Raw genomic sequence first — 116084 nt, 5'->3', positions numbered from 1 at the left:
TATTTTTTACACCTTGGGTTACATTATTGGAGTTTTAGTAAGAATCCCAATTTTTTTTCAAAAAATATTATAGCCAATGTCACTCGGTAATAGTGTAGCTTCCAAACAGTTAAAAAATGTTTCAAATCGGTTCAGTAATTTCGGAGCCTATTCAATAAAAACAAACAAACAAATCTTTCCTCTTTATAATATTAGTATAGATTGCTGGGCACATACAGTGTGGAACGAGCTAGTGGCCTATCTGCTCTTAACTGAAGCCATTTAGACGAAGTTCGAAAACGTGTCATAGTGAATGACGACACCTACCTTGAGACAATAGGACAATGCCTCAATTAAGTCGAAAGGTGGTTGGTCCGCTCTTTACACCGAAACGCATGGCTGCATCGCGACAGGAATAAGTAGGACACTCCATTCTACTTATTCCTATCTTCAGCCGTGCAGGCCTTGAATATACCCTACCACCAGCAAATGCCTGTTGTTTCAGTATGTTGGTATAATACTCAGAGAACTCTGCTTCCCATTCTCCGATAAATCCCTTACGTAGGACCTCTTGTGAGTCCGCATGGGTAGGTATCAGCGCCCCGCCTATTTCTGCCGTGAAGCAGCAATGCGTTTCGGTTTGAAGGGTGGGGTAGCCATTGTAACTATACTGAGACCTTAGAAATATCTCAAGGTGCGTGGCGCGTTTACGTTGTAGATGTCTATAGGCTTTAGTAACCACTTAACACCAGGTGGGCTATGAGCTCGCCACACATCTAAGCAATAAAAAGAAAAAGAAAAAATATGACACGCACGCGAAGAGACGGGTAGGTAATGTTATTTATGGCATATTTTTTCCAAGTTAAATATCCTATACAAATTGATACCTCTTATGTGTATTATTTAATTTTAATACTAACAAATAAAGATAGAGCAGAGTATTTTTTTCATGAACATTCAATAGTTTTAGTTTGAGTAATAAAAATCGTGAGCAAATCGTATAATGTAAAAGAAACACATAGTTGTGACTTCCATTAAACACAATAATAATTATTAATAATGAATACTCTCTTAGGAATTTTAAATTAGAAAATTTTATATGCAATTTTAACTCAGCTGAACATCTTATACTACTATATGAGCATACCTACGAAAATTATAATATATGTATATACATAGTTATGTTTATTTAGGTAAATGAATAATAGGACACATTTTGTTATTCTATTTAACTATATTGTGCATTTTTATATTTTTTGTTTTATCATCGATTTGAAAATCGGCTTGGTTAACAAAATTCCGCCATCACTTTTTAGCATCACATCACTGGGTACTGGAGTAATTGATTTAGTTAAAATAAGGGTTAGGGCGAATCATAAACGGTAATCATTGATAGCTAACTAACTATACTGAGACCTTAGAACTCATATCTCAAGGTGGGTGGCGCATTTACGTCTTAGATGCCTATGGGTTCCATTATCCACTTAACACCAGGTGGGCTGTGAGCTCGTCCACCCATCTAAGCAATAAATAAAAAATAAAATTTGGCTGATGACCACTCACGATCAGGTAGGCCCTGGACAAGTTTCACTTTGAGTATTAAACTAATTTTACCTCTCAACGCCAACCAGGACCAGGGTGACCAAATCCATCGAATTATCAACCTCTTTGTTAGAACAGCTAAGTAGTATGTGCGACTTGAACTCGCTATGCAATCCTTCTGACCCCCATATCTAGTCAGTACTCGTAAAGGGCATTGACTTCATGTCAATCGTCAATGTCATTAAACTGCTTTAACTGGGCCAATAACTTCAAAAAGCCACAAGTTCATAGATCCAAACTAGACGCGTCACGGCGTACAAAAGCGTTCATCCATTAATTTTTAATCGTCTACAACCCAGGCAACACTCTCTAATCCGGTTAGCAGAATCGGGTCAATGATTTATTTATCATTATTGATTCCATTGATAACTTTAGTGAGAGCCATTACGAGCAATGAACTACTAGAATTGCCTAGTACTAGAATTGCCCGGTCATGTTAAAAGTGTAATAGCTACATTGATACCTATCGGACTGGCTCACTGGGTTTCGCGCCAAATATTCTCAGTGGGTCGCGTTTCCGATCCGGTGGTAGATTCTGCAAAGCACTGCTTTTGCTAGGGTTCGTGTTAGCAACGTCGTCAGGTTTGAGCCCCGAGAGCTCACCCACTCGCTCGGTAACGCTGGCACAGCCTTTCAAGGCTACCAGCTTAAGTAGAAAAAAAATGGTCGGTAGTGATATTTGAAACTGCCTTAAATAAGACGGTCTAGTCTTAGTTATGCGGTAGGCAGCGGCTTGGCTCTGCCCCTGGCATTGCTGACGTCCATGGGCGACGGTAACCACTCACCATCAGGTGGGCCGTATGCTCGTATGCCTACAAGGGCAATAAAAAAAAATACTCTTAACACCTTTTACGTAACTCGTGGCCGTGAATGACTTTCGCGATAGAGGTGTAACACGATTTTGAACTCGTCGATTCACGATTCCACGGTGAAGGAATAACATCGTGTAATAAAATCAAATCCGTAAAATTATAATTTGCGTAATTACTGGTGGCAGGACCCCTTGTGAGTCCGCACGGGTAGGTACCACCGCCCCGCCTATTTCTGCCGTGAAGCAGTAATGCGTTTCGGTTTGAAGGGTGGGGCAGCCGTTGTAACTATACTGAGATCTTAGAAATTACATGTCAAGGTGGGTGGCACATTTATGTTATAGATGTGGTATGGGCTCCAGTAACCACTTAACACCAGGTGGGCTGTGAGCCCGTCAATCCATCTAAGCAATAAATAAAAAATTCGGCAATATGCGTGATAAATGATAGTAGAATATTCGGAGACCAAGCGAGAACTTGTCACAATCCTTCTTATTTCTGCTGCGAAGTAATAATGTGTTGTGGTTTGAAGAGTGAGCAATTCCACCACAACAATGCAACCTCGAATTCAAGACGTGCTGACATCACCCATATCATCGTGTCGGTTATGCGCCGACTAGCATCGGTCAATGCCAAGAGCACTATTAATCCGCTGCCAACCACACTATTTAAATAGTACTGTGGCGGGTAGACATCGTACAACGCAAGATAATTGACAGATGCCTGATACAAATTCCGAACAACAACATTAGGACCGTCGGTCTACCGAACAAATATCACCCGCTAGGTTGGAGATCTTCCCTTTGTCGTTCAGCCTCCGAAGTACCTATATATAATATACCCTGTACATTTCGGAACTTAACGAGTGTGTGCGCTGGGCCTCGGTTCGCAAACTATAGAAAACATCTGTCAAGGCTTTAATAAGCAAGAATTCCTCATGACCACGACTACTCTGCCAAGAGCAACCGATTATGATGATGATGACATTTCGGAAGCACGTAAAAAATAATAAACATTTAACTTTAATTGTCACAAGATTAACATGAAGACAACAACAGCACAAGGCACGACGCTGCTTCCCGCCCTCGTCGAGGATCCAGTCAAGCTATTTTCGTACTGTTTCAAATACGGCATATATCGTAGGATCATATTTATCATTGGCCCTTTGTCAGCAGCCTCCTGTCTCGCTGGACTTTCTCTGTTCGCTTCTTTTTTGCTTCCTGTAGGCTTGTTTCGGATCTCTCGACGGACCTTGAAAATAGAAACATATTATTAGAATAACTGTGTTAATTAGCTTTGATAATACTTAGAAGCAGGTGTGAAGTAAAAGCTTTTTTTTTAAATACGTCTCAGGAATGGATTAATTTAGCAGATGTGAAAAGTGAAAACAAAATCAAAGACAATACACGATTTTAATATATCATTTTAGAATATTAGACTACCTTTTCGTGGAGTGCAGATTTAGGCGCAAGACTTCGTTCCATTTGTTCCAATGCCTTTTGCAATTCTTGAACCGTTTCCGCTAGAAATCAACACATGCACTCTTTTATAATATTTCAAATATTAAAGATATACCTGAATATCTGATCTAGAAATATTAAATATATATATTTTTGCACAGATAGTGGACGAGCTCATGGTTCTGGTGACCAAACCTCATAACCACTTGCTGATAGCCAAAAATTGTGGCACCGAATCATGAGGGCTTACTAAATACCCAAAACTTTCGATTGTCAAATATACCAGTTCATATTTTTTGTAGATTTTACTTTAAATCACAATGTTATTACTTCTTTACGCTTATGTAGCCCCTGAAATCATGTTGCGTACAAAATTAACCACAATATATTCCAACGTTTTATGGAAAAATATGGAGCACTTTAAATATTTAAAATCAAGAGTGACGCAAAATCGCTACGAGCCCTTTCGGAACCCGTTTCACTGAAATGAAACTAAATATCACTCACGATCACTTAAATAATCATCAACGTTGTCTTTCAATGATCCATTAACAATAGATTTAATTTCTTCATCCGATGACATATTTACCGACGCTCTCATTTCTTTAGTAACAGTATCCATTGTAGCTGTCACATTGGATGAATCGTTTTCTGTAGATGGAAACTCAATTTTTTCAACGTTACTCAATTCATTTTCTGTAATTTTATTGCACTGATTATTATAATGTTTAATTTTAATTCAATTCTGTGTTTTGCTTTCCAATACTGACCAATAACAATAGAGTCATTTTGATTAGGAAGTTCAACATTTGTATCGGTTTTATCTTCTTGTTCATGAAGCTTACTTTTATTGCTTTTTTCTTTCTGTTCATAATCCCCGTATAAATCTTCTCCAATGTCGTACACATCATCCACTGCATCAACATCTGCAAGGTTTCCATTATATTATGAATCCGTTTCCTGTTATTTGCCTCATAATGCCAATGAATGAGTGCTTTAAGTGCAATGTATGGCAGTGGGAGGTCCCCTAAATGAGTGCAGTAGAATGGCCTCGAGCAGGGAGAGATGGCGCGACATCGTGACACATCAAGTCTGCCCCTTCCAACACTACATGACGATCACGACCACTCTGTCAAGAGTGGCACGATTGAGAAGAGGAAGAAGAATGCCAGTAAAAAAAACTTTGCCACTTGTGCCGAAAATTCACGTTACGACTTTCCCAATAAACTCAAAGCTTGGCTTGTCAAGAGTCAAACCCTTTAAAGGTTGATGACTGACTGTTATTTAAGACTATAACGCAGAGTTTTTATATTTGTTTGGAGTTACTTACTATCAGTTTGTTGTTCAGAAACTTCGTTTAGTTCTTCAATATTGTATGTTCTAGGTCTTCCTATTAAATTTACTTTCTTCGAGATCTTTATCGTTGTTCCTTTGCCGAATTTCGATTCACTTATTTCTTTAAAATTACTTATATTATTATGAATTTGTAATTCAGCTTTTGCATCTTCTATCAAAACTGTTTCAGCTACGTCTCGCTTTTGCAATGAGTTATAACGCAACGTTGTCATTGCGTCTTTCATTGTAATAACCGCTAGTTTAGTCAAATATATTTCATCGAGACCTCCAAAATAATTTAGTGTTTCGTTTCCTTCAATCTCCAAAACAGTAGTTAGAATGGTCTGTTCATTTATTGGCATCAGTTTGTCTGTATTGGAGCTTTCGATAAGTTGTGGTTCTAAAATTTGATAATTTTTATTTATTGCGATTCGACAAGGAGTCTTTCTTCGCATAGAAATTAAACCGCGAAGTGCAGTCACATAATCAGTGCAGTTGTGAGGTAAGTACTAATTTTTCAAACTAATTAATTCCAAAGACGTGACGTGTGATTATGAACGATCGAACTACGAAATAGTGACATTTTGTAAAGAAAACCAACTTGGAAACGACTTCTGTTTTGGATAATGCGTGGATCAGTACAAGATTGAAAATAGTAGCAAGTACCTTAAATTTTCATTTACATATAGTGATATTTAACGCTTTTTTTTTTTTATTGCTTAGATGGGTGGACGATCTCACAGCCCACCTAGTGTTATGTGGTTACTGGAGCCCATAGACATCTACAACGTAAATGCGCCACCCACCTTGAGATATAAGTTCTAAAGTCTCAAGTATAGTGACAACGGCTGCCCTGCCCTTCAAACCGAAACGCATTACTACTTCACGGCTGAAATAGGCAGGGTGGTGGTACCAAACCCGTGCGGACTCACATGAGGTCCTACCACCAGTACGTTTTGATGTAATGTCGTCTATGAGCTTCAGTAATCACTTAGCATGTGGGTCATAAGCTCGTCCACCCGTCTGTGTACGCCCATAGAAACGTGCTCAAGTAGATGTGATTGGCGGATACTAACGATAGTTGCAGAGAGCCGTGAGCGTGCGGTCCCGCTGCGAGCGCGGGGGGCAGGCGGTGCCGGGGGCGGCGGGGCTCCACAGCGGGCGGGCGGGCGCGGGCCCGCGGGGTGCGAAGTTACACACTAGACGCTCTACTGTTCTGAACCGACCTTTCACCTGACTCTGATAACACGTCAATTATGTAAGTCTATTTATACTCTTTATTATTTTTAATACGCTTTTCTCTCGAAATTTAGTATATTTATAGAGGACCGATGACAAATCAATATTTAAAAAAATATTGAAAAAATTGAAATTCAACTAAAAAATTAAAAATAAATAATAGTTTAAAAAAACTAACAAAACACGCTTTATAGAGAAAATCCAACTTAAAAATAGAAAATAAATTTTAATAAATTTGAATTTGCAAAGTATAAGGAAAACATGATTTTATTGTAAAAAAAAGCGTGGAGTGTTTTTCAGGAAGGATATTATCAAAATAACCCTTCTACTCATATCTGTTCATAAAATATTTATACCTATACTTATACCATGCACCTACTATTTTTAATTCAAATTTATTAATATTAATTTGTTATTTTTGAAGTTATACTTCTTCAGGTGCGTTATGAAAAATTGATGAGAGTGAAATTTAACGATGCGCGCGCACCGTGACACAAAATTAACAGAATGAAGTTGCCCACTAAATCGCTCATTACAATACGACCGACGTAACTTGGCGAGTCTGAATATAGCCGCAGGTGAAGTTTCGCGCATATACACTCGTAAAAAAGTGTTATTAGCATTAATTTGTTAACGTTCAATATTAATTATTTAATATTTAAAAAAAAAAGAATAAAAATAAAGTATAGCTTCTTACGCTCGTACATAAGTACGCGCACCCTTTTTTAGTTGGATTTTCTATAAAAGCTTATTTTGTTAGTTTTTTTAAATTATTATTTAATTTTATTAACTAGGACTTCGATCTCATGTCTGGAAGTTGCGTCATCCCGGGTACGGTCTATGTGCTCTAATAACCACTTCACATCAGGTGAGCCGTTAGTTCGTCTGTCCATCTAATTTAATCAAATGAAGTTTTTTTCATATTTTTTCAAGTGTCTTTTGTTGTATATTATCTGAAACTTTCACTCACACAGCTTGATCTCACCAGCATTAGTACATCTGTTTACTATTTTCCGACTTACCGGTCGAGTTTACAGTTCTTGCAATGCCCGGATTCCTAGCTTTGAATCACTAGCTGATTACGAAATATGGAGAATATAAAATAAATAAAAAAGCAGTGCATGATTACCAAGAAACGACTTCGGCCACATCCTACCATGTAGGTCTTCGACCAGAGGATTTGTGCAAAGTCTCCATAAAAACCGCCGGTACTTTGAGGACTGTGAAGAAAAAAAACGTATACAAACTTCAGACATACAACAAAGGCTGGCATTGTCTTATAATGTATATTAACATTTAAAATATTTTATGTTGTTACGCCAGTGAGAGTTACGCCATCTATCGCCGAATAGTCGAACGAATATCAAAGAATATAGTAGCATCTAGAACGCTCGAGAAGTACAACGCCATCTATTGTCAGATAGCAGAAACACACAATACTAGACTTGTGGAATATTCTCGACGATTCTAGGGATTTCGCCTCGACTATAAAAGCGTTGCAGAGGTGGCACGCAGTCGGTTAGTAATCGGACTACTCATTCCTTACACAAACTAATTGAACGCTTCGATTCGGGAATAATAATAAATATTTACTACAAGATCCAAAACTGCTGTTATTTGCTGTGTAAGCTTGCAGTTCAAGACCAGGAACTAACTACATTATGATAAATACAGTGACGTTACAAATCTATCACTAATATATTCGATCTGCAGTCAGTGCTGTATGTACTAAACCACAGACACAGTCCACTGAGTTTCTCGCCGGATCTTCTCAGCGAGTCGCTTTTCCGATCCGGTGGTAGATTCTGCGAAACACTACTCTTCCTAGGGCTAGTAAGCAACACCTCCGGTTTAAGCCCCGAGAGCTCACCGACACGTTAGGGTTACGCTGACATAGCATCTCAAGGCTTATCAGCTTAGGTAGGAAATAAAAAAAGCCGTATGCATATACTGGTGGTAAGACCTCTTGTGACTCCGCGCGGGTAGGTACCACCACCCTGCCTATTTCTGCCGTGAAGCAGGAATGCGTTTCGGTTTGAAGGGTGGGGCCGCCGTTGTAACTATACTTGAGACCTTAGAACTTATAGATATCTTAAGGCGGGTGGCGCATTTACGTTTTAGATATCTATGGGCTCCAGTAACGACTTAACACCAGGTGGACTGTGAGCTCGTCTACCCATCTAAGCTATAAAAAAAAACTTAGTTAATAGGCCATTGGTCCCGTAAAATAAGTGAAACTTACGGAATGTAATAAGTAATGTTTCCTCTATAATACCGGCCTTGCATGTACCACAAGTCCACCATGGACTCCACGTGGAGACCCGGCGCTTCGCCCACCACTGACGCCACGCACTGCCCTACCGACGTCGAATCTATAAAAACCGAATTCCCAAAATAGCATATCAAATCAAAACTAGCTACATTTATGGATTCAAAATCCATTAAACCTACAACGATTTGTGGCATATTAATCTAAGCCATGACAGTATTAATTTCAATGAAAATTTTAATGTGTGTATGTAACACGTACCTTTTTTTTTATTGCGTAGATGGGTGGACGAGCTCACAGCCCACCTGGTTTTAAGTGGTTTCCGGAGCCCATAGACATCTACAGCGTAATTGCCGCTACCCACCTTGAGATATAAGTTCTAAGTTCTCAGTATAGTTACAACGGCTGCCCCATCCTTTAAACCGAAACGCATTACTGCTTTACGGCAGGGTGGTGGTACCTAAAGACCGTGCGGACTCACAATCACGGCAGGGTGGTGGTATCTACCCGTGCGGACTCACAAAGAGGTCCTACCACCAGTATAGTTCATACCTGTACCTACGTTACGATTAAAAGAGATAATGGGTACTGTACTGTAGTGTAGACCTGAGAGTTAGAACTCATGTCTCTGTGACGGCATTTACGTGGTTACGTAAGGACTCTTGTAACAACAGATCTACGACCCCCACCTGTCCAGGTGAAATTGGAAAGATCACTAGTAATCCATCAATAATAATAAAAAAGTACTACGATACGTCTAGACTTTTTGTGCACTTTTATTATGCGTTATTTATTTACCATTACAATAAAAGATAGAAAAAACGAAGGATCCTGAAAAATCCTGAAAATGTTCAAGGATCACATGGGACCCTTTGACATTTTTAATCACTTCGTGACACGTAACTTCAGACATGCGCTCAAATTTGAGAAACATAAATGTCTTTATTTTTAAACCTGCGACGGTAATGGTGGTGGTAGGAGCTCTTGTGCGTCCGCACGGGTAGGTACCACCACCCTGCCTATTTCTGCGGTGAAGCAGTAATGCGTTTCGGTTTGAAGGGTGGGGTAGCCGTTGTAACTATACTGAGACCTTAGAACTTATATCTCAAGGTGGGTGGCGCATTTACGTTGTAGATGTCTATGGGATCCAGTAACCACTTAACACTAGGTGGGCTGTGAACTCGTCCACCCATCTAAGCAAGAAAAAAAAATCATCGACTTTCGAATCACAACGATGCTAAAGAAGCTTAAGTTTAAAAGATGAATAAAAAAAATATTAAAAAAAATATTTACACAAATCCCTGCAGACGTCGCGTTCTTCGGGTGTCCTCGGAGGCCGGCATTGGTCAGCCCACCGCTGAGCCTCGCGGGCCAACTCCTCCACCCAGCGCTGAACCATAAGCATATATCAGGACATAACTTTGTGTCTATCTAGTCAAGGTGAACATCGTGATCTCCTCGTAAATACGCGTGTTAGCCTTCATAAGCCTCCTAACGCGAATATCCCTCATAAAATTTAATACCACTCAACAAACCTAGGGTTCGATACACGGCCCATCGGTGCCAGAATATGAATGTCACTTTAGAAATGCAGTCAACGTCCCGCTTTTTGGATTATAAGCTGTTATACCCTTGATGAACCAAATGAACCAAATGAATGAACCAAAACAAAAAAGATGCCAAAAAATTTGTTTAAGTAGTAAAATACTATAAAATAATATAATAATTCTCAAAGTGTTCAGAAAAAAAATACTGTCGATACTATCAGTATATATTTTTTATTTTTTTATTGCTTAGATTGGTGGACGAGCTCACAGCCCACCTGGTGTTAAGTGGTTACTGGAGCCCATAGACATCTACAACGTAAATGCGCCACCCACCTTGAGATATAAGTTGTAAGGTCTCAGTATAGTTACAACGGCTGCCCCACCCTTCAAACCGAAACGCATTACTGCTTCACGGCAGAAATAGGCAGGGCGGTGGTACCCACCCGCGCGGACTCACAACAGGTCCTACCACCAGTAAAAAATATGGTAGGGGTAAGCCATGGAGTTCCAGCTATAACAGCCAAAAACTGACAAGAGATGTAAACTGTTAATATCATAACATCGCGCAGTCTTCAATGTTCTCGTAATCACGGTGCTTGCAACACGCCGAAATATCAGGAATCCATTAAATGTGAATATCGTGGTGAGAGCCCGTTAACCCTTTGCCTGCCTACTTTTGTTTTTAATGTATGTTTTAGTCTTTTAGGTCTGTTAGAAACAGATTAATTATCATTGTCTTAGGATTGGTCTTTCCCAGAGTCTACTAGATATTCCGGCGCTTTATTAAGAGTACGGCACCGGTGACCTACATGGCGGTCAAAGGGTTAAATGGTATATAGTGTTGTACTTAAGGATATGATTAGAGTTGTACCAATTTCAACATGTCGCCGGCTGGCACCGTGCCGGGCACTCGCCGGACGGCTGCTTCGCTCCGTCGGCGATTGAGTCGGGCCAAAAGTCGAGCCCTCTCTTCCTTAGTGAGTGGCGTCTCAATGTATCCCATGCATTTTGAACTGGGACCCTCCTGCAACCATGTTACCGTGCATACGGAACCTGACTAATCTAACGAATAATTAATCTATACTCTGTTATTTCACACAGAATAATTACACTACATTAACTGACTCAAATGTCAACTCTATTTTATTTTTATTTATTTAATAAATATTTTGTACACACAGCTGTTAAAAGAAACACGACAATAAGGATACAGAGTACAAGGGCACTACTAATTTCATGTTGAAATCTCTTCCAGTAGGCTCTATGTGCCAAATTGCGATTCAGATTCTTCTATCAGGACTCCGGTAGTCTAGAGGGCCTTTTATGAGCATAATAAATTAAACGATCATCATTAAAACTCACAGGGTACTGACAAAATGTATGTACATTCGTTTGCCCGCACATTCTAGCGCCACAATAACTAATACCCCGAACTGATGCAACCAACGACAAATACAGCAGGATATTGTTAAAACGGAGTAGCTTCATCATAGACATACGTTCACACTAGTCAATTTACATTTTATAAGATAGTTCTCGGGGCTGAAGTCTCGTCGAGAAATTTTGGCAGTGTCATTACGCGTAAATAAAAACACTCATTGACAGAACTAGTTAGATGACTCGGCTTCTACAGACCCTGCAGTTTTTATGCATGTTTGAAACAGTGCTTAATACAATAGTTAAGTATTTATTGCATTAAGGTAAGGTAACATATTTTTTATAACAGCCATTATAAATCTTCCACCGATTACTTAAGACTTAGTCCTAAGACTGGTGGTAGGACATCTTGTGAGTCCGCGCGGGTAGGTACCACCACCCTGCCTATTTGTCGTGAAGCAGTAATGCGTTTCGGTTTGAAGGGCGGGGCCGCCGTTGTAACTATACTGATACCTTAGAACTTATATCTCAAGGTGGCCGGCGGTATTTACGTTGTAGTTTTTTTTTTTTATTGCTTAGATTTGTGGACGAGCTCACAGTCTACCTGGTGTTAAGTGGTTACTGGAGCCCATAGCTCATCTACACATCTACAACGTAAATGCGCCACACACCTTGAAAATGATATGTTATGGAGTCCATAACATGGTTTATGGTTTATATAACCACTTAACACCAGGTGGGCCGTGAGCTCGTCCACCCATCTAAGCAATAAAAAAAAGGCTCAATAAGTTGTATTTTCTGATATGCCAATGGCCGTATAAAATGAATTTGGGCGATTGCATTGAAATTCGACCATAATTATATCCAAGTTTAGATTCATTTTACGATTGAAACTTCGACATTATTTCTCTAGACAGACGGTTCAGGGTGTGGTGTCCATGAACGGACTCGCTTATAAACAAAACAATTTGCATTCGATTAATAAATGAAAAACAAATTAGTAGTTGAAACGTTTTTAATATATTCTGACTGCAACGATGCACTGGTTTCTAATATAAAAACATTTATTGAAAACACAACAAAATATATTTGTCTTGCTTACACGTTCGCCAAACACACGAGGTGCGAGTGGAACGAAAATTGAGCGAGCTCATCGAGCGATTACAAAAATTTTCATAAAAATATACAAATATACAATCTATAATTCAATTAAGTACATACAATAAATGTTGAATAATATACATAAACCATGTTAGAGCATAGAATTCAAGATAACTGTACAAGTTATAGTACATTGTGCACCGCGGTCCACATACTATTTTTTCTCCTACCAGGCCGAAAGTTTGTGGAGTACCTAGCCGGGGTCCAGGGGAGAAGCCCTGGCCGGGGGTAGGGGGGGGCGGAGCCCCCCCTTATTTGAAAAAAATACTAATTTAACTGTTTTTTAATTTTTAAATAAACTAATTGAATAAGAACTGTCTGATGAACTCATCTTTGTTTAATACTTCACTATTAAAATTTATTGCCTCTTGTTTATTACACTTTTACACTAAACACAATATTGCAAATAGCCCGAGCACAACAATGGCGGAGAATTTTAGGTGCGTGAGAGCAGACGTAGACACTAACGCGCATGTGCACTTGTCAGTACCCAGGGAGAAAAAGTTACATTTTCTTCCCTGTACAGCGGGAGGAAAACTAGAACTTTCGGCGTAGGTAGGAGAAAAAAATAGGTTTTTTTTTTCTTTCTAATAAAACTGTGCTTGTCATTTACGTATTAAGAAAGTGAATTTGTCGCTATGATTTGTCGAACAGAGCGGGAGGATAATCTCATTTGGTTCCGGACTTTTTGGCGGGAACGCGAGGAGTGAAGTTGTGTGATTAGTTTTATTTTGTCTATTTAGTGTTTCTTCAGGTTTAAATGTGAAATAACGGTGGTTTATTAACTGTTTAATATCTGTGAAAGTGCACAAATGTGGGAAAATAAAACAAAGCCGCTGGACGTAACTTTTCGGTATCCTCCAAAAAGTCCACTGAAAAAACCTCAGTATATGACCACCATTTTACTGAGATTATATTTCATACCACATCATCTCATCTCATTTCATTTAATTTCATCTCAGTTGATTAATGTCTCAAATTAATCATCTTCATTTCACTCCATATCATCATTTTTCATAAAAATAAAAATATAAATTAAAATAAGACATGACTCAAAGGTCTTAGTTACCAGGTCATAAAATCAATTTTAAAAAAAATTGGTTCCTATGTAGATCTCAACTAAAATACATCAGAAAGTAATGTACGATCTGAAATTAGCTGATCTAAATAAAGTGAAGTACCTCATACACCTCTTGTATTATAATAACTAACTAAATCTCTATTTCCCTGCGCTTGTATTTTTTTTTCTTGCCACTTTGGCCGTTTTCCAATTACAGCACAAGAGCGCATTATGCGGCATAATGCTCAACTAAGCTTCAGCATAATTCAGCATTGTGCGTCACTAAGTCGCATTATGCTCTGTAATTGGAAAACTACCATTAAGTAATGGTTAATTACAGAGCATAATGCGACTCAGTGACGCACAATGCCGAATTATGCTGAAGCTTAGTTGAGCATTATGCCGCATAATGCGCTCTTGTGCTGTAATTGGAAAACGGCCTTGATTGATTTTAGATTACAACTTTTAGGAGAATTACTAAATTTAAGAATTACTAAATTATTAATTTTTTGTAGGTAGGACGCCTGGAGTCCGCACGAGTGGGTACCACCGCCCTGCCTATTTCGGCCGCGAAGCAGTAATGCGTTTTGGTTTGCGGGATGCAGTGGGTACAGTGACGTTATTTTAATTAGTTGTAGAAAAACCTTTTAATTCAGATAATCCTCCTTTACACTCTACTCTCTAATGTTAGTGACATTGTTAATAGAAATAAGTGCATATTAAATAAGATAACGACAGTTTACAACTGTTCAAATGTACTTTGTACAATATGGCACCTACGGTCTCTCGTGATGACTTAGCCAATTAACCAATATGGTTCATGAAAGTATGCACGTACAAAAACAAATCGATTTATAATTTAATTTTAAATAGAACAACCAATAGATTAAGAATTTGATTTAAAATAAAACAGGGGAGTCCGCGGTCAAAGCGAGCATTCCCTCAGACTATGATTAGATAAAATGATGTACTCTATTACGTATTTATAGAAAATAGTTAGACGCGGGTCACTCCGAGGAAATATATATGAACTAGGGCGGGTGTGTCTGACCGTTAACCAACGTGGCTCAAGGTATTCTCCTTGTCTGGTTTCCTGTAGTCCAGTGTAGTCGCACAGAGCACAAGTACTCGGTACGTAGTGCGGCGCCTGCGCTGTGTGGGGGGTCGTCACTGTGGCGGACCCCTTCCGACTCGTCAGTGGCTGTCAGTGACATGTCAACACGACGATCTTAAATATAAGCGTTAGAACAAAAATTACTATAAAAACGACTAACTTTTATGGCTTTTCGTTCACTCTCTGTTTATTTAATTACTTGATTAGTGACCCACTCCTCCACCTCAAATGTATCTACAATTTTCTAAGCCGTTTGGAATGGAATACAATCGGAGTGTCCCGGCGCGCTACTGCGGGTCGCCCTGGGGCAGGTAGTACATGGAGTCTATGAAGTGCTTCGTGATGTCGGACACGAGGCTGCGGTCCGATATCTCCTGCGCCACGCCGTATATCGCCATCTGGAACACACATTCATGGGCTTGCTCTTACTGCTATTGTACAACTGGTTTAGGGAATTTTGTGGTGGACGAGCCTACTGCCTGTTGTTGAGTAGTTAACGAAGTCCGTAGACATTAACGACGTAAATATCGCGTCCAGGCTTGAGACATGAGTCCTAAGGCTCAGTTTTATGGCATCTATTATTGGTACACTTTTACAGCGCTCGTCCGATTTCAAAGTAGAATTAAAGTTTGTTGGGGACAAGGGGAATATTTGTAGAGTTCCAAAAGAGTATGTTATTTGAGCACCTTTATTATGTTAATTAAGGACAGATTGAGTACAAATGGTAGCGTGTTAACGAGTCCGTGTTGCTAAGTGCACTGCTATACAAGAATGCAATAAAATAATCTGACACCACAATGACGACGCACGGCGCATCAACGCACTGCGTTAGGCATGTACAAACCGTACAAAGTTATTACTCGGTCCCCTTTATCTTAACCTGCTTGAGGACCGAACTACAACTAATCGTCAGATGTATGTTCTAAAGGCCGCGGGGGGCCGCGGGGGCCGCGGGGAGGGCCGCGGGGGGGGCGCGGGGGGCGTACCTTGCCGTGCACTGGCGCCGCGGCGTCGGCGAGGCAGGTGCGCGCGGCGGCCGCCACGTCCGCCACGAAGCGCGCCGCCACGCCGTCGCACGTGTGCGCGTGCGTCACGCACAGGTGCACCCTGCAACGTCACAGCACGGTTAGCGCGGGGGTGCGGGGGTGCGGGGGTGCGGGGGTGCGGCGGGGGTGGTGCGGGGTGCAGCGGGGCAGGGACCCACCCGGACGGGAACTGCAGCGCGTTGAGGGCCCAGCCGCGCTTGTGCAGCAGGTCGGCCAGCTGGAAGATGTCGAAGCGCTGGGAGCCGAACGCGATGACGGTGGTGGCGGGTTTGCCGAATATGAAGATGCCGTCTATCTTGCGTAATCTGAAAATGAAAATGTTTGATCGTTGTAGTCTTATTTATAACAAAACGCTCGTCTTTAGCGAACTTAGGTCCTCGTGCCCCGACCCGACTCGCAGGGCTGCGTCAACTTGTAGGGAGTGAAGCCGTATTTTGTGTTATAAATCTCTTCAAAATGATCAATGAATATTATCTACTGAAGTTAAATTAGAAAGAAAACAAACCGAGATGTTTGTGTAAATGCGTTACAAACAGTGATCCCAACCTTAAAGTGTTACAGTAAAAAATGATAAGAATTTTTTTCTCCGTCTACTTATTTTTACTTTCGATTTTTTTTGATAAACAGTTACTGAGCCTGATTGATGTTAGGCGGTTCTTAAGCTCAGGCGCCACAGCGCACTTTACCACGCGAGGGCGACGACCTCACCAGGGGGTCACACCAGGGGTCGCGCCAGGGGGTTGCACCAGGGGTCGCGCCAGGGGGTTGCACCAGGGGATCGCACCAGACCGAGACTGGGGCGCGGCAGAGGTATGTACCACAGCGCTAAACGAACACCTATTCGTAGTTTAGTTATAACGTAACAAATCGAACTCACTCATTTTCGATGTATCTCGCCGTGTCCACCACCTCCTTCGTCATCTGAATGTATCTCTGTCTGCCCACGAACATCATGGTGGCCCAGCACGCCGCGATCAGCCCGCCGGCTCGGCTGCCTGCAATGTGAACAGCGCACGTGTGAACGCAGCGGGGACTGAAGGGCGCATCCCCTAAACAACCCGGAGGGGGTCGGCTGGGGGACACATGGGGGCCAGTGCGACCTCTCATGTGACTTTCTTTTGGAAAACGATTAACAATAATAATAATATAACTCTTTATTTAACCCAACATGTACAAAGAAGCATATAAAACATATAATAGTCTGTGACATAAATTGGCGGTTTTATCTCTAAAAGCTATCTCTTCCAGGCAACCTTACAGGGAGAGGAATGAGCAAACTGGACGGTGCTATATCTTGATAAACTTACATAAAAATATATAATACTTGTTTTTTTTTTTTTATTGCTTAGGTGGATGGACGAGCTCACAGCCCACCTGGTGTTAAGTGGTTACTGGAGCCCATAGACATCTACAACGTAAATGCGCCACCCACCTCGAGATATAAGTTCTAAGATCTCAGTGTAGTTATAACGGCTACCCCACCCTTCAAACAGAAACGCATTACTGCTTCACCGCAGAAATAGGCGGGGTGGTGGTACCTACCCGTGCGGACTCCCAAGAGGTCCTACCACCAGTATGCACATGTGAAAAATAAATACAATACAAGATAGACTATATAGCAATATAACAATTTACACGTTTGACTAAATTGTAATAATCGAATTCCGGAAGTCCAATTCGTATTGTAACAGAATTTTCCTTGGAAAATGGTTCTTCAAAGCGATACTAGCGCCATCTGCCTTTTAGTGCGGAAAAACAAAAAAAAACAGATTTTGTTACGCGAAGCCGCTGTCGCCGCGTCGGCACGCACATAGATTTTAAATAGTCTATAGTTTTCCCTTTCACATAAAAAGCTGGAAGACAGTGACCAATGACTTTCTACATATGAAGGACAGATGGACTGATTCTGCCGGCAATACTCATCCTCGGCCAGGACTTTCGGACGTTGTTGCGGAACGATTCACGGTAAGTCGTTAGATCTAATTTATAATTTTTTTATTGCCCTTTTAAGCAGACGAGCATACGACCCACCTGATAGTGGGTGGTTACCGTCGCCCATGGACTTCAGCAATGCCAGGGGCAGAGCCAAGCCGGCGCCGCTGCTTACCGCTTAATACTCTCCACAAGCCTCGTTTGAAGAAGGAAATGTTATGGCGTTCGTGGAGGGGAGCTCATTCCAAAGCCGAATCGTACTATAACTAAGAGACAACACGAAAATTGCTGTCAAAAAAATCATTTACCTGAATGTAATGTATTAAAAAACTAGAAAACAAATCGGATTCGATTTTCGATTGCAAGGCGCGATGTGAACCAATGGTTTCCTTTACATTTAGCCGAACCTAACAATTCGAATCCTTAATCAGAAACAGTAGTACGTCCGCTATGGGTTACCGTTGACGGTGGGCGAGCCGTACACGCCGCCCGGCCACTCCGTGGTCACGGTGTACTGGCAGTGCCGGTACTCCGCCCGCCGGTACAGGACCACCGACGTGCCCTTCGGGGCGTACCCGTACTGAAAACAAATTCTATTCTAATTTTTTATTTCTAATTTTGTTTTTTGACGTGACAACGTCTTATTATTAGATGGAGCCGGCTGCACGCACGAAAAAACATACCTCATGGCGTTACTTCGCTCTGAGGCGTTCCATTTAAGACTTGAAGTGCAAACGAGAGTGCGCATTGCGCGACAAAGAGGCACATTGTAAAAAAAAAATTACATAATTGTATTTATGCGTACAAATAAATATAACTTGATCAATTCAATAGTGATTTCCATTTACCTCCTTCTCTATATCCATACAAAATATCTATCAAACAAATAAAATTAAAATTTTCTTTTGGAAAATGAAGCCATTCCATCAGTATTTTCTTATGACGTTGTCACGTTCAACTATCGTCAGTAAACCGATTTTACAGACAACCGATATTTTTTTTACTTAGATAGGTGGACGAGCTCACAGCCCACCTGGTGTTAAGTGGTTACTGGAGCCCATAGACATCTACAAAGTAAATGCGCCACCCACCTTGAGATATAAGTTCCAAGGTCTCAAGTATAGTTACAACGGCTGCCCTACCCTTCAAACCGAAACGCATTACTGCTTCACGGCAGAAATAGACAGTGTGGTGGTACCTACCCGCGCGGACTCACAAGAGGTCCTACAACCAGTAATTACGCAAATTATAATTTTGCGGGTTTAATTTACTGTATATTTAATTTACTGTACATTCTCTGGCCCAAACTCACAAGCGTTCCGATTTCTATCCCTATCTATGGTCTCATTTAGATCCTCTGGGTCTTTAGAATAAATGTCTTTTTTGCTGTACCGAGATCACTAGCTCGGGTTTTATAAACTCGTGGCACGCTGTGTGCGCCAGCGCCGTCGGTTCAATGTCCTAAGTCGCTGTGAGTTAATAAGTTGTTATGTGTCCGTCATTAAGTATTTGCCTACTGCACATACTTTGCTTGCAAGAAGTATGAAAATTAATGAAACGCTCGTCGCCACATTTCTGAATCAAAACAGCAGGAACAATGGGTGGTGGCAAAACAGGCTATATATTGTAAAATTTTAACAAAGACAACATCAACCCTGGATGAGTTTCCAAAATTGGATTATTACGGGCGTTTTCCTAGTCCGCACGAATCCGTTATGCAGTTGTTATGTGGCGAGTGAGCAAGTCGACTCGCGCATCTCAACGCAGCACGTCACATCAGGTGATCCGAGTGCCGTGTGCAAAGACTGTTAAACCACGCCCCCTGCAACATGTCGCCGGCGTATCTTATTTGTCGAAGTGGTAAAGACACAAGATGGCCACGCTCTGATCTATTGTTCTTCAGGCGGAGGCTCTGCGCAAAATTATTATTGACTAGTTTTAATTTTTACTATAAATACGATTGTGCCGTAATTGTGATACAGACCATCTGGAATATTTCAGTTACACTTGAGAGTTAAACATCATATCTCAAGATTGATAGCGATATTCACGGCTGTGAGTTCCTGTAACCACTTAACTTAAAGTCAGCTGTCGGACTCTCGTATGTGCGTAGGGACGTACCTTGTGCGTGTCGGCGGAGATGCTGGCGACTCCGGACAGGCGGAAGTCGAAGAGCGGCACGTGGTGTCCGGCGGCCGGCATGAAGCCCGCCACCAGCCCGCCCAGGCACGCGTCCACGTGCAGCGGCACCCCCGCGCGCACCGCCAGCGCAGACAACGCGCCGATGTCGTCCATCGTGCCGTACGGGTAGTTCGGAGCCGACCCCACGATCTAATGAACCACCCCGCACTTGTCAAAATTCAAAATTCAAAATCATTTATTTCAACTTGGATGTCATCAAAAACACACTTGTTGAATGTCAAAATGTAAAAGAAAATGTTAACTCTACCACCGCTTCCAAAAAAAGCCACAGTCCTGAGAAGAACCGGCGAAACAAACTCAGCGGGCTTTTTTTTTGTGTATTTTCTCAAATATTTTCTTTTTTTTTTTAAACAAGAAAACATATTTACAGTATACGAAAAAACAATTCAAAAAAATACAATTCAAATAAATAATAATAATAATGAAAAATGAAGCGAACGCCTCATTCCCACGTAGTGCCATCTAGTAAAAAATCCTTAACTTTATAATATGCCTTGTTGCACAAACGTTCCTTGACAGTTTTCTTAAATCTATGAACAGGTAGTAGTTGAACGTTTTGTGGGATCTTGTTGAAAAGTTGTACACCCAGCCCCCTGAAAGAGTTGCTTATTTTCTTAATTCGAGCCGCCGGCAACGCCACCTATTCTAGTCACCTATTCTATCTACAAATGCCTGTGACTCCGACATTAGAAAAGCTATTTTAAAATATTTATAAGGTGATTTAGTCCGATGATTATTATAGTCTTATAGTGTAAATTGATGTACAAAATAATATATGGGTATTGTGTTGGTTTTGTTTTTTTGTAACTTAAATTTCTAAATTTCTCTTCTCTGTTCACTTTTTACTTAAATGCGATTTTGATTATGGAAACATATTTGGTGAACATGTTTGTATTGTACTGTTTGTTTTCCAAATAAATAAATTACTGACGCTCATATGCGACGTTAACCATTCACCATCAGGTAGTCCATATTATTACGCCGGTAAGAGTAACGCCATCTATCGCCGAATATTGAAGGATCTAGTAGTACCTAGAACGCTTCAAAAGTACCAAAAAAGTACAACGCCATCTATTGTCAGATGGCGGAAACTACTACTAGAAATGTGTGGAATATTCTCGATAATTCTAGGGATGTGGTATCAGCTATAAAAGCGTTGTAGAGATGGCGCGCAGTCAGTCAGTAATCGGAACTACTCGGAGCGAAACAGCGAACGGATCACCTGAAGCGAAGCGGAGCAAACGAATTGAGAGTTTTAAAGTGCTTGTGAAGTGTTTAAGTGTTCTAAGTGTTGAATACAGTTTTAAATTGTACTCCGGTAGAATTTTATTTATCCCGAACCCCAGCGGCCATTAAAAAAGCCATTAATACTCGCCCGCTTCGCTAGGCATTTAAAATTAACATTATTATTTATTATCACTATTATTAGGGAGTCCAACACTCATATAAATATTAGCCTATCCATTAAGTACATGTATTTTCTACATGGATACCAAGTTTCAAGTCAATCGGTGCATGGTTCAGTAGTTATAACGAAACATCCGTCAAAACCACTGTAGATTTATATATTAGTATAGATATGCTACTCTCATAACAATATTACTGGTGGTAGGACCACTTGTGAGTCCGCGCGGGTAGATACCACCGCTCGGCCTGTTTCTGCCGTGAAGCAGTAATACGTTTCGGTTTGAAGGGCGGGGCAGCTGTTGTAACTATACTGAGACTTTAGAACTTGTATCTCAAGGTGGGCGCGTCTACGTTGTAGATGTCTATGGGCTCCAGTAACCACTTAACACCAGGTGGGCTGTGAGCTCGTCCACCCATCTAAGCAATAAAAAAATAATTAAAAAACAAGAATGAAAGAAGTTCAAGAACTCACCAAGCACGTTCGTCTTCCAATAGCATCGCTGACCTTATCGACATCGACACATAGCGTCACCGGGTCCACCGGTATGGTCACAACAAACAGGCCTAAGTACTGAGCCGCCTTGTCGAAAGCAGAATGGGCAGTTGATGGCACGATTATCTGTGGGTTGCTTATGCCCTTGCTGTAGGCGAGGTCCCTGAAGGCCTTGCACGCCATTATTATGGATTCTGTGCCACCTGTAGTTACCTAGAAATAATCATACTAAATTATTTAAACTAGTCATCCCGAGTAGTCGAAATTGGATTATAATTAATTGAAATTATATGTTTGTACACTATTATGATTCTATTGTCAAAGACTTATTATACTTTACTATACTACTTATTATACTTCTTTATTTACAGATTTCATCAAGACCACACTATAGACAAATAATATTAAAAATAAACAATATTAATCTATTTTTAATTTGACCACAGACTTTATGCAATAACAAATATTTGACAATAAACAAAGAGTATATTATTATATAATTATGTATTTGTGTCCAATACATGGCAGTGTGTGTATAGTTTTTTTCATGGATTTAATGTATTATTAATGTAAAATAAAAAAATAAAAATTTACATTCTGCACTCCTTCTCTATATTCTCTATAAGTGTGGGAAATTTCATAATCCTCCGTCCGCGAAATATTCGTAAAAAGGGGTACAAAGTTTTTGCTTTACATATTAATATATAGATAAGTCTTAAAAACCTTTCACTATCTACATCCCACAAGATTGTCTAAAAATACTATTATTATTACTAATACTACTACTACTATTAAATGAAAATCCACTGAATTATTAGGGACGTTTTACATATTTAGAAGCTAGAAGATATTGTAATGCAGACTAGGGTAACTCCTCCATCTTCTACGGCTGCTACCATTCATAGTAATCTCTCTCCTACCTAGCTTGCTCTAATCTAAAATACAGGCAGCCTATATCTGCAAAGTGATAAAGTGTTCCAAATCTAAAGAGCATGATAACTCATATACCAATCCAACTGAAACTTGGACCTGATGATAATGTATAATAGCCATTGTGACATTAAACTATTTGTTTTCATCATATTATTGTATTTGGAAATAGGTGCAATGAAAATAAGGAAATCAAGTAATTATTTCAAACAATTTTTAAGACAACAATAATTTTTTTTCGGGCCTGGGGCCGACCCTCCTACGAGGTTCCCGAAGACAACTAGATCAGATCAAAGTAATAAAGATATCTCAAGTGAACAATTTAAATATTTCAATAAAAATTCTAATACTTAATTGCAAACGTTAATATGTGATGCGTATATAATAGATTATTAGTTACTATGATAAATAATGAAGATAAGCATTGTTAATTACGTTAATTATGTGCGGAATGGAAAAAACACTAATGACTGTGACGGAGTCACCTTGAATCAACTAGTGCCAAGTAATGATATGACTCATTACATAGCCTTATTTGGATCACAGCATACTTCAAAACAAACGGTATTTACAAGGTGGTTCTCAAACATTGCAAATAAAGAAAGGTGACTCTGTTAGTAAAAAAAATCCACTACCTGCATAACGTTATACTTTTTTGCACACACTCATATACCATTTAGTCTTAGGCAGTTACCAGATCTAAAAGACAATAAATTAATGTCAATTACCATAAAATATGATTTATTTGAAAGCCCTATAAGCCACACCTTAACCACTGATTAAGTGTCTTAAGTTATTTAAAAACAATTGTGTTAATTTGCTTCTTCTGCAAATATCTTAATTACATAAGAGCATAATACACCTACTGTGCCACAACACTCCTCATCACCATTGAATAAATTAATAGCCATCTGCACAATCTCCGCCTCCATTTTGTTAATTCCTGGGAAGACATCTGAGTGCAGTGGATTGGTGTAGGCAGTCAAGGTATAAGCCTCGCAAGCCACACGACTGATGTCTTCACACAAGTGGTAGACTGCACCAGATACTGCACCATTCTTCCAATCATAAGCCCCTAAAATCCCAAAATGTTTTATAGGTAAAACACAAGATTCAGACCTCTTGAATTGTCAAAACTGATCAAAAGATCGTAATCATTAATGTTGCTGATGCACCTGTGCAACAAGTGAACTGCTTTCAAACCTCATTTCGAGGATATGTCACACCGTTGAACTACTCTGGAGGGTTTATGTAAATTAAAATAATTAATGAAATAAAATGTAAAATGTTATGTTAAAGAAAAATATAAACATACCTAAATTCAGATGATCTCTGACTTCTTGCGATATCTGTTCAGGATCTAAACCTTGTTCAGGCAATTCTCTTCTAATTGTGACTCCTGCGAGTCTCTTTTCTACATCTGTATGGAAATCTTTCTTTATCTCGGCCATTTTTTGTTCTATCTTCTTCCTTACCATTGGAACTTGACGTAGCCACCTGAAAAACTGTTTTCGAAGGCGGACTGTCACACCTGCACATAAATATTTCAATATTATATAAAATTTATTCTATTAACATAAATAAATGTGTGTCATAAATGTGGTTCTACATTTTGAGGTTGACATAGCCTAAAAGGATAATTAATACAGTTGGTGCATTCATATCAAGCAATGCAACAGTAGTTCACCAGGTACCAATTTTTCTAGTGAATGATGTACTTAACAAATGTTCCTGATCGACTTCCACAGTTAAGGAATAACACAGTATAATAAAAGTTAAAGCAGCAAAATTGTAATTTGTATAATTACTGGTGGTAATGTTTTAGTTTTACCTTTGTCATCAACACCAGCAAAACTCGTTGTGCTTTTCAATTTTATAATGCCAAATAAGTTTATGATGCCAAGCATATAATATATCAAAAGCAACTTGGAATTAGTGTCTGAGTACTTACTTTCTCTTGCATTGTATAAACTGTGAACCCAAACTATGGCTAATAAAGAAGAAGCTGTCATTGATACAATTTGCCATGGCTCCTTTCCATCAAAAAACTTGTTTATAGCCCTTAAGGGCTGTGGTCTCTCACTCATGACTAGTGATTTCTAAAAAAAAAATATATGTTTACTATAAAGAGACTTTGCCTTTGTAAGCAATAAAATCATTGCATTTACTTCATAGTTAGTTCATTCATTTTACAAAAAATAAAAAAATAAATTCTAATTAATAGGTTTGCTTTTAATACCAATTTTACTTTATGTGCTGTTGGAGTTTGAATATGTAAGTAATGGCAGGCAACACTTGTCAAATGTGAAGTAACAGTTTTCTAATATTGGAATGTTTATTTCAATCAAAACAGATGATTGACAGAAATGAAGTTCATTGAATCTTCTAGACACAGACAGTGAAACATCCTAGGGTTATAAAATATTGTAAATGTGTAATAGTGTAGTGTTTGTAATATATTAACCATGATGTCAATATTTTTAAAATAGCCTCTTACATCCAGAGAGCAGTCCCCTCAAATAGAACCTTCCAACATGTTCACTGTATAAAATCTACATTTACAACAAAAATCATACCCATACAAATAATATCAAACAAAATGGAGTATTTTCAGAATGTTCTAATTATTACTTACTTAGCAGTGTTCAAAGTACAAGAAACTACAATATTCCTATATAATACTCCTATCAGTTTCACTAATCCCTCAATCAAAGTGCTATAGACATAATCTAGAATAAATCACTGATAACAACTATAGTTCTTACAACGTTTTAGAAAAGGTTTATTTGCCCTCCAACCTTCGCCTATGGACACAACACCAGGGGCAGCAGCCATATGATGCTAGTTATTCCCACAATGCTTGTCTTAGTTGTAACATCGCCAACAATATGAACTTAAGGCTTATATGATCTCCGACATAATAGACTACAAGTAAAAAACACCCAAAGAATAAAAAAACAATAAATTTGGTAAACACAACCTAAAGCCACTGACTATTGTGATCACCAAAGTTTGACTAATTTGACTATCATTCACGAAGTAAAATTAACCTGCGTAAAATATTACTATATATCTATTTTTTTATTTAGTCACAAATAAAAGTTACATATTATTATCACTTTTATTTATTGAGCTGTATCTGTACTTGTGTAGTCACCTATACCTATTTATAGTATAAAATTTGATTTACCTTTTCCGACCTAGCGAGACCGCAAACAATAAATAAGCTAGTACCTATGTAACACTAAAACAAACAATCCTCAGCAACTGTCATTGTATTCAAGCCGTTTGAAGTACTTTGAAGACAATTACGAGTATATACGAGGTCCAAAAGTCGATTCCTATAAAATTAAATCTTATAATCACATCAACTGGTGACACATGGGTGACACTGCTATGTAAGTATGTACGTCTAACGTCAATTTCTTTTTATTTCTTGGATATTGTACAAGGCAAAAGGAACGCAGTCTATACAACTAAACTTTAAAAAAAAGACCGAAATCATATCTGTTGAATGAAAGAAAAATTAATCACAAAGATATCAAATTGATGAATTAAAATAACCTCCCAATAAATTCTAAAAAAGTTTGGAACCTCAGTAGATTTTTTAAGAGAACTCGAGAACCATCGATTTTATTTCTCGCATTTCGTAAATTCGAGCATAGTTATTGTTACCATAATTATCAAAAATGTTTAAGTGTAAAGGCGGCAGATAATGGCATGGAATGGTCCGTATATAATAAGCTCTTGTTGCGAGGAGGTGGTCACGACCCTCAGTATTGAGGAAACCGAAGCAAGAAGAAGAAGTGTAAAGAAACTTCAAAACCAACGAAATAATACAATTCGTATAGCCTCTTAGTATACTCTCGACAAAATTTCCCCCGTAAACTTTAATAGGGGTTTGATTTATATAAATAATGTTGTAGATTTAATTTTTTCAGGTCTAGCTAAATTTAATTCTGTATGTCTTCTACCATTATGAAATGAAATTGATATTTATTAAAAATGTTTTGTAAAATGTACATAAAATGTAAACCCATCGAGCCTATTTCTGTGGTGAAGCAGAGCATTCTTATTTAAAACATGGAATAGCTGATAGTGCCCAATGCAATGATAACATTTTGTCTTAAAGTCGGCTTCAATGGCTCAATTAACCTTGTAATATCCATGGGAGAGGGGACAAAAAATTATACCAAAAATAACTAGAAAATTTACTAAAATAACTAGGTATATGTACGACTTTTCTTCTTTTTTTTGTCAAGATCAAGAAGCAACAACTTACCAAAGCAAAATGGTATAAATAAATGTTCCAGAGCGTTAATTATTCATTCTTCTAACATATGTTAGAAAGAGACAGACATAGAAAGAGAAAGAGAAGAAACGAGGGAAATAATCATTTCAAATTTGAAAATTATTACAATGTGAAAAATAAAAATACCATAAATGTTAAAATATATATAGTAAGAAATGTCTCATATTCTTGATCATGTGTTTAATCTTTCTTTCGTAAAGAGGCGAAAGCCCTAAAAGAAGAAAGTAGTGATTGATTTTTCAATATTTTTCATCTTTTTGTAGTGATATTTTAACAGTCTATCGGGATATTTAACAGACTGCGATATGTAAATATATTAGACAAGTAATACCCGGTCAAATAGAAAATATTATGGTAAATAAAAAAAAAACAGGATTTGAAGGTTGATGCTTAACAATGTTAATTTTAAGGTTTGAAACGCGATTGTTGTTTGGGCGTAGGAAAACCATCTGTTTGATAATGAGTCATCAACCCCCAGTATCTTGTATTCCAAACACAGGCAAGATGTCGAAAGCTAAAAAAGTTATTGAAGAAGCCAAAGAAATAAATAATCCGGAAATCGATTTAGTCGACAAAGGAATATCTAGTCTCGAAGAGATTCCAGGCTTATGTGAGTGTCAAATAAAACCTGTTTTGTTTCTTTTTTTTTAACTAAATATTTTTAGTTCATTTCAATTTTTACATCTATGTTTCAATAAAAAGCTTAGATCGAAACCTAAGCTCATAGATTATACACTTAATATATTTGAGATAGATGCGCAACTCTCATTTTTATTTTTGCTTTAGTTAGAGCCCAGGACAGCAGGCGTCGCTGCTGTCGATTATTAATCTCCCTACCCCCCACCAGGTGGCTTTTTTAGTAATTTTAATATTTTTTATAATTAACTCTCTTTATGAAAAAATCTTATCGTTTAGAATCGCTGAAATTCCCGGTAGTACTTATGAAATATTAAAGAACGTTTGATTGTGTTCAGCATTCTAATAGATAAGACCTTTTCATACAGAGAGAAAACAGTTTTTTTAAATAAAAAGCTGTAATTCTCTGTAAGCTATTTAATTTCCCTATATTACAAACAATTTACTGTTAAAAGATAGTATGAACGTACAATTGTATAAAATTTCGAATAACAATAACTCCTCTAGATTAATCCTACTAGAGTACTTAATAACATTAAATCGAAAGTTATCTAAAAGTTAATTAAGTCTAGATAATCAAATCATTCAATGTCACTTAAGTCATTTGTGCGAAATATAAACATGTCAGCTTTCCATTACAAACATAGTAGACAATTTGAATTAAATTTAATAAATTTGTTTCTTAACTATAGCAGTTCTTGCTTAAAGTTGATCGTGACAGATCATGACCTTGTATGAAAATATTACATCTATAAACACTACCTATGCTTCGTCATACAATAATTGTCATTTATACTAGCATTGTAGAGATAATACACACACTAAAGTGAATACTAAATTATTCTTAGCATTCTTATAAACATTTAGAAATTTAAGAAACGATTAACCCACAATCATGTTCATAACATGTGACATTTTGTTCTGCACAAACGTTTTATTACATGATTTGAAAAACAAAAAATGTTTAAAAAATGTAATGATGATTTAAAGTACTCTTAAATATTGATAGTTTGTACTTAATGACGCTTATAGTAATCTTAGACATGATTACATTAGTTATACTTTTATTCCCTATCTAAATTATTTCTATTCTGACGTTTCTGATGCTTTAGCTTTGGTAATACTAGATGAAACAAACAGCAGATTGAAAGAAAATCATCTTAAAGTTAATTACATTCATTACAAACCATTAGTTTACATTTTGTTAAAAAAGAAACTGGTGTTCGTTACATGCAAATGAATTATAAACATACACATGCAAACATAAAATGTAAATTTATCTTTTAATCCAAATTAAATGTACACTAATATTACATCTAAATAATAGAAAGGGTTTCGAAAATTTTTATTGCACTCAACAGCAGACGAGCACGCAACCCGGCCCGTGATAAGTGGTCACCAGTGCTTATAAACTTCAGCAGTGCCATAGGGGTTGCTGTCTATCACTTAAGTTTTAATAAATTATTAATATACTCAGTCACAAGCATATTGATTTCACATAATGAAAATGTAAGAAACATAATCATGTTTGGGCATTTTCATTTATATCTGCTCATACAGAAAACACAACTTAGCAAATATATTCCACAGTAAATCTAAATAATTGCAAATAATGCTTTTAAAGACCGTTGACTTTTGATCATTAATTAAAATCATCTTCTCGTAGAATTTACAAAAGGTTATTTACAAAAATTTATATCAGTATTTTCATATATTACTAACTTACTAATTACAACTATTCAAACGTAATACTATAACTATAAGAACTAAACAACCTATTTTAAAACAAAATTGGCATCAATTTAGTTCTTATGAACTATTTCAATTATTAATTTATCAATTATAAACATATTTAAAAAAAATTAAGATCCCTTGAGAGTTCACGTTCCTTGCTGAATCAGTTTCTCTTCTGAAACGGAGAAACAAAGTATCTTAAGTATGTAACAAATATTGAAAAAATACGACCATGAAAAATTTAGTGTTAATGTAATCTTACTTACAAATTAATATATTACATAACACGTTCTGGTTCAAATATAGTGCATCAATATTTTCATGTTTCAGACATTTTAGTGCTCCTTATAATTTTTCCATAAAATTTTGTCATTATCAAACCTTTGTCTACAAAAATAAAAACATTATTTTATATTGGGTAGAAGGATGAACGTGGTCACAGGCCACTTGGTGTAACTTAGTTATCAAACACCAGGAAACAAAACGTGAATGCCATCATCTAACTTTGGATGTGAGATCAATTGTGCTGTATTTTATTTAAACAGGAAAGCATGACTGATTGATCATTCCAAAAAACTAGTTCGGGCCCACTTGACAATAAGCATATAATACGCTGAGTTGCAAAACATAAATACTTCCACCCACTCGAGACAATTTTATTATCTGAGGTGTGTGTGTGATAGTACGAGACTTAATACCGACTGTTTTGATCAAAACTTAACATATATGATAGCTAGGCAGCAGAAATAGGAAGGACCATTAGTTGGTGCTAATTCATTTAATTATATTATGAATAATAATTATGTTAGCAAATAATATACCGGGAAAATAGTGTAAACTCACCGTTATCAAGGCATCCGAAATAGCATTTCATTTTCGATCTTCGAGGCATGCTGATTTTTAATAATAAACATTCTGTAAGAAATGAAAATAGTTACACAGGCTTACGAAACGCTAACGAAGAAAAAAGTATTGGAGCCAAGTTATGTCTAAAGAGAATTCAAAACAGAGTTTCTCAATGTCTAATCGTCTAATATTCTCATAAAGCTAAAAGTTGCTCTAAATTAATACTACAACGTAAAATAACTCACACCAAGACCAAAAAAAAACGATTTAAAAAATTAAATCGTTACGACATTTTGAAAACTTTTTTTTTTTTTTGAGATTGTTTTACGGCCCTGGAATTTTGAAAACTTCAAAGCAGTGTTTCCACTTACGTTTTTTTTAACACATTTTACCCTAGTTTCTTTTGAATTTACCCTAGAATTTCCTAGACAACTTTCATAAATCCTTTATATGAGTCGACTATTATCAAAGCCGGCAATCTGACTTTTGGACAATGATTGGTAAATCAGAAAAACGAATTATTGACTTTATATTCCATTGGCAGTCACAAAACTCTTCGGAACGACATCTTAGATAAATAACAGGTTAACTATTAACCTTTATTTAATGCAGGTTTTGAACCGTATTCTTTGAAGGAGACGATTATATTCAAATAAATCTGTATTGACATATCAATAAAAATTTTTTGTCCAAATGCACAGATTGCCACCTTTGATAATAGACGACTCATATAGAAAGCGTAAATAAAATACAGAAAATAAACCACAGCATATTATTTAATGTAGGTATATATAATATAAACGCCCCCAGAAGATCATAGATCTATAGGATTAGAATTTTCAAGGAAGTCGACGCATTGCTTTTATATTCTTTTGCTGCACAACCTAACACTGTTCGGTTCTAAAATTGAGCAATTGTTTGCTGGCAAAGTTGGGAACTTTCTATGAAGCAAGCCGTTCAGGGTTTCATTAGAAAGCCTGTTTCTTTTGTCAGTTTTTAAATTTGAGAACACTGAATAATCTTTCCACCTCAGTCTTTGAAGAAGGAACTGCTAGCAAAAGTGAAATGACAATTACAAGGTTTTCGTAAATGAAATTACCATGATAATCTTTCATGGTACATGAAGTACCTGTATATTACAATACAAGTAAGTTCTGGTGACATCAACGAAAATAGGTAAATAAAAATTTGGCGGATTATACTTATTGGGATTCTGGGGAATCCCTAAGAAAAAGCAGTGGCTTAATCTATGATTTACTTTACTAGAGGGTTACTGTTGAATCAAACCTTTATAGTTTTTATACACAACTCTGTTTTATTCTTTTACTTGTCAACTCGACTTAATGTCATTCTCTCTCCATAAAATAAAATGTTCATTGTTTTACTTTAATTATCGTTTATTTTAAAATTCACAACAGTTACTAGTATAGGCTTTGCTTTTTACCCCGAAATATCCTAAATCCTGGTATTTTTTAAATTGTCTTTATCATCCAAAATATCAGCTATTTTTCCCTAAAAAAGGGAGAATTCCCTAAAAGTGGAAGCACTGCTTCAAAGTACGCTACATTTTTTATTGAGTCATGATATGATTTAAAGTTCTTGGTAGCAGAGTGCAGGCAGTTACGAAATAATATACCTACTAACACACTTTTATATATTAGTATTAGTTACGTCGATTTTTTAGAATTTATTATCGAAATCACAGTTTTCTTATTTTATTATACTTCACGAAGTGACAGACATTTTTTTTCACTTCTTCTTATTATGACAACTCTTGTCACTTCTTTCTATGTATATGTTTTTGATAAGGAGTTTCTATATCCATTAACTCCAACACTTTCCCTAAACATTTACATAGTACACAGTCCTAGTGCCTGGCGTAGAACTGCATATGACGTACGAGGTAGTGATTTGGTAAGGATGTCTGCGACTTGATCCTTTGTTCCGATCCGTACAACGTTGCAGATACCCTCAGTTACCAATTCTCTGACGTAGAAATGTCTGAGCCGGATATGCTTCGTTCTCTTGTGAAACTCGGGGTTGTGAGCAAGACGAACAGCAGCTTCATTGTCCACATGCAGAACCGGTACGTCCGCAATTGTAGTCAATGCCTGGTATAGTCTAGCAAGCCACATTAGTTCTCTGCCAGCTTCACTAGCTGCCACAATTTCGGCTTCTGTAGTGGAGATAGCGACCGATGTTTGTCGCTGACTGATCCATGAAACTGTGCCTCCAGAATAGCGACAGATCACTCCCGTTGTGGAACGTCCGGTTTCTGGATCACCTCCGTGGTCGGCGTCGCTAAATCCTTCTAGGATTCCAGGTTTGAGACCAGCTTTATATGAGATCCCATGCGAAAAGGTACCTTTGATGTAGCGCAAGATACGTTTTACCTTGAGCCAATCTGTCTTTACAGGTTTCTCCAACTTTCTTGAGACAACTCCGATGGCATAAGCAATGTCAGGGCGAGTACCAACCATTAAGTATGCCAGAGCACCGACAGCTTCTCTATATGGGAAACAGGAAGCTTCCGTTTCTTCTTTCCCTTCTTGAATAGCCTCTCTCTCAATCGGTGTGGAAACGGGATTACAGTCACTCATTTGAAAGCGGTCTAATACCTTTTTCGCGTATGCCTCTTGGTTGATGAAGATGGAGCCATCCTTTCCTCGATGGATTTGAAGACCAAGATAATATGTCGCTGGTTTCGTCGTTATGCGCAGTCTCTTCTTCAAATCTTCTAAGAAAGCGTTAGCCGTGTCTTCATCAGTGGCAGCTACTAATCCGTCATCGACGTACAACGTGATCAGTAGTTTCTTCCCGTTAACTTCTCTTGAATATAAGCAGCAATCAGCTTCGGACTGTTTGAAGTTCATATCCAATAGGATCTCTTGAAAGCACGAGTTCCAGCACCTTGGTGCTTGTTTAACTCCGTACAGGCTACGGTTAAGCTTGAAAACGGTAGACGTTCCTTCCGTGAGGTTACACCCTTCTGGCGGTTGAACGTATATTTCTTCCTCGAGCTTTCCGTTCAGAAAGGCTGTGCAAACGTCGAATTGGACCAGATGTAAGTTTTCATGCGCGCTAACACTGAGTAGTGCTCGTACAGTAGTCAGGCGTGCGACAGGACTGAAGGTCTGGTCATAGTCTACTCCTTTCCTTTGTCTGTACCCTTTTACGACAAGTCGAGCCTTGTATTTGTCGATCGTGCCATCTGGATTTCGTTTGATCCGTAAAACCCATTTGCAGGGAAGTGCTTTTCGTCCTTTTGGCAATGCACACGGCGTCCAAACGTTCAGGTCTTCGAAGGATTTCAATTCGCTACCCATTGCCCTTTGCCATTCTTCGCGATCGTCCCTTTTCATAGCGTCTGCGAAATTATTTGGGAATGTTTCAGTGATACAGACGTAATCTCTTAGTCTCTCAGGACGTCGAATCAGTGAGCGATCTCTAAGATTATAGCCGGTTGGCGGTGGTTCAGCATCATAAAATAATTCTTCTGGAACTGTCGTTTCGTCTTCATGGTCATGGTCTTCGTAGAGGACTTGATCCGATTCTTCTCCCTCGAGAACATGATCATGGTCGTTGGAGATTGTTTCGGTAGTTGTATCTCCCTCGTGAACGTGTGTTTGCTCTGGAATTGCAACTTCTCTTTCTAAGTTCGTATTTGGCGTTATGGTAATCGGGTATTCTCTTGTCTCAACTTCTGTTTTAGGAATTTCACTGTTACAGATGGGAAGAGGTTTCTCATCGAAGATTACGTCACGAGAGCGGACGAGCGTCGAGTGTTTTCCGTCTGTGACCCAGATACGGTAGCAATCTTCGTCGTACCCAATAAGTCGACCTTTTATTGCCTTTTTGTCGAGTTTTCTACGCTTCTGCTTTGGAATATGGACGTATGCGATTGAGCCTATTATTCGGAGATGTTTAATAATAGGTTTCTTTCCATACCAAAGTTCATGCGGAGATTTATCTGAACTTGTGGGACCTGTTCTGTTCAGTATGTATGCGGCGGTATTAATGAGCTCTGCCCATAGCACTTGCGGTAATGGCTCATGAGCGTACATCATTGATCTTGCTGTCTCAACTAGGGTTCTGTTCTCCCTTTCGCTTACTCCGTTTTGTTCAGGTGTATACGGGGTGACAAGTCGCTGTGCTATTCCATGTGTGTCTAAAACATTTTTTATGGACGCGTTGTCAAATTCACCGCCGTTGTCGCTTAGAAGGCACTTTATGGTGTGTCCGACTGTTTTAGTTTGAGCGATCATCAAAACTAATTTGTCTTTGACCTCGGACTTCTTGCGTATGAAGTACACCATACGGTAGCCAGTAAAGTCGTCTTTGAACAGAACGTAGTACTTATAGTTTGAGAAGCTAGGTTGAAACGGTCCGCAAACGTCAGTGTGTACGATTTCTCCGGGCGCGGTAGCTCGGGTTCTTGTACCGAATTTAAGTCGATGCGCCTTTCCAAAGATGCAGCCTTCACAGGTATCTTTATCCATCGGCAGGATTAGACCTAGTTCCCGTTGGATCGTCGCTCTTACGTGTCTTTTATTTTGGTGAGCGAGTCTCTCGTGGTAAAGTTGCATCGTTGCTGTAGTTGCAAAGACTTCGGGTGGTTTTTCTGGCAGTACGGGTTTTACTTCCAGTCGATATAAGCCACCTTGTTTTTGTCTCTTCCCTATTAAGCATACTTTCCCGTTGACAATGACGTTGCATTCAGTTGTCCTGGATGAAAAGGTGCTATTCGGGACTCGGTCGTGAAGTGCGAGTACGGAGAAGAGGTTCTTGCTTATGGCCGGAACGTACCAGACGTCTTGCAGGCTGATGTCGATTTGTTTCCCGTTAACATATCCTCTGAGCTGTACTGTTCCTTTGCCTTTGGCACGGACTTCATTACCAGCGGCCGTTGTAACAGTGTAGTTCTCATTGAAATGTTCGTAGGTTTGGAAAATGTCAGCTCTGTTGGTGACGTGGCTTGTTGCGCCATTATCTATGTACCAGTTCTCGTTGTCCCGTGAAACTGTGAAGATTTCGTTGTCTTCTAAAGACATGAGTAACAAATTAGCGGTCTTTGAAGTAGAAGGCGTTGCTGTCTGGATCGGATTTTGGCTCTTAGGAGGTCTACCGTCACGGATCCATTTTTGACAGTTGCGTACTCTGTGGCCAATACCTAGACAGTAGTTGCATTTAAGCTTCTTGTTCTTCTTCTTTTCCATATTTGAAACCAGGGCTTCCGAATGATGCGAAGGTACGTTGTTACCTTGCAGTGCCCTTTCAAATGCGCAGAGATGACTAGTTAGGCTTTCTACAGTACGGTTGGATTTGGGCAGGAGGAGCCAACTACTTCTGAAGCTGAAGTATGAATCATCAAGCGTGTCCAGTATCTTACAAACAAGTAGCAGTTCGGGTAGCTCTTGGTTACTGTCCTTCTTGAGTTCTTGATTCAGTTCAGTCCAGATGTTCTTTAATTTTGACATGTGGGTGGCTATGTCGTCTGCTTGATCCTTCTTAAAGCTGAAGAAACTCATACACAGGTTGTAGGTTTTGTCCTCATTTGTTCCGTCGAACAGCCTATGGAGCTCTAACCAGACATCACGTACTTTAGTGTACCGCATCACTTTTCGAAGTGTGTCTTCTTGCATATTGGTGGTAAGTATTAGGATAGCGCTGGCATCAGCTTTATCAAACTTATCTTTTTGTTGTTGATAAGCCGCCAATTCAGCATCGCCGCATCCGGTAGGTGGACGAGTGGGCTCCTGGAACGATCCTTCAACTACTTCTAGGGCCGACGGTACGGTGCGTAGTAAGCAGAAGGCTTTGTATTTCCAGGTGTCCCAATTTTTTTCATCTAGGAGGCCGATCTGAAGCTTTCCTGTGATACCTTCCATCTTCGTAGTGCGGGTCCGTAACCTGATATGATTTAAAGTTCTTGGTAGCAGAGTGCAGGCAGTTACGAAATAATATACCTACTAACACACTTTTATATATTAGTATTAGTTACGTCGATTTTTTTAGAATTTATTATCGAAATCACAGTTTTCTTATTTTATTATACTTCACGAAGTGACAGACATTTTTTTTCACTTCTTCTTATTATGACAACTCTTGTCACTTCTTTCTATGTATATGTTTTTGATAAGGAGTTTCTATATCCATTAACTCCAACAAGTCAGAACTCATATCTGCCATCTAGTGAGTTTATTAGATCATTAATGCCTAAAAGTTACAAAAATGACGTCGCCACAGGAGTAAGATGACGCTAGTTGTATGTTATTTTCCTTTGTATGGCAGTTGCACCCCCCTGCCTAAGCTTAATGTACACTTTCGAATTTCAATTTATTCTACAGTTAGCTAATTTTAAAAACTATTAAATAACTGAAGTATTCTTACTTAAGTGTATTCGCCTACATAACCGTTGCAACTCATGTATAATAAATATTTTGAAGACAACAAACATGAAATATTAATTTAAACCTCATTTGGATGTAAATTCTCCAATGTTAACATTATATTAAACATAATAATATGTAATATAAGGTAAAAAATTGAAGTACTAATTAAAATATGACATCACTGCAGACCTATAATTCAAAATGAAACTCCTACGCCTTAAGACGGAACAGGATCAAACTTACGCTTAAAATAAGCCATGAAATATTGAAAAATGTTTGCAAGTTCCACACTACATTAGAACCATCAGTCTACTCAGTTATGGGTTTCAAGAAACTATGTGATTGAATGTACTGATGAAGAAATAGAAATAAAAGAATAACATTGCAGTGCTTTATCTGAAGGAAACAAACATCTTAGTGTCTTAAGTGCTTATTAACCATTTAATATTAGAAGATTTGTGCATATGGCCCACCTAAAGGCAATTAGTCACTGTTGTGCATGTGCTCAGTAATTATAGGGCAACAGCCATACTGGTCCATACTATTGAGCACTCCACAAACCTCATTTGAAGTAGAACAGGAAGGAAGGGAAACATGGTGGAGGATAATTTATTCTAAAACTGGATACAAAATAGCAGGAAATATGTCTGGTAATGCATTGTGGATGAATGCAGTGGTATCACATAGTATATTTGAATTGTGTTCTTGTGGTGGGCAATACAATAGTAAAAAGTAAATGAACAAATTCTTAGAGCACTTTCCATGGAGCATACAGTACAAAAAACAGAGACAATTTACTTGTTTAAGACAATTTACTTTAGAGGGAATTCCTTCTGTAAACCCAAAGATTACAAATTGTCTATGTGAATAATATTATCAACAACATGGCCCTCTTTTGTATAGAAACAGATGGAATACAGAGATGTGAGCAGTATTCCATGTGTGTCCGAACTTGTGCTTACAGATCAATGTATGATAAGAAAAAAGTTATGTAGCCCAAAGTATACAATGAGAAAACTATTCTGTGATGACTTTGTATGCAAATATTAAATTCTAAAAATCTATTATCTTTTACAGTTTCTCTGGAGAACATCACTCGTCTATCCCTAAGCCACAACAAAATCTCTGTAGTGCCTGCTGCACTAGCCAACTTGAGCAACTTAGAAATTCTAAACTTGGCTAATAACAACATTCAAGAGCTCCCAGTCAGTTTATCATCACTACCAAAGTTAAGGATCCTCAATGTTTCATTAAACAAACTGTATAACTTGCCGAGGGGTTTTGGTTCCTTCCCTGTACTAGAGATATTGGATCTAACATACAATAATTTGAATGAAAAAGTATTACCTGGGAACTTCTTTATTATGGGTAAGTCAGACATGTTAAAATTACTAACTCTATTGGTTTTCTCACCCAGTTGAAACTTGGTCTCTGGAACAAGTATTGAACACTGTATCACTAAGTATAATCTCATACTAAACCAGAGGCTATAGTGTGATTTTTTAAATATTGATAATATCAATAATGGATGTAGATGTAGGCCAAAGTTTTTATGGTAGATAATTGGCTCCATCTAGTATCAATGTGATTTGAACCTGCAATTCCATAAGACTTTGTCAAACCCATTTACATCAGAACTTTACTATACAATTACGTACATCTCACCACCAATCATGATGATTGACTAAGTAGTATTTTTAATTCACTATTCACAGACAGTCTCCGTGCTTTGTATTTGGGTGACAATGATTTTGAATTTCTACCACCTGAAATTGGAAATTTGAAGAATCTACAAATTGTAAGCATTCTTTTAATCATTAGTCAAACTTTTAATTTACCCATGATTAGTGAGCTTTATAGACCACTCCATTAAATAACCTCTCACAGACCTGAGGTCTTTGAGTCTGCTACCTATAATATCTAAACTGTAAGCGGAAATTGCACCCAAGCAGCATGCTGATATATACTACACAGACGATGGCACAATGTACAGCTTTCGTCGTCCTAAGCGTTTCAGATCCTTCCGATCCAATTAGTGTTTTAGTTCTAGTTAAACTGCTTGGAAAGTTCCACTTGTAACTTAACCTATAGACACAACCTGCTAAGTTTTCGCCGGATCTTCACAGACAGTCACAATTTCGATACAAGTATTAGCAAGTTTGGTTGAGCCTTATGAGCTCATCTGCCAAACCGTGCATAGCTGAATTAGCCCTTCGAGGCGAGCAGCGATTAAGTATGGAAAAAACAATGTTATTGAAGAAATTGGTAATGAAAAATACACAATTGGGGGATATCATTGATTGAAAATAGATTGTCTTAAAAATATCTATTTTTAATATAAGACCAAATCTTGTTTTTTATTGTTATGTTTCAAGAGAATTTTCTTAAGAGTGCTATATTTAGTGAAAGAATTAATAGAAGCTGTTTTAGTTTACAAATTGGCTCATCTAGGATGCTTTATATATCTAGCTAATAGTTGTAAACCAATCCGGTCGTTTCCATACACAAACAGGAAACACGTTAAAATATGTTTTTGATATAAATTTCCTTTCTGTGTCATAATAACGCAAATATCGAATTATTACTATTTATTTTAGTCTTGATTAAAAATTTTGAATGGTTAGATATAGTATGTTTAATGTGGTTAGCCCAAGACATTCAATAATTTATTAACACATACAAAGTACATGTACTTACCCTCTTGCACGCCTCGCGATGTATTCACGTGGAAAGGAATATTCTATTAAATTAATTTGTGATATGAGAATTATCTGTTTAATTAATAAAATAGTAATGATTATATTAAGATGATTAGAGAAATAGTTGACAACTATAGAAGTGACACATCTCAATAAGTACCAAACATGTACCAATAGATAATTGGTTTGTGAATCTCATTGGAGCAAATCTAGGGAAACTTCATGAGTGGTAATGAGATGCTAGTATGCAAAGGTCCGAATGAAATCCATTCAGGATCAGAATACAAGAAAAAATTTAATACAATGGTTCAGTAAACATAATTAACTTAGTTATTAAAGTAATCATAAATAGCTTCGACCTTTTCCTCAAAGTTGATAATGGGAGCTCAGACCCTACCGCTCCCAGGTCGTCCGGCAGTTCTGTTGTAATGATAACATTAATGTGCAGTTGTCGATGCGCGAGAACGACCTGATAGAAGTTCCCCGGGAGCTGGGGCAGCTGGCGCGCCTCCGCGAGCTGCACCTGCAGGGGAACCGCCTCGTCGTGCTGCCGCCGGAGATCGGTGCGTGCCGCTCTCTCTCTCTCTCTCTCTCTCTCTCATCATCATCATCAGCCTTTATCTTTTTTTTTTTTTTAATTGCTTAGATGGGTGGACGAGCTCAGAGCCCACCTGGTGTTAAGTGGTTACTGGAGCCCATAGACATCTGCAACATAAATGCGCCACCCACCTTGAGATATAAGTTGTAAGATCTGAAGTATAGTTACAACGGCTGCCCAACCCTTCAAACCGAAATGCATTACTACTTCACAGCAGAAACAAGCAGGGCGGTGGTACCCACCCGCGCGGACTCACAAGAGGTCCTACCACCAGTAAGATTATCATCCCACTGCTGGACGTAGGCCTTCCACATAATGCGGTCCTCCGTGTCTCTCTGTGTGCCGACTCGGAAAACGATGACGCATAATTCGTCTATTCGCATTAAAAGTGTACAATTTCCTAAAATATTAGCAATTGAGTTTAATATGCGGAATCATCTGGTATCACCAGTATTTTTCACATAAATGAGTACTGTTAAAAGAGGGTAGTTTCGTTTTTTTTTTTTAGTTTACCAATGTTTTCTATTGCCAAAGTAATACATAATTTTATCTTACTTTAATAAACAGATAATGTAATTGGTAAAAAATAAAAAGTGAATGTTGCAAAGATGATTAATATTAAAAATATCACATGTTAAACCTGTAAAATTAGTAAGTTTTGAGATAAAAAAAATTTAATGCGAAAAAACGATATCAAGAAGAATATAATAATATAGTGCACGCGACACTAGTTGGTGGTGACAGGGGTGCGGGGGCAGGTTGCCTACTGCTCGTAACAATCGTAACGCAAATGAGATTAGACAGTGATGACTCAATAAAATAAATAAATGAATAAAAGAAATAATAAATAAATAAAAAACAATTGAACTTTTCGAAGTTTATAGTGTACCTATCTAATTATATTGTTATTAATAGTAAAATAAACCAAAAACGAATTAAGTATATGAAATTACTGACATAATTATCCTCTGAATCACTTGGTTCTGAACTCTCTGAACTTGATTCAGAATTGTAAGTTTATTTCGTCCTCATAGTATCAAATTTCACATGAGTAAAGACAACAAGCGCCCCCGCCCCTCCGTCCCCCCGCTCACATACCTAAGGCGTCGCCGACTAGTTCCGCGCGCACAGTAAGGACAACGCAATGTCTCGCAGTTGGCGCGGCGGGGCGAGCGACGAGCTCGCACCAGTACCAACTTATGCCGTTACAACAATTCGAGGGATAAAAGGCTGTTTGCTTTAAGCGACATTTTTGCAATTTCACCTGTTGGAAAATGAACCTGTATTATGTATTGCCAAGGCGTTATAATAATATATGACTAGTAACCCCTTAAGGTCAGGTCGGGTTGTGAGTTGTGGTTAAATGTATTATTTCAGGAACATTGGATCTCGCCAGCAACAAGTCAGTGCTGAGGCTGGAAGGTAACTTCTGGGTTCCGCCCATCGAAGACCAGCTCAAGCTGGGGCCGTCCCACGTGCTGGACTACTTGCGCTCAGAGACCTACAAAGTGTGAGTGTGCGACCCGCCTCGTTTTGTCTCAGATCATTTCTTTAGTTGACTGACTCACTTGACTCAGCAAGAAATTTTCAATTCAATTAAATCAAAAAACAAACTTGTCGATCTTTCACAGGATATGCTTCTGGCCAACCATGTTGTATGTCAGAGTAAGATCAGACAAAGGCGAGTTAAAATATACACTATTTATTTATTATTCGATACGGTACACTTGTCTATCCTTATTTTGCGAGGTTCTTGTACAATATTTATTTCGACTGTATCGGTTGACGAGTTATGTGCGACTGTCTGACTTCATAATGGCTGAATACCTTGCAACCTTACTACATCTGCATGATTAAGCTAACTTCAGCCGGCACAGTCGACACCTCAAAAGCTTTAGCACTATAGTGAAAGGCAATGATCTGTTGCAGCCTGTACAGCCGCCACATGTCGGCCAAGCCGCCGCCGCCGCCGCAGACCGTCGACAAGAGCAAGAAGGCGAGTCGCGCCGCCTAACCCCCCCCCCCCCCCAACCCCCCGCCCCCGCCGCGGGACTACTAACACCCCCTAACAAGATGCAACGAGTACGTGCACAATGCATCTGCGTGCAAATTCTATCTTTATTTTCTAATGAAGGGTAATCCCTTGTACGCAACTAAGCCGCTGCCTACCGCTGACTACTGGTGGTAGGACGTCTTGAGTCCGCACGAGTAGATACCACTACCCTATTTATTTCTGCCGTGAAGCAGTAATGCGTTTCGGTTTGTAGGGTGTGGCAGCCGTTCTAACTATACTTAAGACCTTAGGACTCATATCTCAAGGTAGGTGGCAGCATTTACGTTGTAGACATCTATGGGCTTCGGTAACCACTTTACATCAGGTGGGTCGTGAGCTCGTTCACCCACCTAAGCAATGAAAAAATAAAAAAGGGTACTCCCCGCAAGCTTCATGTGATAGCGGTTTGGAAACTGAACTCTTTCCTTTAATATAGAATTATTAAATAAATTATACTTTACACAGATTTCCAAAATAAAAGAAACCTTTTGATTAAATCATTTTATTCACAAACAAATGTAACTCGTACAAAAATAACTAGGAACTAGTATTCAACATTCAAAATTCATCAGAAATTGACAAAGTGAACTTTGTTAAAATCAAAATTCACAGCGAAATAATGAAGATTAATAAGTCTCATTGTCTGACACACGGGGAGCCCGGCCCGGACCGACACACCTGTACCTGCCTTTATTCATTGAACCGCAGAGAACAAGTGGCTAAATACTTCAGAATTGGTGCTACGACACACCTGCAATGTGCAATGCTAATGTAGTCATTTATTAACTAATCAAAATAAAATTAGACTGTTCTATTTGTATACTATGAATAGCATGTCGTTTATATAGTTTAAGCTTTCATAGTATAATGCTTGAGTGAAACCAATACTACTAATATTAACCAAAAATTTGACAATTCCAGTTCTGTGCATAAATACAAAAAATACTCATAAATTATATTAAAATATATCACTGACAAATTAGTTATTTATTTTAATAAAGTTAAATTACTAAACAATCTGAGTTTTTTATTTTAATTCGTTCGTACAATTGATATTTTTTGACATTAGTCTTTCGAAACAATTATGGTGAGTTCAATATAATAACACTAATTAGTGTTCATAGTAGTTAATACTATACTTAGAACTGAAATCGTCCAATTCAGTGGGGCCGTCCACAATGTAGTCCATGGACAGGTGAATGAAGTTAGACCCTCAAAAAAATTTTTTTTCCCTATTTTATACTTATTTTCTATTAATTCGTTTGTTCATCATTTGTTCATGATTGTTCACTGTTAATAATTGTTTGTTCTGCAGTTATTTATTTAAAAAAAATATTTAAAAATATACCTACAAGTTAGCCCCTCTAATGCAATTTTTAATATTTTTTCATCCTTAATGACTCGTAAATATTCATTTTCGATTGTTCTTATATAAAACACGTTTGTTCTCTTTCGAAATTACTCGTTTTTTGTTTAATTTACTATTTTTATTAGTTGAATAAATGTATGCAAAATATGTGTACTGCGCATGCGTCAACTATAATGCCTAAACTTTCTACGCGGTTTTAATCGTGAAAAAAAAAGCAAATATAAATCCTGAAGGAGCAATTAATTGGTATACATTTTAAAAAAAATATTTAAAAAATTAATAAATTAAATAATGTGCATTGGCGTTAAGTTAGACCAAATACATTTTTTCCATCCTCCTACTTATCGTTATGAAGGTATAAAAAAGATAGGGAGTTCACATAGGTAATATAAACAAATAAGTAAATATGTTCATTATTTATCTTTCAAGAGATAATATAGGTATACATTATAATAACTTTTTTACACAGTCGAAATTATATTCCTAACATTAGTAAAATAACATTTTAATACGATAGGTAAGAGGATGGAAAAAATGTATTTGGTCTAACTTAACGCCAATGCACATTATTTCATTTATTTATTTTTGAATTTTTTTAATTAAACTGTATACCAATTAAATGCTCCTTCAGGATTTATATTTGTTTTTTTTTCACGATTAAAACCGCGTAGAAAGTTTAGGCATTATAGTTGACGCATGCGCAGTACACATATTTTGCATACATTTATTCAACTAATAAAAATAGTAAATTAAACAAAAAACGAGTAATTTCGAAAGAGAACAAACGTGTTTTATATAAGAACAATCGAAAATGAATATTTACGAGTCATTAAGGATGAAAAAATATTAAAAATTGCATTAGAGGGGCTAACTTGTAGGTATATTTTTAAATATATTTTTTAAATAAATAAATGCAGAACAAACAATTATTAACAGTGAACAATCATAAACAAATGATGAACAAACGAATTAATAGAAAATAAGTATAAAATAGGAAAGAAAATTTTTTTTGAGGGGCTAACTTCATTCACCTGTCCATGGACTCCGATACCTGCACAGACTATACATACATAACAAATGATAATACACGTATTGTTGTTTTTTTTTAAGTGATTTTATGACCTGGTAACTAAGACCTTTAAGTCATGTCTTATTTTAATTTATATTCTTATTTTTATGAAAAATGATAATATGGAGTGAAATGAAATGAAAATGATTAATTTGAGACGTTAATCAACTCGGATGAAATTAAATGAAATGAGATGATATGGAATGAAATATAATCTTAGTAAAATGGTGGTCATTTACTAAGATTTTTTCAGTGGACTTTTTGGAGGATCCCGAGAAGTTGCGTCCAGCGGCTTTGTTTCATTTTCCCACATTTGTGCACTTTCACAGATATTGAACAGTTAATAAACCACCGTTATTACACATTTAAACCTGAAGAAACACTAAATAGACAAAATAAAACAAATCACACAACTTCACTCTTCGCGTTCCCGCCAAAAAGTCCGTATTGTTGTGTGGGCAGTCGTGTACAGATTCACGTTGATTATATAATGGACGACAAAACTAAAGCTTCCAATGCTGCACAAGTTCTTGCCGCATATGCTTAGGGAAATAGCCGACAGAGCAATGTAGCGCAAACTGAGCCCGCTCGATACTATAGCGGGGTGCAGACTGTGGTGGTTCCGCACATCAATGTGTATAATTAACATTTAAACAGAACATTGCGAGAGGTCATTGACTATTGGAACTTTTTGCGGTATTTACAAAAATTAATAATTAGATTTGAAAGTTCATCAATAGATGATCTCATATAATAAGAGTCCAACTGGTTAGAATCCGAAGAGTGACAAGCCGGCCTCGCCCCCGGGTGCGCCCGTACACCAGTGTCCTGTCCCAGTTCTGCCGTCTCCGGGGTGGGTTCTGTGTTGAAGGGTAGGACAGCTGGACCCGCACTTGTGTAACCCAGGTCGCAAGCTCGTCTGTGTACTTCTCAAAATGGATGGCAGCCTTGACGCCTGCGTGCCCCGGCGACTGCTTAAGAGCACGTAGATGTGTGTCGGCCCCCTGCTGGCTCGGCTCGGCCTACGCGGAGTCGTCGTCGCTGTCGGTGAGGTCGTCGTCGTCAGATATCTCGAGCTGGTTCCTGGTGGAGTGCGAGCTGGGCTTGCGGCTCCGGTCCAGGGAGAACGCGTAGGACTCGTAGTCCAGGATCTCGTCGTCGCTGAGGTGCGAACTCCCCTCCACGAAACTTGCGAATCTGGAAACAGAGTCAGCGGACAGTAGTGGCGGTGCGCGTGGGGCCGTTGTGTTGCAACAAATCTGTTTTTTTTGTAGCTTAGATGGGTGGACGAGTTCACAGTCCATCTGATGTTAAGTGGTTACTGGAGCCCATAGACATCTTCAACGTAAATGCGCCACCCACCAGTTCTAAGGTCTCAAGTATAGTTATAACGGCTGCCCTACCCTTCAAACCGAAACGCATTACTGCTTCACGGCAGAAATAGGCAGGATGGTGCTGTACCTACCCGTGCGGACTCACAAGAGGTCCTACCAGTAATTACGCAAATTATAATTTTGCGGGTTTGATTTTTATTACACGGTGTTATTCCTTCACCGTGGAAGTCAATCGTCAACATTTGTTGAGTACGTATTTCATTAGAAAAATTGGTACCCGCCTGCGGGATTCGAACACCGGTGTATACCGGACGTTTTATCCTTTAGGCCACGACGACTTCTAAGCGATTTTATATATTTTTGAATCTTTATGCAGTGTCCGGTTTGTGTAAATGGTTTAAGTAGAGCTTAGTTAATGAGGCCGACCTCTTGGAGTCGTTAAGTTTGAGCATGACGGCCCACTGCGCGCAGTCCGGGCTGGCGCAGTGCTCCCGCAGCGCCGCCAGCGCGCGCCGCGTCTCGCGCGCCCCCTGCTCGTAGTACTCCTCGCTGCTGAGCAGCCGCCGCGCCCCGGGGAACCTGCTGCGCCTGGAACCAGCGCCTTACTGTGACGAAACCACGTCAGTATCTACTGCCTAATAACTACGACACTGAGCATCCGCAAATAACGGTCGCGCCCACAACGAACAGATCGCATCCGTTCGTGTACGTACACTAATACCGTTCACTCACATTCGCACGAATACGCAAACCCGCAAGTGTAGGACGACTTTTGCAAATGATTATGCAAAGTTTTCGCTGCATTCGCGGTTTTCAAAGCTGTGTTGTTTTTTTAACGGACATCAAAGGGCGCGAACCGCGATCCTTCGCGTAGTCTCCCATACATTCGTGTGACAAGTTGTGCCCACGATTGCGAAGGTAACGGACGTTTCGCCATTTTCATAGTTCATGACGTCTACTGTGTAGCGTACCTTCATCATGGATTGGAACAACACCAAGGTGATGAAGTTCATTGAACTCCTGCAAAATGAATCAACCATATGGGACCCTCAAAAGAAATCCGATAATAACAGAATGGCCGTTAATGACGCCAGGGAAATAATTAAAAACTCTTTTTCTTTTCAATGTTCTATTGACGAATTAAAAAAGAAGAGAAATTCGTGCGAAATTCGTAAACAAGTGTAGGAGGAAGCGCAAACGGGTTCGCAAATTGAGTACCGAACCCATTTGCACAGCCGCTAAGTTTGCGAAGGAATGCCTGACGGCCAGAGTGGCCAGCATAACTTTCTTTTTTTTTGTTAAAATTTTTTTGTTCGAAAATTTCTTGGAAACGCGAGCATTGCTTTGTGTTGACTGTAGAGAGCATGCGAACCGAATCATACGAGCAACAAAATTGAGACAATAATATTCAAAGTCAATATTGAATCTAACACAAAATATTATAAATGTCATAGTGTATTACAAGTACTGTGCGTCTCGCAGTGCTGAGTGCTACAGAAAAGCAAGGCTTCAAAAATGCTTGACTTCATGTCAGTTGTTTACAAAGACTTACCAATATCCTCGTATTCTGTATACCCACGACTCCGGGAAATACTTAATGATCATCGAAGCTATGATGATGGCCGCTGAAGCTTCCTGGTACTCGCTGCTAAAGAATATCATCAGCACTCCGACGCACTGCAAACATTTGCAGCAATGTATTGTAAAACAAACAAGGCTCCGCGCTTCACGACAGAGAATCGCAGGTGTTGTACCTATTGTGTTTAGATATAGAGTTCATTGTATGAGACACATCAGACACTCTTTCATAAATCATTGACTACGGTTGAGGATACTGATGATTTACATCATAGCATTGAAAACTCCTAATCATTTTTATTCTCTGGAGAGAGGGCGGGCAAAGGAGCGAGCGAGCGAGCGATGTTTTGCGTTACATTGCAGGTTTAAATATAACAAGAAAACTTATTTAGGCTTCAGGTGGGATCTCGTTTTTATTCAGTAATTCATTATCATTGCCAATAGTATCTGAATTGGTATCTTGGACATGACCATAAATGTTTTGTTTGTCGTTTTTTTTTCTTTTTATTTATAGCAACTTTTTTTCCAATGTAAGTCAATTAAATATAGAAAAAATTCTATGGCATTACTAATTTTGAACTTTTACATTGTTCACAAACCTGTATTGTCCACATCACAATGTTCTTGCTCCGTTGATTCCTCGGTGGACCTATCCTGTAGCAAACTAAGAAACTGATGAAGCTGACTGCCAACGTGTACCAGATCACATAATTCCGGTGATCCACAGCTAATGTTTGAATGTTCTCCCACATTTGTTGGAATAGATACACTCCAACAGTCCAGCCACCAATGAGGAGGCCATAAGTTAATGTGCGCTGTAAGACAAATAAATTAATCTGTAATGTTTACTACAATCTGTATCAATGAGCTCATTGGCTAAGCTATCGGACGTCGGGTGTAAGAGTGGAGAGGAGTCGTAGTCGTTTAGTGCGGTAGGACCCTAACTGCGTTCATCCACAGTGCGTTTCCAGAGATCATTTTTGCCACGTACCATCCGGCTTTGGAATGAGCTCCCTCCACGGTGTTTCCAGAGCGCTATGACATGTCCTTCTTGAAACGAGGCTTGTGGAGAGTATTAAATGGTAGGCAGCAGCTTGGCTCTGCCACTGGCATTGATGACGTCCATGAGCGACAGTAACCACTTACCATCAGTTGTGCCGTATACTCGTGCATGCTCGGGCAATAAAAATAAAAATAAAAAACATATAAAAAACCAGTCATACCTTAGGCAGCATTTTGCTGATGTAATACATTAAAACCATAAATGATGCAAAGACGCCAATGAAGATCCCACACAAGTAGAAGAACACGGGGTTACCGCTCAGAGACTTTGAAGAGAAGATGAGTGCTATGCCAGCAGCCATTAGTATGACGCGCCATAGATCCACCCCTGTTAGAATAAATAGTGACATCTTTTATTAGGAACAAAGATATATTATGTACCTAATTGATTCTAGTAAAACATTCATTGAAGTTTTTGAATCTTTTTAATTGTTGTACATTGTACAACGTATCAAATGCATGTATATTAACACTTTGAGGATTAAACATTGACACATTTGGAACCTCTGGGTATATCAGTCAGTCAATAGTCACTCAACTGTTTTAATTAATACATGAATATGTATGCACATTTATTTATTTTACAAAAATAAATGTTATTTTAATACTAAGACAGTTTTATGAGATGCACAAAGAAAAGTCGAGTTTTTTTTAAATATCAATAAAAATTTGCAATTATAGCTTTTGTATCAATTCTTAACCATTGCTAAAAGTTACTTAAATTACCATTAATTCTTTATAAATGTTCAACTAGTCGTTTGGATAAAACTGAAAAATTAATTAATCAAAAAACAAGTACACTCTAACTTAAGTAAGTGAAAGCTGGGTAATTGATAAAACTCTTTTTAGTGAGAAGAAGAGCCTGGTTCTGTAATTTTCTGCCTCTGACACTTTTATAAAAGAGTCACGGATTCTTTTTTTTCCATTTGTGCATAGGCCTCTATAACTGAGACTACTACTTATGTGGAATTTTATAAACAACTGCAATTATTTATTAATTTATTTTTATATATATTAATTTATTTTTAATTTCTCTGAACTTCACAATAAGTCCTCTAAAGCAGTTTGAACCACTTAGAAACTCAGGTTAGTCAAAAACCTCCTTTTCAAGAAAGATATTGCAGTCCTTTGAACTCCCACTTATCCAGGTTCAACATTAAATGAATATAAATATGGAATTGTCAGTGATTCTGGTTGAATATTTTGAAGTCGTCGTGGCCTAAAGGATAAGATGTCCGGCGCATTGGTGTTGAGCGATGCAACGGTGTTAGAATCTCAGTCGGGTACCAATTTTTCTAATGAAATACCTACGTACTCAACAAATGTTCACGATTGACTTCCACGGTGAAGGAATAACATGGTGTAAGATGAATCACACCAGCAAAATTATGAATTACTGGTGGTAGGACCACTTGTGAGTCCGCGCAGGTAGGTACCACCACCCCGCCTATTTCCGCAGTGAAGCAGTAATACGTTTCGGTTCGAAGGGTGGGGTAGCCGTTGTAACTATACTGAGACCTTAGAACTTATATCTCGAGGTGGGTGGCGCATTTACGTTGTAGATGTCTATGGGCTCCAGTAACCACTTAACATCAGGTGGGCTATGAGCTCGTCCATCCATCTAAGCAATAAAAAAAAATCAATCACTAGACCAATCCCAGTATATTATTTAGTTTGTGAACTTGCAATTTTCAGGGCATTAATTCTTGATGAATTAAAAAATTATACTTACTTTGCACCAGCAGGTCAATACTATGTCTTTCTTTAGTGTTAATGGCCATGCATGTTGGCTCAAACAAGTTGATGGAAACAGTTTTCTGTGATTTCTTAATGAACGGATTAACAACAGACCAACCGTAGCTATCTTTTGTATACTCTTTATAAACATCTTCTGGATTTGAGCCAAGGTATTGACGAAATTCATCATTTTTAATTCTTATTTGAAACTGTAACCCAAAAGTTTATTTTACCAAATAAATTTTACACAAACGGTACTATTCATATACAAATAATAGTCATAATACAATCATTCAAAAATTTCGTAAAGCAATGCTGTATTCTAAATCAAACCTGCATAATTATAACTTGCATAATTACTGGTTGTAAAAAAAAACAGTAATACGTTTCGGTTTTGAAGGGCATGGCACCCGTTGCAACTAAAGACCTAAGAACTCATATCAAGGTTTGTAGCAGCATTTACATTATAGATGTCTATGGACTGTGAGCTCGTCCACCCATCTAAAATAAATTCACCAATACGTCTATGGCACAAGCAATTCAAAATCAACATTAATAAAATTCTGTACAATTTAGTAAGCAATTAAATGTATTTATAAAGCAATAAGAACATTCATAATCACATTAACAAATAGACATTGAGATGAGATTAATTCAGATCTTGGTTATTTATGAAAAAAACAAAAAGAGGCCTTGTCTGCAAATAATAATACAATGGGACAGTAAAATAGGGGACTCTGTATGTTACAATACACACTTACTTTCACAGTTTGCCAGAGAGCAAATAAACTTTTTGTTGTACCAGTATAACAGTAGATGTCGATAGCCTTTTTCGAAGATGGTATTTCCCTTTCAATTGTGGTCGGTCCGCCTAACCAATGAACTGAAAAATATTTTTATGTTATTTAATTTGACAATACTGCCTCAAATACTAAATCGAAGGGTGAAATACTATTTGGTTTAAGCTATATTTATCAGTGTAATTAAAGGAGAGTTTTATTTGGTATTAGTATCAACAGTTTGATGTTTTTAATTGAACTTCAATTAAGTTTACTTCTTTTTTTTTTATTGCCCTTGTAGGCAGACGAGCATACGGCCCACCTGATGGTGAGTGGTTACCGTTGCCCATGGACTTCAGCAATGCCAGGGGCAGAGGCAAGCCGCTGCCTAAAACTTCATTGAAACTTCATTGAAATAGCTGCGGAAGTTTCACGGTTATGGTATTTTTTTCTAAATTTTAAATGCTGAATGGCTCTCTTGTAAAGTTGCAAAAATGTCGCCAAAACCAAGTTGTCTTTCACCTCTCGAAATTATTTGCATAAAACCTTAATTGTTTTAAAAGAAACAGCTCTTTACATACGCATTTTTAACAGCTCCTGCACGGAAACTAGTAGTAAGGAGTCAACACTACATAATATTTAACTTGCATCACAATGAAATTATGTGTTTTTGACAATCCTATAAAAGTGAATAATAAAACTTACTGTCGTAAGGTAAAGAAGACGCTTCTGATAATAGAAGCATTAACAACACCGATATCCTTAATTCAATAATCATTTTTATTTATAATTGTGTTTACTTTCGTTTCATAACAATACAAATTAATTACAAATGATTGTGTCAAGAAAGTTGCCAATCAATAGAAAACACTTTCATTGCTCTTTCATTACAAACAACTTAATATTATGTACGACGGCTTTGGGGTCCTAGACACATATAAAAGAAATTCGGCTATTAAAAATAGAATGGAGATATGTAACTCGATGCTATTATTATCATTACATATTTGTTTCGCAAATAATAGGAACTCAGATCAGTCAGATCAAAATAAATAAACAGTCTGATTCGGTTTAAGGCCACAAGTAACTGAACTTTTAGCCCGCTTCATAAATTACAAATTAGGGTCTCGGGTTATGTGGGGATTTACAAATACCATACTACGTCACTTTATAAATCGATGCATAGTTCGTGGTTTTAGTAACAGTCTAAATCGTCTAAAAATTTTTGAAAATTTATTAATATCAATAGTATTGTGGTATCTTCATACACATGAACCGCACAGTTACTGGATCAACTGGATCCAAGGTTCTTAGGAACACCTAGCAGTTCATTTCGAACAAGTCCTTGTGTTGGGATCACTCCGGATTTCATGACATCATTACTTATTTAATTTATAAATCTTGTAATACCCCCGATCAAATTAATTTTTTTGCTGCCCCGAATTAAATAAGGATTAAGCGGAGTATTTCTCAGGGTGACATGCGGCAGTCTGAGTCCTTTGTGGTTTTGTTTAGCCCTTAATCCTTAGGTACATTAATGAAAGATTCAACTTCAATGTTTTTTTTTATTAGTATTTTTAATTATTGTTAAAAAAAAGTTTAATTAATAAACTGGTGGTAAATTTAAACTGGTACACCACCCTGCCTCTTTCTGTCGTGAAGCAATAATGCGTTTCGGTTTGAAGGGTGGGGCAGCCGTTGTAACTATATTAAGACCTTAGAACTCATATCTCAAGGTGAGTGACGGCATTTGTAGATGTCTATGGGCTCCGATAACCACTTAACACCAGGTGCCACTTAACGCCAGGTAACCCTACGCGGATTGATACTACCACCTAGCCAGTTATCCCTTACACAATACAATTGAAAAAATAACTCAAAGTCAACATGATATAAAATTTGCGTCTACAAATACTTAATTATATGCTTATTAGAAAAACTCTCATGAAGAGCTTAACAATCAGACCAATCTTTAAACGAGCAATTCTTGTTAATTAATATATATGTATATAATCTGAATCTCGGAAACGGCTCCAACGATTTTCATAAAATTTAGTACATATACAGGGGATTTCGGGGGCGATAAATCGATCTAGCTACGATTTCTTTTCGGAAAATGTTTTATTCGTGTTTTCAATAATCAACTCTTCCCGACATCTATTGGCGAATAATAATACTATTTTTCTTATTTGAGGGCAACTAACCGCTTTAAAGACATAACAAGATGGCGTTATAAAAAAAAAACCGAACAAAGCTCGGTCATCATCTAGTGATTAATATATTATATCAGCATGAATTAGAATAAGGACATATTTTATGACATGTTGACGATAAGTAAGAATCGGAAGTAAGAAGGGACGAAACGAATTGGTGGTCCATTCCATTTCCAAAAAAATATTACGAAGCTTAAGCACTCAAGAGTTGGTGGCTCGTTGGAGGCGGTGCCGGTGGCAAGTAAATTTTTTTTCGGTCAGATTTCATAATACTACTACTACTACTGTGCTGGCGTTATGACCCCGAAGTGCATAGACCAAAGCGGGTTTTGGCCTCCTACAATATACGCTGCCATTCGTCGTTTTTAGTAAGATTCAAATCTGTTATGGTAATTGTAATTTTCCATTCCATAGACTAAAATCATTATGATGTAGTCATGGAGTTAATAAGTACCTAGTAACTCTATGGATGTAGTGTAGACTGTAGTTCTTTATGTTGACACTCGAGTGTCATTCTAAGTTTGACGTTTTATCAAAATCGTTTTTGGACGGGTAATCCCGTACAGAATTTGTAGAGGCGATCATAAACAATTTAAATCTAATAAGCCAGTAGTACCTAGTCAATCTCATATTATCACAGTGTGGTTTGTTAATAATTTATCATACAATTTTTTTATTGAAATGTGGTTGCGTTGCAGATTTTAAGTGTGTCGTGTATTGGTTTTGGCTTTATAAAATATCTTCAAACAATTTCTTTCAAACTTAAGATTTTTGTGCTGAATAAAAAGATGCAATCTTCGAGTCCTGGACCTGTTATTGATCTTCGTGCTGATGTTAACCGCCTTGTGTTGCACAGCAACCTTATAAACTTGGAAGTGATTATCGACATTGAACACGAACTAAGGAAAGAATCTAGTGACCTTATTTCCCTTATGTTTCTCTTGTACGATGATCCAGACATTGCATTAGTGAAATTGACAGCTTATCAGCAATCTAGTAATGCATATCATGAGCATTCCTTGCTTCAAGATTGGCTTTTAAAGGCAAAATGTAAGCTGACTTGGAAACATGAATTGGTCGAAGGATTGTTAATTTGCAAAATGAATAATTTGGTTAGAAAGATGGGTTTCGATTTAAACAGCTTAAAAACATACTACCAAACAGACAATTGCATAATGAGCATCCACATAAATCCTGTAAAAAAGTTACTTTACAGAATATGCGAGGAAATGAACGCCACGAATTTTTCGAAGTTCAAACGGTCGCTCTTGGCCTATGGTTTGGATTTTACAAAGCAAGACATTTGTGAAATTATCTTGCTTGAACTAATATCTAAAGAATTTATAAAGACGAATTTTAGTAACAAATGTTTATCCGTTGCAAATACTTCTACTAAAAAAATGGATGTGCGGGATTTCGTAAAAACAATTGAAAATTTAGAAGGGTTACAAATATTGGCAATGGAACTAAACGCTTTAGAGACGGAAGTGAATAAACATTTCGAAAAGGCTTCTAATTCATCTGAGGATGCCCCTATTTCGGAAGAAACACTTATAGAGGACGATAAATTTGATAATGCTGAAATATTTGAAGATTCTTTGAATTTTGAAAATCTGACATTAGAAGATTTTCATGCGAGTTGTTAGTTTCTAAGCTAACACTTAATATGGAGTAAAAAAAAAGTTATTTGTTGATAATTTTTAAGATTTTGCTAGGCATCGCCTTTGGCTATATTCTCCTGGGAGAATTGGAGGTGGAGGAGAACCTCAGTCTTCCTCTTCTCCCTCCTCATCTCTGGAGGCGCCGAAGTTCGACATAAACCGGTCTGCCACCAAAACTGAGTATCCGTACACAGATTCCCGGTGATAAAAAAGGCCTTTGGTGTAATATTAATTTTATTGCAAAAGACTAGAAACAATAAGGATTTCTATTGATGCTAGGGTGTATTGTGAATCTGCACGGGTACGTTTCTTATTATTATTAAACTAATAAATAACTGTGCCGCATAGCAGTCGCGCGTTACAGTGACGGAATGGCGTAATGTCAGTGTAAATGTTTAAAAAAAGTTTTTATTAATTTACCTTGCAAATGTGAGCTGAATTAGAAGATTTAAGGGATATTGTATATGCATTCAATCATGATACCACATTAAAAGCTTGTTTTAAATATAATTTTTTATTACCTGCTGATTTCTTAAAAAATATTAATATATCACCTAGAACCCTCAACCTTGTGTGTAGTAACAGTATCTGTAACACAGTCCGTCAGCTTTCTTAGCGGCCAATGCCAACACTGGCAATATCTGCGAAAATGAGTAAGCGCTCTACAAAAGAAGCAATCAGCGATAAATTTTTTTAAGGGATTTTATGTCCAGGTAACTAAGACCTTTAAATCATGTCTTATATTTTAATTTATATTCATATTTTTATGAAAAATGATATTATGGAGTGAAATGAAATGAAGATGATTAATTTGAGACATTAATCAACTGGGATGAATTTTATTTCAGTCCATATTATCATTTTTCACAAAAAAAGAATATACATTATAAGACATAACTTAAAAGTCTTAGTTACCTGGTCATAAAATCACTTTAAAAAAAAGCGACTGTCGCGACATTTTGGATTTTTTTTAAACTTAAGATTTACAAACTACCGCGATTGATTGATTCTTTCCGCGACATTTAGGCTGTTGTACTTTTCTAAAACATGGTAGGGAAAGGAAGTGTAAAATGCTCAAAATGCGGCATTACATCAAAAGAATATTTTCCTTAACCTTCCATAGGTTTCCTCTTCCGTCCAAGCATCGGTCTATGAGGTAAGTAGATCAAACATTAATATTTGGATTAATTTTAGATAAACGTCCTCCTGATTTTACAAGTTCTCACTTTTTGCACAATTCCAAATTCAATTTACAAAAACAATATATCTTACTATAATCCCATTACCCGAATGTGTCGTACCTATAACGAACTGGCAAGGTCGTCACCTGAGTTAGATATTTTTACTTGTAGGTTAGTTTCGTTTAGAAAAATGTTCAAGGGCATCCTCCACTTTATTAATAGGTAGCTTAATGTAATTGTTTAATGTATTATATTGTGAATATTTTTTTTTTCCTTACATTATTCGTTAGATTAGTTTTTGTTATTGTGTTGTTTTGTCATAATTGTAAGGAACATTGTTATACAAATTCAGCACTATATGTCTTGTTTTGTCGTGCGCACATAACTTATGTTGCAAGCCAGATTTTGTTTCTTTTTATTTGTGTTTTTTTTATGTATCTTTAGCTTGTTATGTGTATTGTGAGCCTAATAAAATAAAATAAAATAAAATAAAATTCCGACTTGAATTATGCAAAAAGTGTACTTACTTAATATTATTTTGAAGATTGCTTAGAACTTTGTTTTTTAATTTAAAGTAGAACAGCTTCATACTTTATACCTGTGTACAATGAAAGCATTATTTTTTTAGGGCTAAATTTTGTTTTCTGATGGTGATTGGACATCCAATGAATTGTTAGAAAAGTTGAACGCACAGCATAGGATGCTATGTGGCAATCATTTTGATGATTCTTCATTTACCAGCAGCAACAGGAAAAGACTTCCATCTGAAGCTCAAAGTATACTTTCCCAATTAAGAGACGAACAGTGTAGTCCATCTAAAGCAAGTCATGACATCCAAGTGAGTATTTACATAGTTTACTTTATAATCATAAAAATATTACTCAAAAAATTATAAAACAGTTACGGGCATTAAACTTCTTATCTCGTGATAATATTCCATAACAAATCAAAAAAATATTGATTTGTATCCTTTTCATATTGAAGAAAGTCTTCTCCCAAGTAAAACATATTCACTTATCCTATATAGAATAGGTAGATATGTTAGGATACACTTGGGGGATGTAGATAATTAATTTATTCTGATGTAGTTATATCACATTGGTTATCTTGACATAGTACTTGAATTTCAAATTGTGAAAAAGAAATAAACATCACTTTTAAGAAAATATTTTTTTCCAAAATAATAATAATAACATGTAAACCTACATAGAATACATAGATCGAAAGTATTAAAGTTACCAAAAAATTTACTTTAAAGGAATTAATTTTCTAAATGTTTTATTTAAATTTGAAATTTGTGATTTAATTATTTTTGTATATTTTCCAGGAACCATCAATAAGCAAAGGTATTTTGAAGGACTTGGATGTGAAAAAGTTCACTGAACTTACACCTAAAAAGCAAAAGCTGCATAAGAGATGCAGAAAAACCTATCTGAAATAATGAGGCTCTGAAGAAAGTTTAAAGGTGTTAAAAAATCCAAAAGATCTATATTAAGTGTACTAACATCAAATGAACCTACTAATGAATTATTAAAAAGCAAATTAAGTAGTTCATTTTATTTACTATTACAATGCCAACTGAACAACGTTCCAAGAAAATTAGCTGGATGGAGATGGACACTGGATGATAAAGTGTTAGCCTTAAGCATTTATAAGAAATGAGTCGACTATTATCAAAGCCGGCAATGTGACTTTTGGACAATTATTGGTAAATCAGAAAAACTAATTATTGACTTTGTATTCCATTGGCAGTCACAAAACTCTTCTGAACGACATCTTAGATAAATAACAGGTTAAGTATTAACCTTTATTTAATGCAGGTTTTGAACCGTATTCTTTGAAGGAGACGATTATATTCAAATCAATCTGTATTGACATATCAATAACATTTTTTTGTCCAAATGCACAGATTGCCTCCCTTGATAATAGACGACTCAAATCAAACTGTTGTTATAGATTATTAGTAGGTTATTTTGTTGATCCAATTCATATTTTATGTGAAAGTAACAAAGAGCTAGGAGATATGCCTCCTCAGTGTTCTGGTGAAATGCAAGCATGTGCTTATCTTTGCGGATTTATTGTAAAAAAGATGGCACTCAATTGTACTCTTTGTAAAAGTATTATGCTAGCAGACCAGAACACTTAGGTATGTCATTTGTTTACATTGTTCAAAGAATATGACGATGTTAAATGTAGTTTAAATTACATTCAGTACAGTTTTTGTAAAATGGTTGAAAAGGCTGCAAATTTGGTAAACAATTATCTAAAAGATCACAGTCACACAGAAAAAATTAAAATGAATTTATATACTTTATTAACTGAAAATTTGGACAAAGATTGACTAAAGGTATGTGAAGAACATTACGCAGTCAATATTGAAACAATTATAAAAAGTACAATTGCTATATGTTTAAAAAGATTTTGTAAAATAAAAAATGATGAATTTATGGAAGAAGCGTCCAAAAATCATGGAAGAGAAAAATAAATATATTGAAAAACGTTTAATATTAAGTGATGATGTATGTAAAGTGTAAATCGATTAAATATTCAACCATTTCATTAAATTATAAAAAATGCATTAATTTTATTGCAATTAACTTATATTGCAACTTAACTATTAATTGCAGTCCTAGTGGTAAAACAATTGCAGTTATCTCAGATTGATGTCAGATTATTTACAAAACATTTATGCTCAACACATTTGTAAATTTAAAACAATACTTTATTGTCAGATAATACCTTTTCTAATTCTACAAGAAACTAAAATTAGTATGTTTCGAGTTTAGGAGTCATTAATCATCAATAAATGATAGATTTTCATGTTTATAAGTCATATAACACCCGTGTTCAGTTACTATGTAACTTCATCTAATTAGTTACTTTTCAATGACGTCCCTTTCAAGGATATTTTATATTAAAAGTTTCTCTACGTTTAAATATACTGAATTATTATAAAATAAGTAAAAAAGTCATCAAGTATGTAATTTATATATATTTATTGTTAATAAATAACGACACCATAATTTTACCACACTAAATCTTTTATATGAAACAGTCAATTACACTGTGGTAAGCCTTTTACAAATAACGTAGATTTTCTCATTAATTTATTACAGTAAAAAACTTAATTCTAATTTTAAATCTAAAATCTAATCTAAATGTAAACTTTATATCCTTTAAAATTATTCTGCCGCCACGCGCAGTGCTGTATATAATATAAATACTTTAATTGTTAATAAGAATATACATTAAGACTTTTTGTTTTTAATTATGGTAGCTTAATAAAATTGTTACCCATGTACAATCCTTGTTTTATTTCTCTACATGAAATTATTCCTTAATTAAATTCTCTACTTGCATACCATTTTAAATTCTCGCGCCATACGTTAGTACCGATGGCATTAACTGGAGCGTTGGTGTAGGCATTTTTTTACTATGAAGCTGTTGTTCTTCTTCGCTAGAAGTAATAGTGTTCTGTGATCTGTAAGGCTGAGCGCCTTAAACTGTTACTCTACGAAAATTTTCCTACAGTAGGACGGTGACCGGTGCTTGAAGGTCCTAAAGAGTGAATTAGGGTGATCCGACAAGACGTATTTGGGCTACGGCGGCTTTGCGTTGGTCCGCCGCGTTCGCGTAAGTAATTAGCGGTGCCCACGTTTTCGTGTCGCGCCGCTTTGTCAAAGTAGTTTTCTGAGGCTTCCTTAAAATATTTACGCACCGGTGCAAGAATTAGGTCGTCGTGAACACCTACATTTCTCATATACCACGGTGCTCTGACCATAGATTATACACTTAATATATTAGAGAGCTCTGACGGCTATTCTGCAGAAACGGGATTGGATGACTTGGAGGGAGTTAATGTGTGTACGGGCCACGTGTGCGAACGCTACACTTGCAGTAGCAACCGACGGTCCAGAAGAATATGATTCGGAGCTTGTGCATGTTATTATTTTGAAAATGTCTGAAGGTTTTTGTCAGATTTCTTTTAACCTCTGACAGCTACTGGTACGTTTATTCATAAAAAAAGGTAGTTTACCATTTGCCAGTTCATTGGTAGCCTAAGGGGCTATTACAACTACGCGAGAACCGGTAGGTGAGGCTCAACCTACAGGAACTTGATAACACTAGCAAGAGCAGTGCTTAGCTTATCACTGCAAGGGAGCGGTGTATTTTATGGCAGCAATCTTCAATTCAGCAACACAGGAGTCAGTGGGATAATTAGAAGGCGAATTAGGTGAAGGGTCCTACAGGAAAGGTCTTATGCTTAGAGCATGCATCATGAATTCAATAAAACAATACAATTCTAAAGTGATTTTACATTTATTTGGTAATAAGGCATGGTGTATACAGGCCACGTAGCTGCGGTCATGATAAGGCACTTTCTTCCACTTGTTGTACTGGATTGTACTTATTAAGGAATGTTAGAATACTGTTAATAAAAATATACTTTAATAAATTAAAGATCAGTCCTCACCACCTTCCAATAACCATGCACTGTACACTTAGGACGAAAAGCTCTCTAAAATTAAATTAAGAATTTAAAATAGTTTTTCACAATATACATTATAGTATGTTTATTGGTCGTATGCTTGATTGGCTATATTGGAATTTGTTTTAATATGGCGGTAGAAGACTATTTCGTTCCGCTACTGAAGGAACAAGTATTCGAAGCCTCGGAGTCACAATAAACACAAAATAAATGCTTAAAAAAAAAAAAAATTTTTAAACTCAATTGTTTTGGGAGGATGTAGAATCTTACTTTTTGTTTTTAGCTAAGTATTGTGTCTTCATTATTGTTAAGGCTCCGATATAGTTTCAAACAAATGCTTCTTAAAATAATCAACTACATAATATCCGCACTGTGACACAAAAAAAGCATTTTTTTTAAATATCTAAAGCGTGGACTTTAGTTTTATTATTTACTATAAAATGTCCAAGAGCCTTGAAAATAAACAAAAAAAACTATTTTTAGATATTAATAAAACATTGTCAAGTTTATAATATTTTCACACATGTTGTTCTTCTGCGAACCAGGATGGACAATGGGAACTGAACCTATCTTAATATAGGAGAAACAATTTGATTTTAATTGTTTAATTTAAATGTATCAAATGAATTAATACAAAAATATTGATATTAAAAATATTATTCAAAACGTTTAGAAAACGATTTGAATAATATTTTTCTTTTAAAACAAAATATTACAGGAATAATTTATTTTTGAACTTAAATATAATTAAATACTAAAGTTTCACTGAACTCTACTAGCTTCTGATTTTGTAAAAAGTAAACTATAGTATTTTTTCCTCAACATAATTACAGCATAATAAAAAATCAGTGCTTTTTAGGAACGCTTTTTCTGTTTAAATAAATTAAAATTGATTTTATAAATACCAATGCCTTTTACTAACATATTTACTTACTGATCACAGTATTTATATTAAATAGAAAAAACGAACACGCTATTCTTCGATGTTTGTATGTGTCTTGTACCTCAGACTTTTGGAGACTTCGCTTTCACATAATGAGGTCGAGGTATCTGAACAAAAGTATGATTCGCGGCAGACCGTAGGGAATGGTCTTCATTCACAATAGCAATCAAGTGTATACTAGTTGTTAAAATTTGTTAGGTAGCTAAATGCTCTGTAATTATTATAACTATTCTAAAAAAATTGTACATATAGATTTTAATTAAGTTTATTGTATAAATTATTCGGTCGTTCTATTGCTTTATTTTCAAGACCAAATTTTAGTGAATCGATTTCAAATGCATTTATTCTCTCCCTCCCGAGTTGGCCCTCCGCCCCCACGCCTGTACAGCACTCGATTTTTGTTTATTTCACATAACATTTTTATATGAACATTCAATTTATATTCAATCAACTCATTTGAACTTTAAAATACACATTAAATGCATCAGTTTGATTTTGTAACATTTATGATACGGAATGTTTAAAATTTCATAGAATCTTTAAAATATCACTTCATTTTTGTATATGGGGATAAATAAATAATATTTTATACTAATGTAAATACAACAGGTATGTATAATATTTTATGTAAATCATTAACTTAGTGCAATTTAATTGTACTACGTTTTCACTATCACCTAGGAACGTGTTTAGGCACATCGTAAAGCATTAAATTCCATTTTTATATTTTCATATTATGATTATGGGCGTGATGACAAAATATTTTATTTTAGCATTCCGAAAATAAAAACAGGTCTCACCTAAGTTCTTTTTTTCCGTGCCGGGTCATGTTTATAGATGACTGGAATGATTATTAAGATAACTATGCACTCGAATTCGTAATTTTAAATAAACGCAATGTAAGACCCGATACATTGCGGGCTCACCAGCTCGACATGATGACCATATCGGTTCTCGCACATCCTGCAAGGGCGAGCACTACCGGGAGCTCTGCTGCTCTCGTTATCATTCCATTTTAACTACATTATTACTAATTAGCGATGCTATTCAAATTCCAGTTACCTATGCCCTTATCATAATATTTATTAGTCGAAAATACACGGGCACTTGTTAACGAAATAAGTTTTAGTTCAACATTATTACCGTACGGTTTGTTCGCCCACGAAACAAACAATTCTCAAAGCTCTTTCCAAATAACATTGTGGCTCGCTTCGTTTTAGTTTAGAAAATGATAATCTACAACTTATAATAAAATAATATTGACGTAACTACGAGTACTCGATTGCGGCTAAGGTCTTCTGAACATATCACTACATTTCTTTGTTATTTCTTCCGAAACGATCAATTCTGTAATGTAAAATAAGTCTGTTATACAACTATACTTCTACGATAATTGGTAAACTATTATTACAGAGACAAGTAATGTTTCAGCGTCTTGAGGGGATGTGCATTTTTTTTCTTTCTTTTCCCTACTATTGCTGATAGCCTTGAGAGGCTACTTCAGCTTCTCCTTGACGTGTAGACTGTAGAAGAGCTCTCGGCGCTCTGGCGGCGTGTGCGTGTACTGACGGGCGTGTGCGTGTACTGGCAGCGTGTGCGTGCGAGTGTACTGGCGGCGTGTGCGTGCGAGTGTACTGGCGGCGTGTGCGTGCGAGTGTACTGGCGGCGTGTGCGTGTACTGGCGGCGTGTGCGTGCGAGTGTACTGGCGGCGTGTGCGTGCGAGTGTACTGGCGGCGTGTGCGTGTACTGGCGGCGTGTGCGTGCGAGTGTACTGGCGGCGTGTGCGTGCGAGTGTACTGGCGGCGTGTGCGTGCGAGTGTACTGGCGGCGTGTGCGTGCGAGTGTACTGGCGGCGTGTGCGTGTACTGGCGGCGTGTGCGTGCGAGTGTACTGGCGGCGTGTGCGTGCGAGTGTACTGGCGGCGTGTGCGTGTACTGGCGGCGTGTGCGTGCGAGTGTACTGGCGGCGTGTGCGTGCGAGTGTACTGGCGGCGTTTGCGTGCGAGTGTACTGACGGGCGTGTGCGTGTACTGACGGGCGTGTGCGTGTACTGGCGGCGTGTGCGTGCGAGTGTACTGGCGGCGTGTGCGTGCGAGTGTACTGGCGGCGTTTGCGTGCGAGTGTACTGACGGGCGTGTGCGTGTACTGACGGGCGTGTGCGTGTACTGGCGGCGTGTGCGTGCGAGTGTACTGGCGGCGTGTGCGTGTACTGACGGGCGTGTGCGTGTACTGGCGGCGTGTGCGTGCGAGTGTACTGGCGGCGTGTGCGTGCGAGTGTACTGGCGGCGTTTGCGTGCGAGTGTACTGACGGGCGTGTGCGTGTACTGACGGGCGTGTGCGTGTACTGGCGGCGTGTGCGTGCGAGTGTACTGGCGGCGTGTGCGTGCGAGTGTACTGGCGGCGTTTGCGTGCGAGTGTACTGACGGGCGTGTGCGTGTACTGACGGGCGTGTGCGTGTACTGACGGGCGTGTGCGTGTACTGACGGGCGTGTGCGTGTACTGGCGGCATGTGCGTGCGAGTGTACTGGCGGCGTTTGCGTGCGAGTGTACTGGCGGCGTTTGCGTGCGAGTGTACTGGCGGGCGTGTGCGTGTACTGGCGGCGTGTGCGTGCGAGTGTACTGGCGGCGTGTGCGTGTACTGACGGGCGTGTGCGTGTACTGGCGGCGTGTGCGTGCGAGTGTACTGGCGGCGTGTGCGTGTACTGGCGGCGTGTGCGTGCGAGTGTACTGGCGGCGTGTGCGTGTACTGGCGGCGTGTGCGTGCGAGTGTACTGACGGGCGTGTGCGTGTACTGGCGGCGTGTGCGTGCGAGTGTACTGGCGGCGTTTGCGTGCGAGTGTACTGACGGGCGTGTGCGTGTACTGGCGGCGTGTGCGTGCGAGTGTACTGGCGGCGTGTGCGTGCGAGTGTACTGGCGGCGTGTGCGTGCGAGTGTACTGACGGGCGTGTGCGTGCGAGTGTACTGACGGGCGTGTGCGTGTACTGGCGGCGTGTGCGTGCGAGTGTACTGGCGGCGTTTGCGTGCGAGTGTACTGACGGGCGTGTGCGTGTACTGGCGGCGTGTGCGTGCGAGTGTACTGGCGGCGTTTGCGTGCGAGTGTACTGACGGGCGTGTGCGTGTACTGGCGGCGTGTGCGTGCGAGTGTACTGGCGGCGTGTGCGTGCGAGTGTACTGGCGGCGTGTGCGTGCGAGTGTACTGACGGGCGTGTGCGTGTACTGGCGGCGTGTGCGTGCGAGTGTACTGGCGGCGTGTGCGTGTACTGGCGTCGTGTGCGTGCGAGTGTACTGGCGGCGTGGGCGTGTGCGTGCGAGTGTACTGGCAGCGTGTGTGCGTGTACTGGCTACTCACGTGCTAGCGGGGCGGCGGCGCGTAGGCGGGCCCGCCGTGCGCGGTCCACTGGCGCTCGAACTCGTGCGGCAGTATCTCGGCGCCGCGCTTGCGGGTGAGGCCGGTCTCGTCGAGGCTGAGCTCGCACATCTGCATGTCGTCGGCGCCGGCGCGCAGCAGCACGGGCGTCTTGTCGGGGTGCAGCTCCATCTGCCGCGCCACGTACTGCCCGTCGAAGTGCGCGTACCACCAGCCGCGCGTGCCGCCGTCGCCCCCCGCCCCTCCCCGGACGAACGGTATGCGGAAGTAGCGGTGGCGGGCGCCTAGGATATCGCCCTTCTGCAGTACGCGAGGACTCTTCGCTGCAAACATCCAAAAAATCACATAAATCGTACAGACACCCCCACGGGGGGAGATCACACCGTGTGTCTACCGCCCGTCGCTGTGAACAGAGCACGTTTATTAGACAAGGGCACTAGCAGCTGTGTGGTTATGTCGGTGCAGTGTGAGTGCAGTTACCGGCGTCCATGACGGACTGCGGCGCCCGCTCCTGCTCGTGCAGCGTGGACTTGCGCGCGTTCTTCGCCTTCCACGCGTGGTACACCTTCAGCCGGCGGTGAAACTCGTGTCTGCAGGCCTGCGCGGGGAGACAACGCGGTTAGACGGCGGCTGACGTCACGTTGCACGTTAGCGAACACTCGTTACAAATACGCATCCATTTCGAATTCACTGCGGCCGGGCGTACGTACACGCACGGTACAATTACGCACGTGCACATGTATTCTATTGATTGTTTACCGGTAAAATGGGGTGATTAGGGACAAATTCCAGCTTGATGAACAATTTTAAGGTAGTTGTTCGTGTTTAAAATTCTATATCAGGATCAAAATGATTGAGTCTTGGGGTATCTTTGTTATCCAATTTAAAACTATGCAATTAGCATTCCAGTTTAAGCAAAAAAAGCAAAAATAGGTGCTATCCACCCGGAAATTGCGGTTAATGGGGACGAAATTAGTTTTAATAGAGAAATTTGCTAGGGGTTGCTGCTTGGTTTTAAGTTATTTATTTATTTAGTTGCACCAAAAAAGTGATCATCAATAAAAAACTGACAAAAGTACATAGCAGATGTCACCTCAATTATCAAGCAATCGACAGTGCATTGACAACAAAAATTAAAAAATTATATAACTAAAACTTGATTACATTTAATTACTTATGATTAATTTATATTTACTTGGGAAATGATCCGCGACAGATTTTTCCTGAAAGTTGTGGGACAATTAGAAAAAACATCTATTTCATCACTTAAAATTAGTTCAACGCATTCGGACATCTCCGAATGAACATTGACGGAGACTGCGCTACCGTGGACATTATTGTAGTCCCAAAGGATTCTGTTTAAGGGAGAGTAAGCACTTAAATTCGAACGAGCGGGCTTTCTTATAAACGGTTTATATTTCTTTGTTCTTGGTAAGTACTTAGGGGCTGATATTTTTATCTGGGTTAAGAGATTAGGTGTGTCGGTTATTCCATGAATTAATCAGGTGAATCCCCCCACGGAACAAATATTAATATTATACTTTATTTTGTATTACTTAGACATTTTTGCACACCTTGAGATTTTATTGTTCTTGTTACATATCTGTGCAAAACCGACTTATGTTAAATTGCTTAGCTATTTCAACTTAAGACATTCCCAATTTCATAGGCTTCTATAACTGTTTTTAATATTAAGGGATCATAATATCTCTTATAAGGCTTTGCACTCTTTGATACGTACACGCGAGGCATATCTAAAAATAGAAAATAATACGTAACTGATAATATAAATATTTTATAATTTTGAATAAAATTTCTAGACAAAAACATCATGAATAAACCAGATTCTTACCAACTCATTAAAAAAAGATTGTTATAACTACGTAGACAACACTACAAACCTGTACCTATTTATACTTAGGTCGTTCCCATTTAACTTATTCTCATCCCAATTGACCCCTTTCTGGTTGTTATTTGTACCTGAGACGTCCCAATTATCCCCAAAACAACAGATTTTTACATGTATTTTTATATTATGAAAAAATATTAACAACTGAGACTTACCTTTAATATATATAATGGTTCAAACACTAAATAACAAACAAAAAATGGGAGATTTTGCAACGATTAAAAAACTAATTTCGAAAGATTAGTCGAAAGATTTTCCTGGTTTTTTCCCCATTCACATCTCAATCCCTAATCATCCCATTTTACGGTATGTTCTATTTATATAGAGATAAAGTTAAATAGGACAGAAGCTTCAATGGAGAGCGTTAATAGCGAGTGTACCGACCTCAAGCAGCTCGATGTCGCAGGAGGTGTTGATGGTGTCTCTGAGCTCGGAGTACTTCCACTTGGAGAGGTCGTGCTTCTGCTTGCCGTGCGCGGCCTGCTGCAGCCGCACGCGCTCCGACCTGCGGCACCCGGCACTCAACCAATCGCTCAGCTCACTAAACACTTGTCACGACTAGCTACTCACTACACTACTGTGTGCTTAGTGTGAGATTTTTAAAGTTGTCGATAGCGTAAAAGTTGCTCATATTAGTATCCGAACAAAAACAGTTTCACTGTAAAAAATTGCGCCAAGTCCACGTTTATAAAACTCATCTCAATAACATTTGCACTTTACAAAAAAAAGAAGACTTCAATAGCTTTCATTCTCTACAAAAATATGTGAAATACAAAAAAATACCAAGAAACCGTCATAAAGATGAAAAAATTAAAAAAAAATTGTTGAAAATTTAAAATTAAAAAAATAAAAATTTTATCGTACTTGGCGCGCGTCATTGAGTACCCCAAATTTTTGAGGATAAATGAACATCCTTTCAATGTTTAGAAATTTATAAGTAGGTCAACCTATGAAATGCATAAATGTAATTAATGAATTATTATTTCATAATAAGTTTTACAAAAGTTAAGTAAAATCGACATCTCATACGTATGTTATTTGAATTTTTTCATTTCCATCTTCCATCTTTTATGATTTGAACTAAACACCCTCTCGTGTTCGCTTATACAAATACAAACTACTTACGAGTCGATACGTATGTATACGTTGGCTTCAAAACATTTGAAAAAATTCTCAAAGATGTTTTTCAAAGGGTAGAAAAGAATAATAAAGTTTCAGCTGAATCTAAAGGGGTCGAACGCAAAAGTGGTCGATTTGGCATATAATAGCCCATAGGTATATAGTGAGAGCTGTTGAAAATTACCGTAGTTCTGTCTCAACTTCTCATAAAACGCTAACAAAAGCGAAAAAGACAACCTGGGTAACTTTTTCAGCTTTCACTGTATATTAAAGCAAAATGGTTTTTTTCTCGGGTTGAAATTCTTCCGAAAAATTTTGGGGTACTCAATGACGCGCGCCAAGTACGATAAAATTTTAATTTTTTTATTTTTAAATTTTCAACAATTTTTTTTTAATTTTTTCATCTTTATGACGGTTTCTTGGTATTTTTTTGTATTTCACATATTTTTGTAGAGAATGAAAGCTATTGAAGTCTTCTTTTTTTTGTAAAGTGCAAATGTTATTGAGATGAGTTTTATAAACGTGGACTTGGCGCAATTTTTTACAGTGAAACTGTTTTTGTTCGGATTTCATATCTTTTTGTTAAGTATTATTTTTTGCTCATTTATTACTTAATAAAAATAAATTATAAATAGTCACTCAGCTTAAAAGCTAATGAAACGCTCAATTAATTAGTGTTTTAATGTTAGGTGCCCGACTGGCATGAGACTCTCGGGTTGTCAGTTCCGGTATCGACCGGGGACGCGTGTATTCCGCTTCAAAGTTTGGCGCGCACTAATAATTGGGGCGTGCGAAATGCGAATGATGCAACAGATGCGCGGGCGCGGGTAGCGCGGGGTGGGTCGTCGCGGCACGGACCTGAGTCACATTCCCTTTGGCTGCTGTTGCCCCGCGAAACGGAACGCTGCGTTACAGTGTAATAATAATCAACATCAACTTTTACAAATTTAAACCGAATTAAATTTTGTTTCAAATGTAAAGGGTAGATGACGCTGTTCTTAATTATTTCAGAATTTAAAATTAAAATCTGAAAGCCTTGAAACATCAATCCGCATAAATGTAATTTAAAAACTACAAGAGAGGCTTAAATAAAAAGCTGAACTTAACTCAGCCTTAATTAGAATTTTCTTCGGAATTCAGTAGTAAAGTTCAAGTTATTTTGATGAAATCAAAACGGAAATATTCATAGCATCTTAAACAATCACCTACGAATAAATATTAGTTATAATATTATTTATTATTCGTAGACAATCACAACGGTTTTATAGTTTTGGGAAGGGATTTTTTGTAACGCCATCTCGTAAAGTATTTCGGTATTACATTACAAAACAAAATTGTTTCTCCAACAGTAACAATAGTACTTGCTTCGGCAGTACTTAAACTAAAATACTAACAGTAACAACATTAACGTTATTTAATGTATAAACCGTTCAATAAGAACTGCAAACTATCCCCTTGAAGCTACAGTTTATGTAGGAATAATGACTTTTTGGCGGGAACGCGAGGTGTGAAGTTGTGTGATTTGTTTTAATTTGTCTATTTAGTGTTTCTTCGGGTTTAAATGTGTAATAATAGTGGTTTATTAACTGTTTAATATCTGTGAAAGTGCACAAATGTGGGAAAATGAAACAAAGCCGCTGTACGTAACTTCTCGGTTTCCTCCAAAAAGTCCACTGAGATCTTAGTAAATGACCACCACCATTTTACTGAGATTATATTTCATTCCATATCATCTCATCTCATTTCATTTCATCCCATTTGATTAATGTCTCAAATTAATCATCTTCATTTCATTTCACTCCATAATATCACATTTCATTTCACTCCATAATATCATTTTTCATAAAAATATGAATATAAATTAAAATAAGACATGACTTAAAGGTCTCAGTTACCAGGTCATAAAATCCATTACAAATAGGAATAATTCCAGCGCACCCTGGCGGCCGTAGATTACCATTCTCGAATATTTATAGTCTGTGGCATGTCACTTTTAACATCGAAAAAAGTCAGGATCGAAATTTTTGAGCGAGCCATAGTTTGTGGTGATAAAATTAATAATTTCAAGTAGATTAATTGTTGTAATTGATATAACTAGTTAATATCAGTAAAATAAAGTTGTGAGTGATTGATATAATATACAATTTAGGAACCAGAAGTACCGTAGAATTAAATAAAATTTCGCAACCTCAAAAAACTGTTCTGCTCACAGTAAACACAGTCGGTAGTCTGGCGCTCCGTTTACAACGGGATTTTTGAACGGAACTTGGCGCCAGATTCTACCGAATCTGTGGATGGAATAGGATCGTTTGCCTACGTTTGCCGCTAGGGGCGCTGTTACAACTGCATACAAAGTTGGATTCACTTTTACGCTATCGAGAACGTTAAGAAACTCACACTGTTTAATACAAATTCCCCATTCGCTTAGTACGTGCTTGTGCGACCGACAACCCAAAACTAACAACTGATAGTTTAGTAATTGAGCAACACTTCAGATATATCAATGTTAGAATTTTTATAATAAACGTATTGGTTTAGAATTTTATAATTTATTTCAATAGCGAATTAATGTTAGTGATGCATAACAGTTTTAGGCATGCTATACCAGTGATACCGAGTTGCTAACTAAATATATTATACAATAAATATAATGAAAAATATCATATAAAACATGCTGAAATAAATCGATGATTTAATTCAATAATGAATCAGTCTTTGTAGGAACAATGAGAGGTCGCAAATAAGATTGTGTATAAAAAAAGAGATTTCACTTTCAACTCTCTGACCTTGTTATTGCCAATTCGTTAAATTAAAAGTTTGTGTTGTTGCCTTATTGAATTAGATCAGTGCAATGTTTAGAAGCCTAGACACAGTACAGCAGAGACAGGTAGGGTTGGTGCGGTAGGAAGCCATCGCCGGTAGGGTTAGCACAGCGGCGCGGGGCTCCCGCAGCGTCGGCGCCGGACTCCTACACTTCGCTCCATGTACACTACCCGTCAGGGTTCACTATTTTCATTTATTTATTTGCCATTACGGGGTAAAGTTTTAGTGACCCATCATGAAAGTAGTGTTAGATTAACCAAACACGTCTTTGCTATGGAGCACTTAGGGACTTTTATTTAAAAGATATAATGACATTTGTCCTCAGTACTGTTCGTACTTGTTTAGAGGTCAGCCGACCCACTGAGGGTCATTGGGACAAGGGCCGGCGCAGACGTCAAGGGAGCCCCACGGGGAGCGTTTGGGGTTCGCCCCCACTCAGTACCTGTTCAACTTATTCTCTCCATTCAGTGCCTCCGCCGGGGGGAAGCTGTGCGAGATACATCACATCATTACAATCTCGCTCTACTGTCGGGTTTACCGACTTTAACTTTGAAGTTCAACTTCTGTTTACTGGTTCGAATGTGAACACAATTATTTATGTCGCTAATGTTATGGAAATAGCTCTCTGTACCCAAAGAAGTTTAACTTCTGTTTTGTTATTGACCGATAGGTAGAGCCAATACACATCGGAATGCTAACGCGGGACTCCAGAGACGAGGCTGAAAGTTGGGCCGGCCCTCTCGGCTCGCAACGGAGTGACACTTCTGTCCCTGTCTCGAAGGACAAATCCACGACGTGATGTTTACGGGCATCGGCAGTCGCTTAACATCAAGTCTCCTATCTACGCGAATAACGAAATATATATTCTTCAACTTCTAGTCAACGGCCTAATGTGCGAAGTGTCCAGCTGGAAGCTATGTACAGGAAGAGGTCGCACACCGGCTCGCGGGACCGTGACGGCTCGTCGACATGACTCTATGAGATTCAAGGTTGCTCGGTTGTTGTGTGAAGGGGCATGGTGTGGGGGTGGGGGTGCGTACCTGCGCAGTTGCGGCGGGGAGCCCTCCACGTGTCCGTTGGTCTCCCGGGCGAGGCGCAGCGCCATCTCGTGGTCGCGGCGCTCCTGCTCCAGCCTGCACACGACAGTCGCCTTAGTGTCGCATCACTATACTGTTTCATTTGTGCCTCGAGTTTTACTTTTATTGTTAGAAAATGGTACTTAGAACGTATATTTTGATGTAAAGAGATATAAATCTAATTTTTTAAGATTGTTTAGTTGAGATCTCCTTGGAGGAGCACCGTCTTGAACTGTCATTAGGTTTAGTGCACAAACTATTTAAACTAAAATTAATTAAAGTTTGACGTCATCGTCAGGTTTAAACCCCGTGAGCTCAACTACTAGCCCGGTGATGCTGACATGATCTCCCCAGAGTCTAGACCATCAGTTTAGGTAGGAAAAAAAAGATCGTGATCGTTCGTGAAAGACACGATCACAAGTGAAAGGCACAGTTACCGGTCCCGGTCGGTGCGGTCCTGCTGCAGCGGGTCGATGACGTCAGCGGCCACGTCGGCCGGCTGCTGGTGACGCAGCCGCTCCTCTTCCTTGCGCCGCGCCTCCATCTCCGCTTTCCTGGTAACCGATAACGAACATTCCGAATTAAAGTGAAGCATGTTTATTTGTTGACAAAGTTTGTCGTATATATTCAGTCACATATGTACGTCATAAAGAATGACACATCTAACAGTCTAAGCTTCAGCACCACACAGGGGGCAGGGGCAGGGGACCGGGGGCAAGGGCAGGGGGGTCCGTCGGGGGGTTGGTTCATCTCGTAAAATAACAGAATGTACTCAGAGAGTTGAAACCCACAGCCTCCTGTTCTCCTCCTCCTGTCGGATCTTCTCCTGCTCGATGCGCTTCGCTTCCTCGGCGGCTCGGATCTCCGCTTCGATCTTGCGAAGTCTCTCTTGTTCCTCTCTGCAACGAAAACGTTATCGAGTCAGTACTACCGCTTCACCAACACCTAATCCGGGATTCGGATGCGGGAACCCTGTAGCTGTTGCCAGCAGATTCCTCGAACTCATTTAGTACAGGTGTCAGTTTATCAATGACCTTCTCCTGCCTACATTATTGTGTTACGTGGTGGTATAGCACAGAGACGCTCGCCCTTTCACGCATAACGTTCGGAGGTCCCCGTTACACAGGGGAACAGCCGTGAAGCTGTAGCTCAATTCTCACACAGGAAGAAACGTCGCGCCGATTTCGTTTACTTTTGTTTCCCTACCTAAGCTAATGGTCTAGAGTCTAGAGAGACCATATCAGCGTCGCCGGGCTAGTAGATAAGGTCACGGGGCTCAAACCTGACGATGTCGCTAACATGAACCCTAGCAAGAGCAGTGGTTCGCAGAATTTACCACCGGATCGAAAATTGAGAAGATCCGGCGAGAAACTCAGTGGGCTGTGTCTGTGGGTTAATTTACTCGCCGAGCCTTTCGTCGCGAGCGCCTGGTTCGACGAGAACGATGACCGGTGCTTGAGGTACATAAAAGCACCGTTAGTGGATCGAGCCACTATGAGAGGGTTTTTGTGTCGTGCCGCTTTATCGAAAAGGGGTGTTTAGTAGTTAGATTAAGAAAAGCATAAGACGAATTTGCAAGTTAGTCGACAGATAACAGTTACTCTAACATCGGCGTCACTGATGAGCAAGAGCTAAGCGCTTTTATTGTCTCTCTGTATGTCCGCGTAACGGAATCTTAGAACGTGATATCACCCACTTTAAAGCGTCGGATTGAGATTTGGCGCAATAATATTGCACCGCTACGATCAACGCCACCTGGCGTCACATAGCAGCAACGGACATAGAAATATGGCAATGTACTAGACAATTCGGGAGAGTTCCGTGTAAGAGTGATACTTTGGATGCCGCGATTAGAGTACAGAATAGATTACGTCACAACGCAACAATCACATAATAATATGATGCAAACGTCGACTGGGGGCGGGGCACCGCGGGGGGCGGGGGCACCGCGGGGGGCGGGGGCTCCGCGGGGGGCGGGGCACCGCGGGGGGGCGGGGGCACCGCGGGGGGCGGGGGCACGGCGGGGGGCGAGGCACCGCGGGGGGCGGGTGGGGTCCTACCTGTTCTTCTGTTCGAGCACGGCCTTCTGTATCGCATTCATCTGTACTTCTACTTCTTTGGACAGTGTCGCCTGCATGCTGTCCAGCTGCTCGCGGGACATATGCTCGTTGTCCTGTCGGGAACAGTCAGTTAGTCGTCGGACAACACCCAGTACACTTCTGCGTTACAAATTTTATTGATAACGAGTCACTCATATAAATATTATCCTATCCATTAAGTACATGTATTTTCTACATGGATACCAAGTTTTAAGTCAATCGGATGCACGGTTCAGAAGTTATAACGGAAAATCCGTAAAAACCACTGTAGATTTATATATTAGTATAGATAACATTACAATTGGTCCCATTAGGTTCAAATGGCGATAGAAAGTGTGCGGTCGTGCAGTGAGGAGCGGACCTTGACGGCGCGGGCGGCGTCGTCCAGCCGGCGGGCGAGCGCGTCGAGCGCGGGGCGCGCGGCGGGCGGGGCGGGGCGCCGCATGTCGGCCAGGTTGTGTCGCAGCGCGGCGAGCTGGCGCAGCGCGGCCAGGCGCGGGCGGTGGCGGCGCCGCACCACGTGCCCGCGCACGCACTTCTGGATCAGCACCAGGCACGAGCGCCGGTACACTATCTTGTTCTTCACTGCAAAAAAACAATTTGTATTCGTATTTGAAGTAAAAACTTCTTTAGAATCGTTGTGATTTCAAACCGGATGCAACGGAAAAAACGACAGGTAAGAGACACAAATACAAAAATGTGTAGGATGAAGCCAGCAAAGAATGAGACAGAAATATATATACTATTTAATACAGCGCCATCTGTGAGATTTTTTAATACTAACGTGTGTATGAAAGCTCTTGTAGTAAATTTTAATTTAGGATTATACGTGAAATTAAAATATCAATTCACAGAGGGCGCTACCTTACAATTATTTACTAATGACAAAATTTTACATATACTTAAGACGTTTAGGATAATTGTATTTTAATTTTGGAAGGTTTCACTTCTACCACGTGTGAATTGCACACATGTAATTTTTTTTTTGTTTGTTCGACCTTTTTTATATCGGACCTGGTGTGGTCCTTCTACAGATTTCCTACGTCTGAGAGGCGCGCGGTGCGTGTGGGAATCGATGGCCGGACATGTTAAAGACCCACCCACTAAGCGACATCTGATCTCCGTCCGACACAAAGCCCGGGGGACGGCTCGGTGCGCAGAGAAATGAGCTTTCCCTCTTTTGTTCCACCGCTCGCCTCCGCAGGGTGGTGGACTCGAGGAAGTTAAGCATGGCCTTCCAGGACGCGTCGGCCACTAGAACGCACCACAGTGAGTACTCACATTTGATGATGGAAAGCACAGCGAAGATGCTCTTCCTCCAGCGCGACCTGACGAGCCACGTCAGCACGTTCTTGACGACGGCCTGCAGCTCGTGCGGCTCGGAGCGCAGCAGCGCGTCCAGCTCGCTGTACTTGCCGGGCCGGAAGAACACGCGGCTCACCCCCAGCTTGAAGTCCTTGTCGGACAGCCCCAGGCTGTGCACCATCGCCTGCACACGCAGCACGCTTGCAATCGTTGTGACTCAAAGCTACCTCGCGCGGCGGGGGGTGCGCGGGGGGGTGCGCGGGGGGTGCGCGGGCGGCGCGTACCTCGCAGAAGGTCCGGGGCGACAGCCTGGCGAGCTGGTGCGGCAGGTGCGGCGCGTAGGTGTCGTGCAGGTGCAGGAAGGGGGCGCGCGAGGGGTAGCCGTGCTCCATGAGCTGCAGCGCGGCGCCGGTGCCGCTGCACTGCAGCTGCGCCAGCACCAGGCCGCCCTCGCCCGCGCCGCCCCGCATGGAGCCGTTGGGCTTGACGCAGCGGACGAACTTCGTGCCCTGCGACACAAGCGGCGTCACACGAGGCCTACGACTGCTGACGGGATACTAGCGCGAGACGTACGTTCTTGCCGAGCTTGTCCATGAGCTGCGCCAGCTGCGCCTGGAACTTGGCGCCGACGGACTGGAAGGCGAGGCGGCCCCGCGCCGGCTCCGCGCCCGCCTCCTCGAACAGCTCGCGCACGAAGGCGCTGTCCGACTCCTGCATGAGCACGCCCAGGGACGCGTGCAGGGCGTCGTTGTTCTTCTCGATGAACTGCCCCTGTCGGCGGAAGTCTACATTTAAAGGCCGACCGGTCTGTGTGTGCCACTGGACTGGGACACAGAACAAATCAATTGAATTTTTATTTAAATCGTTGTCGACTTGGGCTCGTGTTCGGACATTTGTGTTGTGCGTATGCCGTTGTGTGTGCGGGTGCGCGTGTGTGTACGTGTGCGTGTGTGTACGTGTGCGTGCGTGTACGTGTGCGTGCGCGCGCTGACCGTGCTGTAGCAGACGGCGCCGGCGAAGTGTCGCAGCAGGAAGCCCTCGTGGTCCCGCAGCTCGCGGTGCGCCTTGAGGCGGGAGGAGCGCGGCACGCTCAGGCGCTCGCTGTGCGTGCCCAGCTCTCGGTGCACGCACTCCGTGAAGTGCGACGGCTCCGGCTTGGGCAGCTTGGACTCCTCGTCCAGGTAGTGGAATATGCCGTGGTTCTTGCTCTCGATCAAATCTGCAAGCGACGCGTGTTGAGTGATGTGGGTGCGGCGACGGGGGCGAGGGGGCGAGGGGGCGGTGCGATGGAGGCAGCGCACGTACCGATGCAGTCCTGGTTGTCGACGTACTGTATGTGGGGCACGTTGAGTCCCTCCCGCTTGTACAGCTCCTGCTCGTTCTTGAGAATGCGCTCGTTGAAGAATTGCTGCAGTTTCTCGTTGCAGTAATTTATGCAGAACTGCTCGAAGCTGTTCATCTCGAAGTACTCTGCGCCAGATGAGAACACGTTACGAATACGAACGAGATCCGGGAGTTAAGAAACATTAAATCAGTCCCAAAACTAGTTGATATTCAGGTGTACCGAAGCCGGCGATGTCCAGCACGCCGACGTAGTAGGGCGCGGCGACGGCTGGCACGGCTCGGTTGACGCGGCGCACCACGTGCTCGAACACGCGGCCGTACACCGCCTTGGCCAGCGCGTCGCGGGCGCTGCACGCCTCGTGCGGCTTCAGCGGGACCCTGCGCACAGCGGGACGACTCATTGTAGGGGCGGGCGCGGGGGCGGGGCGGGGACGGGGGGGTTGGGGGGCGGCGGTACCGACATGATGGCGGTGCCCTTGTGGCCGGCGCGCGCGCTCTGCATGAGGCGGGACACGAGGGCGCGGCGCAGCATGTCGGCGGGGACGTGGAAGAGGGCGGCGGCGGCGGCGAGCGCGGGCTCGGCGTGTGCGTGCACGGCGCAGCCCCCGCGCGCGCCGGGCTCCTCGTCGAACGTGATGTTCCCGAGGTGCAGGGCGCCGGCCACGGCCCCGAACACGTCGCGCTTCTCCTCCTCCGACAGGCCGGCGCGACTCAATGCCTGAATGAAGCATTACTTAAGCTTAATTTATTTTCAAATAAAATATCAGATAATTTACATAATACTATTTCAATAGGCCGTAGGTACATTCACATTGCACTCTCAGATTGTGCAATCGGATTTTTGGTCGATTTTCTAATGTCGGCTGCACTTCTGAGGAGAGACTCGTCCTCCCGCACTACCTGATATCATTTCAATTTATCAATTAGACCACGCGGCTAATCACCCGTTCTGTGGAAAACCCTTCGTTACCTAGAGTGATTTTAATTGATGCTGGGGGGTCCCGCGGTCTACCCTACAAGCAGTAGCACGGCCCTCCGAGGACGGTGCAGCAGACACCGGTGTGGACTGCTTGCACGTTCCAACCAGCTCGCGTTCCAGAGACACTCCCCGAGAAATCACTCTTACGACACCGACAGAAGAAAAACAGATTAAACATTCACCTGATTAAGTCTCTGGAAGTCTTCGTAGTCGTCAAGTATGGGGTCCCGCAGCCCGCCCTTGGCGAGGTGATCTTTACTCTTGCGGTCGGCGCTGATCTTCTTTTCCGAGTCCGGCGTAGTGAAGTACTGGGTGCAGCCGCTCTTCAGGTACTGTCGGGAACAATGAGCGTGAGCAGCTGTAGCTGTGTGTGAGGGTTGGGGGGGTGGGTGTTGGGCGGCGGACTCACGTAGTAGTCGTCTGGCTTGGTGAGGCGCAGGTAGGTGCGCAGGGGGGGCGGCGCGCCGGCACACAGCAGGTAGAACACGTGGTAGTTCCGCTCGGCGGGCGCCTGGCGACACACGCGCGAGCGCTCCAGCAGGTAGTGCGAGATGTGTCCGCCGGTGACGCTGCACGCGCCGCTGAAGTGCACCTCGATGAACTTGCCGAAGCGCGAGCTGTTGTTGTTGCGGGTCGTCTTCGCGTTACCGAACGCTTCGAGGATAGGGTTCGCTGAAAACATTATCTATTCTATACTAATATACAAATCTACAGTGGTTTTTACGGATGTTCCGTTATAACTACTGAACCATGCATCCGATTGACTTGAAACTTGGTATCCGTGTAGAAAATACATGTACTTAATGGATAGGAATATTTATATGAGTGTTGGACTCCCTACACCAGTTGCGGGGGCGTTAATGATAAGACTATGGGGGGGTGATAAATAATAATGTTAATTTTAAATGCCCAGCGAAGCGGACGGGTACAGCTAGTTTATTATAAGTTTGGAAACCCAGGAGAGGGAGTCTGGGTACAAATTTTAAAGTAAAACTTTTATTACATCGTCTCAAACTTTTTCGTCTGTGTGTTGCATGTCGCGTGACGGTCGACCGCGACGTAGGGATAAAGTGAAAGGCGCTCATCAGAGCAGCCAAGGCCAATATGGCGGCGCCTATAGTTCGCAGCAGCTGACCGTGTAGTGTAGTGTATAGATTATTACTCATTTGTGCCAGTGCTCTACGCTATTTTGTTTGTTTTTGTCAGTGTTTAATGTAAATGTTGTTTGTCAGAGTTAAATGTCTATAATGTGAAAAAAAGATTCACTTTTACCGTAGTTTCATAAAACCACACAATCCTTTTTTACGTTTTTTGCGTAAACCTATACACTCTAGTTCCTACTAAAATTCTCCATTACTTACGCATAATAATGATATAGCGTTCCCCCAATAACCCATTCAGATTTGACAGGACTCATCGATCACAACGAAGAGTTCGACGAGCCACTGAGTTTCTCGCCGGATCTTTCTAGTGGATCGCGATTCCAATTTGGTAGTAGATTCTGCCAAGCACTGCTCTTGCTAGGGCCAGTGTTAGTAAATTCTCAGGTTAAGCCCGTGAACTCTCACCACCAGTACGCGAATTACTAGAGTGGCGCTTTAAGTTACCAGCAAATAACTAGAGATAAAAGTGTCTCATTCTTACCAATAAAGTTGAAATTAGCTAGAGTTTGCCGGTGGCGCCTTACCGTCCAGTAGCTTCTGTTCGACGGGCCCCGCGCTCTTGGCCCACAGCTCGCACAGGTACTTGAGGATGTACTTGGTGGACTCCGTCTTGCCGGCGCCGGACTCGCCCGACACGATTATGGATTGCGACTGCTTGAACGCTTTCATGTCCCGGAACGCTTTGTCGGCTGCGGAACGAAATCCCTATTCACACAGATCGTTACGTACCGATCCTAGTACACGCAAAATATACAGATGCAACTCGGGATGAGTTATTGCTTCTGGCACTAGCTTGTGCGCTGTGCAGTACTAGTAAGATACGTTCATGATATTTTACATGTTTATATTTCGGTGATTAAAAATGGCTTATCTAAAAACACAACACCGGCCTTTACTGTCTGACTCGGTGGTGCAGTGGTTAAAGCCTCTGACTGTTGGGCCAAGGGTCGTGGGTTCGATTCCCACATCGGTCAAACATTCGTGTTATAAACAGTTTGTTTGCTCTTTTTCTGGATGTTTATCCATGTATATATTTAAATATACATAAATTTGCATGTTAGGTTCTGACATCCATAACACAGGGAATCCTAATTTGGGCCTTACGTGATTTTTTCCCAGAAATTTTCTAATTTATTACTATTTATTTTATATAGAGGCGAATGAGTTCAGGGTACATCTCATGTTGATTGGTTACCGGAGCTATAGACATCATAACGAGAATGCCACCCAGTTTGAAACATTAAGTGGAATTCTGAATAGTATTGCTTGACGGCTATCCCAGCTTTTAATCGGGCATCGCATGACGGCAGAAATAAGCAAGACGGTGGTCCTACTTCAGCGAGCTTCCAATACGCCTTACCATCACTTCATTATACGTACCGATAGCAAAAACATGAGGCGGAAGTTGTCCCAAAGATTTCCCTTGATACATTTTTATCGTGTTGGAAGAATACAGATCTGCTATTTCTTTGTAAGGATTTACCGCCAGTAGAATATTCGCCACATACGTCTGAAATTCATCGTGAAATATTACAATGTAAGCTTAATTCTACTTAAGCTTAGTTCTATTATGTGATGTGTCGGTGAGGTTAGGTCGATAGGCGATAATCTGGAAAGTTATTGCTTCAGCTGATCGAGGCGTTACACCAGTCATTGGCTATTCGGTAATTATACCGCACTATACGGTCATGAGTTCACGGTCCAACTTGAGACGGGAGGTCGTAAGGTAATGTTACTCTCGGATTTTTAAATCAGAACGGATATATGCTTCCTACGCCCTATGAATTTGTATCGTTGGTGACACAAGGTTGCTTAAATGCAACAAGTTTTACTACCGGTTTTTATGATGGTATACAACTGTATTCCAAACATAGTTCGAAAATTATAATATGGTATTAATAAGCCCAAGATTAGATCGTCATTTTAATTTGGTCAACGACGAAGAAACCGGAAGAAAATACTATAGGTTTTCATGTTATATTGTCAGGTGTGCAATTATTTAGCAACGACTTGTAAAAGTTATCGAGACGCGGAAGATATTGCGAGAGAACCTTCAGGTTCGTAAGGTACAACGCATCTAAATAAATGTCTATGGGTAATGTCTATGGTCTTTTTTTGTCAGGAATGGTCTAATATAAATGGTAAATGTCTATGGGCTCCAGTAACCACTTAACACCAGGTGGGCTGTGAGCTCGTCCACACATCTCAGCAATAAATAAAAAATCTGCAATAAATAAACTTCATATCCCAAGCTATCTACCTCTGTTCATCCACATTCTAGTAGATTCTACACCTCAAAGAAAACTTGTTGTCAAAGAAAGAAAAGAAATACTTTTGAGCTGAACTCGTCTGGTAGTAACAATACAATGTAAGAATATATAATAATATGTAATACAAGACAACCGTAAAGCTAATACTCGTACTCTTGAAAACCGATAGAGCATAAACTTTCAAGGTGCACAGTGGTGTGAACCATGCAACGCGTGCTTTAAACTTATTATAAAGTTTTTTATCGCTTTTCACACACATACACACACATCGGTTTTCGTAGATACAATTAAAAATACATTTAAGTTTAATTTCGCGTTTTTTTTAATTCCTTATATTATTTTCGATAGTTCGAATATTGTCTTCGTGGTCATGGACGCTCAAAGTAGAAGTGAAATAAAACGTAAAAGTTTAGAAACAGTTTTTCTTTAATTGACTATAGGAAAACGGAGATGCATTAAATATGTTCCCTACGATGCTATTATACAATAATTTTTTATTATTGCCCGTATAGGCAGACGAGCATACGGCCCACCTGATGGTGAGTGGTTACCGTCGCCCATGGATTTCAACAATGCCAGGGGTAGATCCAAGCTGCTGCCTACCGTTAGCCTACCTCGTTTGAAGAAGGACATGTCATAGCGCTCGGGAAATACCGTGGAGAGGAGCTCATTCCAAAGCTGGATGGTACGTCCCAAAAAATATCTTTGGAAACGCACTGTGGATGAACGCAGTGGCTCCAGGTAGTATGGATGAATTCTACTCTGGTGGCGAGCGGTGTGATGGTAAAACTGAGATTATAGAATTATTTCAAACAATTCCTCAGAGCACTCTCATAACCATCACGACTATATCGCAAGCCGAGACGAATAAGAGGAAGGGCAGTGAGCTAGTCCACCCGATTACCAGTTTTTTTTTTTAATCCTACCTAGCTGAGAGCCTTGAGAGGCTATTTCAGCGTAACTTTAACTAGTAGGTGAGCTTCACGGAGCTCAAACCTGACGACGTTGCTAACACGAACCCTAGCAAGAGCTGTACTTCGCAGAATCTATCACCGGATCGGAAACGCGACCCACTGAGAAGATCCGGCGAGAAACTCAGTGAGCTGTGTCTGAGGGTTAATTTACTCGTCGAGCCCTTCGTCGCAAGCGACGGGTTCGACGAGAACGATGACTGGTGAACCTACACCTACATTATACGGTCCAATGTTATTGATCTTTATGAATTAAACTGCTCACTGTCTTTAAATGCAGACAGCACTAAAATACTCAAAGTTTTTGTTGTTGTTGGAATTATAACTGTATTCACTTACGTATATCTTGTTCTTCTTGTAACGAGTCAAGATATTATTCAGGAGTGTTGCTTCATTCAAGAACATCAGCTCGCCTGAAATATGAGGAAAAAAATTATTAATTTACAACGAACCTAAGTTTCGGGCATTCTCTCTTCCAGTGTAAAACGTATAAACATTAAGAAACACTTGGTAGTAACAGTTTGTGGCAGTGACATAGATAATTCACATTTCACATAAATTAATAATTATAGATAAGCAATTCAAGCACTCAACAAAAACGTTTACGGGCGTCGGCCACTAGATGGCTTCGCTTCGATTCGTTTCTCATTGCTCCTGTAAATGGCAGTAACATATTACCTATCCTATATTTTATTCTTAATGAAGGATTTTGTGAATTTTCAGAAAAACCACAAATTGATAAAATTTGCCTATAACAAATAAAAACTTGTATGTTTTTTTTTCTGTTTAGTTAAACAATCATGAAATGCCTTAACTTTAATAACATATAAGTTCAGGGGTATCCGCTACAAGATGTCGCTAGTTTCCATACAACAAAAAATTATTGTCTCAAAGCATCGCAGTTTCAGGGCCCTGGTTAGTGATTTTGTTTTTTTTTATAATTATTATTACTTTCTTCATGCACTATCATCTTTAATAAGGAGTATGTACCAAACGAGAAGACTTTTTTTTTTATTGCCCTTGTAGGCAGACGAGCATACGGCTCACCTGATAGTGAGTGGTTACCGTCGCGGATGGACTTCAGCAATGCCAGGAGCAGAGCCAAGCCAAAGCTGTGTAAACTTACAGTTGTCGTCGACATCTTTATTGGGATCTCCAGCAGGGAATATATCCTCGAAGCTGCAAGTCCTCCTCGGGTACTTGTTGTCCAGAGGCACCACGTCCGCCTCCTCGCCCATGAGCTCGTGGAGCCGCGCCAGGACGAAGCCCTCGTTCGGCTCCCGGACCCATACTAACTGCTTGTCGATCGTCATTGTTCACTGGGGAAGAAGAATTGTGAGGATTAGCTTCACACGTGATATGCAGGTACCGGAGTCAGAATAACAATTTTTTTTAGACAGACGAGCATACGGCCCACCTGATGGAGAGTGATTACCGTCGCCCATGGACTTCAGCAGTGCCAGGGGCAGAGCCAAGCCGCTGCCTACCGAAAGAAATCAAGAAGAATAACGAATAACGAATCTAGAGCACCTCTCTTGGGACACAATATTGGAATGTCAATTGGATTGGTAAAAAAAATTCGCCTAGAGTAGTGATTCTCAAATACATTTGTGTGCCGCCAAAATTAAAAATTTTGGAAATTATTAAACATTCCATTTGTGTGTAGTGAGCACACGATTTTCATAATTAAAATTTTGAAATCGTTAACTGTGCCACGACACAAAAAAGGTTGAGAATCATTGGTCTAGAGATAAATAAAAGCTGAAATCTATTATTACAGCCAACTCTCCGAGTGACGGAATCATTCAGTTCAAGTCCAAGCAACTGTATGAATTTAATGACCCTTAATTTGGAATTTCTACATAACATTAGAGGTTGCCTAATTATAAACAATGGGGCATAATAAAAGTATTCTGACTACAGTTTCATACGATATACGAACATAAGATCTTGTACATATTATGAATGCATCCATAATATCACATCAATACTAATACATATGTATATACATACGTCACACAGTCCTTACAGTCTTGACACAGACCTTCAAACATATGTTTTGGAACTTATTGACATTATAAATTATATACTCGAATATAATTTGGTTACGACATATCGATGGCTTTTGTAATATTATTCATTATTTAAAAATGTTAGTACATTTGAAATTCGATACAAACAGGGTCGAATTCAAATCATCATACTAATCTTTTGATCTAGGGATTTAAACTAATAGATGTTCCCTTGAAAATCTTCGGAAACCGAGGAAATATTAATGAAAATAATACTATTATTTCCATAAAAAAAAAAAAACTGAGTAATGTTGCTTAGGAAACACAAAACAACGTGCATTTATTTAAATTAATCCTTAACTAGACTCGAGAAAATTGCACCGGTTTCTAAAGCCAACGATTCGCGGCCACTTACTTATATTATTAGTACTTAATTTCTAGCTCGACTGTTGTAGATTGTAGCAAAACGACTTTAGAATGTCATTGACCCCGAAAAATCTAGGTCGTTGACCGTTGCGAAACATCTTAACGCCAAAGAACAATAAACAGTCTCGGATTCAACACGGCTGAGTTCGACCCTGACCGACTGCAACATTATCAAAAACGGTAAAACTTAATTAATAACATGAGTGCACAACGCGCTCCGAATGACCAAGTGGCGTTTCTCAGTTACGTAATCGACACTACGTCTACTGTATCTTTCGAATGAATAATTAACACGCTCTCGGAGCCACGAAGCGTACTTTCCTGTGTGTTACGTCAGAGATTTTATAAAAAAAAAATTACATGAAAACATTGTCAGACGCTCCGTCACGGCTGGTGACCGCCGGAAGCGAAACAGTGATCGTTCACCACGGTTCGCACATAATTACACTATGTTTTACTGGTTTAACGAGTATTGAATAAGCGTAAAGATATCGTGTGCTTGGGATGATCGGCATAGCACAGCGCGCAAATATTCGAAGCACTAGGCCACTGAGTTTCTCGCCGGATCTTATCTGTGGGTCGCGTTTCCGATCCGGTGGTAGATTCTGGGAAGCACTGCTCTTGCTAGAGCCAGTGTTAGCAGTACCTCCTAGTTTGAACCCGAGAGCTCACCTACACGTTAGGGTAACGCTGATATAGCCTCTCAAGACTATCATCATAGGTAGGGAAGGAACAAAAAGCACCGAAAAAATTCAAGCACAGGGCTGAGCTGACGACTTGGCTAATGGTGGGCGGTAATCGAATAATTTGTAACAACATTATCTTTTGTAACAAAAATAATTAAAAAAAAGAAAACATACAAAACATAACATAATAATATAAAAAAATACGTAATGCGAAACATTGAACATCCACGTTCTTGAAGTAGTTTAAAATTTTAATATTTAAACGGACCCATAACCTTTATATTACTATATTTATGTCACTCTTGTTGACTGTTATATCGATTTTACTGGCACTTTTTTAGTTTAGAACCTTATCACTCTATACTTATTGTATCAATCTATTTGAAGATCTTTACGATCGAATTCTCAAGATACTAGATACATAATCTAATCTGATCGTTTCTATAGTGGACTTTTATTTTATTTTCCATATTAAAAACCAAATAAAACGATAAAGTTTTGTTGGAATACGATCTAACTAATATAGGTGTTATTATTATCGTATTGAGTGCGTTTGTATTGCTTTGATGGGTGGACGAGCTCAGAGCCCACCTGATGTTAAGTGGTTACTGGAGCCCACAGACATCTCCAACGTAAATGCGCCACCCACCTCGAGATATAAGTTCTAAGATCTCAGTATAGTTACAACGGCTACCCCACCCTTCGAACCGAAACGCATTAGTGCTTCACGGCGGAAATAGGAGGGGTGGTGTTACCTACCCGTGCGGACTCCCAAGAGTTCATACCACCAGTGATTACGCAAATTATAATTTTGCGGGTTTGATTTTTATTACACGATGTTATTCCTTCACCGTGGAAGTCAATCGTGAACATTTGTTTGTTTGTTCGTATAATTCACGCACCGTTTATTGGATTGTAAAGTCAACCTTATCCACACCAAAGAACAACTGAAAATAAATATGAAAACATATTCTTTTATTTATATAACCTTAAATACATTTTACAACGAAACAAATGGAAAACACGAATAGGTAGGAAGTTAGGAAGTCTGTGATTTCAAAAACTGCTAATACATATTAGAGAAATTTACAGTATTTTCTTTGGTTAGGACGAACCACCACAGACATAGAAATAGTTGAACTACTAAACTTTACGTGCGTGCAAGACTACGAAGATTACTTCTGAGCAGAGGAAGTTGTAAAATGAACTCTAAAAACGCGAAATTAGGCTGTAATTGATGTAATTTTTTTATTTTATTTTTTTATTTATTTCTTGTTAACATAGAAGTAAAAACACAATCATAATTTGCATCTTTGCTTGCTTTGTCCGCGCGGGTAGGTACCACCACCCCGCTTATTTCTGTCGTGAAGCAGTAATGCGTTTCGGTTTGAAGAGTGGGGCAGCCGTTGTAACTATACTTGAGACCTTAGAACTTATATCTCAAGGTGGGTGGCGCATTTACGTCGTAGATGTCTATGGGCTCCAGTAACCACTTAACACCAGGTGGGCTGTGAGCTCGTCCACCCATCTAAGAAATAAAAAATAAAAAAATAACTAGGTCAAGGGTTCCCAAACTTATTTTGTCTACTGCCCACTTTGGGAATAAATTATTTTTTAACACCCCCATTTTTTCACCTATTTAAAAACCACTATAACGACAGCTCAGTCGGTGTCGAAGAGTCCCCCCCTTTTTCTGGGTCTCTTACCCCCCGCCCCCCTTTAGGCCTGCAGCGCCCACAAGGGGGCGTTATTGCCCACTTTGAGAAAGGCTGAACTAGGTGATAAAAGTCTGTATCTTAAGCAGAAGACTAAGACTAAGACAATAATGAAATGTCGTAGGTGGTACATTCATTTAGTTGCAAGAAAAAGAACAAAAAACACCAAAGATGATTCAGCTTTATCACTACATTTATTACGCAGGTCTAAAGTCCCTAACATCAATAATATTCGTACGAACCCTGACATTTGGTCGGGGTGGACTTTGATGGTCGCCGTCTTGCTACGGAAATAACGGCTTGAATCTTTAGGCCCGAAAGGTCATATCCGTTTGTAGGTTATGCGTGGCATTTTGTGACCTAGCTAGCTACCTTTGGCGTGATACTTCCAAACGATTGTCATGACTCCACCTTGTTTCTTTTAAACCCTGCTTTAATGTATTTAGGGGAGTACATTTTTTTATTGAAATAAATCTTTGCTATCCATTGTGAGGTTGGTGAATGTTGGAAGGGGAATGTCCTTAGGGTAAATTGCTGATAATCAATTACAAAACAAATATTATTTATGTTTTAAATGTAGTATACATAAATTTCTTAATCAGACATGAGTTACTGTCGCATTTAAGAAAGTTGGCTAGTAAACCAAAATAAATCTGTACAGATATATAAAAAAACTAGCGGACCCGACAGACGTTGTTCTGCAAAAATTCATTCAAGTCGATCCAGCAGTTTAGTTGCAGTATAGATAAATAACCAAGATACCGACGGCAGCGCCATATGCCAGGCTGATTTGTGAATCTAAAGTATCTAAACCATCCAGGGTGCCGCCCAAACGCATACAAAAAAAACATTCAAATCGGTCAAACCGTTTAGGAGTTCAGTGACAAACACACGCACAGAAGAAATATATATTATTATATATAAAGATATGTATAGTATGAAAGTATATTTAAAGTTGAGGATTATGTGCTCCTTACAGTCACCCATTCAATTACCTTCAAGGACTGACATTAATTGAATTATCTGGGCTCACATGATTGAGACAAATGTCAAGTTCAGACACCACCACTGATTGGTTATTTGTGCGTTTCATTTATTGTTGATCGGGACTTTTATTTCTTTAGTTGGAACAAGGAGTAATGTCGTCCTTCTCCTCCTGCTTCAATCGGTGATGCGTCCGCCTGTGACCTTTTTTTTGTGATTTGTAGCCAGTTATGTTTGGAACTTACGTTACCACTTATGTTGTGTGCGGATGCTCGGACACTTGGTCACTCCATCTTTTTTGGCTTCGACCTCTGGATCGTCTTCCATCCACTTTACCCATCACTATGAGTCTCTCCAGGTTGTCAAAGGGCTTTCTTGCTATATGAACAAAATACTGGAGCACTCTAGGCATATGGTGGATAGCCTCTTGTCAAGTTTTAGCTCGTTGAGGATGGAAGCGTTCGTCCGGAAAACTGTCTAAGGGATGCGCAATATTCGCCGCCATCATCACATTTCAAACGCGTCTATGCGTGGTCGTAATGACGTAAAACAGAATATTTACATATATACTTGTTTAACTTCAAATTGTTGAATACACACAAAGGTGTGATTGAATAAAAACTAGTTCAAGTATTGTGGGCATGACTCTGTAACAAGTTACTCAAGAAACCTTAGACAAGTTCTAGAATATTCGCGGTCTATTTGGGATTTTGTGAGTCACAGATATGATTACAAAAATTGCTAAAACAGTGCACCCTTAATATAACGAACCTCAATATAACGACAACAAATACAAGACAACAAGGAGATAACAAATTCTTAGTTATCTCCTTGAATTTTCCATAAGAATCAATGTAAAATATATCTTTACATTGCGAAGATTTCTTGCGAACAGCTTCTTTATAACGGATTTTCAACTATCAAAAAAAGTGTAAATATCTCTAATTAACGACTTTTGTCAACCCACAACCTTTATATAACGTCTCCACCAGTATGACCTCTAATCCTATAGTATGTGAATCAGTCTCGACATGTTTGAGAAGAATTGTAACCTACCTAATTGTTTTTAAATAGAAAATACATACAGTAATTTGGTAAAATGTGTTATCATTTATAAGTTTTTCGTTATAACAAGATCAGTACGTAATGTTGTGGTGAATAAAACAATTTTTTTTACCTCATTTTAATAAATGGTAGACAAACCTAACCTTAATATAACAAACTTCAGTTTACCGAATTATTGATATAATGAATATTTACTCGTTCCCTTCAGATTTGTTATATCGAGGTTGCACTGTATTGCTAATAATAAATTGTAAAAGTCGTTTTAATCAAACCAGCGGTTGTCGGGTAACGTTTAATAGTCCACGAAAAACTTCAAACATATTTGGTAACGTCGACAAAATAAGTAGGTTCTCAACACTCAAATTATCAATTATATTTGATAGTTTTTCTTGTGCCTTTGGTCACAGTTTTTACTGGTGGTAGGATCTCTTGTGAGTCCGCACGGGTAGGTACCACCGCCCCGCCTATTTCTGCCGTGAAGCAGTAATGCGTTTCGGTTTGAAGGGTGGAGTAGCCGTTGCGACAATACTGAGACCTTAGAACTATATCTCAAGGTGTGTGGCACATTTACGTTATAGATGTCTATGGGCTCCAGTAACCACTTAACACCAGGTGGGCTGTGAGCTCGTCCACACATGTAAGGAATAAATAAAAAAAAGTTGTGCCTTGTATTGTAAAATATTGGTCAAGATTATTTAGAGAGATTATAGATTGCGATTGCATGCAGCAGAGATGCGAATGTTGCGATGGATGTGTGGAGTAACGAGAAAGGATAAAATACGGAATGAATATGTTAGAGGAAGTCTGAAAGTGGCACCTGTGACGGAGAAGCTGAGAAGTGCGCGTTTGGGATGGTATGGATATCTGATGAGACGAAATGAAAATGAGGTTGGTAAGAGAATGTTAACTATGAATGTGGAAGGATATAGAGGAAGAGGTAGACCTAAGAAGAAATGGATGGATTGCGTGAAAGATGATATTATTATGTGTAAGAGGGGAGTGAATGAAGAAATGGTACATTATAGAAGACTATGGAAGGAGAAAACATGTTGCGCCGACCCCAGATGGTCGAGATTACTAAGTATTCTTGTGCCGTTCAATAGTTCGGCGCCACCTTACCCGGCGTCAATAACTTTCACTGTTCAAAAGCTTATTGATACAAAATGTTTACAAGTACACGTTACGGTCGAAAGAGTTGTGCTTGCAGAACGGAACGGGAATTGCACAACGCGGAGGTTGAAGATAGCCGAGTTGGATAAGATCGTATATTGAAATACTTCATGTTCGAAGGGCAGGTGACCGTTATTCTAAATACACTTTATACTAAGATATCAGGATATATTCACGTATTAGTTTAAGTATTAAAATATTACATCACTACATAGTATAAAAAAAAGTCGCTTTCTCTGTCCCTATATCCCTATGTATGCTTAAATCTTTAAAACTACGCAACGGATTTTCATGCCGTTTTTCTAATAGATAGAGTAATTGAAGAGGAAGGTTTATATGTATAATAACATCTATTAAATAGTGGAGAAATCAATAATAAATTACAGTTTCCGAAGCGAAGCGAGGGCGGGTCGCTAGTAACGAATATATTAGTATTAGCTAATATTGATAAATATCGGTATTAACCCATCTATAATCATGGAGCTACAACATTCCTTTCACGAAAGACAAAGACGAAAACGGAAGACTCAAGAGGACTTAAGCCTTTTGAACTAATTCGAAATAGTGTTACAATGATAGTGTCGAAATTAAAGAATACACGAACAAAGTGTTTTTAGGCTTAATAGACGCTAAGTAAGGTCAGTGGACTTTGTTCTTAGAGACATTAGTCAAAATAGTAATATAGTTTACGTTAAATTAAAATTACTTATTAACTTTATTGAGCTAGATTGTAATCCTAGTATTGCGCCGCACGTAGGTTTTGGTCCAAAAATACGAAAGTCAAATAACATTGAGGATGTAATTTTTGATCAACATTTCAAATCTGTAATTGACGTAACTTAATTTTTAAAAAATTAAATTCATGATAAAAATTCCACTCAATTCAATACGAGAAAACATGGGTCATCCAGATCCCTCGGTATTGAATCAAAGTTACCGTGATCCCGTAATGGGCGTGTTACAGTGATCATTCAGTGAACTTGAAATTATACGCACACAAACATCGGCCATGCACGGTAATGTGGCTGTGTCAAGACAGATGTTCCGTGACTAACTGTTTAAACATTCAAATGTAGGTAAAACTGTTTTAGTCCTGCATTAGAAGATTTCCAACGAGATTCTAAATTCGTTGTATATAATCTCTCTCCTTTTTTTGGGTTTTAGTAGTGTCTTGTAACTCTATTCCAATTACGAAGTCCCTTTTGAAACTTCTTAGAACATCATTCTTCACGTTTCGCATAATTTGACGGCCGTCTGGTGTAGTGGTAAGTGACATGGTCACTACACAAGGGGGTCGCGGGTTCGAATCCCGCCAAGGGAAGATATTTGTATGATAAATATAGATGTCTTTTCCAGGGTTATGGATGTCTAATAAATATATGTATGTGTATAATAAAAATATTACATTTATTTCCGTTATCTGGTACCTGTAACACAAGTTCTTTACGAACTTACCACGGGACCAGTTAACGTGGCGTGATTGTTAGTAAATATTTATTTATTTAATTATTTAATTTGAAATAATAATCATTTTTTGTTCATGGTCGTAAACATCATTTAAAAAATAAACAATCAATCTAAATCATTAAACAATTAATTCACACACACAATAACATATATTTCATGGGACTTCGTGTAGAACTCCGCTTCCAACAGTCTGGAAATAATACACAGATTGCAGTAGTTCACTTAATTCCGTATTGCTTTATTTTTAACTCCACTTGTACAATCTTTAGATATCTGCTCACTACTGAATACACTGCTTTCTGTCTCGTTTTTTCAGACTACCGCCTTTTTTATTATGTCACGTCCCCACTACTGCCATTGGTCCCACCAACAGTGTTGCTATTTGGCAATCCGAAAATTGCCTTAACTTTGACATGTTAAATTTAATTTAATTATTTTACAACAAACCTTACATTCGTAATTAGAATAGAGTATAGTAGTAGTACCTATGCTCCGTTTTTGTTGTTTTTTAGTAGTATACACAGTTTAAACAACAAGAATATGTCAGAATATGATCGTCAATTAAAACTAATTGTAACGTTTGCATTACGACCAGCAACTGAAATTGCATGTAGTGACAGGTCTAAAATTCAAAAGATGGCCAGTCATTTTTCTATTGTAAACCTTACCGAGTAAGATTGAATTTTGGTTACACATATTTGGGGGGTGAAATGGTTCAAATGGTGATTTGGTTCATGCGACATTTAGGCAACTTTACAGGAGAGCCATTTAAAGGTTAAATTTTCTTCCGATATTTGAATGACCAAACACAATTGAATTTCAATTAAAAACATCGTATTGTTGATACTAATACCAAATAAAACGCACCTTTAATTACAAATAGCAAATAGCCTATCATCATATTTTATATCCTATAGCGAGCCTTTCATCCCTCGATATAATATATTGCAGATAAATACGAAATATATCCAATTTTTTTGGAATCAGTTTACATTCAGAGAATTGCAGCCACCTTGGAGAGTATAAAAAAATCACATTTTTTTCAAAAATTTCCCTGGCACAACGGCAGAATTACTTTATCTATAAATTTATCTTCATTCAGCGTTGGACTTCTTAGAAGGTTTCTTTAGTCATTAATATTAAAATTGGTTAATAGGATTTACTTTTTCGTTCAATTGTTTCTACAGACGTAGAGAATCGTCGTGTAATGAGCGCGAGATTGTACCGTTAAAATTGTTATAATTATGAAGAAGTCAAGTTAGTGATTTTTCCGTATTGGAGCGCCAAATTGTCGTGGCGATGAGTCACAACATCCAAGTGAACTCAACGTCCATTAGCTAACCTCCGGGGTCGTGTTGCGATTTCGCACCGACCTTATTAATCTCAATTCAAAGCTATGATATAGTTAATAGCCAAACTGTCGTATCAGGCGAACGAATATCTTCCAAACATCGATTGAGCTAGTAATATTCACATTTCGTAATCTATACTCATCATATTATAAAGCTGAAGAGTTTGTTTGTTTGAACGCGCTAATCTCAGGAACTACTGGGCCGATTTGAAAAATGCTTTCAGTGTTAGATAGTCCATTTATCGAGGAAGGCTATAGGCCTATATAACATATATATATAGGTATATATAACATCACGCTAAGATTAATACAAGCAGAGCACCAATAAAGAATGTTTCAAAATCGGGTATTTTTTAACTTTTGAGAGCTTCCGCTTCGTGCGCTGCTAAAATAATGTAAAACAGAATTGTTCCCCTTTAAAAGATCTAAAAAAAGTCCGTGACAGCATATGTCTATATGTTAAGGTTGGCTCTCTATAACGTTTTTTATGCTAACCACATTTGTTCTAAAATAAAGCATTATTTGTGAAGGTGTTTTTATAAAGATGATATTATTCTACGTAAATGAAGAGGCGGGTAAAATTATAGCGTATGCCAAACTAACTATTCCACGCGGACGAAGTCGCGGGCAAAAGCTAGTCCTAATATACATAAATTACGTGTCACGTTATTTGTCCGCGATGGACACCTAAACTACTGAACCGATTTTAACTTTTTTTTTAAATACATATGTGTTTTGTTCCAACTTAGGCCATAGGATGGTTTTTATTTCATTTAATGGTCGCAATATTTATTAATTAACAATACAATGATTTCTTATGTTGATTATTAATAATTGTAAGTTTCATAAGTCCAAAACAGATGGCGCCTTAAATCAGTTTTTACAGACAATTGTAATACTGTCTGACATTAATATCTCATAGATGGCGCTGTATTAAAAATACCAACGTGTCTCATAAGCTACAATTTAATGGCATAAACACCACGTATTGCTGAGGCTAAAGTATATGTGAAATTTATTTCGTAGTAAACGCAATATGGTGATATCCAATTGTTCTTACTTTCTTAATTTTTGGTATTAGCATAGCCGGCCACGTGTTATTTAGAAACAAAAACCTTAGCCACAGCAACGTGTGGCCGGGTCTGCTCGTTAGAGATATGTTTTAGGGATTGCCTAGTCAATGCTGTGTTGGTAATCAGACGGCCAACTTGCTATTTGCGTTGTGTTTGTGTTGAAGTTCCGACCGATAAACACTTTTACTGTAAAAAGACGGCGGATCCGTCTGTTTGTTTTAGTTAAATCCGTTTACAAATACGAAGAGCTTGGCGTCGTTAGGGTATTTTAAATAACACTATAGAGACCCAGACGCATGCATGCATTCTAAAATTCTGGTATTTTGAGAAAACAAAGAGTTAGCAGACGAATTTGGTGGCGCTGAGAATGTTTTATATTGATTGTTCATTGACAGTGACAAAAACAGCTTTCAGTCCAATTCATACCCTTCATTTCTAACAGCAAATCATATAACTGACTGAAGTTGAATTGAATCGTTCTTACTTACTTTTTTTCGAATATACATTATGAGCCCATAAATTACCTCATTAGAGAAACAATAATTTAAAACTCGGACAAAGTTTCTTCTTCAAAGTCAAGTTTCTCTTCACCGATTTCTGATTCATATTCAAACGTTAAAATCGATTTGAACGAACCGTACTTATTCTTTTATTTTATTTCAGTCAAGGTTCAGAAGACAATAGAACATATTAGAATAACTATGAATTTTGAACGGTGCATTTTCTACAATAATAGTTACCGAGATACGCCAATCAGCGGCTATTTTAGTGTAGTTCTCGCTGAATTCGATTTTTCGTATTGGAGGGTATAAAGATAACTCAATATTAAACTGAGCATCGAAGTAATTAGGTATAATAGAAGTTTGTTTAATACAATTTATATTCGCAAGAACAGACGTGAATAAAGAATGAATGTTTGTGGTCGTCGTGGCCTAACGGATAAGACGTCCGGTGCATTCGTGTTGAAGCGATGCACCGGTGTTCGAATCCTGCAGGCGGGTACCAATTTTTCTAATGAAATACGTACTCAACAAATGTTCACGATTGACTTCCACGGTGAAGGAATAACATCGTGTAATAAAAATGAAACCCGCAAAATTATAATTTGCGTAATTACTGGTGGTAGGACCTCTTGTGAGTCCGCACGGGTAGGTACCACCGCCCCGCCTATTTCTGCCGTGAAGCAGTAATGCGTTTCGGTTTGAAGGGTGGGGCAGCCGTTGTGACTATACTGAGACCTTAGAACTATATCTCAAGGTGTGTGGCGCATTTACGTTGTAAATGTCTATGGGCTCCAGTAACCACTTAACATCAGGTGGGCTGTGAGCTCGTCCACACAGCTAAGCAATAAAAAAAAAAAAAAAAAAAAAAAAAAATGTACTCTTTAATTACGCGTTTTTTGATACATTTCGTTTTTTTCCCTACATTACGCTGGTAGCCTCTTAGGCTACTACTAAGTCCGGACGGATAAAAGGTGAAAAAAAAAAAAACAATATTAGCCCTAGCAAGAGCAGTGCTTTGCAGAAAGTACCACCGAAGTTCATTTCGTAATTTCTATCGTTCTAACTTGAAGTTTACGCCTATATTAAGTGTATAATCTATGGTTTACGCAGTCAATTAACTCCTCTACAAGGTTACTTTCTAATTTCGACCTCATGTCTCAGGAGACAGGTGGCGGACATCCATAGCGGTTATTATCAACACCGGTTACATAAGACCCAGTGGATCACGAGCTCGTCTCGTCTGCACATTTGCATTAATAAAGTAATGAAAAGTTGCTTGTTGTTGTTTTATAAAACAGCTTACGTAACCTCATTCAAAATTCTTTATCACATCGAGAAGAAAGCGTTGACGATGAACATTCAACGGAGCAGAAAAATACACCAATTTGCGTTTTTAAGACCCAATTTTTCGGAAAAGAAATTTTCAATTACAATTCGTGATACTAGTAAACAAAAATGTATTTTTTTTTATATTAACGAGACTGTTGCCCGCTTGTACTCGTACACAAGTTGATGCCGTCATTAATGGTTCATGGCTATTATTACCAAGGGAATAACCGTGCCACTTTATGACGTAGCGGTAGGTAGCGGTAGTCGGCCTTTTGACATAGCCGATGCTTTTGATCGACGGTGACGATTAAGATCAGGTTGACCGTAGACTTGTCTCAGGTTGATAATGTAGCTATATATTTTCACGAATAGATACTAGATAATTCGACATCTCGGAGCTCAAAGGGCGTAATCGCCAATTCAGAAAAAAAAACCTTTTTAAGGCAGCCCGTATGTTTAGTCGTCGAATTCACCGAAATATGTCGTTTATGACTCCATTTTGTAGGTAGAAAATAAAACAAATATTTTTTGCTTTTGTGTTAATTTATAAACAGCAACCTAAACGCGAGAGACGAAAACAACACCCTAAATGAACAAATGTTTTTATGTTGTTCACACTTCCATTAATATCCCGGGGCACATTTACATGCATGCAACGTTATTACGCTTTTACAAGCGTAATGAAGTTTTAGTGTTATACATTGAAAAATAATAAGACTTTTGGTCTTAGATTGTTTATTTGTAAGCCAAAAATAAAAAATGGTTATGTCGAAAATGATATTTTTTTTGTTTTTTTTTTGTGTTTTGGAGTCCTTGTAAAATCCTTTAAGTCCCGCGAGATATTAAAGAAACTTCTATTGAAATTAAAATGTACAGATCTAGAAACATGTACAGCGTTATGTTCAAACTTCAATGAGCATTAAAATAATAAGCTAAATTAGTCATCGTTGATCCGTAATTCATTGTCAAGGTGAACGTCCAAACATCACGTTTTGGCGCCTTCGATGGAACCGGTTCCTCGTAATTCGGTCATACTCTGAGCGAACCTGAACAGTTAAATGTTGCGAGCCAACGTAATGGCGCAGAAGTCGCAACGATTTCGCGTTTTAGTAGCGGGTCACAATCATGACATTCCGAGCCGAGCTTACCCTGTATATAGCTCCAAAACGATACCTATTATTACGGGTGACCTGGTGTCAATGGTTGCCCTTAGACATTAAGACGTGTATGACACGTTTGGACGCAAGTTCAGTCTCAATTCGAATGTATAACAGTGGCCCAATCTTCAAGTCAGAAAGCTTGACTGACATGCGAAAGTAGTGCAAGATACCAAGCGCTTGTATTATTACTAAGTGCCTGCTCACAACACGTCCTATTTACTGTACTTATGCAAAAAGCAGTCTGCGTAGAATATACTAACATAATAAACAACGTGTTTAGTGTTTACCAGAATCATAGACACGACACGTGATGTTCATATCCATTTTTTGTTTGTCTGCTTGTTCTTTCGAACATCACGCAAAACTGAATCACTGTTGTGTTTGAGATTGGACTTAACACTTTTATAATTTATTTACCTCGTCACTTTGAGGAGCCATAAATTAGCAATTTAAGTTTTTTCACAACCGCAGCTAATACACATTGTATTCCTATTTCAAGTATATTCAAATTGTTCAAGCATAGGTTGGTTGGAAGTTTAAAAATCTTATTTATAGTTGAAAATGTATTAAAAATGCAACGAAATTTAGTAAGAGTTTTAATACTTTCTCCATTGATGTTCTTTCTAACACCGCTTTTTTTGAAGAGATCGCTGTTAGCGATAAAATCACTGTTTGTACCAATGTTTTAATAAACATTTTACATGATTAATTTATCTCTTTTGTGTGTAAGGAAGTGTAGATAACAAACAATGAGTTTGGAAAATTCGTCATTGAAGATTCCTTCTTCGCTGTAGGTATTCAAGTGAAATAGCGTATACAAAACCTGAATTTAAGTCTATTAAAATTTTGACACAATGAACTATTTAAGGTTTTATCGGCATTAAATAAAATTTCAAAAGCATATTTTAAAACTGTAAAATCACAATCCACAAAGAAATCTGACACAAATAGGTAGGCTTGCTTTAAATTCTCAAATAATTAACGGTCACAGAAACCAGGGGACAAAACAATTAAACCGATCGTAGCGTGAAAACAACGCAGAGTAAAAACAAAATGGTGTAATAGTTTTGTGTTATGAAAACTATTACACCATTTTGTTTTTACGTTTTATGGAAGTCGAAAGTGAAACCGCGTATCCGTGTATAGATGTATCCACAAAGCATGACTATGGATAACAACGCTTTTTTCGAATTGAAACGCTTCTTGGTGAAGACTTGCAGTTTTTAAAGAATTCAATTAATGGCATTTACGGGCCAACCCATTTGGTGTTGAGATCTTAGTGGATACCAAAGAGAAAACCACAAAGAATATAACTACGATTTTTTTTTTTTTGCATAGATGGATGGGTAAGCTCATGGCCCACCTGATGTTAAGTGGCTACCGGAGCTCATAGACATCTACAATGTAAATACCGCCATTCACCTTGAGATATGGGTTCTAAGGTCTCAGTATAGTTACAACGGCTGCCCTGCCCTTCAAGCCGAAACGTATTACTGCTTCACGGCAGAAATAGGCAGGGTTGTGGTATCTATCCGTGCGAACTCACAAGAGGTGCTACCACCAGTAAAAAGTATGTCCGACTTTAGAAATTTGGGTTGGCAGGTAATTAATTGGTTGCGTCAGAAATTAGCGGGACGATGTAAAGATCACTGGGATATCGATATGATATTTATCAGTAGCATAACAACCACACAATTTGTCAGGTGTGATCTTATTGGATTGTTACATGATGGGATTGTGAAATGCGACTGCTGTTCCTTCGCCGTGAGATACTTTGTAAGCACAAATGATACGTTAGATGGAAAATAGCTTCCTGAATAACACGTAATAAATGGGTTTTAAATAAGGGTGTATTTTTTCTTGTTCTGTATGCTATAAAAACACGAAAATGATTCTCCATTTAAAAAAACGAAGAATTATTTTCGTTTTTTTAGTTACTATGTACATATTATATTGTGCTCATAGTGACACTTTGAGTGCTGTGTGCGCCTGTAACGGTATTTGACCCAGTCGTTTAGAAGATACTTATTATTTTATGTTTTTTTTTTTGTGAAATTGCCGATTGTTTATCGATAAAAATAATAGATATAGTGATCCCCGAAATAGCGGTGGACATTCACAATGTTGGAATGGATTGTTACGGACGCATCCTGGATATATTTGGTAATAGCATTAAAGCTACATAATTTCTTAGGAAAATTGATACCTGTTTATATTTATTTGGCGTACAATCGTTGCCCTTACGGTACACCGTGGGGCGGAGTTCATTCCAGAACAGGATAAGACGACTGCATGCACCATTGTAATAGGTACAATCGCCACGGTCACGTTAAAGAGCAAAGTGAAACCTTATATTTATATTTAACTGTATATTATTATCTTACGTAACTTAATGGTTCACACAATCTATATATATAAAAGAAAGTCGTGTTAGTTACACTATTTATAACACAAGAACGGCTGAGTTGATCTGGCTGAAAATTGGTGGGGAGGTAGCTTAGAACCAGGAGAAGGACATAGGATACTTTATCCGTCTTGCATTCGCCATGATCATAAACAAATCACAAGGTCAATCCTTAAAAGTTTGTGGTCTGAATCTAGAAAATGCATGTTTTTCCTATGGTGTTATGGTGGTGAACATGCCATATTATATGTGGCATGTTCACAGGTTGGAAGACCCTCTGCGTTATTTGCACTTGATAATAAAAACGATAAAAATTTCGTCTATCACAAGGTGCTAAAGAGTGGACGACGCCATGCACTAAAATACATGGCCAATAAAGAACCATTAAAATACTTGCTTTTTTAATTTACATTAATTATCCAAATAAAAAAATTACCTTGACAAAATCAAAAGTCTGCTCATTTATTGCCACTAAGGCGGAACAAAGTTCGCCGGGTCAGCTAGTTTGCAATAAAGCCGATCAATTCTACGAAACTAAACGTGCTCAAAAGGAAAGATAGTCTCGATATCAATTATTTCGGTTAACATGAATAACGTTACAAAGATTAACAAAATTCTGTACAATGAACCAAAAAAACAGATTACAAATAATCATAATCCTGATCGTAAAACGGTAAACGCGTATCGGTACTATCAAGCGATTACATGTAGAACAAAGTCAATGAGGTCGAGTCGTCGATAGGAGCTAGGTTAACGAGTAATTCAACGTTAATATACTCATGCATGGCCTTTTCAATTGATATCGCTGGTTCCCCTGCCTGGAAATGCTACACTACTACTATACGTCGCTTGGTATTTGCGATACGATCAACAGGATTGTCGGCGAATTGTTCGGGGACTATTAGTTTCAAGAAATCAGTTGCATTCGTGTTCTTGTTTACTTCCAAGATACGGAATTGAGGGTCGAACCTCCTTTGAAGTGTCCGCGCAAAGGGGTCACGCGGGGTATGTATTGACGGTCTGCAGATGTTGAGAGCAGACCGCGGGCCCAAGGATATTGTAGAGCCCTACCACACCAAACGACCCCCTTTGCACTCTGCCATTTGACGTCCGATCTCCGCTCGGGTTCAGAACCCGGTCAGAGTAAGAGGGTACATATCACAGCCTTGAGTCAAACTTAAGATATAGAGTCGCAGTCTTAATTATGTCATATAGCGATCGTCCCACTCTTGTAACAAGACTATTAGATTGCTTCGTAGAAATATTATGCAAAATTATAATACTCAGTACGGATATACGTTCTTCATTAATATCTTACCAAGTAAAGTAATTGAATTATTGAGATGACATCTTAATTGACACTATAATTGAGGTGACATCTGCCATGAACTTTTGTCACTTGTTCAATGTTTTGTATCGATGATCACTTTGTTGGTGCAACTTAATAAATAAATAAAATAAAATAGTAGGAAACTCATTATTCTAAGATAACTTCCACTACTGCCACGAGGTGGGCTCCAGCAATAATAGTATTCGTTATTGAAAAAATTTTAGTCTGAAAGAATAATTTTTAGTAGTCGTATTTATTTAAGACACAAGACTGGATAAGATAACTATATCTTGTAGGCAGAGACAACGCAGACTCTGTAAACTGACGAGTAACTCACGGAACAATGTTACGAACTATTTTAAACTTGGATTTATTCGAGTTATTTTTAATGCGAGCTTTTGTAGACAAACGAGCTTACCTGATGGTAAATAATCACTGTAGCTCACGTACATCAGCAAAGGGCAGGGAAACACGCAAGTTGCTGTATTATTCTTCGTTCGCAGATTATTTTGCACTTGGGACAACGCGGTCGATGGTCAGATGGTCCGAGAGGTCTTTTGCTTGATAATTTGGACATTATTCGCGGCCATTTATTTATGTTACTCTACAATTTTTATGTCTACTTCGATTGGAACCAGAAAACTGGAACGTTTCGCATTGTTACACGCGTACAGACGGAACTAACATCAATATTTAGATTTGCACGCTATCTACTAAAAGTCGTTTTATGTAATTCAATTGCGTTCTCACAGACACGTATGGTATTATTTTGGAAGTTGGTTACATGAATTCTTTAAATCTGATATCAATTCGAAATGGTCACTCAACTACTGCAACACCACGAGAAACGCAACGCTCTTGAGACTTGAGTCGTTCTCATCCTGATACCAAAGAAGCTTACTCACCGTTTCTTATCTTTATCAGAAGTAGTATCAGAAAAAGTGACACATAATCCGTAGATAGTAATACTTGATGATGACCTGAAAACTGGCTATAAATTACTTTCAGTTCTCATTGGAAACATTGTATTTTTTATTTAGTGCTCAATCGTGTCTTGGGTGGATTTACAGCTTCACCAAGTTAGGTGAGTGAGTACTCGGCTAGTCAGACGAGGTGGGGTTTGCGAACAACCTTCTATCGTATCTACCACATCATCGCGATTCGCTGAAGAAGATCCGGGAAAAATTAGAGCGGACTGATCCTATGGGCTAAGTATCACGCCGAACTATTCGACAAATTCCATGACCTGTACGATACAGGGTTGGATGGTGGGTGTCGATGTGTTAGTTTTTTTTTTTTAAATATTATAATGCTGTTGACGAATTTCTTTAGCTCACTACCAAAAGAAATTAATAAAAAATATAATTCAAAATATTAAAACACAAGTTTTTTGTGAGTAGTATTCTTTAAAGCAGTAATGAATTAACACGTTGAATGTCATATGAAAAATCGAGTATTTCCATTCACGTCACGGTGCTTACCGGTGCGCATTATCGTATTGAACCATTCCGGCCATGAGGGTCTGCTGTGAGCCTTTTAAACTTTTAGCTTCCGTGAAAAATTCTCTCGCATCTTCGATTGGTCCGTATGATATACTAAAGTACGTTAGGCCCACCGGTGGGTCATAAAGCGTACAAAATGTTAAACAAAAGTGGGTAATTGGAATCGTTCATAATACCAATTGAACGTATAGTTCGGACCATTTTCCACCATTGCATCTGCTCTGTATCGTTATATAACCAGGAATCGACGACACTATAGTGAGATACGGGTGAAAATTAAACTTTATTATACTCAGTCGTTTCATACATGCAGAATTTAAAACAATTGAGATGTTTTTTTTTGTTTTTTATTGCCCTTGTAGGCAGACGAGCATACGACCCACCTGATGGTGAATGGTTACCGTCGCTCATGGACATCAGCAATGCCAAGGGCAGAGCTATTTTTTTTTTTCCTACCTATGCTGGTAGCCTGGAGCGGCTATTGCAGCGTAACCGTAACTAGTAGGTGAGCTCACGGGGCTCAAACCTGAGGCAGAGCTAAGCCGCTGCCTACCGTTAAGTACTCTCGGCGTACTCTAGCGCTCGGGAAACATCGTGGAGGGGAGCTCATTCCAAAGCCGATATCTTGACTATTACATAGAAGTCTATAATCTATGCACTAAAGTATCTATTAATGATTTCGTGCAGTTTACACGTGATGCAGTGCTTTCTCTGAACTTTCGACTTTGAAACTTTCTCTGTAGTAGAATATTAATACGCGGTACGTATATCATTAGTGACGAAGAGGACTAATAAAACAAAATTATATAGTAAGTCACTAATGATCTTATGTTTAAGAACATATATTATACAAGTGGTAGAACCTCTTGTGAGTCCGCATGGATAGGTACCACCACCTGCCTATTTCTGCCGTGAAGCAGTAATGCGTTTCGGTTTGAAGGGTGGGGCAGCCGTTGTAACTATACTTGAGACCTTAGAACTTATATCTCAAGGTGGCAGGCGCATTTACGTTGTAGATGTCTATGGGCTCCAGTAACCACTTAACATCAGGTGGGCTGTGAGCTGGTCCACTCATCTAAGCAATAAATAAAAGTTAGGTGTTCATTCTCTGTGGGCCTGTGTTCGTAGCGGTTTTACAAGTTAGTACAGGTGCCGCGGGGTCGCGCGGTCGAAGCCTTCTAAGTACAATCAATATCAGGTCGCCTGGTACGGAAGTTAACTGATCCAAATCTCCTATGAATTTGAATACGGTTAGCTGTACCGTGACCCGTAAAATGATGGGTTTCGGTAAGCTAAACGCCAAAGTATCTTATTACATTTTGTATTGTTAGCCAGTTATTGAATAGATATACGGTAGATTACGGTAGGCAGCGGCTTGGCTCTGCCCCTGGCATTGCTGAAGTCCATGGGCGACGGTAACCACTCACCATCAGGTGGGCCGTATGCACGTCTGCATACAAAAACAATTAAAAAAAAAGACTCTTGCCTCTCTTGTTCATCGTTCCCTCACTGCTGAGGATCGCGATCACATGTGAGTTTAAAAAATGCGAACGCATTAAAATAAGTTTTTTTTATTGCTTACATGGATGGACGAGTTCACAGCCCACCTAGTGTTAAGTGGTTACTGGAACCCATAGACATCTACAATGAAAATGCACCACCGACCCTGAGATAAAAGTTCTAAGATCTCAGTATAGTTACAACGGCTACCCCACCCTTAAAACCGAAACGCATTACTGCTTCACGACAGAAATAGACAGGGCGGTAGTACCTACCCGCGCGGACTCACAAGAGGTCCTACCACCAGTTAAAAAAGAAGAGTAGTATTATTTGTACAAGTTCGAGCTTAGTATTTGAACAGGTAAATGTTAGCGGAAAAGTTTCGCACAGCACCTGCCGTTGTGTAAAATCACGTTGCTTTCTAAACGATTAGATCGTCAGCCGCCATCGACCCGCTGAAGCTGCCGAATCATTCTCGAAATGTTAATAGCTCAGCGTGTGACGATGCGTTCGTAACCTTTCACTGTTTACGTATTTTAGAACATAATAGAGTAGAAAACGACGACAGTGAAACTATTAAAAAAAAACAAAAATATAACGAAATAATAGTGTGCTTAGTGCGAGTTTTTTTCTAACGTTCTCGATAGCGTAAAAGTTAGCTCATATTAGTATGGAAAGGGATCGTTTGCGTACGTTTGCCGCTAGGGGCGCTGTTCCAACTGCATACAAAATTGGCTTCACTTTTACGCTATCGAGAACGTTAAGAAACTCGCACTAAGCACACAGAACGTCTTAAATTGTAATAGTTTTTTTTTTGTATTGGCAAAGAAGACGCGCTTTGCGATAAGAGGTTCCCGAAACCCATCGATGCTAGGACGTGAATGCGATAGTCCGTTTTAAAACATGAGGTTATATCTCAATTGGGTGGTATTGACTCTCCTATCCATCAAACCTGAACGCATTATGATTCGAGGCAAAAGTAAGTATACGTAAGTGTAAGTAATAAGAAGTAACCATCAGGTGGTAAAATATGGTATAATCTGGTGTTTAAAACCAGTATTGTTGCTTTATTCATTTACTCTATGTGTTTTATGTGTTCACATATCTATTCTTGGCAATTCAGGATCATTTTCTGAAATATGTAGTACTATCAACGCACTAAAAATATACACCATATTGGTATGATTTTTCATGATAGTTGTACCACATCGTGGCCGACTAATTATATAGTGTTATTTCCTTGTCGTGAAAGAAGTCACTTATGTTTGAAAACCAAGTAAAACTGAAATTAGAGATATCAATGATACTATCGTTGAAAGCGATCGCTTTTACAGAATATTTACCCTAGAAATTATTTTCTCTCTTCTTATTGGAGTAAATTATGAAGAGAGAAAAGACAAGTAAAAATTCAATAAGCATTGAATTGTTTTGGGCCGGGGCATGTAGCTAGTACCCGAGGGAATAGAGGTAGACAATCGATGAAGTTTGATGGCGATGTGTACGTGAATAAATGTCACCATTAATGGCGGACTATAGAAGGCCTATGTCACACACTATTTGTACTTTAAATAGTAAGACGTTAAAAATTCAATAAACGACAATATATTTATTCGGTAGGTTGTAAATATGAAAATTTCCTGTTTTTATTTTTTATTGCTTAGATGGGTGGACGAGCTCACAGCCCACCTGGTGTTAAGTGGTTACTGGAGCCCATTAACATCCACAGCGTAAATGCGCCACCCACCTTGAGATATAAGTTCTAAGGTCTCAGTATAGTTACAACGGCCGCCCCGCCCTTCAAACCGAAACGCATTACTGCTTCACGCCAGAAATAGGCAGGGTGGTGGTACCCACCCGCGTGGACTCACAAGAGGTCCTACCACCAGTAATTACGCAAATTATAATTTTGCGGGTTTCATTTTTATTACACGAGTTTATTCCTTCACCGTGGAAATCAATCGTGAACATTTGCTGAGTACGTATTTCATTAGAAAAATTGGTACCCGCCTGAGATTCGAACACCGTTGCATCGCTCAACACGAATGCACCGGACGTCTTATCCGTTAGGCCACGACGACTTCAAATAAAATAATTTAGATCGATTCGATCATTTAAAATAATTTAGTTGGAGAAACTATTGTATAGTTTTCAAATATAAAAAAATTCACGGTGCATTGTTTTCACTTTGATTCGTTGCAGTTTATCTTGTTGCATCACCGATATTACTAATTCAGAGAGGAAACTAGAAAAGTAATAATAGTAGCGACTCTTCAAGTATAATCTTAGTCTTTCTGAGGATGTGAAATTCTCACATCGCCCATTTTTGTTTTGCGGGACCTTCAATTCTATTTCAAAAGTAGCAATGCTCTTTATCATTCAGAACTACAATTCGATGAATGTATTTTTGAGCCGTGACTAAAACAATCGATAGTGAAGCATGCAGGTGTCTGAAGACGCACAACAACAACTCGCATGAGGGTGACGTGTTCAGTGTGTGCAATACTTTAGTATTCAATTCTGTGAACGATAACAATGTGTGCTAAAAAATAACTCGCTAAGCTCTCGTAATCTAATAGGTACATTTAATTATTAATATACACATATATTATGTATAACTCTGCCAATGCCGGTCCCAAGCCCGGATGAGAAAAGAGGAGGGTTGGGTTGAGTTCGACTTTTCCACCGTAAAAATACCCAAATAAGGCATCAGCGGCCTCGAAGAACTAAGCTTCTGTCCTCAAAAGCACTGCCGTGGAAGGACGCAGAACCCCACCATGTGTATTTTTCCAAGAAAACCTCATGAGGCTACGACCTTCAGCTTTGAGGATTATCGATGCATTTTTATGAACAACCGTATAAATCTTGATCAATTTAAACCAATTGATGACATGAGTGGATGAAGGGGTTAAGTACCATTTTGAAAAATTTTGAAGAACCATATTAGACCTTAAAACTCCAGGTTTAAAAGCTATTTTTAGAAATTGCATGTGATGAAGGATTTATATACGAAGAAAAAGTACAAGTAACAAAAGTTTGTGGTGATAACACGTTATGGGAACAAAATCATCTGGAATTAACTACATTTTATTGAGGTTGTCTTAACTAATAGTTCAATTCTAAGTCTTATTTTTGCGCAATCAAAATCCTATTTTAAAGTACGTTATATTTATTATTGAGTGTTTAATTCAGTTTTAGTTACAAGGGGTCGGATATCCGTGTTCGACCTGGCCGTCAGCGCGTGACTGTGTCATCCGGTTCGAGGGTGACGACTGCGCCCGCCGGTCCCTCTATTGTTGTTGTATTAATAACGAAATGTTTTGCGTGAAATAGTTTTTGCATTTGATCAATCGTGTACCTACGTAGATACGATATGAACTTGGCCTTACTAATACTTTTTTTATTGCTTAGATAGGTGGACGAGCTCACGGCCCACCTCATGTTAAGTGGTTACCGGAGCCCATAGACATCTACAACGTAAATGCTGCTACCCATCTTGAGATATGTGTTCTAAGGTCTCAGTATACGAAGGCTGTCCCACCCTTCAAACCGAAACGCATTACTGCTTCACAGCAGAAATAGGCAGGGTGGTGGTACCTACCCGTACGGACTCACAAGACGTCCTAGCACCAATAATTACGCAAATTATAATTTTGAGGGTTTGATTTTTATGACACGATGTTATTCCTTCAGAGTGGAAGTCAATAGTGAGCATATATTAAGTACGTATTTCATTAGAAAAATCGGTATCTACCAGCGGAATTCGAACACCGGTGCCTCGCTAGATACGAATGCACCGGACGTCTTATCCTTTAGGCCGCGACGACTTCTATTGCATCGCGAGTTGGACTGAAAAACTATTAGTTTCATACGCGAGGATTATTGTTGGAGCCATACAGGCACACAATTAGAAAATATATTCTAAATATTACTTAGAGGTTTAATGAACCAAAACCCGCATTAACAATCTTTCATTAAGAATATATAAATAAGATTAACTTAAACACTGGCAACCAGGACCACGACGCGCATACACGGATGGATCTTATTGCTGCGTCTGTTTCTGATGAAAAGTTAGGATGTAGTCTACATTCATTTTATAGTATCTATGGACTCCGCTGAACGTTCATCAACGGGAGGTCCACACGCTTTTTTGCTACCCCAGTAATTATATCATTCGATCAGCTTCAAATAATTTTCCATTGAGTACCGTGTAACCGCAAATTTTACGACATAGTCCATTCCCAGACCCAGCATAGGCACGGAATCATTATGATAAATAATAGCTGCTTGACATTTTCACATTTTAAACCCGCGCCCATTTGAGTTTTAAAAAAAAAAGCTCTAGATTGGGTAACAAAAAAGTTTTACTAAGATAATATCTACTGGTACAAAATTTTCGTTGCAAACATTCAGTCACAATCAAACAAAAATAGAAGGAAAAGGCAATAAAAAAATCTAAAAGAAAACATTTTAATCAGCCAGTACTTTAGACACAACCGGATAAGAAATAGTATCTAATAATTACAAAGAAAACAACTAGAAGGCCACTGGTTCGCTTAGAGCAACCGATGTATATAACGCTTGAGTGCAACGACGATGCAGTACATTGCGTTATCTAATCATACGTGACGCTGGCTGGGAGACGAAGCTCGCCTTTCATAAATAACACACATATGAAAAAGTACAAAAAAAAAACATATTTAATAGTTTCTATTTTATAAATAGGGTAATACAAATCACATTTGACGCCTGTTGCCGAAGGATATGCCCGACTGCTGGCCCTTGTTAGTGCCGTACTGTAGCGATATCACGTTCTGCCCGGCTTTCAGCTGCTCCTCGGAGAAGTCGCGCACGTTCTTGTCCGCCTCCTTGGGCCCGATGGACGGCTTGCCGAAGTTACCCGCCTTCCTACCGAGGGACTGTAGACAAACGACCACCGAGTAAAGGTTCTGCCTCTCCCAAAGATCAATGGTCTGGAAGGTCTCCTGAGCGGGCACGCCTAGCTTCTTGACTGCCTCTAGGAAAGCGTTTATGTTCTCCATACACTTGAAGGCCATGGTCGTTTGGTTGATCTTCTTAACGGAGCCTGGTTGAAGCTCGTTGACTAGTTTGCAGAGGAGGGTGCCATCTTTTAAGACTTCGTACAGGTTGTCGACGTCACCGGAGGTGTTGGCCGGTTCGCCGGTCAATTTCCTGATCCACTCGAGGGTTTCTTGGGCGATTTCATCGTTGTATTTACTGTGGATCCTGGCCTGGGCTTCGGCGTTGATGCCAGCTTTTCCTGCGCGATACTCGGCCATGTCAGATGTTAACAGGTGTGCGGACGTGTAACCACTGAACTCACCGTGATAAGAGTCCTTACAGTATCAGAGCGCTGATATGTTGATAGCTATTATCGCTCGTTCTACGAATTGCATATTCGTAGGTACTATATTGTTTATCGTCTCATTATCTTGCGGTATGAACTAATTTACAGGTAATACAATTATAATGACGGAATCTTATTAAAATTGTAAGATTACGTACTAGCTTTGGTATGTCATGGTCATTTCAATATAAGCAGTTCAGTTATACGAAATACACCTATGAGAAAAACTTTTCGATACTTCATTTATGGTGTGAACGTTTTTTTATGTAATTTCATTCAAGCAAACATGCTAGAGCTCTTAGGAATAACTCGTTTAATATAGAACAATCTAGAACATGACTTCATCGTGAACGCTTATCAACGAAACTGATATAAAAATATTGTAGGTGTTACTGATTATAAATGAGTTTTATCATAAGATATGAAGAGCCCAGACTATTATAATATTGAAAAGTAATGAATGGGAAAATACGACTATGTCTGTGGGGCTAGTAATTACTAGACAGATCGGCCAACCATAGCGATTTGGGAAGCTCACGATAGCTCCGTGAAAGTCACATCGAGTCCGTAATACGAATAGTAATAGGTCATTGATGTAGTTGACAAGAAGGTAGGTCACATTCATAAGGTATAATTCTAATAAATAACCAAAACGGTAAACAGTCCCCGTCACTCAAAATACATCACTTAGGATCCCCCGATCCCATAGGCATTCAAAGAAGGTAGGGTTCGTCATGATGATTAACCCACAGACACAGCCCGCTGAGTTTCACGCCAGATCCTCTCAGTAGGTCGCGATTCCTATCCGGTGGTAGATTCAACGAAGCACCGTCCTTGCTAGTGTTAACTGGTCGCCAGGCTGAGCCCTGTGACCTCGTCTACATGTCCGGTGAAGCTAGGATAACCCCTCTAGTTTACTGGCATAGGTAGGCCAAAGGTAATTAACGATACACATTCAACAATAGCTAAGATTTCCTTCTGTGTAGCGTTGCTGGAATCACAGGAGACAAGAATACCAAACCCTCAGACCTCGAATATCAAACAACTTTCAGGTACTCTTGACTTCGGTCGGACCTCATGGGCTGGTGGCGCGAAGTACTCATACACTGCGGTTTGATAAATGAGACAGCTATTACGTTATTCAATTGAGATTTAGACCTCATGTTTCAAGGTATGTGGCCGCATCCACATTTCAATATCTATAAGGTCCAGTAACTAATTAACCGGCTCACCTAATCTTAAGTAGTTATCGGAGCCCATAGACATCTACAGTGTAAATGCCGCCACCAACCTGAGATATGAGTTTTAAGGTCTCAGTATAGTACAACGGCTGCCCCACCCTTCAGATCGAAAAGCATTACTGCTTCACGGCAGAAATGGGCAGCGTGGTGGCACCTATCCATGCGGAATCACTAGACGTTCTACCACCTACCACATATATCCATGAATTCCATATAGGAATGAAAAACGAGATCTTTTCCAGTAAAGTAATTGACCCTACACGCCTTGCAGCAATATAATATGCTGTTTTTATTTTAACGAGAATTACAAAACAATAGCAGCACATTGAATTTCAAACAAAGACTTAACTATCTGATTGCAGATAAAATCAATAGCACACCTCGAATTTTTTTATTTTATTTCGTTGAAAAAATACACAGGCTTGTTCTTTATCAAACTTAATCACATAATTATGGTTGCAAGGATACAAAAAGCTGTGTGAACACTTTTAACCAATTGACAACATGGGTTAAATGCCATTTTTAAGATTTTTGAAGAACCATATTAGACCTTAAAACTCCAGGTTTAAAGGTTATTTTTAGAAATTGCATGTGATGAAAGATTTATGTACGAAGATAAAGTACAAGTAACAAAACTTTGTTGCCCATTTTCTCAAAAATTAACAAATTGTATCATATCCTCTTGATCCACTCATGTCTCTTCAATTATATGTTTATTACAGATATTAGAACAATCTAAATAAACACTGGTGGTGCTGATATTGATGCAGATACGAGTACTCAGTGGTAGGCAGCATCTTGGCTTTGTGTCTCTCGGATTGGCGATGACCATGAGCGACAGAAACAACTCACAATGAGATAGACTGTATGCTTGTCTGTCTATTTAAAAAAAGTGGTTTGTACATTATTTTTTTTATTGCCCTTGTAGGCAGACGAGCTCACGACCCACCTGATGGTGAGTGGTTACCGTCGCCCATGGACTTCAGCAATGCCGGGGGCAGAGCCAAGCCCCTGCCTACCGCTTAATACTCTCCACAAGCCTCTTTTAAAGCAGGATATGTCATAGCGCTCAGGAAACACTGTGGAGGGGAGCTCATTCCATAGCCGTTCTACCTATTCATGCTGTTAGCGTCTTAAATACTGTTTTTAATATTAGGACGACCATCATTATTAGACATTTGATACTGTGCTATTGCTAATAACTTAACTAAGTGAATTACAAGCTATGACATATCAGATCAACTCTGCTAATAAATAGTTCTTTGTATATCTGGTAACAGAATCCTTTAGACATCACTAAAATGCCAACATTCATCCCCAAACATCCGAACTCTCTATGACAATAATATCAATCACACTGTACAGAAACAAACCAGTTGGTGATGCAGTCTGTACAACCACACACCCAATAATTGCACAAATTTGTAATTTTTGTGGGTTTGTTCTTTATTTAAATGGTAAATAAATAGTACAATAGTATGAATATAGTATTTTAAATGTATTACACTATGTTGTTCCTTCATAGTACTAGTGTACTACCATGAATATGTATTATTTATATGTACAACTTTAGAAAAATTTTTACCTAGATATTCAATGAGTACACTTGGCATCAACCCCATACATACGGGTAAACTTTACCATATTATTTGTAAAAGATCATAACATTTCATCTTCTGTATTTTATTACCTTTTTTATGTAAAAAGCACAGTTATGTCTATAATTTGCAAAAAACAGCTTGTCTTTCTAAAATCTAATATTGGATATTCTATCTAAACCGAAAAAAAATTGTAATTTTATAGGCAATTTTGTGAATTTATCTTTCCTCTTTCCTTAAATAATAATTTAGTCTATTCCAAACTTTAAAAAAAAATATGGATCCAGCTATTCTTCAGTCTTCCATTATCAATAAATATTATATTTCGTTCATTTACTTATTGTACTCTTAATACTTTAAATAAAACAAGGAATAGGAAGTAGAAAATTTAAATAAAAAAAATTGTTTTACTTTTCTGTAATTTCCTTTAAGTACTGTAATTAAGTACTTATGGTTGAACTGTTTTATTCTACTAATAAATTAATTCTATAATCATTTATGTGATAAAAACAATACTCAAATGTACTGTGAAACTGAGAAACTTTTAAAAAACTTGAAATTATTGATGGTTAAAAGATATATTATGATAAAGATTAGAAGATTTATATGTTTTTTTTCTTTCTATTAACAATAAATTATTTTGGTTTTTAGCATTATGTGTACAATAGTGAGCATTCGACAGATAACAAAACTAAGCATTCGTTTATTTCAAACAAGAATTTTATACCTATCGAATGTTCGCAAACACTTCGTCAGATCCGATAAGATTACTCGAGCTCAAACAATACAGCAGTCACCAGGTAAAAACAATAGAGTAAATTTTTGTTATATACAAACACCGACTTACCCGAATTCAGTATAGTTTATTACTCAAACACCAAGGACTTTCAATAATTAATAAACATTGTATCTTCCACCGTACACTTCACAATCACGATCTTGGTGTCTATTTCCACTGACACCGACCGCGTAAGTCATGAATAATCACGATTAAAAACGTACAATAATTATTTTACTACAATTCTATTGCAGTAGTTCAGTGATTTGCAACGCGCTAGTTTTTTGCCAGTCGCCTGTTGGCTGCTGTCACTAGGAAAGGAAAACTCTCAATTTGAAAGAAGTTTTACGTTTGGAAACGAACACCTTTCCCCTACCACGTGACAAATGCGACGTAATTGACATTACTCGCTGATTTTTTATTGGTGGAGCTAAAACTTTGAATTTCATAGTGATGTACATAGTATCGATTTAAAAAAAAATTATTTAATACCTATTTAAAGATCACACAAATCAAACATTTTAAAAAAAAACTATCGTGATATCTAAGCAAAATACTAGAGTGCTTTTCGACAAAAATGTACAGCAAAGAAGCTAACCTAACATCGCAGAACCAATAACGAGCATAATTTGTGGTACTTCGATTTTTTCAGCTTGGAAAGTAGATTGTTTGTAGAAGTTTTAAAACTAATAATTTGAAAAGGGCCAAACCTTTGCTGAGTTCAATTACTGAATGGAGAAATTGCCGCAACACTGAAGCGTACGAACAGAGATCAAGTAGATTTTTTTTAAATTCTATGGATTAAAAAGCGGAATATTCAATAGTCACAGGTGCAAAAAACTTTATTATTCCTTTAGCTTTTTAAAACAATTTTTTGACTATAATTAAATAACGAAGAAAAATAATAAATGTTTTAAATATCCTAATAGTTTTTAATTGAAACAATTAATCGATGTCGAATCTATGCCGTGTATGGCACAGCACTAAGCAGACCAATGTTGACAGCTGACGTTTCGTTCAGAAATTTTAAGATTAATTTAAATATTGTAATTTTTGATGCTGTAATTTTAATATCAAAATGATAATTAAAAACATCACTTAAGTAGTCAGTCTATTTTCCTGTATAGTTCAAACGCCTGTCTAAAGGATAATCTTAGCATGACATGGAGTAGTGTTACACCGGTCACTCACATGCGCACGAATACGCAAACCCACAATAAGTGTAGGACGACATTTGCGAATGATTATTCAAAGTTTTTGCTGTATTCGTGGTTTTCCAAGCTGTGTCGGTTTTTTAACAGACATCAAAGCGCGCGAATCTCGAACCTTCGCGTAGTCTCTCACACATTCGCTTGCCCAGTTGCGCCAACGATTGCGAAGGTAACGGACGTATACTATACGCCATTTTCATAGTTCGTGACGTCTACTGTGTAGCGTATCTTCATCAAAAGAAATCCCATAAAAACAGCATGGCTGTTAATGATGTCTGGGAAAGAATTAAAAACTCTTTTTCTCTTCAATGTTCTATTGACGAATTAAAAAGGAGGAGAAATTCGTGAGACATTCGTAAACAAGTGTAGGAGGAAGCGTAAACGGGTTCGCAAATTGAGTATGCGAACCCATTTGCACAGCCGCTAGGTTTGCGAATGAATGTTTGACGGCCCTTCACATGCGCGCAAACATTCGTACAATGTACGAATATTTGCGCGCATGTCAGTGGCCGGCATTAGTGTCAAATTCATATTGTTTAAAATATTATAAAAGTCTATGTAAAATACCCGTTTTACGATTGATCCTTTAAAATGAAGTAACAGTTGAAGCATTCGGAATTAAATTATCATAGATTAAATAATAACGTTTTCCATAGCATAATATGGGCATGGTGTAAGGATGGGTTATATTATACAGGGTGTCCCAGAAAGAATTGATAATCCTCATAGTAGAGCTATTGAGGACACAAAATAAAAAATAAAAATATTTCTTAGGTAGTACCCAAATTACGTATTAAAAAACAAACGTGTGAACTCGGGAACAGCCGCGGTAAAGCTATTGCATAGCATTTTTTAGCCTTGAGAGGCTATTTCAGCGTAACCTTAATTAGTAGGTGAGCTCACGGGGCTCAAACCTGACGACGTTGCTAACACGAACCCTAGCAAGAGCCGTGCTTCGCAGAATCTACCGGATCGGAAACGTGACCCACTGAGAAGATCCGGCGAGAAACTCAGTGGGCTACCTCCCGTAAAACATATCTTCTTTATATGAGTCGACTATTATCAAAGCCGGCAATGTGACTTTTGGAAAATTATTGGTAAATCAGAAAAACGAATTATTGACTTTGTATTCCATTGGCAGTTACAAAACTCTTCTGAACGACATCTTAGATAAATAACAGGTTAAGTATTAACCTTTATTTAATGCAGGTTTTGAACCGTATTCTTTGAAGGAGACGATTATATTCAAATCAATCTGTATTGACATATCAATAACATTTTTTTGTCCAAATGCACAGATTGCCACCTTTGATAATAGACGACTCATATATATAATTATACTGTACGTGTGTATGTCACTGAACTTCTCATAAACGGCTGGATCGACTTGAATGAATTTTTGTGTATGCATTCACAGGACAACGTCCGTCGGGTCTGCTAGAATGTTATAAAGAAACACACATCGTTCGGGGAGAAGCGAGTTTGAGTGAAGCGAGTGAAGACGAGCTCACAGCCCACCTGGTGTTAAGTGGTTACTGGAGCCCATAGACATCTATAACGTAAATGCGCCACCCACCTTGAGATATAAGTTCTAAGGTCTCAAGTATGGTTACAACGGCTGCCCCATCCTTCAAACCGAAACGCATTACTGCTTCACGGCAGAAATAGGCAGGGTGGCGGTACCCACCCGCGCGGACTCACAAGAGGTCCCACCACCAGTAATTACGCAAATTATAATTTTGCAGGTTTTTTTTTATTACACGATGTTATTTCTTCACCGTAGAAGTAAATCGTAAACATTTTTTAAGTACGTAATTCATTGGAAAAATTGGTACCCGCCTGAGATTCGAACACCGGTACATCGCTCAACACGAATGCACCGGATGTCTTATCCTTTAGGCCACGACGACTTCAACGTTTTATGTGAAGCGTGCTCACGAATGACTACTGTTGAACTGTTGACGATTGGCAAACGGTTGTCGGCGAAGACTTCCTCTTTTTGTGATAGGTGCTGTCAGAATACTTACGAATGGGTCAAGGCACAAAAAATGAATAATAGGTACTTACATAACCTACATAACGTACCTACATGTGTTTATTTCGTATGAATTTGATTTTAAAGTTTCAAACGACGCATT

The 116084-nt window shown here is 38.9% G+C and overlaps 6 protein-coding genes and 2 long non-coding RNA genes across 13 annotated transcripts; 2 read left to right on the top strand and 6 right to left on the bottom strand.

The window, feature by feature from the left end:
- Positions 1–3151: 3151 nt before the first annotated feature.
- On the bottom strand, positions 3152–11933 carry LOC114247425 (uncharacterized). Its single transcript, XM_028180393.2, has 11 exons — positions 11603–11933; positions 11112–11264; positions 9987–10083; positions 8667–8796; positions 7554–7644; positions 6262–6424; positions 5181–5585; positions 4621–4776; positions 4358–4546; positions 3833–3912; positions 3152–3641 (listed from the first exon to the last, which is right to left on the bottom strand). The coding sequence occupies exons 1-11, from the start codon at positions 11735–11737 to the stop codon at positions 3420–3422; spliced, it is 1821 nt and encodes a 606-aa protein (XP_028036194.2). The 5' UTR covers positions 11738–11933; the 3' UTR covers positions 3152–3419.
- A 681-nt stretch (positions 11934–12614) lies between these two features.
- On the bottom strand, positions 12615–26372 carry Sply (Sphingosine-1-phosphate lyase). 4 transcript variants are annotated; one of them, XM_089729628.1, is made up of 11 exons: positions 26153–26372; positions 24914–25061; positions 24278–24493; positions 23829–24037; positions 22012–22245; positions 20052–20261; positions 18390–18510; positions 16876–16993; positions 16157–16303; positions 15939–16059; positions 12615–15350 (listed from the first exon to the last, which is right to left on the bottom strand). In XM_089729628.1, the coding sequence occupies exons 2-11, from the start codon at positions 25047–25049 to the stop codon at positions 15240–15242; spliced, it is 1623 nt and encodes a 540-aa protein (XP_089585754.1). In that variant the 5' UTR covers positions 25050–25061; positions 26153–26372; the 3' UTR covers positions 12615–15239. The 4 variants fall into 4 exon arrangements, with proteins under 4 accessions (XP_089585754.1, XP_089585757.1, XP_089585755.1 ...); XM_089729631.1 differs by having other exon boundaries at positions 26197–26313; XM_089729629.1 differs by lacking the exon at positions 26153–26372 and adding an exon at positions 25598–26133.
- A 1305-nt stretch (positions 26373–27677) lies between these two features.
- ics (ras suppressor protein 1) lies at positions 27678–43249 on the top strand. The gene is made up of 6 exons (XM_028188305.2): positions 27678–27884; positions 37960–38250; positions 38598–38680; positions 40030–40144; positions 41557–41689; positions 42109–43249. Exons 1-6 carry the CDS (start codon positions 27734–27736, stop codon positions 42191–42193), a joined length of 858 nt encoding a protein of 285 aa, XP_028044106.2. The 5' UTR covers positions 27678–27733; the 3' UTR covers positions 42194–43249.
- LOC149502282 (uncharacterized) lies at positions 28313–32066 on the bottom strand. The gene is made up of 3 exons (XR_016323512.1): positions 30488–32066; positions 29911–30031; positions 28313–29819 (listed from the first exon to the last, which is right to left on the bottom strand). It is a non-coding gene; the product is annotated as an uncharacterized LOC149502282 (long non-coding RNA).
- Positions 42719–52244, bottom strand: Nemp (nuclear envelope integral membrane protein). Its single transcript, XM_028188304.2, has 8 exons — positions 51866–52244; positions 51143–51264; positions 50377–50590; positions 48806–48972; positions 48182–48397; positions 47557–47681; positions 46431–46592; positions 42719–45867 (listed from the first exon to the last, which is right to left on the bottom strand). The coding sequence occupies exons 1-8, from the start codon at positions 51936–51938 to the stop codon at positions 45693–45695; spliced, it is 1254 nt and encodes a 417-aa protein (XP_028044105.2). The 5' UTR covers positions 51939–52244; the 3' UTR covers positions 42719–45692.
- Positions 52245–55962: 3718 nt separating this feature from the next.
- Positions 55963–59519, top strand: LOC149502281 (uncharacterized). Of its 2 annotated transcripts, XR_016323511.1 has the most exons (3): positions 55963–56190; positions 56844–57053; positions 57543–59519. It is a non-coding gene; the product is annotated as an uncharacterized LOC149502281 (long non-coding RNA). The 2 variants fall into 2 exon arrangements; XR_016323510.1 differs by lacking the exon at positions 55963–56190 and having other exon boundaries at positions 56766–57053.
- Positions 59520–60516: 997 nt separating this feature from the next.
- jar (Myosin heavy chain 95F jaguar) lies at positions 60517–113128 on the bottom strand. 2 transcript variants are annotated; one of them, XM_089729624.1, is made up of 24 exons: positions 112805–112943; positions 83200–83393; positions 82413–82486; positions 80213–80342; positions 79357–79521; positions 78079–78341; positions 77852–78001; positions 77152–77408; positions 76911–77068; positions 76652–76816; positions 76339–76565; positions 75920–76117; positions 75631–75855; positions 75323–75530; positions 74403–74626; positions 74003–74115; positions 72734–72841; positions 72380–72496; positions 71907–71999; positions 71309–71353; positions 67309–67429; positions 65496–65613; positions 64998–65338; positions 60517–62994 (listed from the first exon to the last, which is right to left on the bottom strand). In XM_089729624.1, exons 2-23 carry the CDS (start codon positions 83384–83386, stop codon positions 65001–65003), a joined length of 3684 nt encoding a protein of 1227 aa, XP_089585750.1. In that variant the 5' UTR covers positions 83387–83393; positions 112805–112943; the 3' UTR covers positions 60517–62994; positions 64998–65000. The 2 variants fall into 2 exon arrangements, with proteins under 2 accessions (XP_089585750.1, XP_089585751.1); XM_089729625.1 differs by lacking the exon at positions 71309–71353 and having other exon boundaries at positions 83200–83392; positions 112805–113128.
- LOC114253520 (myophilin) lies at positions 108427–111638 on the bottom strand. The gene has a single exon (XM_028188429.2). It carries the CDS (start codon positions 109048–109050, stop codon positions 108487–108489), a length of 564 nt encoding a protein of 187 aa, XP_028044230.2. The 5' UTR covers positions 109051–111638; the 3' UTR covers positions 108427–108486.
- Positions 113129–116084: the final 2956 nt, after the last annotated feature.

This window comes from Bombyx mandarina, chromosome 09, assembly GCF_030267445.1.
Source record: "Bombyx mandarina strain Sakado chromosome 09, ASM3026744v2".
In the NCBI taxonomy this organism is placed as follows: Eukaryota; Metazoa; Arthropoda; class Insecta; order Lepidoptera; family Bombycidae; genus Bombyx; species Bombyx mandarina.
Note: the sequence above shows the minus strand (reverse complement) of the source record. Positions and strands in the feature narration are given on the sequence as shown.

Excerpts from the sequence above, each read along its gene's own strand:
- LOC114247425 (XM_028180393.2), bottom strand. The coding sequence starts at position 11,737 with ATGTCTATGATGAAGCTACTCCGTTTTAACAATATCCTGCTGTATTTG. Across the intron at positions 7,645-8,666 it reads AACATTACTTATTACATTCC|TCCTCAAAGTACCGGCGGTT; the intron begins GTAAGTTTCACT and ends TTTTCTTCACAG. Across the intron at positions 6,425-7,553 it reads GTGGCCGAAGTCGTTTCTTG|AGTCAGGTGAAAGGTCGGTT; the intron begins GTAATCATGCAC and ends ACGTGTTATCAG.
- Sply (XM_089729628.1), bottom strand. The coding sequence starts at position 25,049 with ATGAGTGAGAGACCACAGCCCTTAAGGGCTATAAACAAGTTTTTTGAT. Across the intron at positions 24,038-24,277 it reads CAGAGATCATCTGAATTTAG|GGGCTTATGATTGGAAGAAT; the intron begins GTATGTTTATAT and ends TTGGGATTTTAG. Across the intron at positions 15,351-15,938 it reads CGGCGCCAGTGCACGGCAAG|ATGGCGATATACGGCGTGGC; the intron begins GTACGCCCCCCG and ends TGTGTGTTCCAG.
- ics (XM_028188305.2), top strand. The coding sequence starts at position 27,734 with ATGAGTCATCAACCCCCAGTATCTTGTATTCCAAACACAGGCAAGATG. Across the intron at positions 38,251-38,597 it reads TGGGAACTTCTTTATTATGG|ACAGTCTCCGTGCTTTGTAT; the intron begins GTAAGTCAGACA and ends CACTATTCACAG. Across the intron at positions 40,145-41,556 it reads CGTGCTGCCGCCGGAGATCG|GAACATTGGATCTCGCCAGC; the intron begins GTGCGTGCCGCT and ends GTATTATTTCAG.
- Nemp (XM_028188304.2), bottom strand. The coding sequence starts at position 51,938 with ATGATTATTGAATTAAGGATATCGGTGTTGTTAATGCTTCTATTATCA. Across the intron at positions 48,973-50,376 it reads TATTGACCTGCTGGTGCAAA|GGGTGGATCTATGGCGCGTC; the intron begins GTAAGTATAATT and ends TTATTCTAACAG. Across the intron at positions 48,398-48,805 it reads TCAGCAAAATGCTGCCTAAG|CGCACATTAACTTATGGCCT; the intron begins GTATGACTGGTT and ends TTTGTCTTACAG.
- jar (XM_089729624.1), bottom strand. The coding sequence starts at position 83,386 with ATGACGATCGACAAGCAGTTAGTATGGGTCCGGGAGCCGAACGAGGGC. Across the intron at positions 76,817-76,910 it reads GCTGGACATCGCCGGCTTCG|AGTACTTCGAGATGAACAGC; the intron begins GTACACCTGAAT and ends CATCTGGCGCAG. Across the intron at positions 74,627-75,322 it reads TGTGCTTTCCATCATCAAAT|TGAAGAACAAGATAGTGTAC; the intron begins GTGAGTACTCAC and ends GTTTTTTTGCAG.
- LOC114253520 (XM_028188429.2), bottom strand. The coding sequence starts at position 109,050 with ATGGCCGAGTATCGCGCAGGAAAAGCTGGCATCAACGCCGAAGCCCAG.